The 126,777-nt window shown below is 45.1% G+C and overlaps 3 protein-coding genes across 8 annotated transcripts; 2 read left to right on the top strand and 1 right to left on the bottom strand.

Moving 5' to 3' along the window:
* The first annotated feature begins 19,839 nt into the window (after positions 1-19,839).
* On the top strand, positions 19,840-78,268 carry EPN2 (epsin 2). 6 transcript variants are annotated; one of them, XM_034783295.1, is made up of 9 exons: positions 19,840-19,963; positions 46,778-47,547; positions 56,608-56,720; positions 58,403-58,495; positions 58,755-58,911; positions 65,694-65,867; positions 68,848-68,940; positions 69,973-70,188; positions 74,150-78,268. In XM_034783295.1, the coding sequence occupies exons 2-9, from the start codon at positions 46,953-46,955 to the stop codon at positions 74,485-74,487; spliced, it is 1,779 nt and encodes a 592-aa protein (XP_034639186.1). In that variant the 5' UTR covers positions 19,840-19,963; positions 46,778-46,952; the 3' UTR covers positions 74,488-78,268. The 6 variants fall into 6 exon arrangements, 4 of the variants coding, with proteins under 4 accessions (XP_034639186.1, XP_034639185.1, XP_034639187.1 ...); XR_004647370.1 differs by lacking the exons at positions 19,840-19,963; positions 74,150-78,268 and adding exons at positions 20,738-20,864; positions 68,194-68,288 and having other exon boundaries at positions 69,973-70,108; XR_004647371.1 differs by lacking the exons at positions 19,840-19,963; positions 74,150-78,268 and adding exons at positions 20,738-20,864; positions 68,194-68,288 and having other exon boundaries at positions 68,848-68,937; positions 69,969-70,052.
* Positions 78,269-105,211: 26,943 nt separating this feature from the next.
* On the top strand, positions 105,212-106,444 carry LOC117883827 (melanin-concentrating hormone receptor 1-like). The gene has a single exon (XM_034783622.1). It carries the CDS (start codon positions 105,212-105,214, stop codon positions 106,322-106,324), a length of 1,113 nt encoding a protein of 370 aa, XP_034639513.1. The 3' UTR covers positions 106,325-106,444.
* A 3,175-nt stretch (positions 106,445-109,619) lies between these two features.
* Positions 109,620-119,522, bottom strand: B9D1 (B9 domain containing 1). The gene is made up of 7 exons (XM_034784499.1): positions 119,373-119,522; positions 119,214-119,282; positions 117,790-117,901; positions 116,997-117,093; positions 116,293-116,355; positions 111,890-111,957; positions 109,620-111,696 (listed from the first exon to the last, which is right to left on the bottom strand). The coding sequence occupies exons 1-7, from the start codon at positions 119,442-119,444 to the stop codon at positions 111,551-111,553; spliced, it is 627 nt and encodes a 208-aa protein (XP_034640390.1). The 5' UTR covers positions 119,445-119,522; the 3' UTR covers positions 109,620-111,550.
* Between the last annotated feature and the right edge of the window lie 7,255 nt (positions 119,523-126,777).

Below are 126,777 nucleotides of genomic sequence, written 5' to 3'. Positions count from 1 at the left end.
CCGGCTTTTGGGGATTTCCCCCCCGGACGGGGATTTGAGCCCCCAAAAGCCGGACATGTCCGGGAAAATCCGGACGTATGGTAACCCTACGTTTGCAAAGTGCTTTGGGATCACTTAGGATGGGGTGCGTTATGTAAAATGATAATAATTAATGACTGCTGTTACTAGAGATAGGCCTGAACTGGAGCAGACAATCTGAACACCCCCAGACTTCGGGGAAGTTCAGATCTGGGTCAGAGCTTTTGAAATGGGGCCGGCTTTATAATTGACCAAAGCAAAATAGTGACGTTTAACGCCCCCGAAGTTTGGGTTGGGATCTGCACTTTGCCACTTGGGCCCACCTCTGATGATTACATTTGAAAATGATGTTCTGAGGTCATCGGGGCCTGAAAAGCCTCGAGGCCCATGGCGGAGAGTAAACGTATTGAGGCTTGCAGCAGAGAAAAGAAGTCAATGAACCAGGCTATCCATGAATAACCCTCCAGGGAGAGATCCCTGGAGTGTTTGCTCTATAGCCTTGGATAAAGGCTTGAGTGAAGCTTTGGAAGAACAATGAAAAGGCACTGCGGCCGGGAGGGGTTCCGTTACTCCCCGCTGGAACACGTGTTTTTACGGAGACCAGCACTGAATGCTAATATTAGGAGTCGCCGTACTCTTTGACTTCCCCAGAGTTATTCCAGATTTATGCTGGTGTGAAGGATAACAGTGTCTGACTCTGGATTAGACACACGCTCTTTGTGACTGACAGGTTTATCACCCATCTCCATGCAGGAGGATGGATGGGTCAGAAAACCAGGGAGGTTCAGAAGGGTTCGGTGTGGGAAGGAGATTGTTAACCAGTGGGGCTGGGAAACAGCTGAAGCTCATTAGGTTCCCTGGGACCTGTAAAAGGAGATATAAGTCAACAACTGAGAGGGGACTGAGCAGGCCAGTTGGAATGGACTGGGGGAAGGTCTGGTTCTCACAGGGGAAATGCAAGAGATTTTAAGTGTGGTTTGTTTTTTGTTTAGAGACTATGAAGTCCAATGACATAAGAGATTCCCTCAGGATTGTGCTTGTCCACAGCTGGACTTCAGCTTGAATGTCACTTTACCTTGTTTAGTTTCCAAGCTGCTTCGAGGAGGAGAGGAATTAGTTTAATGTGGACTCCAAAGCTCAGGGTGGGGATAGAGTGCCCACCCCTCTGGCCATAAATAGTTGCCTGATACCCTGAGATGCTCTTCCTCTCCAGCCTGGACTTCACTCTTCACCACCTGTGTGTGATTTGGCTCAACCTACGCCAGACTGGATCACCCTGATCAGATACACGCACTGGTTGTGTTGGAGGCACTTCTCAGGGTGCTTTCTAGGAACGTAGCTCAGGATTTCTGGATCTAAGCCTGGGGTTTTACTATCACTCTTCTCGACCCTGGCACCATGGTGTCTGGTGGTAAATCTGGGATCCAGTGTTTTACCTGTATTTGTACTGTTGTTCAAACTAAACCGAAATACGGCTGAGTTGAGAGTCCTTGCAGCCTGTTGGACTAGTCTAATGAAATGAGTTGACATAACATCTTTAGCTGAGCCAGTGCGATTCCAAATGCAAAAATACCTGCACTGCTACAAAAGCCATGAAAATACAAATACTAAGTAAAACGACTGCAAATGATCTAACAGGGAAAGCAAGAGGGAAAACGCTTGGGCCATTGACTTCAATGGGAGCAAGGTGTGATCTGGACCAGGACTATTTTTCCTGGAGGAAGTCTCCTCTCTCTGCTCAGCCAGCGCAGTATAATAGTTCAGCAGTGAGTGGGCACGGTGAAGGATGTATTGCTTTGCTGGTGGAACGTGAGTTGGGGAAAGCCATGAGCTACCAGACTTGGTGACATCCAGACTCTTCCTGACACTAGAACAGATTCTGAGTAGCTACCGCCCCAGCAATGACAGCTGTTATTTTTTCTGTGCCTTTTAAAAAAAAACAACCCTGCAAAATGTGTGTGGGTGACGGAAATGGTGCTGTCGCTGTGATGACTCAGCTGTAAGTCTGTGACTTCGGAGAATACGGATCTAGGGAGAAATTGCGAATGATCAGTGTGGGTAGGCACTGCTTGCTCTGTAACAAAGTCCACACACATGGTAGAATCCCAACTCAACCCCATCCTAGGGTCTGCCCTTATTAACAAAGAAATTATCAATACGAGAACATAAAGGTCAGCTTAGACCTTCTGCTCTCAGCTTCCATCCCTGGGATTGCTCAGCCCACACCCTAGGTCCTCTGTCTCTTGAGAGCTGCTTCCCACTCCGCTCCCTTCATGTCCAGGTGGGGTAATGAACTACCCTAGTGAACTGACTCCTCCAGTTAAACCTTTCCCAGCAGAATCAAAACATGGTAACAAGGTAGAGCATTTCACGTAACCACAGCCAGCCTGTTACAATTAGAGTGAGAGGGCGGCTGGAAACGGGACCCAGAGCTCTTCCCGCACCCGTTCATTGTTGCAGTGATCTGGGCTTAGAGAAGAGACAGGACTCAGGTGTAATGAATATAAAGGGATTCTTGTTTCTGTTGGACACACACATTGTATCTTTCCCTGACTTTCCAGCTCTAACCAGCCACACACTAACTACAAACAGCCAGCTCTGTCTGGTGTCCCCACTTGACCTGGACTCAGCAGTCATAGAAAACTCCAAGTCCAGGCCTCCAGGTGGATGTTCTCCAGACCAACCGTTGCCCGGGGGGGGAAAAGGGCCCATCAGCAGGGAGGGTAAACAGTGAATTTGCCTGCTATGCCAGCCTGCGCTAGGGCCGTGTGTCAGTGCTGCAATCGGGCGTAAAGAGACAAGCAACACTCACTTCCGCAGCTAATAATTTTCCTCATTTAGGTCAAAGCGTCAGCCAGAGCTCACTGAACTCTGCCAGGGTAATTGCTCCAAAGGGACAGGCGGGAAGGGGCTCAGGAAAGAACGGAGCCTTGTGTGGACTTCCCGGCCAGTGCCAGTGCAGATGGAGAGAGTCAGCTGGCGAGGTCAGCCCTCGGGATGGGGTGAGGGAGGAGGGTTTGCTTGTCTGTTATTTCCTTGGGATGAGGATGCATGTGTTCCTGCGTCCCCAGCCTAGCTGCTAATAATCTGTACGGCGAAGGAAGAGCGAAACAGACTGCTGGCCGTGGGCCCAGGCTTGTTATCATTCACGGAGCGCTGGATGGGCTGTTAAACCCCACAGAATTAGAGCACTGTATTCCTCTTGAAATGATCTATTCAGAGGGGAGATATGGAAGAGAGCGAGTGAGCAACAGGAAGATGGAGCACTAAAGTCTTCTGTTTCTTACTATGGCACGGAACGGATGCAGGTGCAGCTGTCAATTCCCAGGGTGCTTTGATTTGTAGGTACCACTTTTCCTGAGCTGAACGGGGAGACTGAATCAGCCAAAAGCCCTTTGACCTTTCCATGGGCAAACCCTGAAGTCTGTGGCTTAATTTTCATTCTGCTCTAGTCACGCTGCAGTTACATTAAAAATCCTCTCTTCAGAGGCACAACAGTGACTGACACCAGCCGAGGATATGGTCCTTTATAACTGTGTTAAACAAGGATTTTGCCCGAGTGAGGCCGGAGTGAAAACTGAGCAGCGATTATAGGATTTGACCCAATATGTTTAAGTACCGCTGGACTTTTCTACGGGGACATGTTGGATTCTGATTGCAGTCACACCTGATGTGTAAACCAAGTATAGTTCTATTGAAGCCACTCCAGATTTCCATTTGTGGAAATGAGATTGGGATTGGGCCCATCCGTTTTAAAGGAATATTGTCACCTAGTTGAGATCCAAAATATAGGGTTTGTTGAGTTCTTCTTTTTTAAAACAATTATAAAATATACCTAGAAATGTTTCCTTGCCATGTTAAAATAAAATGTCAATAAAGTTTTTTTTTTTTTTTTTAAGAAAACACTCTTCTCCTGCAGTGTTTGAAAGACCAACATTACGGCACCCACTTAGCTAGTTCATGAGAACCCCAGCATGAAATGTTCCAAAGCCAAGTGGAATTGATCCATCTATTTCAGCATCGGATGTAAATACAAACGGTAAGACAACGGCACAACAGGTGCAAATGAAGTGTGACTTGAAGAATTATTTCAGCCGTCATCATGTAAGGTACTTTTACTAACCCAGGCAAGGATGGTTTTAAATATATATATATATGGAGAGAGATCAGAATGTTCCTTTCAATTCAGATACACCATGCTTCTCAGCGTAGATGGACAAAGCATCTGAAATGCAAATCTGTATTTTTTGTTTATTTCACAATATTTATGGAAAACTCCAAGGATGAACAAGACCTTGATTCTTCACCTCTTTCTGATGCAAGCAGTCCTTACTTGAGCCAGATACTCCCATTGATTTCAATGGGACTCCTTGGGTGAGTGAAGGATGCAGGATCCGTCCCACCCTTTGAAATACTACCAGTCATTAGTCATAAAGAGCTTTGCGGTGCCAGAGCACCCTGCCATTTCAAAATACGGACGCTTAGGTGACAGCTGGATGGGACAGCATGTTGTGCACACATGTTGTCTTGTTGGATTAATGTCACGGGGGGCGTCCTGCTGTGTTCGATAGGCTTTGCGGAGGTTTCAGAGAGGGTATGTTGTCTTGAATGCAGCACCACTGAATATGTCTTGTTCCATCCTTTAAACCCCAAGGAATTTGGCTTCTCTCTGGGCTTTCCAAAGGGCAGAGGGTTTAAAAACATATGGGGCATCAGGGAGGTTGAATCCCTCTTGTCTTCATTTTCCGTCAGAGTTTTGAACTCGGGTGAAATTTGCCCTGGCTTCAAGCTGAACAAATAGAGCAGAGGGCAGTGCACACGGGGGTGGGTTAGGTCATTGTCCTCCATCCCAGGGGTTGGCATGGTGCAGAGGTCCGAACTGGGGGAAATAATAACAGGATTTGCCAGGTGGCTGGGAGATCTAGTCTGAAATCGAGCATTGCACCTGTGCAACCTGGTGAGCAGCTGTTGCACGCACTCCTTAGTTAGTGCAGTGGGTATAAAAGGCTGAACATGCTCCAGTGCACCCCCGAAGATGCTCTCAGAGAGGCTGGGGTCTCTTCCCAAATTAATCGCAGAAGATGGGTCCAGTTCTCCAGCTGAAGGCAATAGGCGTCTTGCCATTGATTTCAACGGGAGCACAAGCGAACCCTAAAAGGCATGTGTGCCGGGCTCATCTCCGGAGTCAGCATGAGCCAACAGACATGGAGCTTGGCGGCTTTTGGCTGTTACTGGTGGCCAGTCAGTAGAACAGAGTTAGTCAAACAGCAGGGACTGCACTCCCGGGGGCCTGCCCCTTGCACAGTCCTGCCGCTGAACCTGAACCCAGCGCCTTTATTACTGTGTATTCCTTGATGGTCCCCGTGAGTTTATTGGAGTCAATTGAGTTGCACCAACTTGTGCTAATGATGATTTTGACCCTGTTTTATACACAATGTAGGGATCACTCGCCCACCCCTGAAATGCAGCCAACTCTAGGGTAGAACTCAACAGCAACTACACACAACAATTGATAGGAGGGGAAAAGAAGAATAGATTACTCAGGGGAAACCAGAGACAGGAATTTAGGGAGGCAGAATGTAGGGCTTTGGCCTAGAATCTGGCGGGGCTAATGGAGTTAGTACAGCTAATTCTTATAGATAAAAGCACTTTGAGCTATTTGATGACCACAAGAGAGAGGACCTGGGTTCTAAGAACATAAGAATGGCCATACTGGGTCCATGTAGCCCAGTATCCTGTCTTCCAACCGTGGCCAGTGCCAGATGCTTCAGAGGGAATGAACAGAACAGGGCAATTATCGAGTGACCCATTCCCTCTTGTCCAATCCCAGTTTCTGGCAGCCAGAGGCTTAGAGACACCTAGAGCATAGCGTTCTACATTTCCTCAGCAGGGCAGCACAGAACTCCCTCAGTACCCTCTCCTATGTACACGTAGGCCTTGTCTACACTAGAAGTTTAACCCCATTTTCAGCCATCCGTGTGGCCTGCCATCAGTGTAGCTGCGCTGACCCCAACCAGGCATGCCACCGTTTGCACTGGTTGAGCTAGCCCAGATGTCAAGCTGATGACTGAAATCAGAGCTAACCCCCCCGTGTAGACAGTGTCGCTCTTGAATCCTCAATAGCCAGTCCCCTGGGTTTTCCTTGGAGGTTTCCCCTCCAAGTAGTGACTAGGCCCAACCCTGCTTAGAGGATGAGAACTGAGGAGTTCATAGTCTGAAGGGATATGGTCATAGGAAGGCAGATGCAGGGAAGTGTTAGTGCAGCACACAGGAGAAACAGCTTTCAAGATAGGAACAATGCAGTGATTGATACAGGCTGCCTTACGTAGAACCATTGTCTCTTCAATGGTCATCTAACATTTCGGTGGCAGTTTAGGCACCCCCCTCAATGGGCTAGCAAGCTTCTTACAAAGGGTGGGGTGCAGTGAAAGGTAGCCTCATAAAACCAGGTTTGTATGTTTTAAAGGAAGGGAGAATTCTTAGCTCCCCTCCTCCTTGTATTAGCCTTTCCCTTGATCCCATTCAAAGCTCTCTGCTGAAACAGATGCATTGGCCAATATCCCAGTGAAGGAGCGTGCTATGCCTTTAAGGATCAGGCTGGAGCCTACAACCTGCTATTTAAACAGGAAGGGGGAAACTGAGCCGGGGAGAGGGGATTAGAAATTATGCAGGCTCTTATGTCACTCTCTCTCACCGATCTCAATTTGTCTCCTAACAATGAACTAATCCCATTAGAGCAGGACCATACAGAAATTCTACAAAGGTAGGTGCATTCTTCAGCGGCAATAGGTGAAGCTGGCACTTAACCTTTGTTCTCACAGCTGGTTAAGCACTGTCATCTCTGCAGGGGCTGGGCTGGATTCTTCATTGCAGCGTCATTTAAGTCCCAATTCTGCAAATCATTCTGGTGTGTGTTTCAATCCACCCCTGTTCAGGAGAGCCTGTAAACAGTGCTTCAGCGCTTTACTGAATCGGGGCCTTAGACAAGTGCAAAGCATCACTGTTTGGCTTGCTGATGGTTGACGCTCAGTTTGTACAGGGGTAAAACGAAGGCACAGAGTCCAAAGCAGCGTGGGATCATGTTGTTGCCAAATCCAAGCGTTCAAAACTACCGAGTCAGGCTCCCCAAAATCACGAGACTGTCTTTAAAATAATACAGGCAGGGTTCTTTTTATTTGTTTTCTGCATGTTGAGGCTTTTTGGTTTACATTTTCCATCTTTTCGCCCCAATTCAGGAGGGCTAGAAACGTACTCTTTAAAAGAAAAAAAGGAAAGCCGAGATTCTGATGCAGTCACAGGGCTCCAGGAGCTGGGGCTTTGAGGAAATGCCGTGTTTCATGAGGCAAGAGTTGTCGATGCTGATCCAGGCTCGCTGTTTATAAACAGCCGGATAATGAGGGATTGCAAGTGGAATGATAATACAGAGCAACCGTCTTGGGGTGCTTACGAATCTCATTTTATTTCCTAGCTAGAACAAGGCTTCTGCCAAGATGCTCTTGCATGCTTCACCACAAGGGTCAAATTGGTGGCTTCAGCAGAGGAAACCACTTGTAAGACACAGCCCAGATGTAAGTTCTTTCTCAGGCTATGTCTGCACTACAGTTTAAACTGATGTCGCTCAGGGATGTGAATTAGCCACCCCTCTGAGCGACATAACTTATGCTGGTTTCAGCGCCGGTGTGGACAGCGCTGTCAGTGGGAGAGCTTCCCCGGCCGCTCGCGGGGGCTGGAGTAATTATGCCGACAGGAGGGCTCTCTCCGATTGGCTTAGAGCGGCTACAGGGAGAGCTTACAGCTGTGCATCTGTGCCCTGTAAGCTCTCTAGTGTAGCCATAGCCTCTGTGTAAAGCAATTAGAAGCCTCTCTCAGCAGGTGTCCCAAGCTTTCTTCCAGCTGAGTGGAGTCCTGCTTGAGTCAATGCCTTCCATGCTTTCCACTTGTTTTTGAGTGCAGCTGAAGCTATCGTTAGAGCCCTGCAGATCCCGGATATCGGCTTTATATCCGCTGATATCTGCAGCCGCAGATGCGGGTGCGGTTGCATTGTTTGCCGTCTTTGCAGATCACGGATTGGATGCAGATCCAAATTTTTGTATCCACACAGGGCTCTAAGATGAGGTGCTGCTGCAGGTGTGGATCGCGGGTCGGATACAATCATGGATGTGGCTCGGATGCGGATCCAAATGTTTGTATCGGTGCAGGGCTCTAGCTATCGTGGTTCAAGCCCCATCAGAAACAGGGTCATGCGCCGCCAAAGCCGGTTCCCATTTGTGCTGGTGTTTGAGCTTTGCTTCCACCGATCAGTGCTACATATGGTTTTAAGGATTGGACTAGAAGTAATTCCTCTGACTTCCTCTACTGTTTTACAGTTAGGAAGGAATCCTGCGCTACTCCATGCCACTCAGCTCTGAAGAATTTGGCAGCGCGTGGGAGTGCCAATTACAGCCAATTATAACCTGACCAACCGGCCCTGGCACTCCGGTACCTACTGAAACTTGCTGTCCTTGCAAGATAAAGATTTTTCTTCTTTGCGTGTCTGAACCAGGCTCGTACTCATTGCTTCAGGGAGACCCGTGTAGCAATCGTTCAGCGGCAGCGTTCAGAATGGAGGCTGGCCCAAACAACGCATTGGAACCAACTATATTGCTGCGAGTGTTTCTTGCCTTCGGTGCTGTCTGGTTCCTGTACCTTCCTGACACCTTACGGTGAATCTTTTCCAGCCTGTGTCCTGATTTTTCAGTCTGCTTGTTGAGGTTTAAGGACCATCTATTTATGACTCTACATTATTGTTATTGATTTGTTTGTGTTGTGCTAGGCGCTGGACAAACAGAGCAAAAGACAGTCTCTGCCCCATATTTGCATTCCAGAAAGTGGGACACCTATGAGTGTATTCAGTGGGAGAGTGGGAGAAGGAGTAATATTAGTTCAGTGGTGAATTTAGGGTGTTGCTCAGAGGTCACTAGGGCCTTGTGTACACTTGGATTTTTTTTCTAAAACAACCCCCTGTTGCTATCAGTGTTTCAGCGCCACTGTCTGTAGCCATGATGGAGACACTAGTGTAGAATGGGTGCCAGCTACTGTCATGTCACCTAGTTCTGGGTGAAATAACACGGTGCTTAAAATTTCAGTGGCTTCCAGCACCTTGTCTACACTAGGATTCCCATTGTTTCTACCACCAAAAGAGCAGAAACAGTGAGAGCAACAGCGGTAAAGTTTTAGGAAGAGAAAAAAGCTGGTGTAGACAAAACCTGTTCCTGGGACTGTGGGTTATGAACCGGCATTGTTCTCAGGTTGGTTTGCACTGTTGGAGATGAGGGGCTGTGAATGATTAAGAGCTGATGCACTTTTATGGATGACTACAAAGGGCCTTCTGCCCCTACCTCCCTACTGCACTCCTCTTTCATTTAATCTGTGTGATATTCCACCCTTGGAAATTTGAGGGCTCCTATCCCGGCATTAGCCTTTGGATGGGAGGAGTTTAGTTTGCTTTCTCAGTGGGTTTTCCATTAGGCAAGGAGCAATTAGAGCCTCTTTCTCTTTGTTTTCCAATCCCTGTTTTCTCATTGCAGCCATGGGGTTGCTTTTGTGGTCAGTCGTGATAACTTTAGGGATGGGCCAACTGATTTGAAGTAAAGGAAAAACTCCCACCCCAGACAGAAATGCAACGCCTTATCGACACTGGGGATTTGCTCCAAATACAAGCAGCTATTGTTGGCCCACTATTGGAGTAGCTGCACCAGTACAACCCCAGTATAGACAGGAAAAGCCACTATTTGCACTGGTGGAGCTTACCCCTGCTGTCAATCAGGCTAACCTATTCCTATTTGAATTGTTTTATCCTGTCTACACCAGGGGTTTGCACTGGTACAGCTAACTCTGATGGAGCAAACTGCAATCGGGGTGAATCTTCAGTACAGACGAGACCTAAGACTCTTTTCTTTGCAAATCTTTCTTACTATTGTAACACCCGAAGTGTGGATTGTCAATGCTTCCTTGTAGATAAACACCAGCAATAATCAAACTCATCCTTGATCTGAATACATGCTAGTGGTGAAACCTGAGGGTGGTTTAGAATATACTTTCTTAAAGGTCATGGAATTTTGTGGACACCCAGATGCTGTGGTGAGGGGCACACTAGAGAAAAAGATGTGAACATTTACCCAGAAACGCAAACCAATCCATTCTCAGGTTCAAAAAACTCTAGTTAACTCTTCGGTTAGACGGGTAATTTCGCCATGTGAACACCGGGGCTTCCATAACCAAAATGCTACAGGAAAGATGCTATTCTTGTGTTATTTTTTCCCCCCTGCCAGAAACAGGATGCACCAGAAATCTCACCAGATTCCCACCCTGACTTTTGGATAAAGAGGTTTGGCTATATGTACTGTTGTTGTTTGTATTACAGCAGGGCTGCCCAGAGGATTCAGGGGGCCTGGGGTCTTCGCCCCCCGCCGCCGAATTGCCTCCAAGACCCGGCACTTCGGCGGCGGGTCCCGGGGCGGAAGGACCCGCCGCCATGGGTCTTCAGGGCAATTTGGTGGCAGGTCCCGGGGCGGAAGGACCCCCCGCCGCCGAATTACAGCCGAAGACCCAGAGCAGAAGAAGCTCCGGGGGCCCAGGGCTCCCAGAGTGAGTGAAGGACCCCGCTCCAGGGGCCCCGAAAAACTCTTGTGGGGGCCCGGGGCCTGGGGCAAATTGCCCCACTTGCCTCCTCCTCTGGGCGGCCCTGAATTACGGTAGCACCCAGTGGCCACGGCCCCATTGCGCCAGGTGCTGTACAAACGTACTGAACCTCTGAGATTTGTCCATCACTACAGAACACGTTGCCATAGCTGTGAGTCTGCTATCACTCCTCTGATTCCAGTCAAACTGCGACAGTAATGCGATGTGAAATTCCGTTCTGGTTTTCTCAGTATAAATTGCAGGGAAATCTCTGCAGGAGATGGAGTGGATATAGTCCGCTGTATATTTGGGTGGGCATTGGGTCTTAGTGTTGCATACACTTGAGCTCATGCTATAGAAGGTTCTTGTTCTACATCCTTCTGAGAGAAGTATGGGATTTGCATTGTGACTGTAGCACAGCAGTTAATGATTAAATGGGTCCTGGATACCTTCCCTCTAGAAGCCACCAAGAATCTCAGTCTCCTCTTACTTACATGAATATTACTCCTGGTGTAACCATGTTGATTTCAGTAATGTGACTCCGGATTTACATCAGTGATAACCGGAGACTCAGGCTCTTAGTCTTCTGTGTAGTTAAGATGGTACTTTCCCCTGGGCATTAGATTTTGATGCCAAAGTGCAAGGCCTCCTGCATCCTCTCTTGTTTTCTGTAGGTTCACTGGTGGTCACCGTGAAACTGCTCTACTGGACTGTGCTGCAGTCAGTACGGTTGGCTCCTTGATTAAAATGCACACCGAGATAGCATTAAGAACAGCCCCAGGGGCATTGTTACCTGACCAGCTTTGATTGATTGTTCATTAAGCTCTTCTGCTTGTCAGTCAAACATGCTCTTTTTCACTTCCCTCCCTGCGTAAAGCCTCCCATATTCCTCTTCATGCCAGACTGAATAATGAGCACAGTCGCCAGCCCGCCAAGGTGAGAAGAGATCGATTTCGAGGCAGTGCTACGCAGCAGGGAGTTCTGTTCTCTCTTCCTTTTGGTCTGCTGACTTTTTGCTAATACTGAGTTTCTGTCTTTCTCAAAAGAGAAATCTGGAGCCAGGGAGGATGATGAACTAGCTGACCTCTTGACGTCCCTTCCAGCCCTACATTTCTATGGTTCCATAATCCGTGGCCACGTGAGATACCTGTGGAACTAAACAGGTCATCTTGAGCTTAGTCCCTCATTATAAAGGTGAGGAGGAGCTGGCAGCAGTCTGAGGACAACCCCAGGGCAAGGCAGGAGCATCTCAACGCTCAGGAGACATTCTTTGGCAATGAGAAGCTCTGAAGGATATGGTGTCCAGCCGTCCTTGCTGGCTGGAAGCTCTCTTGGGTGTAGAGCATTGGGAAGCTGGAAGTCAAGAAGTCTTATTTCTAGAAGGTGCGAACTCCAGAAACCACAAGTTCATTTTATGCCTTTAGAGCAGATATGGAGACTCGGAGTTGCCTCCCTTTCTTCTCTTTTCTCTCCTCCATTGAAGTGTAAGGTGGCGTTAAGTGACCCCAATCTTTGCTAAATACTTTTGGGCCGATTCTGCAATTTTTATTGATGCCAACAGGCCCAATGAGACTGCTTGGGAGGGTGCTACCCAGTGTGTATAAGGGCTGCAGAACTGGGCAATTTAGAAGCAGCAAGTGACTTCCGTTCACACCAGTGATGCAACAAGGAAAAAGGCCCAGAGCACTGTGGACTGGGGAGGGATTGCGGCCCTGCGACTCAGGGATCAGGATCAGGGAAGGAGAACAAGTCTGTGGTGGTAGGGTTCAAAGTCACCCTGAGTACGGGGCCAGCATAAGGCCCACCATGCACCACTTCAGTCCCACTTAAATTCTCAAAATGGGGCTTAAGTGGGACTTATAGTAAGTACAGTAATGCATTGGCCTTATGCACAGAGGCGAATTTAATCCAGGGAGGGGTACGAAGGGAATCTACAGGGAAGGAATAAGAGAAGGTGGCACAACCATAGATCAGATTGTCCCTATTTCTTCTAAAGAAGCACAGTGCTTGTGTAACGCCGACAGACCCCAGTCGTCGTCTGGCGGGATTGAACATGGGATCTCTGTAGCTTAGTGCATGAGTCTCTAGACCACATGGGTGTTAAGCAGACTCATTAATCTCTCTATTTCTCTCGAAGTGGTCTCGGTGCCACTAGATGGGACAGAGCACCACACCCTGGTGGTGTGTAGGTTACACTTGGTTATGACTAGAACTAGGTACATGCCTCATAATGTCTTTGGTGAATATTCCTTCCAAGAAAAACACCCAATTTGCTTGGGCTGTGTTCTCACGCCCCTTCCCATCAATGTTCTAATGAATGAGTGGGTGCAGAAAGCATGCACTTTAAGTGACCGTTAGAGAATATTTAAGGAGAATGAATTTGGAACTTGTAAATATGAATATTTGCACTAGAAGAAGGATTCCAAGAGCTTGTCTATATTGTGAATGAAACCAAAATCATTATATCAGTGTAAAATGCCCTATTTTGATAGAACTTGGGATGATTCTGGGGCTTAACCAAGGGCAAGTCTACACTTAAATCACTGCTTTAATGAAGACGCTTTAAGCCGACCGGAGAGAGGTCTTCCATCGGCATAGTTAATCCACCTCCCCGAGAGGGAGTAGCTATGTTGATGGGAGAAGCTGTCCTGCCAACATAGCACTGTCTACACAGGGGGAAGAAAGGGTTAGGTTGGTATAACTACGTCGCTCAGGCATGTGGATTTTTCACATCTATGAGTGATGTAGTTATACTGATATAAGTCTGTAGTGTAGACCAGACCTTAATCAATATGATTTATACTGAAATAAGGGAGTCCATACCCAAGCCCACATGCTCAGGGTCTAACAGTACCGACTGCCATATGGGGTTTGGGAAGGAATTTCCCCCCAGGTCAGATTGGTGGAGACCCTGAGGGTTTTTCTTCTTCCTCTGCAGTGTGGGGAATGGATCACTCGCTGGTTTGAACTGGAGTAAATGTGGAGTCTCTGTAACTTGAAGTCTTTAAATCATGATTTGAGGACTTCAGTAACTCAGCCAGAGATTATGGGTCTACTACAAGAGTGGGTGGGTGAGGTTCTGTGGCCTGCGATGGGCAGCAGGTCAGACTAGATGATCATTATGGCCCCTTCTGGCCTTCAGGTCTATAAGTCGACTTAAACCAAAAGAACTAAGGATGTGTATTACAACGGATATATTTATTTTGGTTACATGTAGACAAGGGCCTAAGAGTTAAACTCATCCAGTTTGGGAAAGGGAACAATACCATATGGATCTGGTGTGTCCAATTGAAACTAACCACAAGATAGCTCAGATTTTGAATAGTGATCACTTGCAACGAACTGCTTGTGAACAATTTACAGAACAAACTGGAGGTGGAAATTGTTGTGAGTGACCTGGAATACTAAATCAATTCAATAACTTCATCAGCACCTTGTTGATAATTCAGAAGTCCAAAAAGAGGCTGCATTGATCAAATAATTCCTTGTAAATTATTCATTCAGCTCTAATGATAATGGTCACAGTTAGCAGCATTTTGTTGTTATTTCAATTTTAATTAATTAGCTTTGCTCAAAATTTCCAAACCTAGGGGCCTCAAATTAGGCTCTTAGATCCATTTTTGGGCACCTAGATGGGCCTCGTTGTTCAGAGATGCTGACCAGCTCCAGCTCCCTTCCCACTGATTTCAGTGGGAGCTGAAGATGCTAAGCACCTTGAAAAATCAGCTGGCTTCTATTTGGGTGCATAAATATGGGTTTAAGTATCAGGAGGTAGCCGTGTTAGTCTGTATCCACAAAAACAACAAGGAGTCCGGTGGCCCCTTCAAGACTAACAGATTTATTTGGGCATAAGCTTTTGTGGGTAAAACACCCACTTCTTCAGACGCATTAGGCACCTACATTTGACAATGTTGGCCTCTGTTTTTAAATTGATTCCTTTAATGACCTGTAGGCTGGGAGTGGGGAAAGCAAACCAGTAATCGAGCAAAATGACTGTGATTTAGAGATTGAATTGCATGCAGCTAGAGTCATGCATCAGTATAATGAGATTCAGTCTTGTTTGGATGCAAGGCCTGGAGACAGGAGAAGAAAATGTGATCCACCAAGCCAGCTCTCAGGAACTGGGAAACAATAGAATGCGGAAATCAAATTTCAAACTGCAGGGCTATATTTATCAAGTTTTCCTTAGAATTTTTACAGGGTTTTTTTCTGGCCTGGTTGACATATGGCCAGAGTATCAGATCACCATAGAGCATTGTTGTTTGTAGCCTATTCATTAATGCTAAGCTGGGGGGAAATGCACTTCCTATTGTGAAATGCTTTCAGGGCGGTGTTCCTGTTGTGTCATTTGAGCCATGGCCAGACACTCTAAAACAGACTCATTAGCTAATTAGTGACTGTCCCCCAGCCCCGTATGGCTGCACTTGCTGTGTGAACAATATGCATATCATCACTGGCATCAGGGACAGGGCCCCTTTGTGGCTTTCTGGCAGCCACTTTGTTAGGCTAGGAGCCTTGTCTAGGCTGAGCCAGCAGGATCTACACCCACTTTTCCTTAGCTAGGAGATTCTCTTCCGCATGGTACATTGCACGGCGATGCCTTTTGTTAGAATTCTGTAGATAGTAGAGTAACTGGAAAAGTCTATTTGCTCCGCCCTCAACCTGCTTTGCACACACATGGATTGCTCTTGGGCTGTGACAGACACTGAGGTGATAAATTGGTTCTGATGAGAAATTGGTGTCGTAAAGAATGGCTTCTAACTCTCCGACTCCTGCATCATTGAAAAGTTGTGAGCTCTCCGGTATCCGATAGAGTGTTCCCAGCAACTTTCTAAGCATGTTTCCCACATGATTCCAATGGGGGGCTGGGTAACATAGGAGGACTGGATGGAAAGCCTTTCACTATTAGGTCACAGGTCCAGATCCTAGCCTAGGGCAGTGAGGACCAAATGTGGCTCCTACTCAACAGGGGCCACAAATCAGCTGTGTGAAACAAGTCTGGCTGGCTCAGCTCTGTTCTCAGTATGGGTGTCCCCATCATACTAAACCAGCACCACAAGCAGGGGCAGCTCCAGGCACCAGCGCAGCAAGCACGTGCCTGGGGCGGCAAGCCGCGGGTGGTGGCCTGCCGGTCGCTGTGAGGGCAGCAGGCAGGTGGCTTTCGGCGGCATGCCTGCGGGAGGTCTGCCGGTCCCACGGCTTCGGCGGCAATTTGGCGGCGGGGACACTGATGGCACGGCACCGGTGGACCTCCCGCAGGCATGCCACCAAATCCGTGTGACCAGCGGACAGCCCGCAGGCGCGCCGCCGAAAGCTGCCTGCCTGCCGTGCTTGGCAAAAAACATAGAGCCGCCCCTGACCACAAGTGGCCCCCATGCTGGCAGATTTAGTAGAGTGACTAAGGACTGAATTGGATAGGGAGAAGGAACTCGCCTCTTGTTCCCAAAAGTGGTCCTTCCAGGCCAGAGTGGAGGAAGAAGGGGTGGGGAGACGGCATCACGAGGAAACTTTTTCTGCACATTTTCTGTTAATGGAGGATCTCATTCCACAGGTCCTTTTCAATAGCATCAAATTCACATGCAAAAAAATATACGATTTCCACACACCTTGAGCTTCCCCCTCCATTTACCCATTGCTAGTGTTTCTAGAGAAGAAAAATGGGACATATTCCTTCCGATACGGTTCATCATTTTAAACATTTTATTTTCTCACCCAGGTCACTGTCTGTTCCGGATTTAATGGTGCTTAGCACCTCCCACTCAAGGTCTCATTGTGAGAGTCAGCATCACAGCTGGCATCAGAACTCAGGAATTTCTGGCTCCCCAGCCAACTTCAAACCACTAGGGCAGTGGTTTTCAAACTGGATCATGACCCAGTAGTGGGTCGCGGAATGTAAGGCACTGGGTCGCGGCAGCTCTGGTCAGCACCGCCGACCAGGCCGTTAAAAGTCCCGTCGGCGGTGCAGCCCAGCTAAGGCAGGCTAGTCCCTACCTGTTCTGACACCGCGCTGTGCCCCGGAAGTGGCCAGCACCAGGTCCGGCTCCTAGGCAGGGGGTGGGGCAAGATATGGGGCTCCGCGGGCTGCCCCAACCCGAGCACCGGCTCTGCACTCCCATTGGCTGGTTCCCGGTCAATGGGAGCTGGGGTGGTGGTGCCTGTGGACAAGAGCCGCACGGAGCTGCTTGTGCACCTCTGCCTAGGAGCCAGACCTGCTGCTGGCCGCTTCTGGGGCACAGTGCGGTCCGCAGTGCTGGGACAGGCAGGAAGCCTGCCCTAGCACCCCTGCTGCGCCACTGACCAGGAGCTGCCCAAGGTAAGCCCACGCCCCAATCCCCTGCCCCAACTCTGAGCCCCCTCAAACCCGGAGCCCCTCCCTGCACCCCAAGCCTCTCATCCCTGGCCCCACTCCAGTGCCTCCACCCCTAACCCAGAGCCCTGACCCCCTCCTGCACCCCAGCCCCCTGCCCCAGCCCAGAGCCCCCTCCCACACCCTGAACCCCTCATTCCTGGCCCCGCCCCGCAGTCCTCACCCCCACACCCCAACTCTCTGCCCCAGCCCTGAGTCCCTCCCAAACCCCTCATCCCCAGCTCCACTGGGTCGTGGGCATCAACTATTTTCTTCAACCGGGTTGCCAGGAAAAAAGTTTGAAAACCACTGCACTAGACCAGACTGCCTCTCAGAACATTTCACTCTTTGTGTGATTCAGAGCAGATACAGCTCCTTTGTGCTAAGAACTGATCTGTCGACCCTGAAGGCCAATGGGAGTTTTGCCATTGATGTTGGTGAAAGTAGGGTTGGGCCCCAAGTTTGCACTGAAGATTGTGATGGTCGCTGGGAGAACAACACCTTCGAATTGACTTTTGTTCTAAGGTGTTTTTTTTTCCCCCCCAGAATTAGGGGAATTTGGTTCTTGTGAGTGACTAATAGCTGGAGCTGGAGCCAGACGTAGAGGAGGCAGAGCTCTGCTAATGCACTTCACTACTGATCTGTACCAGCCCTGGCTCTCTGCTGACCAGAGATCAGAGCCAATGCTAGGCATAAACAGACTAATTGCTTAAGGCCCCAAGCAGCTCCAGGGCACCCCCATTTGCTTTTTATTATGTATGTGGGGGCCCAAAATATTCCTGCTTAGGGCCCCCAATGGGCTAGCACTGCCTTTTCCAGAGATGACCAATTGCCTGGAATTGTTTAATGCAGGAGTAGGCAACCAATGGCTTCGGCACGCGAGTTTATTTTCAGTGGCACTCATACTGCCCGGGTCCTGGCCACCGGTCAGGGGGGCTCTGCATTTTAATCTAATTTTAAATGAAGCTTCTTAAACATTTTTAAAACCTTATTTACTTTACATACAATAGTTTAGTTCTATATTATAGACTTAGAGAAACAGCCCTTCTAAAAATGTTAAAATGTATGACTAGCATGCGAAACCTGAAATTAGAGTGAACAAATGAAGTCTCGCACACCACTTCTGAAAGGTTGCCGACCCCTGGTTTAATGGTTTGGTGATGGGAACGAAGGTCCAAAGAGGACTAAAATGAGACTTCTAAATTCCTTGGGCCTGTAATCCTGGGCAAGGATTATTCTCAGCAGTGAGAATCAGGTGCTTTAACCCCCTTACGTTGCTCGGCTCATATTTAGACAACTGTCAAAGCACCTTGAGCATTTCCTCAAGTGAGCAGCCATCGCAGTAATCAGGGGTCGTGACCATAAATTTGTCTCATTTCAGCTCCATTAATAGAAGCTTCTTATTGTTATTCCGAACTCTTCCCAGATGCATAACACCATTAGTTTGTACTGACTAACTCAGCACAGGAAAAGGAAGATCATGTGGATTTATCCAAAACTCCATGTATACAGATTCTATGCTAGTCAACTAAGCACCTGCCCTGCCCTCCCACCCTACACTCAGGACCTCACCCACCTAGTGGCCAGCCATGAACTGCCTAGCTTGAAAAATAAACCATGGGGTGGGCTCTATTCCCCTTGCCAATTTCGTTCTTCCTCCCTAGTTGATGAAATCCTTGTGTCCCTCTCCCAGTTAGCTGAGTTGCTAAAACCCTCTGGAATTCCTGGCAGACATCCCCAGTTCTTTGAACCACCCAGCTGCCCAGCCTTTCATTCCCAGATGTGCTATGTGGGTTAACAGAAGTCTGTCTGATATCCTGCATATCTTCCTTCACCCAATGCACTGCAAATACCAGAGCTGTCCTTGCATGCTTGTAGCATCTGGAAATAGAACTTATGACCTTCAGCTCCCAAAACATGGGCCTCTCGCCCAGGGATCGAGGAGCTCGGCCAGGCCAGGGAACTGACACAGACATGAAGGCTGTATCTACCCTAGAACTTTCTTCCTCTGAGTTCCCACTGGTGCAGTATCACAGGTAGGGTGACCAGATGTCCTGATTTTATAGGGACAGTCTCGATATTTGGGGCTTTGTCTTATATAGGCTCATTATATTACCTCCCACCTCCCGTCCTGATTTTTCACACTTGCTATCTGGTCACCCTAGTCACAGGGAATAGAGCTAGTGTTTTAACCTAGCTCAGAGCAGGTCCAGATGGCATTGTGAGGAATGATGGTGGCTGCCGGTGCCTTGTCTCCACTAGCCCTCCACCAGTGGGCAATATGAAGGGAAAAGTCTAGTGTAGAGTAACAGATTTGATATAATTCCATCCATTGGTGGGACACAGACACCACAGCACTAAAAGGAAATAAGAATTCATGTAGAAGAACAGAACCCCGGCACCTGCTTTTAATTAACAAACAATATTCTCAGAGCTGTTCCACTTGGATGTGTCTCCTGAAGTCAAGGATGTTGCTGATCCACAATCTTATCACAATTCAGGTTGTTTTGGTGTTTGCTGCACTAGAGACAAAGGGGCAGGGGACGAAAATCAATTTTTTTTCTCCCCCAACTGAAAAAAGAGGAAATTTGGTCAGTGGAAAAAGATTTGTTTTCAAGTCCCTGGGGTGGGGGCAGGGACTGGAGGGGAGAGATTTGTGGTGAGTGGGGACTGATTGGCTGAGTGATTTTCAGTCACTCCTGGGAGTAGGTGTGGTAGGGTTTTGGGGGGGGGGGGGGGGGACGGGACTAAGAACTGTGGTGGTTTTCGGTCACTCCCCTGGCAGGGTGGGGCTGTCAGGATGTGACAGTCTGTGGGAGTGACATTTGTAATGTCTTCTCGGAACACATACAGCAAAAGCCTTCCTCACACGAGGGAGACACGTTAAAAATCTGCCTTAAAGCTACTGCCATGCATGGCCCTTGGGGGACATCCCGCCAGGTGAGTGTACTTCCATGAGGATGGGGAGCTAGGGTAGGACCCAGGGGTGAGCCATCTACTGCGGTGGGAGAGGGGAGCTGGACTCTTGGCTCTTTAAGGGAGTTGGGGAGCGGGGAGCTATGTGTGAGGAGGGATTAGGGTGGGGGGAGATCAGAGGTGGGTGCCCTGAGGAAGGAGAGACTTGGTTATTTGCCCTGGTCTCTGGGGGAACTTTCCAAGCCTGTCTGCAAAATGACTGGGTTCCCCCTGCCCAGTCTGTGCATTAACAGAGTGGGATCCCTGGGAAGGGAGAGGGGCTGGGATTTCCAAATCCCGCCTCCTCCCCCAAAAAAAGTGTGTGGGGGAGAGAGTCTGTGATTTCCACACACACTCCCAAAAGAGGGGGCTGTGCCTGTGATTTCCACGCCCCCCCAAAAGGGGGGAGAGGGCCTGGGATTTCCATGCACCCCACAAAGGGGGGAGAGCGTCTGTGACCCCCCCCAAAAGGGGGGAGAGGGTCTATGATTTCCACCTCCCAAAAGGGGGGAGAGGATCTGGGATTTCCATGCACCCCAAAAGGGGGGAGAGGGTCTGTGACCCCCCCCCCAAAGGGGGAGAGGGTCCGGTCCGTTACCCCCGCACAGTGAGCGCCCCCCCCCACATGGGCTCGGGGAGGGGCGGGGCCAAGGCGGCGGTTCTGGCCGGGCGGCTCCGCCTTTCGCTCTCCGCGCTCGCGCCCGCGCGTTCCCGCGGGGAGGGCGGCCTCGGGGACGCGCTCGGGAGTCGGGAGCCTCTCCCCCCCCCAGCCGCCGCCATGTTGGCTGGTGCGTGTGGGTGTCAAAGCCAGCCAGAGGCGGCGGCGGCGGTCGGGCAGCCAGACCCCCGGGCCCCGCTCCCAGCCCCGCGGCGGAGGCGGCAGCAGGTCAGTGAGGAGCCGGGTGCCCCCGCTGTCCCGGGCATGGGGGCAGCTCCCCGCCCCCCGGGGTGACGGATGGGGGCAGCTCCGGGGGGGTGGGAAGGGAGCAGGGCTGACAGGGGACCCCGACAGGGGCTAGGGGGGTTCGGGTGTCTCTGGAGGGGGGCTGAGGGTCGGGGGGGGGCAGGGCTGTGTCTCTGAGCGGGGGTGTTTGATGGGGTAGTTGGGGGGAGCTGGGGATTAGGGGGCGTGGGGTGTATCTGGAGGGGGAGGTTTTGGGGGTACAGGGTGTTTGGAGGGGGCATTTTGGGGATGAGGGGGTAAGGGGTGTGTATCTGGAAGGGGGAGGTTTTTGGGGTATTGGGTGTTTGGGGGCAGTTTGGGGGGGTGTCTGGGGATTAGGGGGTAGGGGTGTGTATCTGGAAGTGGGGGTGACTTTGGGGGTATAGGGTGTTCGGAGCAGTTTGGGGGGGATCTGGGAATCACGGGGTGTATTTGGAGGGAGGAGGTTGTGGGGTGTGGTTGGTTAGGGGGAGGTTTGGGTGGGAGGTTAGGGGCTCAGTGTGTCGGGGGGGCAGGTTGGGGGTATGGGTGTGTATTTGGAGAGGGCAGGTTGTGGGTGTTTTGGGGGGAGGTTGGGGTTTTGTGTGTGTGTCTGGAGAGCAGTGGTGGTGCCTAAGGGTGTGACTGGGATGTACTGTATGTAGCTCTGGGCCTGCAGGGCGTGTGGCTGGATCGTGTGTGTGTGTGTGTGTGTGTGTGTGTGTGTGTGTGTGTGTGTGTGTGTGTGTGAAAGGGTATTGGTGTTGAGGGAGGTCTGCGATTTGTGGGGGTAATTTGTAGGGTTTGTTTGAATGTCATGAATGCCCTTTGGGTTCTAAGTAGCCATTGTTGTCTCTATTAGGATGGTAACAACAACTAGTTCCCATCATGGCAGCTAAGCCTGTGATCACAGATTTCAGACTTGGAAGAGCATTTCTAGGATTAACCAGAGTTAGGATTTACCAGGGAAATTATTTTCTTAGTTTTCCTTTTGTGGTATAGCGTATATTGTGGTACTGATTAAAAACTGCCTGAAGGGATTCACCATAAATCTCCAAACTAAAGTTTGGAGCCTCTGTTTCCATCTGCATATGCCACAATGCAAACTTCATGTTTTAAATTTACCTGGCTACAGGTTTCACTTGAATTTTGTTGGGTTAACTTCACAGCAGTTTACTCCATTTAAAAAAAAAATTCTCAAGTTTTGGAGACAAGTTTTGAAAACTGTATTTTGTTTGCTGAAGTAGATTCATAGATTCTAGGACTGGAAAGGACCTGGAGAGGTCATTGAGTTCAGTCCCCTGCCCTCATGGCAGGACCAAATACTGTCTAGACCATCCCTGATAGACATTTATCTAACCTACTCTTAAATATCTCCAGAGATGGAGATTCCACAACCTTCCTAGGCAGTTTATTCCAATGTTTAACCACCCTGACAGTTAGGAACTTTTTCCTAATGTCCAACCTAGACCTCCCTTGCTGCAGTTTAAGCCCATTGCTTCTTGTTCTATCCTTAAAGGCGAAGATGAACAAGTTTTCTCCTTCCTCCTTATGACACCCTTTTAGATACCTGAAAACTGCTATCATGTCCCCTCTCAGTCTTCTCTTTTCCAAACTAAACAAACCCAATTCTTTCAGCCTTCCTTCATAGGTCATGTTCTCTAGACATCTCTAGATGTATGGATAATAGTCAATCCATCCCCATCATCATATCCACTCATTATTATCCACACCCGAACATAGCCACTTTATGAACTTCATACCCTCATATCTCAATGTCTGTACTTTGACCCATCAACCTTTTACCCCCAATTGGGGATATTGAAGATTATGTATTCCTCATGCCACTTTATCTTAAACCAAACTTTGCACCCTCGATAATCTGTATGTTATTCCCTGATAACCAGAAATTTCTATGCTCAAACTCTGTTCACTGTTTTTTTTAACGTCATCTTAATAAAATTTTTAAATCTGTCAAATGTGGCACCAGTATAATGTTTTTCTGGATAGATTGGTATTAAAGGTGTTGAGTGTTGCCCCCCCTCTCCCTTCCCAGTTTTGGTGGACTTGCTGCTTCAAATTAGTTGTAGGTAGTGTGCATAGTTCCATTACAACTATGTTCAATCTTATTATTGTCATTTAAATAAAGGATTATTGCATATTAGCAATGATGAAAGTCTCTTAGGTCAGAAGTGTGGTTTTATATATATAGTTTACTTGATATTACTGATTGATAACTTGTTTCTGGTAGCACTGACAGTATGCTATGTGTTTTCCACTTAGTCACATAAAGTATAAAATTAGTTACACTTGTGGTTTTCTTTTCAACTCTTTGAGAAACTGATATTATTCTTGTATTTTCAGCAAAGATATACATTGTTTATTTTAGTATCACTATTTGCTCTGACTCTTCAGATATATTGCAGACATCATGAATTGTGTAGACTGGGGCTTCTGGCTCAGGATGCTAGTCATTCTGATTCTTTTAGTTTGAGCTTTGCGTAATGAGTATCTGCCCAAACATGTTTTTCTTTTATGGTAATATGGAGCTTCTTTTGGATGATTTTATACTGTGTAAAGTATGGCAGACCATGGTCTTAGAAAATTGGGATGTTAGAACACAGTAAAATGTAAAATGGGGTGGGAGCGATAGCTCAGTGGTTTGAGCATTGGCCTGCTAAACCCAGGGTTGTGAGTTCAATCCTTGAGGGGGCCACTTAGGGATCTGGGGCAAAATCAGTACTTGGTCCTGCTAGTGAAGGCAGGGGGCTGGACTCGATGACCTTTGGTCCCTTCCAGTTCTAGGAGATAGGATATCTCCATTAATTTATTATAATTTAAAACTTTGCATGCAGTTTTATCTTTTTTTAGACTACAGCTTAGTTTGAGCAAAATAGAAAAAGGTAAATCTTTTGTAATACTTTTTCTGTAATGGATGAATACTATCATTACACTCCTACTTCCTAAATGCTATGTTTTCAACTCATTTTGCAATAAATTATTTTCAGACAAACTCAGATGTCCTCATTTCTTTTGATCTTAAATGTTTGTTGCACTGGCTTTTCATACAGAAGAGCACTAACATATACCAGTGAACAGTCAAAAGTTTTAGCTGTTGGTAAAGCAGGCTGACGAATTTTCAAGTATAGATCAATATTTTAATGAAATTTTCAAAGCTACCAAGGTTTAAACTATCCCTAAATATGAACGTCCCTAGGTTAGCTAGATTTCATACCAGCAGGAAAGCATTGTGATGAAGTTGGCACCTATACTTAGGTACTGTTGCCAACTGTGGCTTGCCTGACTGATATATAATAAAGTAAATAGAATCATACGCTAATATGGAATATCACATCCTATATGGTGTTGCATAGCAAAGATAAGACTGATTATTTTAAGCCACTTTTAAAGATACTGACAAATGAAAACATGTTAAGATTTGTAATGGTCACTGCCAGGCTTGCTAGGTCCCAAATATAGTTTATTAAAGGTTTTAGGATAAGTTATAATGTAGAGAAAAAACAATAACCCTTCAGCCTTCCAAAACCATAGTTACAGAATGCCACCTACTCTCTTGGCTGACCCACTAGTAGAAAATCCAGTGTGTCTGGCTTGTATGAGTGCAGTAATGCTGTCTTTCTGCTTTGCCTTGTTTTGATGTGGACAGGCAAGGTATCAAAATGTACTAGTATCCTGCTGTCTTAAGTGCTTCAAAGAGCAGGATTTTAGTATATTTCAATACCTTGCCAGCTCATAAGAAGGCAACAGGCACAAGTGGAGAGGAACAATGTGCATGTTCTTGTAAAACAAAATGGATAGGTCTAATTTTATGCCTCCCAACCTTGATAATATCCTTTTATTGGGCTATAGTATCAGTGGGTGCTACATAGTATACTTAAAAACTCCCAGAATTCATGATTTTTGGGTTGCTGGTATAAGATTGCTTTTCCTGTTCTGTGAAAAAAGAATCTTTTCAAGCCACGCACTTGTTAGACAGTATGTGAATTCAATGACCAAGCTTTCTTGATCCTGCCCTAAAATACAGTTTTAAAAATTGAGCCCATTAGCAAAGAGGGCAGCGTGGGTGAAAAATAAGCAAGCACCAGCTTTTTTGTTCTGGTATTCTACTACTGCAGTTGTAACGGATTTAGAGCTCTAGGTTTCAGTTGGCTTTATTAGATAATGTTTCTAAAGTGTTGATAAATGGAGAGATTAGAAGTTTAGTTAATCTCACAAAGTTAGCTAAAAATTCCATTAGAAAAGTGGCTTTTACAACCCATCCATCGAGCTGCTCTCCTCAACAAGACTGAGCTGAGTAAAAGGGCTCCTTTTAAACATTTGTTTATCAATTTATTGAAATGACAGACTGATAAAAGAAATGTAAATGTTGGTATTTTGTCCATATATCGAAGCTTAAATGTTTATCAACTTTTGCTTTTAAAAAGCGCACCAACTTAAAAAAAAATTAGACTTCAGTCTGAAAATATTTTGCCCTACTAGTGTTACAAGTAACTCCTTAGGGCTTGTCTACATTTGAAAGGTAATTTGGATTAAAGTAGGTTGTGAATTTTTGAAGTGCATTAGCTATTCCTGAATAACTCTGTGTAGAGACAAGCTTAGAGAAGCATAACTGAAAGATTAGAGGGAAGAATTCTCTATCTTTTCAGTTTGTTCACTTTGTGCATTTGGCAGCACTGTGTGTATGGTCAGTTTAATTTTTGCCCCATAGTTTTAGCTATTTTCCCCTTGTTAGTACTGATTTTTCACACATCAGCTGATGAGAGAATATTACAAATAATAGGCAAATGTGATTTTGTAAAATCATAAACATTGATGTGAGTACTTAGGCATGTTGTAATACCTATAACTACTTTTAACACCACATTTCAAGTGGTTTCCCTTTAACTGTAAGTAACTTACATGTCTGAGCTGTGATCCTGCGAACTCTCATATGTGCTCAAATTTACTTACATGTAAAGTGAAACATGTATATAAGCATCCGGCGAAGTGGGTATTCACTCTCGAAAGCTCATGCTCCAATACGTCTGTTAGTCTATAAGGTGCCACAGGACTCTTTGCTGCTTTTACAGATCCAGACTAACACGGCTACCCCTCTGATACTTGATGTATATAAGTGTTTGCATGATTGGGGCCCCGGTAAATAGAGACAATTTAATGTTATGAACTATTTTTGTGTGTTTCCAGATTGCTTTGCAGTTGTGGATCCAGTAATAATTCAATTTTGATTGTAGTCCATCTTTACAGTGTTTTTATGTGGAAAGCTACTTGTCAAACATATCAATTTATTAACTATATAATACATGCCCCAAATTGTGAGGATTTCCTTCTAAATATTATGTAATATATTAAAAGCACAACCAGTTTGAACTAGTTAAGTCTCTCAAGCAATATTCTCTGGATCCCTTCTAATAGCATCCTAGCTTCCTGGTGGTGATAGGCACATAGAGCGGAACAGTCCAAAGTCTAACACAGTTCATTTTCCTAGATATATAACCTTTTGTTTTCATCAAAATAAATCTTCTCAAGTTTCAGAAATAGATCATCTGTTCTCCTTGAGCGTCTTCATATTTGTTGGTCCCAATTCCCATATCAGACTTCTTCCTCTGATGTTGCACTATTCTCCCTGTAGATTGTCAGCTGCTCCTTTCTGTGCTCCCAATGCTGCCTTTGTAGTTAGCTTTATTAGAGTTGCCTGCAGCTGCTGAGTCCCCTGAAATGTAGGTTTGTTTTAATAAATACAGACTGTTGCAAAGCATAGTAAGTATAGGATGGCTTTGCTCCAGAAGCCATACTGTAGGGGGAGTTCTTGAGTTGAATCAACTCCCAGACAGACAGAGTAGGGTACAAAAAGATTTTATTGTCTTTGTTCCAGATCTCCTATTCCTTCTACTTCTTTGGCCTCCACAATCATACTACATCTTGTACAATTGGATACATATATGTGTTTTTGAATTGTATTAAAGTTTGACACCTGAGTGAGTTCTGGTATGCTTTTTCCTCTTCCTGTAAACTTCATCACCCCAAGCATCTAGATCCAAAGTCTTGACAGAAATCCTCTCTCATGGTACCCTACAATAAGTCTACTTAGCTGCACGTTAAGGTCCTATGTTTAATTTTTCTAGCCTGTAGCACAACATTTGGTTTTTTTATATCAATGCATTCACTGTTAGCAACTCTCAAAACTCTTTTGCTAGATTATCTTAGGTTCTATTTATCATTTTACTGCACTCAAAAGTGTGCTAGGCACCTCCCTAAGATGTTGCATCTTTTCTTCCATCAGGTTGGTAAATCTGCAAGTCAGTTTGCATTGTTAGGAGTCCAGTGTGGTGATAGTTAAATGCAGTCATTTTTACCATGTGTGTGATTCTAGAAGTGACTGTATAAAGATAGACATGGGGCCTGAGGATCTTGGAGTAGATGACATATCTCCATCTTTTAGGTCTGAAGAAATTCCCCCCTTGCCCCAACATTTAATTCACCTAATTACTTTATGACCCCACTCCTCATTTTGACCTAATAAGCTTTTCTCCAAATTCTCCAGATATTCTCTTACATAACTTAGTTTTAGAAATCACTTCATTATCAGTCTTAAGTGTTTTGGAAGCTGAACATAAAAAGGAAAATGAGTTTGTCCCTTGGGCCTGTTCTGTTTGGCTGTTAGTTACCCACTCTGAAAGACTTCGCTGTGATTTGTTGTATCTGTATTAGCCTAAAATAGCATCAAGGATGGCATATAATCATGATATTTAAATTCTTCTTGTTGTTTCTGTACTGCATTAGAAATCTTAATTTTGAGACTTATGGTCAGTTGTGTAGTTTTCTGAACATTTACAAGTGCTATAGTGTTAGAACAAAGAACATTTTAAGTAGGATCTTTGCAGAGAATTGTATAATCTTAGTACAGTTGTTCCTGACTGTTTAAATCACTTCCGTACACTTAAATAAAAATGTCTCATTTACTATTTCTTTTCTGTTTTTTGTCATCCCACTCTGAGTTTGTTTTGTAACTTAATAACTTAATAACCTTTATCCTAATTGTGCAACCCTTACTCATGCTGGTGAACAATTACCCTCACAAATAGTTTTTAACTTCTGTGGGACTACTCACATGAGTAATTGCTCACCAGCTTGAGTATGGATTGCACAATTCACAATTGAGACCTTTATTTGCAAGGGGTATAATACTAAAAATTCCAAGGACTTGATTTATGCAGTTCTTCTATTCAATGAGGAAGGGCAAACCAGTGTGTTTTAAAGTTGTCTTCCTTTCAGATTTTTGTCTCCCAAATTCTAATAGCGTGATATCTGAGGTGGCTTCTTTCTTCTTGAATCAGTTCTTAATCTAGTCACATTTTCTACATTGGACTCCCCACACAAGAAGTGTTCAAGAAATGTCTAAAACCACACTACATGGTGTGGTTTCAGAGTAGCAGCCGTGTTAGTCTGTATCCGCAAAAAGAACAGGAGTACATGGTGTGGCTGAACTTTGTTTTTTCTGAGTTATTGCTCTTAGGGCCAGTAAATAGCCATTCTTGATCTTCAATATTTTTATCCTAATTTTATGTCTACCCTCAGACACATGCATAGGGACATACTCTAATTTCTTTCTTTTGTGGTTAGAAAGCCTGCCCCGATTTGTGCAGTTGTGTGTGTCATTAGCTGGGCAAAAGCAGCATCAGCTAGCACCTGGGTGAACAGAAGCTTTGCCTTTTTATCCTTATTTTCTTAAGGGTGCTATTGTTTGAAGCAGCAGTGATTCTCCAGGCAGCTTCTGTTGCCCCAGTTGTCCCCCCCCTTCCCCTATGTTCAATGCTATCTGGGCAGGGGCAAGGCTTGCACCAACAAGAAGGCAGAAATAGGAGAGGGTAGGTTGGAGGCCTCTATCCATATAAAATTAATGTCAAAATAATTTTAAAAGATCAAGATTGGCCATTCATTAATCCTGATTTTCACTTCTAAACATGAGTATAGCAGTACTTTCAGTATGGATATATTCTGTATTAAATGTCTATGGAGAAGGTGATCTGTCATAGGAATATATGTAAAGGAAAGCAGTGAAATAATTACTTGAAATCCAGAGCTTTAAAGCTTTTAATTATTCCGATAGCTAATTAATCAGCAAAGCACTTCACCAGCTTGTGATCTTGCAGGAGTGTGAATAGGAATGGCTGTTTGGGAAGAGGGGGAGATGTATGAATCTTACACCTACCCATCAAGTCAGACTAATAGAATTTTTGTGAGTCTTAAAAGGACCGGTGTCCAGGTATTTCATCATTTAAAAAAATGTTCTCTGCATAATAACCAATTGGAAGTATGCAACTGACATCTGTTCTCTTATTTACTGAAATATTTTCCTCCTGAAGCATGAACTGGCTTATTTTATGATTGCTAACTAGTGTTGTGTTTCATGCACTGACTTTTAAAAAGGATTTGAAGCATTTGTTATGGGGGTCAGAAACAACTAATTTTTTTTGTTGTGCAAAGTACACATAAGTTACACATTCTGTTTACTAACCTTGTAGTGCATTTCCCAGAAGGTAAAGATAATGCCTTAGTGTGTTTTTTTTTTTTTTTATATATGGAGATATCCTATCTCCTAGAACTGGAAGGGAACCCGAAAGGTCATTGAGTCCAGCCCCCTGCCTTCACTAGCCGAACCAAGTACTGATTTTGCCCCAGATTCCTAAGTGACCCCCTCAAGGATTGAATTTACAACCTGGGGTTTAGCAGGCCAATGCTCAAACCACTGAGCTATCCCTCCCCCCAATGTTTGTAGATTAACAATAAAGTAGGTGCCAAGTACCTTTCTCATTAGGACTGTGCAAATGTAGACCAGAAATCATTAGTAGTTAACACTTTAACCATTACTTCTGAGAATCTCTGTAGTGTACTCCCATCTGTTTTAATACACATGATAGCTGCACGCTGCTCAGAAGATCCAGAAGGTGGTTAGTTTTCGTTTCTGTAAACTTTATAATGGTGCAGCCTGCTTTTTTGGGGCACTTTTTGCAAAGGAAGAGGAATTGTTTTTATCAACATTATAAATCATTTTACTAGGATGGCACCTTAATATGAGTTATTTTTTGTGCTTAAGCTCTTATATAAATTTGGTATGAGTATGAAATATGCAAAAATTCTTAAATTGATTTCTGCCTTGTTTTCAGAATTATGATTGTATTGGAATTGAAGTTTTAAACCTTTCTGTGATTGTTTAAAAGTTTGGAACATACCAAAATGTATTGAATTTTTAAAATTAAGAGAAGGATTGGGCAAAATCACTTTTTAAATGCTCCACTACAGAGAATTGTCTAGGTATCATCAACGAGCAGATATTTGGGTGTAATGTTTAAAATTTACAAATTGACTAATTTATGAAGTATTGGGAATTTGATAGACTAAAATGCTGTTTTCAACTGATGGTTAAAATGATTTCTTAGCATAACTGGTTCAGGTAATTCTATACTTCTATGTTGCAAGCAGTTAGATTTTTGAAGGATGTAGAGTAGGATTGTTTTATGGGCTGCTTTTAATACCTATTTTTATGTGTTTTTGAAATATTTTTCAGTTTATGACCCTGATCCATTAGAATGCTTAAGCATATGCTTAACTTAAAGCATATAAGTAGTCCTGTTGACTTGGGACTACTCACATGCTTAAAGGTAAGTACTTTGCTGGATTGGGGCCTGTGTCGTCCTCTTGGATAATGAATCAAAATGGCTAAAATAAAAGAACATATACTTGAGTATTCTGAACAAACTGGTCTGAATGCGACAAGATAGTCCAGCCAGTCTTCTTTTAACCTTTCCTCGTCTGTTTGCAAAGTTTGATTCTTCTGCAGTTCTTTTTTATTCTTCTGAAATCATATCCACTAACTTTTCTGTGAAGGGGTTTCTTTCTTTTTTTAAAAATGACTTGGAGGATAGGGAAGGGAAGCCTTATGCTGTTTTCTATGACAGCACTGTATACATGAAATCTCTTTGTCAGAAACATCTTTGAGGATTTTTAACATTAAAAATTCCGACTAGCAGTTGGGAGGGAAAAGGATTTTCAGGTAGGGCCTCTGTGTACACTAGAAATCTGTACTGTAACGGTACACTATAGTTAAAGCAGTACAACCCCCCCCCATTGTGTGACTGCAGTTATATTGGTATAAAGGAGCTTTATACTGGCATAGATATTCCTATAAGGGAAGGGGAATAACTTTACCAATATGTCATCTTTATAGCAGTCTAGTTGTATTCACCCTAGGACTTTTACAAGAATAACCATATAGGATTGATTTTTTTTTTAAGCCAAACTAACATAGTTATACCAGCAAAACTTTTAAGTATACTCCAGGGCTTTTATTTTGACTCTTCAAAAATAATAATAATAAAAAAAATCTTAAAGCCCCTTTTTATCTTCAGTGCCTAATAAACGTGAGAGACGATGTTAAATGCATGAGGTCCATGAAGATCAACCTCTGCTGTATTTTTGTCGAAACCCCTGTTTTAATTATTTTTATTAAAAACAGTGACTCTTGCATTGATTTCTCTTCATGGAATACCCAAATAGGAGGGATTTAAGCTCCACCCCCTGCTGACACAACCACTGTTTTCATGCTAAGCAGATGTAATAGCATTCCCCTCTCAATCATATCTTCTTTACTTACAGGTTGCTACATTGTTTTGATTAAAGCTGTTACATTGCTACTCCCAGCCTAGAGGGCAGTGGAGAGGAAAAAACTCATTACAGCTTGATGATTAACATATTTGTGGCATTTGTAATGTCACGGTTTCACAGAAAACAGTTTCAAGAGCTGCTGAGGTAATAGGGGTGTGACAAAAAGGCAAATGAAAGTCAGAAGAAAAGTATTTAAAAATATTAGAGGGATTTAAAAACACACATGCTTTCATATAAGAGCTGTTAAAAATGTAAAAAGTGTTGGATGTCGTCTTTAAAGATTTAACCCGTTATTCAGTTAAGATGTGGGAGCTCAGGATGCGACCAACGCAGTCTCTGTCTACTCTGGCAAGTTTCTGCGCAGTAAAGCAGCATTCTGCATTGTAACTCCCGAGGTGAACACACGGCCAAGCCACTTAATGCACAGAAACTGCACAGTTGCAGAGCTGTTCAGGGCCGCCCAGAGGATTCAGGGGGTCTGGGGCAAAGCAATTTTGGGGGCCCCTTCCATTTAAAAAAAAAGTTGGAATACTATATTCTCGTGGGGGTCCCTGTGGGGCCTGGGGCAAATTGCCCCATTTCCCCCCCCCCCCGGGCGGCCCTGGAGCTGTTTAAAAAAAGACCCCCCCCCCGACAGGAGGCATACAGCTTTCTGCGCCGGGAGTACAGCACCATGGTGTCGGTGTAGTCACCCTGGTTGCACTGTACTCCAAAGGAGAAGGTTGGATATGATACCTGGACATACACAAATCTTTAACTGTCCCGGGACCCACCTCCTCCTGGGACCCTCCCTTCCCCCAAACCTCTCTGTTAGGGTGACCAGATGTCCCGATTTTATAGGGACAGTCCCGATATTTGGGGCTTTTTCTTATATAGACACCTATTTCCGCCCCCCCACCCCCATCCCGATTTTTCACACTTGCTATCCGGTCACCCTACCCTCAGTGCTGGTGTGTTTTTTTTGTTTTTGTTTGTCTCTCTCTCTCCTCCGGTTGTTGTTTTTAATAAAATAATTGTTTTGGTTTGAAAGCAACCTTTATTCCATTAATTGAAAGCAAACAGAGTCCTGCAAAGCAACAGGCAATTTTCTTACACCTTCATAGTGCATTGTCTGCACCAATCACAATCCCCTCCTAGCATTACAAGCACTGCACTCCCAAACATAGCAACAAATATTAGTGGCTTTCAGCTGCAAAATGCTGCCTCAAGGCATCCCTGATCCTTTTGGCCCCATGCTGCGCCCCTCTAATAGCCCTGGTCTCTGGCTGTTCAAATTCAGCCTCCAGGTGCTACGCCTCCGCAGTTCATCCCTGAGTAAAGCTTTCACCCTTCCCTTCACAGATATTATGGTGTGTACAGCACGAGGCTATAAGCATAGGAATATTGTCATTAGCCAGATCCAGCCTCCCATATAGGCAGTGCCAGCGGGCCTTTAAATGGCCAAAAGTACTCTCAACAGCCATTCTGCACTTGCTCAGCCTGTTGTTGAACCGCTCCTTGCTGCTGTCCAGGTGACCCGTGTATGGCTTCATAAGCCGTGGCATTAAGGGGTAGGCAGGGTCTCCCAGGATCACAGTGGGCATTTTGACTATGGTGGTATGAGAAGAAAGTCCCTGCTTGCAGCTTCTTGAGCAGGCCAGTGTTCTGAAAGATGCGTGCGTCATGCACCTTTCCAGACCAGCCTGCGTTAATGTTCATGAAATGCCCACCGTAATCCACAAGTGCCTGGAGAACCATTGAGAAATATCCCTTCCGATTAATGTACTCGGTGGCTAGATGGCCTGGTGCCAGAATTGGAATATACATTCCATCTATCGCCTCTCCGCAGTTAGGGAAGCCCATTTGTGCAAAGCCATCCGCAATGTCGTGCATGTTGCCCAGAGTTAGTCTTTCAGAGCAAGATGTGATTAATGGCCCTGCACGCTTCCATCAACACGAGTGCAGCGGTCGACTTTCCCACTCTGAACTGGTTAGCGGCTGATCGATAGCAGTCTGGAGTAGCCAGCTTTCACAGAGCAATCGCCATGCGCTTCTCCAGCAACAGGGCAGCACTCCCATTCTCGTGTCCTTGTGCCGCAGGGCTGGGGCGAGCTCATCATGGTCCCATGAATGTGGCTTTCCTCATCCGAAAGTTCTGCAGCCACTGCTCATCGTCCCAGACTTGCATGACGATGTGATCCCACCACTTAGTGCTTGTTTCCTAAGCCCAGAAGCGGCGTTCCACTGTGGTCAGCACCTCCGTGAATGCCACAAGCAATCTTGTGTCGTAGCTACTACATGCAGCGAGATCAGTGTCGCACTCCTCTTGCCTTTGTAGTTTAAGGAATAATTCCACTGCCACTCGTGATGTGTTAGAGTGAGCAGCATATTGGTCAGCAGCGCGGGATCCATTCCTGCAGACTAAAGAGGCAAGAGTGCGCAGTACACAAACTGTTGGAAGATGGCGCCAAATGTGGACGGAAGTACAGGGATTGCTGGGATGCAAAGCAATGCATTACGGGGCATTGGGACAGGACCCAGGATGCCCCACGACCCCCTCTGCCTTCCCACAACTCTTAGCAGCAGAAGAGGAAGAGATGCTTTGTGGGAGAGCTGCCCAGAGTGCACTGCTTCAACTACTGCTGCAAGTGTGAACACACTATTGTGCAGGCAGCTGCCAGTGTGAACACACAACAGCGGTTTCCCTTCAGCGCTCTCTGAGTGGTGCTGTAACTCTGCCGGTGTAGACACACCCATATACACTGAGGCATTGTCTGTGCCGGAGAAGTTCTTGAAAATTTAACCATTCATGCTGACATTGGTTCAGTTTTACCTGTTTCGACACTGGGAGTGCTAATGTTATCAGCCTGTTGGTTTCTGACACCATTTTCAGTACCATGTTGATTGGTCTTCTTGTGAGCTGAGTTAGATGGCATGGTGCTGAAAATGATGCCAGCAGCCATTGGCTGACTCCTTTAGTACTTCCAGTTTTCCCCCCAAGAACTTCCCTAGTGTAGACAAGGTTTTACTGTACACAAGGTTATAGACGTGTCCCAAGCTATTACTTATTGAATAAGTGGTGCCCAAGCTGAACTGACGCTGATATCAGTAAGAATAAACAGAAATAAGCTCGGCTGAGCACTGTTTTGGAAACTATAGTTAATTCTTAAGGTTGACCTGCAAGAAGTACTCTGACAAATCCAGGGAAGATCAGACTTGACATTCCTGACATCTATAAGGTTTTAAAAAACAGAACAGTCTCTCTTCCATGCTTTTGTTGGAAGACCAGTCTAGGTAATCTTTATACATCCTGCAGAAACACAGAATGTAAAAAAATTCCAATTACTCCCTCTATTTCCCCCCACCCCTTTCAGATCATCTTTAAGACAGTGGCAGTTTCCTATCTTTGACAACCTGTCCTTCCTATTCCCATCCTAATGTTCCACTTCTATAGACAGAGCAACAGTGAATTTAAAGTACTTCTACCTTTCTGTGAGGCTAGTTTTTGAAACCTCAGCAAGTAAGTGTTTGTTTTGTTAATGCTCTAAACACAAGAGAGCAACTAAACTTATTAGCATTTAGGAAAAAACCCTCCTTGTGGTATAGCAAGGAGATTCAGTCCATAGTTCTGTAAAATGGATAACAAGGACGGATCTGAGATGGTTGAATCACAATCCAAGGCACTGTAACATTTGCAACAGCCTTGTATTAAGGAAACAATGGAGTTCTTGTTTACAAACCGAAACCTCAATTTAATATTTAACAATATCTGATTTAAACATTGACAAGCAGGGAAAGGCATGGTCCCCCATACCCTTTGCAGGTAAATAGACAATGGCAGCTTCTTGAGAGCAGGCTGACGACCCTACTAAGGTAAAAGATGTCACCTGCTGCAGCTCTTTCAAGGATTTGATTGGCATGGAAACACCACCAAGCACTTCAAAGGGGATAACAAAATTGAGGGTGATCTTAATACACCCATTCCCCCTCCTTTAATGAAATGGTTGTTGTCAGCTTAACGCAGAGATGCTGGAATTTTACCAGCTCAAAATGCAGTCAATAACAGGTTCAGCACAATGTTTTTGTACCCACACATTTAGGGGCAGTATTGAGTGATTCCTAGTCCCTCTGCCAGTAGATGGACATCAAGAGGTTAGAGCAGTGCTTCTCAACCTGCAGCCCAATCAGCACACAGCTGTGGCCAATGTGGCATCCTCAGGGTCATACAAGTAGTGTGTGTATATATGTGTGGATGTGGCCCACGTAACACACACACAGCTGCATATGCAGCCCACAGTGGCAAATAGATTGAGAATCACTGGGTTAGTCTCCTATGCAATTTGATGAGATGTAATGGAATGCTGGGGGTGGGGGGGGAGAGGGTAGTGTGGGAGGGGTCTCTAAGCACAAGAGTAAAATGGCCGAAAAGCACAAGAGCAAGCTTGATTGCCCCTTCCTCAGCTAAGGAGGGAGAGTTCATTTAGAGAAGGAGGAATCTGATAGAGGAATCTGACAAATCTGTGATTAAGAGAATAATTAACACTCTGGGAGTATCTCCAGAACAAGAGGAAGAGAGTGAAAGAGAACTTTTTTTTTTCTTTTTTAAATAAAAAAAAGGCTTCATGGTTTTCCATTCCTTACTCTTCCTCCTTATCCTGTCAGTTGTGGTCAGCAGCTCTTGTTCTTCATGTCTAAGTTTTCTTGTCAAAGGAGTCCTCTAAGCTGACACCATTGACCTACCCACGCCTACTGTGGGGGTTAGGTCAACCTATCTATGTTACATGAGGTACAAAATTTTTCACAGCTCTGAGTGATGTAGCTAGGTTAATCTAATTTTTAGGTGTAGACCAGGCCTTGTCTTCACTACAGAGTCAGCCTGGGCTTTTACTCAGGTGCTGCTGCCAACCCAACTCCTGTCCACAAATACAGTCCTCTGGCTTGAGTTTGGTCATGCTTTATGCTCTGCATTTTAGGATGGGCCAGGTCAGAAGGAGTTACTTTGACAAATAAAAGCTGCTGCTCTTCTCCATACCTGTGTGGTATGAAGCAGTTGAACTGGGTGAAGGAAATCTAAAACTCAGAGTGAATAGTTAGAACAGGCTGAATTGATTCCTGCTGGATTTTTAATCGAATTTTGTGCCTGTGGGAAGATATTAGATTGTAGTCCCCCCAGTACACACAAGACAAGATATTTCAAAAGTGATGAGTGATTTTGGGGTGTCTCAAGTTTTGGGTGCCTTAAAAGGCGTCTGATTCTCAGTGCTAGGCACTTCCTGAAAATGAGACCCCTTTATAGTGTCAAGTTGGGCTCCCAAAATCTCTAATCACCTTTGAAAACTTTGATCAGGGTGGGATGTAGCAATGCAAGCTTCCTGCATGTAGCCAAGCTAATATATTAAAACCTAGAGTTGGAGAGCAGGTTTCCCTTCAGCTCTTGGCCACCACTCAGTTTAAGAAGCCCAGCGATGCCTGCCTCTGCCGCTACTACAGGTTTCTCAAGCAGTAGCAGCATGAAATTGGCATTCTTGCAATTCACATTCTGGCTGTCCACAGGCTTGTGCATATCAGCAGTGAAACTGGATTTTGTTAATTTAACTATGCATTGTCTTATTCATTTGGAATTTCAAGACAAGTGAATCACATTAATTTTGTAACCAAAATCTGGCTTGAAACTATCAGAAGTTGTAAGTTTAACCCACAGGCTCCTTTAGTATTCTAGCATCTTGCCTATCTAGAAAGAAAAACTGTTTTTTGTCTGGATTAAGGCCTCAATATGCATGGATTTAGCTGCAATTCAAAATAACAGTAATAGTTTTATGGTGAAAGCCCAATGTATAGCAGAAAATATACATAATTTCCAGTGGCTAAAATTTTGAACTAATTATCTGATGTGAGCACACTGAATACTTCAGATAATGTGTTTACACTTTAATTCACATTTTCTTTTGATAGGAAGTTTACCTTTGCTTTGCAGGCTTCTTAACGTCTGAAATGACAGGCACACTTCATTAACCGGTAATATATTCTAAAGGAAATGTCCTCTTGCAGGTATAGCCCCAACATGCCTTAATTTCTCTCTCCGTGTTCTTTTGAAAGTCTCCCTCTACCTTTATTTCAGTCTAAAATAACACCCCAGTAGACATGGTAATCTGCATTCATTTCAGATTTCTACACTTTTTGTGATTTTTGGAGTACACAGTATAATTTTGATTATTTTCCTTACCCTTTACTAAAGGGAAACGGAAGTGCTCTCCTTCAGGTAGGTATTTTCTATTGTACTATTACTATTGCATTAATCTGCATTTAGAATGTTTGGCTCAGTGAATAATGGCTTGACCTATATTCTTCCACAGTTCTACCTTATTCTATTATTCATTACCTATCTAGTAGTCTCTGTATTACAAGTGAGAAATAAAGCGAGATGTGAAATGAAGCTTGTGTACTGTCAGTGACACTTGACCTAGCCATAGGCAAAGGAATATGTTATTTTTAAAGAGACTCTACCAAAGCTTGTAAGTCTAAAATTAGACCTACTATGTAGCTATGACTTGGATCATTTGTCCTGATCTGCTCTACTCTTCCAGAGAGTGTTGCACTGTATTAATTCTGGAACATAGTTGCTTTTCTTTTCAATAATCCCAGTTGTGTTACAAGCTGCAGAAGGAAACATACAAATCATTGGCAAGTTTCACTTTGCAAGTCCTGAATCGAAGTGGCCAGGTGATTCATTTATGTTCAGTCACAAAGCAAAACTTCCCATTCATTTTTTCCCTTTCAGTAAACTATAAAGGTATGTAGAGATACTGTACATAGAGACTCAGATATTATAACAGATGATAGGTCCTTTAAAATTGCATGTAATGAAAAGTGGGTTTGATAAAATATCTGATTAATGTGGGCAGGGATTTAGCTACACAATGGATCTCCATACACCGTGATAAAAATTAAAGATTTAATTTATTCCTTGGAGCCTCAGGCACTGCTGAAAAATCAGTGTGGAATCTAACAATCTTGTAAATCATGAATATGCATACATTTGGAGAAGCATATCTTTGTGCATTAACTCTTTCTTTAAAGAAACTCTTTGGCCACCTGTCCTTCATGAAAGCTGGCTTTGTCCCCTTGTTTGTGAAAGGGGAGTGGAAAGCTTCCAAAACGTAACTTTTGAGTCTTCCCTCCACCCCCAAAATTAAAAGTTTAAAGATGACCCATGTTTAGATTTCAAAGAAGGGGGACTGATTTTTCTCTTGAATTGAGCCCTTGGTGAACCCCTGTCCCTAATTAGCTTTCTTAAATAATGTGTGAGAGAGACTGAAGAAGGATATGGGGTTGGCAGTAATTTCACTGCCTTCATTATCTTGCTTTATTCTCATGAATCAGGAGGGTTTCTGCTGCTGTACAATAGCACTGGAAAGCTAATATGTACTTATTCCCTTTTATGCATTTTGCTAAGCTTCATAGCTTCTTTTAATGTTCTTCTCTGAGGCATTACAAAGTACAATTGCTCCTTTTCCAGTTTGGTTGTGGAAACAAGTGTTTGTATTAAAGTACTTTAATGTGGACTAGGAAATGCCCATTTGGTTATCAAGTTTTTTAAAATCAGGTTTGTTTTTGTTAAAATTGTTTTAACTAAAATAGTTAAATTAAAAAAAAAACACAAAAATTAAATTGACTATGTCAGCCAGGTCAACCTGAGCAACTTAAAATACTGGCTTCTGCAGCTAACTCAGTCATCTTCACCTTCATTTTCCTGTTTGTTCTAATCTGGAAAAGAAAAACAAACTTTCCTGCCTTTTCAGGTCCCAAATGATTTCTCAATTTGGAATGAATTATTCTTTCTACACCGGGAGAAGAGATACTGTTGTTAAAAGTGAGATTATCACTTCAACAGTCTCTGAATCCAAGTGCTTAAGTGACTTCCACCAGTTCACTGGTGTGACTTTCTTTAAAACATCATCAGCAAACATATATTTCCCAAACTGGGTCTCTTTTTTTTATGGCCTGCTGCCATTATAGGTTTTCCCTTCTAGTGAGAGAATGATATGGTAGATCTCAAATCAATGAAGGCTACACTGAGAAAGACCTCAAGATTTCTGGAATATGCTCATCAAATCGTTTCACTTTTGTTTCTACTGCCTATCCCTCCCTTCTCACAGTTATCTCCAGACTTTCTCCTTGTCCAGAATCTATTCCACCCCCAACAATCTTCTGTTCATTGAACTTTTTGAAACTTTGCGCTTTTAGAGAGAGGTAAGGGATTGACTCTGTGTACATAAATTTGCAGAGGGACAATAGGGTTGAGGTCTGTTATTTCTTACCTTTATATTATTGATTTATTTATTTTAAAAACATTTTTGCTGTTAACAAGCATGTTATCTCTGGAGACCCAAATCCAGAGTTTGCGAACTGCAAAACTAAGCATCTCTGATGGTATCTTCTAGACTGAGCACTGAGTCCCATTTGGTAGATAGAAAGATTAATCTAAATAATCTATACAGATGCCCCTGAAACCCCATAAGATTGGGTTCCTAATCCATGAACTATTGGAACTCATTTACAAAACTTTTCTTAAACATTACATGACTATATTGTCTCATGCTATAGAATTAGAATTTATAATCCCTATTCCATGATGCGATATTTTTGAGCTATAATGTATCTTAATTAAAACTATCTTTAGATTTAAATTAAAAAAAAATCAGATTTTTATTTATTTTAAATCATTGGTTTTTATCCACCCTGCTTATTAGTGAATTCTGACTAAACTCCTTCACGGCATGTATTAATGTATTAAGTAAAGGTAGTCTTTTTTTTCTCTGTGGAAAGTGAGGACTTTTTACACAGCGTAGCTACTAAATTATAAGACAACTTACTTACATCTTCCAGGGAGCATTAAAATGTAAGCAAAACAAAGTTCCAAAATTTAAGCAACTGATGTTAATAACTTTATTAAGCAGTTATTGTGTAATAACACAGCTTGTCATGAAGATTTACAAAATGGACTTTAATATAGCAGTATAGGATTTGCCATAGTGGATGTTATCACTAGTCCTTCCAGTTCGGTATTACCAGGTTGCTACTTCAAGTTATAAAACACAAATCTGTGTGGTGTGGGAGGGTGGGTGGGGTGAGGTGGGAGGGAAGGAAGAGTTAACCTTAACTTCACCAGTTCCTGACTTGAACGCTTTACTTTGAAACTGAGAGAGAGACAATGGTGAGGTAATATCTTTTATTGGACCATCTTCTCTTGGTGTAGAAGGTACAAGCTTTTGAGCTACACAGAGTTCTTCAGCTCTGTTTAGCTCAAAAGCATGTACTTTCCACCAACAGCAGTTGGTCCAATAAAAAGTTACCTCATCTACCTTGTCTTTCTCATATCCTGGGACCAACACAGCTACAATAACGCTGCAAATTTACTTTGGAACTGTAATATTCCTAATTAGCTTTTGTGTGTGAAACTTTAGGAATAATATATTAACAGATGAGCATTAACTTCATTAGAGATGCTCCTGCTTACATTAGGGTCTATATTTGACTCAGGTAGCTTGGTGTTAAAATTTGTGGCATAAGGCATATCTTACGGGATGTAGTATGTGGATGAAGCAATTGGACTGAGAGTTGGGAGACCTGGGTTCTGTTTTTATCTCTGCCACTCGCTTGCTGTGTGACCTGGGGCAAGTCACTTCACTGTGCCTCTGTTTCCCCTTGCACACTCTGTCTTATTTAGTTAGTTTGTAAACTCTTTGGGGCAGAGACTCTCTGTCACTGGGTACAGTGCGTAGCACAACGGGGATCTTGGCTGTGGCCTCTAGGCTCAACAGTAATACAGATATTTCTGTATTAAGAGTTAGTCATGTAATGAATGAATGAATGGGGCTGGGGTTTGAGGATCTCTGATATTACTAATAAAATGTATTGTTTTGTATTGTATAGTTGTGTAAACCACTCCTTCCATGTACTTGAAACTGCACACACAACACCGTACAGATGTTCTATTAATCCATTGTGTATTTCACTTTTCTAGAATATGAACATTTTTAGCTACGTCTGGCTGAATCCCTTTTTATAAATGTAATCTAAATCTTTGTGAGAAAACTTGCAGATCTCCCTTTCATGTAGGAAAAGGGGGGGGGGGGAATTGGATATTTTTGTATATGGGTTAAAATATCTTGTTTGTAGACATGTGTGCAGTTTAACCTGTTTGATAACTCTCTCCTGGAGTAATGTGATAATTAGTACCAGCAGTTCAAAAATGGCATTTTTTCTCATATCTACTGATAGTAATGACAAGCGTGTACGTGTATTTCTTCTTCCCAATATGTCCTCCAGCTAAAATCTAGTGTCTGTGTTCTGGCTATTTTAGTTTTAGTAATATTTAAAACATTGACCCTAATGTCCGCTTGATATGAAAGGGATATTCACACCTGCATTTTTTTCAGTTTTAGTTGCATACTCAACCTGACCCTGTTTAAATTTTCTTACTGTTTCTTGCTTTGAGTGAAGGCTATTTTTTCAGTGTAGACAAACTTCAGTGTGTGGCTTTACATTTCAGATAACTCAATGGATTTTGTTGAAATCCATACATTAAGTGGATTTATATTGCTTCTCTTTTGAATTAAGTTTTATTAATGCCTGTTGGATTGGGCTCATTTCTTTGTCTTAGCAAACTAAAGATGGTGGTTTATCTCTTTTGAATTTCATTTAGTCTCTTGGTAGAGATCTGATAGGCAGAAATAGTCAAGTGTCCTTCCATCTGCATTCGGTATCTGAATAACTGTCATGAGGAGAATTCTTCAGGGTTATACATATCATGAAAGTGTTTGAATAAAACATAGAGGAAATTGAGAAATTAGATATTCTCATCACCCCACCGCCAAGCTTACTCCTGACATTACAGGTAAACATTAGTTTTCTCTCTGCAGAATTGCATATTCCATTCCTATTTGTACAAAAGGTGACAAAATTATTAGAAAACAGAGGAAAAAGTGGCCCACAGTGATAGGCAGCAATATTAGATGGATGAAATTTTGGGAGTCTCAGTTAAAAAAAGAAACCACCACCGACAAAAAAACCTTGGCTATCCATTTTAAGAAATCTGTTCAAGTTGGTGGTCCCTGCAGCTGCTTTTTACAAAGAGCAGTAACTTTAATAAATTAGTTTTATTTTTTGCTGCAGTTGCAGTTGTACTGTTTACAATGGGGACTCTGATTTTTGCTGAAGTTGCAAGTATATTGTACTTTGTTAGTTCATTGGTGAGATGTTAATTCACTCAGGCCTCTTAAAAGAATCCTAAATTTTCTATTAAAATAATTTTCTATGAAACCAACTAATCATGAATTAAAAATGTTTTCTTACTTTATCAAATGGCAATATTTAACTTTTATCTCAAAGGCTGTTCTCAGATTCTCCAAATGTTAAGGTCAAGTAAAATATTAATTTAATAGGAATGGGGAAGCAGATGAGTTGTGTATCTTTTGGTGTTTGCTTTATGAAGTGCCCAAGAACTTGATTTATTGCTAGTGCCAAAATAGCTGTAAAAATGAAATTAAACTCTTGGCAAATTTTTATTTTAGGTAAAGAGCATTAACACAAGGTGGTCCTTCCCCCAACCTCTTCTTTGCTATTTTTAATAGGATAAAATGAAAGTCTCTCAAAATCCTGTAGTTTGCTTTTTAATAGCAAAAAGTGGAATAGCTGTACCAGGGAGGCAAAATGTTTCTAAACTTACCTTTGGGTCAAAAAAGGTACCATGTTAATGACTGGACTCAGCACTGTTTTGCTGACTCATATCAAACTAAGCTATGTAATTAGCAATTGAAATTGCATAATTATTTCAAGGTATGAATATGTAAAGTATCTGAATGCTAGAGTTTGCACTGTGTAGCAATCTTTATAATTGCCATAGAAGTAAAAATTATCAAATGAAGTCTTTAATTTTGTTGAAGAGCTAAGAACACCTTTCTTTCTGTTGCATCTAATTCAGTGTGCTCACTTATTAATATAGCAAACAATTTAATATTTTTCAAAGTTAAAGATCCCTTTAGATCCCTTTATTCTATTCTGTCTACTGCAGGTGTATCACTTGTGCCTGTAACATATGTCACTTTCTGTTGCTACTGCAGCATATCCCCTTCAAACTGGGAGATTTACTCTATAATCAAATAGAGTTCCCATCACATTCCAGAGCATATACACATGGTGCAAACTCGCTTGTTTCTAGTGCTTGGCTTTATTGGTAACTCAAAAATAAATAAAACATAAGCCCTCAGTCTCAGCTTTCCCCCCAAACTTTGGATTCCCTGAAAACCACCTCTGTACTGAGAGAGGCTTCAAATCCCACTTGTATCTTGGGCTTTGTCGTCACTACAAAATAAATGTTTTTTCCTAGTGTAGATATGGCCAAGGTTGGGGCTACATCAGTCTTCCTGCTAGTATGATTGACCATCATATACACTTTACTTTTATGCTGCGGTTTAAGCACTTGGTGACTCAACAGAGGAAGCTCTGCTCTTGGCCCGTTTCAGGGCATAGGATTGACTGTTCGGTTTCCTCTCCATTAAAATAGGTGCTTCAGTCTAGGGCACATTCTTGAGTCAAGACACATGGTTTCTTATGCACGTGATAAAAGTCCAGCAATAATTAAGGGTCTTTTCAAAGGCTACTTCACTTTGAAATTCTCCTTTCTAAAGCTTAGCAGAGCAATGCGAGTTTTTTATATGAATCCTCCTCCAAGGGACTTGAACTTAATTCTGCTGTGGTTGCTCTTACTTAGTAGTTCAGCTATGGATGTTGAAATTATTTTTCCAAACCGTGTCCATTTGTGACACTGCCAGTTTATATGTAGGTAGTTGAAGTTGCTTGTTGTTGCTGTTTTATTATTTACCTCTTTGATTTTTACATAACATTGTTCTTGTTATCCATGTAAATATCCAAGCCTTTTCTGAATGCTGCTAAGCTATTGGCTTCATTGATATCTTCTGGCAAACCTTCCCCCCCAAAAAGTCACCAGTTTTTTCCCCAGTTATGGAGGGAGTGGAATTCAGATGTTTAGATGGGGATTCCTCTGCCATACTCTGGGGTTGCAAAGATGAGGAGACTCCTCTAGGAGCAGTGTCATCTCTATTTCCTATCCAGAGGCTGCTACCGAGCTCTGTTCCTTCTGGTGTATGTCTGATGATAGATCAAAATTCTTTTCCTATGAGTTGGATTTAAATAAATGTAAAGGAATACACTATGCTGATGCATTTTATTTGAAGTCTGTTTTTAACTCTTATTAGAGAACCAAAGTGGGTGAGGTAATATCTTTATTGGACCAACTTCTGTTGGAGAAAGACAAGCTTTCAAACTTACACAGAGCTTTTTCTTCAGGTCTGGTCTTATGGCCAACTTAATTTTCTGCAATACTTAAACTATAATAGTTTTTATCTTAATTCTTCCAAGAATAAATATTATTACAGATTTTTTTAAGCTGTCTCAATCTTGTTGTCATTGATCTTATTTGCTGAGAATTGTCATCTTGAAAGGACATATTCTTTTGTACTGTTCTTTCACTGTTATAAAGTTGTATGTTTATTACTGACTTAGAAAAGTTGTCTAAGTTGAAACTTAATTCTGCCTTCCTTCAAAATGGCATGATAGTAATTTGAAGAATGATGGTAATATTAAGCTTGCAATCAGTGTAATTCTCACCCACGCCTTTTGTTACTGATAATGCAGTTTCTTGTACAAGTCTGGAGAAACATTGCTGGAGAACGTTTTTAAAAGTACAGTCCTTGTTCTGCTAGTGTGGTAACTTTTTCCTTATGGAATCAGTGTTTTTTAAGTATTTAAACTGGTTTTATTTGTAATTTGTAAAACATTGCAATGATTTTTTTTTTAAAAATTGAAAATCAAAGGATATAATTAATAGTAAACGTACAGCGTAAATATCTGAATGTCTGTCTGTTCACTTGAGTAATGCATTGTAAAGCATAAATGGGCCTCTGCCAATTTGAAATCTAATCATCTTCAAAAAAGTTTAAAAGGTTTTGCATTTATAAAGCTTACACTTGAGTTCCCCTGACAATATTTTGGATTTACAATTACATTTTCGTATAATTTAAAACACATCCTTCCTCAGTGCTATGTGAAATATGCTCCCAAGCAGCAGAAACTGTGACTCTGGTAGACACACAGTGCTGTCAAATATACAAAGTAAACAAACTGTTTGTTTTCCCTCTGATCTGCTTAGCTTTGTATGTCGCCTTGAATGCATTCTTCTGCTGCCCCTCTTCAGTGGCTTCCAGTTGAATATAGAACCCAGTTCGAGGTGTCTGCCCTGATATTCAGAACCCCCTATGAATTTGTCCCTGGATACCTTAGAAATAGTGTGATTAGTTTATAGGAAATTCTCACGCTCTATGACCCTGAGTTCCCACAACAGCTATGTTACACTAGAACATTGAAATTGTTAACCAACAGAGGGAGGCTCATGAGTGGAGGAGACAGAACTTTTGAAGGACCCGAACCTGACTCTGGAATTTGCTCACTTGATCCTATGAGATAATTACTATAGACCTCACAACACAACTAATTTCTTTGGCTTAGCTTTCTCTCATTGTCAATGTGCATGCTTGTGACAAAACAACCTATAAACTAATCAGAGTATAGTAATACTCATGCTCTTTTTATTGTAAAAAAAGCATTAGAATAAACTTTTGATATTTATATTGTTTGTTTTAAATAGTGTGAATTTCCAGCAGTTACTCTTACCTGAGGGCTTGGCTACACTGGCGCTTTACAGCGCTGCAACTTTCTCGTTCAGGGGTGTGAAAAAACACCCCCGAGTGCAGCAAGTTACAGCGCTGTAAAGCACCAGCGTAAACAGTGCCCCAGTGCTGGGAGCTGTGCTCCCAGCGCTGTAAACTAATCCCCTCCTGGAGGTGGAGTACCTGCAGCGCTGGGAAAGCTCTCTCCCAGTACTGGCGCAGGACCACACTTGCACTTCAAAGCGCTGCCGAGGGAACGCTCCCGCAGCAGCGCTTTGAAGTTTTGAGTGTAGCCACGGCCTTAGTCTTGAGATAAGGAGCAAAAGTGGGTTTCTTCACATAAAATGCACTAGGGACCTTGAAAGCACCTTCAGTTGACTTCAAAGCTTTGGACAATTTTGTTGGATGTTTTTATTCACAAAAGAACAATTAAAGCTACAACTAATTTTTTTTTCTTTTTCTTTTTAGGTTATGGTTTCCTGTGTCTTGCACCTTTTTCTTGAAGAGAGGAAATGATCTTAGCAGAACTTGTTTCAAATTGATCACTGATACAGAGTCTTCACAGTCCAGAAACGTGCATTGGGGGGGAAAAAAATAATCTCTTTGAAGTTTTTGAAGTTTGTCTTATTAAAAGGGGAAAAAAATGACGACTTCGTCTATTAGACGGCAAATGAAAAACATTGTGAACAATTATTCAGAGGCCGAAATAAAAGTTCGGGAAGCAACTTCCAATGACCCCTGGGGTCCTTCTAGTTCCTTAATGACTGAAATAGCAGATCTGACTTACAATGTGGTAGCCTTTTCTGAAATTATGAGCATGATCTGGAAACGGCTGAATGACCATGGCAAAAACTGGCGGCATGTGTATAAGGCCCTTACTCTGTTAGATTACCTGATTAAAACAGGCTCTGAGAGGGTGGCACAGCAATGTAAAGAGAATATTTTTGCTATTCAAACACTGAAGGACTTCCAATATATCGATCGAGATGGTAAGGACCAGGGCATCAATGTAAGGGAGAAGTCCAAGCAGCTGGTCTCTCTTCTGAAGGATGATGAGCGACTCAAGACAGAGAGGGCCCAAGCCCTGAAGACCAAAGAGCGTATGGCTCAGGTGGCCACTGGAGTTGGTAGTAACCAGATCACATTTGGCCGAGGTTCCAGTCAGCCTAATCTATCCACTAGCTATTCAGAGCAAGAATATGGCAAATCTGGAGGCTCTCCTGCATCTTACCATGGCTGTAAGTACAAATAATCAAATGCATGTAAAAATGAGGGTGGTTTTGTTCTGTAAATCTACATCTGTTCCAGACCTTTCAGATTCTGATTTGCAGTTGGATGAGAGAGTAAGTGGAGCTTTCTAGAATATTAGTGTACAGATCACAAGGGGTTTTTGCAGTGACTGAAACGCTATACGTCTTCTGGGAAGTACTAATGCCTTTACAAATTACTAGGCTTAATTGCTTGTCAGGGAGAGGATGAATATGTTGATTTAAATTGATTTATAAAACAATTTTTACTTACCTTGTCCCAAAGGTGGTGAAATCCAGCCATTTCCATGAATGGATTCCAATGTTTAATATGACACATCTGACTGGGGCAGAGCAGCAAAGGGGATTCTTTCAGTTAATATTCTGCATACGTTTCCAATTTTGAGAGGTGTGTGTGATGAAAAGTGTGTTTTGTTTTACACTTCATTCTTTTAGGTTTCCTTCTGAATTCTATTTTAATAAAATCAGCACAGGGAATTCCCTTGCATCCATCAGTTTGACCAGACTTCCTTTTATTTTGTTGCTATTTTATTTTAGTATGAGCATAACAGTTTACTTCATTGTTCAACAGTTCTTTTAAACAAATACTGTTGTAACAGTTCAATATTTCAGTCCTTAATTCTTCACTATACACATTTATAGTATCAACTTTTGATGTACAAATATCGGTACTAAATACTGTTTCATTCTAAAAATTAATGAAAATACAATGCCAAAGGAATGGGTTCTTTGTATGGCTGCTTGGGCCCACTTGTTATGAAGTCTGGTTTGGCACTTCTTAACATAAGTAATGATCTGCTGAAGGCTGCTTTGGCTGAAATCTCAGAGGTTGTGGTATAATGCTAAAAGAAAACTCATTTTTTCGTTTGTTTGTTAAACGAACACTTACAGTGTCTGAAGTGCTGTAACAGAGTCAATGGTGAATTGAATAAGTGTCAGTTATAACAATAATCTTACATCTGTCGGGCCCTTCATCCTAAATTATTACCACCTCTCAAGTTATAAATACAGGAATTGCCTTAACAGCCAATGACGTGTCACCCGCTTGTTGTGCGGAAGGCAGCAGCAATTTAGCAGCACATAGCAATATTACACAACCGTTTAGGATAGGCAGTGAAAAATACTTTATCTATTTAAAGTTACAGAGAAAAGCACGTTAAGCAGCATTATCCAAACTGGAATTTTATCAGTCACCAAACTAATACTTTTTCCTTGTGAAAAATACCATGGGATCTTAAATGATCCCAAGTACTCAGAACCTCTGTTTTACCTCTTATTAAAAAAAAAAAAAACCACAAACCATGGAACATCCAACCACTGAGTACTTCTTTTTATCATGCTGGAGCATTGTTTCAGTATTGACTCTGAAAGAAGAATATCTTTATTGTGTCACTAGGATATTAGGTTTTCTTTTGAGGTCTCCCTTCAGAGTACTAATGTAATTGAACCATACTTGGCTAGGAGATTAAGATGAAGTATCATGGCTCTTAACTTTAATTGATTTATTGAACTGATCCTCACCATGGTATGTTAATAATGTCTTGGTTCTATTCTTCAGCAAATGATACATTAGTTGGTATATTTAAACATTTTTATTTGCCATACTAAACCAGGTACCAGACGTTCAAACTTCCTTTTGCTATATTCATGCTGAAGGAGAAGGTATCCTGCTGAATTCTTATTCCTTTAATGTTTTAGGAATTGTATTGTGTGCTAGATAGCAGAACCATGTTCAGGTCATTCTTTCAAAACAAAATATTAGTGTCCTGTGTATAGTTATTTGTCTTGTACTTGTGCACCCGAGTGCTCCACATCTTTATTTGCAGAACCACTTGTGCAGCAAAGATTGATTGAGCTCCTCCAGTAAGGAAGTTTTGGAAGTTCCGGAGCTTCTGGCTATAACACTCCCAACACTTTAATGCTAATCATCAAACATTTTGCTGGGTATTAAAAATATTTTTTAAACAATTCAAACGACAAATTTGTTGCATTTTATTGAGCAGACCTTTCAACTTAATAGACCAAAGCAACATCCACAGATGACCAGAGAACCAGAAACTATTTCAAAGCAGCGGTGTCTGTTACCAGGGGAGTGGGAGATTGTATGGTGGGGCACAGAGTATTACATTGTGAGCAAAAAAACCAAACCCTGGGAAATTTAATGTCTTCCCTGTTAGTGTAGAATTAATTTAGGCTTTAAAATAAATAAATAAATACAAGATCATGGAAAATCCTGGTTTCCATCTTTAGACCATTCAAAGGAAGATGAGTCATGTCTATCGTATTATCCTTTCTTCTCATATGGTCTGAGCGTGTAGCTCTAGCAAACTACATTGAAAGAGTAAACTTTTCACTTTGCAAGCCATTGAGAAATATCCTTGAAAGGACGTTTAGGAGGAAGTCACTGAACCGTGGCTGGTGGGGGCCGCGATCGGCCGAACCTGCCGCGTCAGCAGGTAAATAACCCTGGCCCGGCCCGCCAGGGTGCTTATCCTGGCGAACCGCGTGCCGAACGTTGCTGACCCCTGATCTAGACCATCCCTGACAGGTGTTTGTCTAACCTGCTCTTAAAAATCTGCAATGATGGAGATCCCACAACCTTCCTGGGCAATTTATTCCGGTGCTTAACAACCCTGACAGGAATTTTTTCCTAATGTCCAACCTAAACCATCATTGCTGCAATTTAAGCCAATTGCTTCTTGTCCTATCCTCAGAGATTAAGGAGAACAATTTTTCTCCCTCCTCCTTGTAGCAACCTTTTATGTTCTTGAAAACTATTATCATGTCCCCTCTCAGGCTTTTCTTCTTCAGCCCAGCCAAACCCGAATTTTTCAATCTTCCCTCATAGGTCATGTTTCTAGACCTTTAGTCATTTTTGTTGCTCTTCTCTGGGCTTTCTCCAACTTGTCCACATCTCTCCTGAAATGTGGTGCCCAGAACTGGACACAATACTCCAACTGAGGCTGTATCAGCACAGAGTAGAGCAGAAGAATTACTTCTCATGTCTTGCTTACAACACTCCTGCTAATACATCCCAGAATGATGTTCGCTTTTTTTTTGCAACTGTGTTACATTGTTGACTCATATTTAGCTTGTGATCCACTATGACCCCCAGATCCCTTTCCACAGTACTCCTTCCTAGGCAGTCATTTCCCATTTTGTGTATGTGCAACTGATCGTTCCTTCCAAAGTGGAGTACTTTGTATTTGTCCTTATTGAATTTCATCTTTTTTACTTCAGATCATTCTCCAGTTTGTCCAAATCATTTTGAATTTTAATTCTATCATCCAAAGCACTTGCAACCTTTCCTACCTCGGTATCGTCTGCAAACTTTATAAGTGTACTCTGTTTGCCACTATCTAAATCATTGATGAAGATCTTGAACAGAACCGGACCCAGAACTGATCCCTGTGGGACCCCACTCATTATGTAGTGTGTAGTCTTAAAAAGTGATGCCTAACAGACAACTTGATTTAATTATCCCTTGTATATTACTTCGTGTACCACAAGAACGAAAAACAAAGATGAATATTGTTACTGTAATCAAACTTTTCAATAACAATAAATGCTTTAAACCCCTCTCTCAAGATATGGCTAAGGGGGGATTAAAGAACTGATATAAAAATCACTACTTAATTGAAACAAGTTGTAGGGATCTGTTCAATATTAGATGATTTTCAAAATGCACTTTAAGTTATCCGGTCCATTGTGAGAAACTGATAACTATTTATTTTTTTGCAAAGCAGAGAAGTGACGCTTTAAATCTATGTATCCGTGTAGGTGTATTTTTACAAAAAAAGATAGGATGCTAGTATTTCATGAGCCACAGTAACTGAAAAAAGGCTGACGGGTGTGTACTGGTCTCAGGTTTGAGCTATTTGGTGGATGAATCTTTTTTTAGTGATCAAAAACTAAATTGAATACTGAATGAGAGAAGTTTCAAGGTTAACTCATAAAATCAGTTATTCTCCTATCAATCACTAACTGGAATGAGAACGTCCAAAGTTGATTATGAAGACACTGTGCAGTAAATCTGACTTCTTCACACATTACTTTATTACGTGCCATAATTCCCCTCCTGGCATTGAAATACCCTTTTATACCAATAGACTCATGGAATATAAATTAACTCGTAGAACGTACTGTTTGTATGCTACATTTCATAGTTGGAGAGATTAGATCTTGGTTCTTTGGAAGTATCACTTCCTCTTTATTCTGTTTACCTGATTGCTGTCTGATTAGACTAGCATACAGTATCTGTGTATGGTTACTACTGGGTTGGTGTCCGTTTGTAGGATGATGCACAGGTGGTATTATACAATTTTTAGTCTTGCATTAGTCCCCTTCTCCTTTCTTTACATGATAGTTTTTATGATCTACACATCATAGCAATGCCTATCACAGAAGATAGCATTGACTTTACAATCAAGCTAGACCATGAAGTGAGTGCCTGGGGCAGTAGGGTAGAGACCAGACTCTTTTCCCCATAGCATATAAAATGGCTTGGTATAGAGATACTTGGACTACAATTTTTGGAAAGCATTTGGGTGAAAATGCTAGACCTATTTTTATGCTGTGGCTGATTTTCTACTAGTGTCAGCAGTGTTATTGTTTACATCAATGTAGGTCGGTCTGTTTACTCTAATATATTAACTGAAACCTTTGGGGTTCTCCAAAGGTATAGCCAAAATATAATAAATAATCAGTAAATACGTATGAAAGATGTCATAGCTGGTAATAAAGACAGATGATAGAACAGAATCCTGCTTTAGTGATTAACTGAAGTTGGAAATTATTTCTTTATACTGTAGATAGACTTGGTGAGAAAGCAGGACAACGGCATTTATCACTGTAACCGCAAATATCCCACACAGTTGTTTCCATGTGGCCTAGAGATGCCTGAATCTGAAAATGCTCAAAGCAGTAACAAAGCAGAGCTTAACAGGTCAGAATTGATCTATTCAGTTCCATCTTACATAAACATCTGAGTTAATGGTCATGTGCTTTGGTATAAGAGATTCTTTGTGTGGCAGAGATACTGTTACTAAGGCAATAACCTTTATATTGGATCCTTGCAACTAAAACATATTCTGCAGTAACCAGCTGATATACAGGGACAGTTCTGATAATGCAGGAATTTAAAAGTGGAGCTGCTGGACAAAAAAGTCAATACGAAATAACACCGGTGCACTTTATTTTAATTCTTTGATGAAAAATGTGCTGATGGCCATTATAAGCACCTCACATGGGTTAATTAAAGATGTTAAATTTTCATCCGTGTTTAATAGGAAGCACAGCTGAGAATTTCAATTAAACAAAATAACTTCGGGAACTCCAAAATGCAGTTTTAATTTAAAAATAATAAAAGCAAATATGCTGAATTACTGAAACTTCTAAAAGATGTTTAGGCCATTTTATATGGCTTAATCTTGTTAAGAGTTGTGTTCAGTTCCTGGCACTGCTGAATACTGGTCACTATTGGGAACAGTGAGGTATAAGGCAAGATTGTCATTCTTTAGCACATTTTTTCAGAGATAGGAGGAACTGGGAGGAGGGGGAGAGTTGAGTGAATTTCTTCCACTCATTCTTGAAGCTTTTAATGTGGAAATAGTTGGGATATTGCAACTTGTATGCCCCTACAAGCTGGAATTACTACGAACACAAGCTCTAAGGATCCCTTTCCTAGGGGAAATGGGGAGAATAATAAAGGAGTTTAACGTAATGAACCCCATCCACATAATTTTGAAGCCATGCTAGCAACAGCTCCCGCTCCTCCCCCCCCAATATTCTATAGCACAGATTAAGAACTCTTGTAGAGGGGAAAAATCATTGTGCACAATATTCAGGGAAGCCCAGCTAGATTCTTGCTGACAGCAGTCATTGCTAGTATACTTTCATCTGTAGAAAGGGTTTAATAGTCTATGCAGTATGGAGAAAAAAAAATGTATTTTCCTTGTCACTTTCCTGTACTAACAATCTGCCTACATTCATTTCTTCGGATCCCAGAGCCGTGTTGATGCCCCTGTCACTGCTGCTGTTTAACACCTATATTCCACCTTTGGAGGCAGTTGTGAGAAGACAAGACATGAGCTATGTAGGGCTATGAAATCAGCAGCACTCAGCATTTTTTGTCCTTTACCTGCAGCCTAGACAGAACTGTCTTCTGTCTGTCATGATACATGAAGGAAATAAAAGCCTGGATGAGGAACAGCTGGTTTAAAATGATCACAGGATAGGCTGGACTGATGCTAGTTAGAAGAGAAGCATTTTGAGGACTATCCATGGGCATATGATGCTGTCCAAGTTCAAGATAGCGTGCCGCCAAACCTTGCTGGGCTCTGTACTGATGTTGGTCATCAAGAGTGGCTTTCCATCTTTGGGTAGCAAGAACACTCCATTTCCCCTGTGCCTGCTGGGACAGTATCCAGCTACTCGAGGCTGACTGTTGTAATTCACTCTAGCTGTGATTGTATTAGAAGTTTACTTCCTTGTATTACATTTAAAAAAAATTCTCAAGACGACACACTACACTAATGCTGCTCACAGGTTTCCCTGCTTGTCACCAAAGCCACTGGTAGGATACTGGTATCGGGCTGCAAAGCCCTTAACAGGATAGGCCCATGGGACTGCTTCTTTTGTCAGGAACTTCCGTGGCAGCTGCAATTGTTTGGCATGCTATATTTAACAGAGCCCAAATATAAACTTGAGAGAGGCAGAGGTTGCAGTGCATGACTCGCTTCTTTACCAAAGCATCCCCAGAGAACCAAAAGAGAGCACAGGCAACACATCAAAAGGCAGAAGCTGAGAGCTAAAGAAAAAAGCAAGAATGACGTTGTGATTAAGAATGAAGCTGGTTATTTACTTAGTATCTTTTTTGCTTCCCCTTTGCCATTCATTCACTTGGCAACATTTTGGAGCCTTTTATATTTTCAGAGCACTTCAGATCTTTTGGCTTTCTAGAGCATTGGTTTTCAACCTGTGGCCCATGGGCCCCTGGGGATCTGCAAACTATGCCTAAGATTTCCAAAGAGGTCTGCACTTCCATTCGAAACCTTTTAGGCACCCGCGACTGAAAAAGGGTTGAAAACCAGTGATCTTGAGGAATTATGTTCTTATCTCCAAAAGTAGGGATGTAAGTATGCAACTCCCCTGAAATTCAGCTGAGTACATATATAACTGAGTGTTGAAATGTGTAAATGAAGAGGTGGAGATCTCGATTAGTGATTGGCATGCTAAGATCTGTAGAAGACTGGAGGTTCTTCCCATGTGTAAGATTCTTTTGGCCTTGTTTTTTGGGAGTTAAGGGTACTTTTGAAGCAGACAAAACTTGGATATATGGAGAAGAGGTCTGAGAAAGTAGTAAGATTGGCAGAGGTTGCAATGGTTAAATAATGTCGATATGGTTAGAATTCAAAGTAGTGGGCCTGGCTGACTGGTTTGGAAGTCGAAGGATCAGTACAGTGTCAGGGTATATAGTTCAGGTATTCAATTCATCCATCACTCCTTTAGATTTGGGATGCAGTGGAAACGGCATGCTGAGTCGAAGAGTAGGGAGGAAAGGGAACTGCCTCATGTTGCTCTGGAGCTAACTTTCCCTTGCAGCACAGACTTCCTCTAAGGTGACTTTCCAGCCAGAAAGAAGGGTTGGTGAAAAGTCAAAATTTATACCAATTCGGGAAATGTTATTGGCTAGAATCAGGTGGAGGGGGTAATACGCTTATAAAAGGTGATTAAAAACTGGGTTTAAAATGACCATTTAGCAATTTGACTTTTAAACACCAAGCTGTGCTATTTAGAAAAAACATTCATTTTTCCTAGTACCTGGGTAATCTAGCTTTCAATGTAAATTAATTTTTACCTTTTTTTTTAAATAAAATGTTAGTGGATTATGCAAGATCACAATTCATATTTCAAATGCTAAACAGCAACTGTCATGCCTTGGTAAAACAATGTTTCAGTATACACAGAATAATCCGTGACAGAGCACTAAAGCTAGTTAATAGCTGTTCAGTGAACATAGTGGAGTTCCAAACCTGATCGGCGTGTCTAGTTGCTATTGTAATACAAATGTTACAATTGTAAAAAGGCAGCTTTGACACACACAGAAACATTTTTTTTAGCATGTAGTCTTTCATCTTTGATTGCTTTTCATTGCCGTATAATGACATAACAACATAGGTTTGCAACTAATTCTCAGCAGATAAATTCTTGATGTTCAGATGAAGACTTCTGTAGTAGTTACAATACAAATATCTATACCTGCTATCATTTTCTTTAAACAAGGATTCTTATGAAATATTGCATCCTACTTTTAAGATATTCCTTAATACTAAACTTTTAATCTTTTTTTTAATTACCAATCTGTTCGAATGAAATGTTTTTGCAGAGACTTTTATAAACTGTATGTGTGAATAGATTACTTATGTGTCTAGACTGAGATTGGGCATTAGCTTATAAAAATGTGGGTGGTATCCCTTTTTACCTACATACTGGCTAGCTCTCAGCAAAGTCTCTTACTGTACTGTAATATTGGTACATGTTACAGGTACTAAAAACATCTCTTGAATGATTAACCACACGGTTTATGAAACCAGAGACCCCATCTCTAAAGCTCTGATTTGCTGTGGCATTATTATATCTAGCAGCCATTGTAGTCAGATACTCATTATTTCTTGATACTCCTTGTTAATAAATTAATCCCTTGTTTTTCAAGCACAGTTTTCCTCTAAGCTATCAAATTCTTCCAGAAGTCTCTCTTTATAACTTCTTTTGTCTTGTTTGTTGCCATCATGGAAGTGGGGCTGATCTTTCAGGAAGCTGAGCATGTTCTACTCTCGTTTGACGTCAATGGGCATGGCGAGTCCTTGGCACCTCTCAGGATAAGGCCCAGTATTTGTAATTCTTGGCTTGCAAGAGCAGCTGTATAGAAGTGAAATACAGTGTGAAGAGTGAATTTAATCAGGCATGTTAAGAGGTTCATAAAGCTTCATAGATACTCTTATATTCACTATGCGTCTGTTCCTTCAACAGCTACATCCCCTCGAGTCTCTTCAGAGCTAGAGCAAGCACGACCTCAGACAAGTGGCGAGGAAGAGCTCCAACTGCAGCTTGCATTAGCAATGAGCAGAGAAGTTGCAGAGCAGGTGAGTTTCCTGTGTATTACAATCATTCCCTGTCTATGCTCTAACTGCAAAGGGGAACACCAGCTTCCATGAATGCAATTTGGCTTCACTCCAGTTGGGGAGCTATGTGAAGCAATAGCCATTTTGGACAAGGGCAGCTGTGGCTTCAAACCCATTGAGAATAAGACATGGCAGCCATTTTGAAATGAGCCATCTTCTGTGGAAGAACATTATTCATCAGTCCCTCCTGAACTTTCAGTTATGAAAAATTATTGCAACAAAAGATGAATTCCTAAAAAAAAAGTGTACAAAATTTCAGTGAGTTGTAACTATAAACTACTAAGATTGAACAGCGTTTTATTCTGTTAAGATCATTTGGGACAAAAAAGAAAAAGAAAAAATGGTCTGACCTGGAATGCTCATTTTCCTAAATCACTCATTTTTAATTAATTTTAATTCAAGTTAGTCTACTGTATTTTTTGTAACTTCACAGAAAATTCATTCTGTATTCACAGTAAATGCTGTAATATTGGGGAGATTATATTATATTCTTAATACATAACAAAGGGGTTGCATCTCGGCTATACATTCAAAACTCACCCGTAATCATGGAATCATGCCAGGCACTTCCACAATGATTTTCAGTCTTTTTACAACAAGCATCAGTTTATGCAGAAAGTCCTTCTGTCTGCAAAAGCACACCATAAGGAAGAGGATTTTTTTCTCATTTAGCAGTAAAGCTGGAAATAATGAACTTAAACTAAAAGTAGAAAAGATATAACTATTGGGGGAATAAGATAAAATTCAGAAAGTGGTGATGGAATTGAAATCATTTGAAATAAAGTCAGTTTGACATAAACATATTAGAGGTAGCCTAGAGATTTTAGAATCCCACAAAAAAGTGCAGAGTTCACTAGAAGAACTACTCTGGTTCCTTATAGACCTAACAATTCTATCAAATGTTGAGAGAGACTGACAAAAGCCAGGAAATCTGAAGTTAAAGCGGATGTCTCAATCTTCAATGTTTTAAAGGGGAAATGGTTGAAGATGGAATATCTGCTTTCTTTACTTTCCCTCGTCTTTGTTAGTTCATTATTTAAGCCATCTTTGTTTTACTCATTCTGCGAAAGATATAAAGAAAACAAGCTTTCAACAAAGATTTCAAGTGGACTGTGTATATAGGTTTATTGATCTCATCTTTAAGATTAGTGAACTAGGGTCAGGTTGTTTTGGCTTGTGCGTAAGTGGAGAGATCTACCCAAAGAACCTTCATCACATTGGGGGGAGGGCTAGCTCAGTGGTTTGAGCATTGGCCTGCTAAACCCAGGGTTGTGAGTTCAATCCTTGAGGGGGCCACTCTAGGGATCTGGGGCAAAATCAGTACTTGGTCCTGCTAGTGAAGGCAGGGGACTGGACTCGATGACCTTTCAAGGTCTCTTCCAGTTCTAGGAGCTAGGATATCTCCATTAAAAAAAAAAAAAAAAAAATCACATGCAAGGGACAATCTGTCCTTTGTAACCCACTGCACACCTCCTTGGTGCAAATTGCTCCAAAGGGGGCTGGCAAGAGTTGAGGCTATAGCAGGCCTTCTCCCTGCACTGGCCTGCCAAGCGGGCTAGGCACATGGAGGGAGCAAACTGCGCCATTTTAAAGGCACAGTTTAGCCCAACAGTCAGTATCAACGGTGTTGATTTCCTTTGCAGGAGGAGCGCCTCCGACGCGGAGATGATCTGAGATTACAGATGGCTCTGGAGGAGAGTCGCAGAGACACAATTAAAAACCCCAAAAAGAAGGAGGTAGTGCCTTCAATTAAGAAATTCCTGGTTATGCTGCAGAATGATGAAATACAGTCCAATCTAGCTTAATCTGGGCCTGTATATGCTTTTGGGATTTTGTTGTGGTAGATAAGATTTATCCGTGCAGGTTAAAGACCATGCAGCTGATCAAGGAGGGTGTGTAACAGAACAAAATATTGCTTTGTGACATGATGGGCATGTTACTTCAGGGTAGTGTAGTCCTATTTATTAAAGCTTAAAAAACATTTCTTCCCCACAGCACACAACTTTGTTGGATCTCATGGATGCACTGCCCTCATCAGCACCAGCCCCTCAGAAAACCGAAACCTGGGGACCCACAGCTGGAGCAAACCAAACAGACCCCTGGGGAGGATCTGCATCTACAGCTACCACCTCTGACCCATGGCAATCATTTGGTAAGAATAAATACTGCCAGAAGCAGTGCTGAAAAACACTTTCATGGTGCTGACTCTGTCCAAGATTTTCTATACGTGGGCAGACTGACATACTCCATAACGTAAGTATTTGGATCTAATGTGGTTAATTTTTTGGCTAGCTTATTTCATCAAGAGAAAACTGTAATGGAAATTTTAATCCATTTAGTTTGATTTTATGCCATTGTAGTGAGGCTTCATACCCCAAAGGGAGGGAGGTGGTAACTGATTTTCCATTTTTCCCTTGGCAGCGGAAACTGCTTGTCTCATGTTGGAGATACTCAGACTCTGACTTGTAGTTGTGCTCAGCATCATAGATTAAGAAACTATATTAGGCAGTGACAGGCATCCGAGTCAGGTTGCTATAATTAGCAATCCACTAGCAGTGAATTACAATGTGTTATTACTGTTCTTAATGAAAAAGTGTGTTTATACTGACATACAGTGAATAGTAAATCAGTTAAATTGTCTAAATTAGTTATTTTTTATCAACAAAACTATACTGGGTGAAATCTAACTTTAAATCTATTTTAATTTTAATCCTTTATGAAACACTGAAGATTTCTTGACTTGAGTGCTAAATCCAAATGCATATGTATTTGATATGGACGATCCAAACCGGCACATGTTAGAGGACTACATATTTAATTTTCTGGGTGTCTTCCCTATTCTTTTTACTGCCTCCCAGCAAAGTCCTTTTGGATTTGCAAGGCCTATTTGGCAATCTGCTTTTAAGGCCCATAGAGACACACGCTGTCCAGAGTTGTTCTTTTATATCAGAAAGTTCACAGCCCTTAGTCAGTCTTCAAACCTCTTCATCTTTGGGGACAGATGCAGACAACATGGGCAGCGAGAAGCTTCTCCTTTCCTTGAAGTGCCTGACAGCTTAGTTCTGTCTCCTCAGCTGCAGGCAGTTGTTTACAGGATTCCATTCTATAGAACATTGAGGGGGGGGGAATTAATTAAAACAAATGACCCTCAAAAATTACTAGTTGAATTTCTGACGCATGTCATCTGGGTTGATTTGCTGAGCTATGTAGTTGGGTGGAGGATGTATTTCCTAGAAGCTTTCTGGATGGGATTTGTTCGCCGAGGTTCAGAAATACAGAGATGTGTGGGAATGGCAGAAAAGCCCTGAAAGCAGGGAAAGGCCAAGGATTGCTTCTTTTGAAATCCCTCATCACTGAATGCATTGATGGGGGGCCTCTGCATTTTCTGTAATCTGCAGCCAGGGACATCTAGGTGGTTTCAATCCAGCCAGGAATGACTCGGGCAGGAACCAAATTAGTCTAGCTCAGAGATCTAGGAGAGTCAGCTATAGGTGCTCCTGTCCTTCATCCTCTTTCCCCTGGGCATGAAGAAAGCAGATAATTTGTGAAAGGATGTAAAACTGCTGAGGGCCACGTCCTAACAGCCACTGCTCCTGGCTGCAGTCCTAACCCGCTGTCTATTCCACTCCCTCTGCTTCTCAGACCAACTGGGAACTAAACAGCTCAAACCCATCAAAAATCCCAAGTACTAGTAAGAGACATGTTAGGTATCCCCTTCTGCCATTATACACCTACTTCTGTTCTTCCAATATCCGCCGTTAACCAAATATTTTACTCAGCTGGCTCTTATTCAGATGGTCTACCACCTGCAGCCACCTACAAAATCTGTTGGCTTTTTTCTCCAACCTGAAACCAAAGGTCTGAGTTCTAACTTCTGGCATCTCCATTCATGGGCTAGAGTCCCTCCTTTCTCCAGATCCCCTGCTTACAGGCCTCAAGCCCCTCTGTCTCCATTAGGACAAGACAGTAGACCCTGAAGTCTACTTGGCATGTCTAGTTGGCAGCCGGTATCAAGTGGAGTGTCCCAAGGGTCGGTCCTGGGGCCGGTTTTGTTCAATATCTTCATTAATGATCTGGAGGATGGCGTGGATTGCACCCTCAGCAAGTTTGCAGATGACACTAAACTGGGAGGAGTGGTAGATATGCTGGAGGGTAGGGATAGGATACAGAGGGACCTAGACAAATTTGAGGATTGGTCCAAAAGAAATCTGATGAGGTTCAACAAGGACAAGTGTAGAATCCTGCACTTAGGACGGAAGAATCCCATGCACTGCTACAGACTAGGGACCGAATGGCTAGGCAGCAGTTCTGCGGAAAAGGACCTGGGGACTACAGTGGACGAGAAGCTGGATATGAGTCAACAGTGTGCCCTTGTTGCCAAGAAGGCTAATGACATTTTGAGCTGTATAAGTAGGAGCATTGCCAGCAGATCGAGGGACATGATCATTTCCCCTCTATTTGGCATTGGTGAGGCCTCATCTGGAATACTGTGTCCAGTTTAGGGCCCTACACTACAAAAAGGATGTGGAGAAATTGGAGAGAGTCCAGCAGAGGGCAACAAAAATGATTAGAGGGCTGGAGCACATGACTTATGAGGAGAGGTTGAGGCGACTGGGGTTATTTAGTCTGCAGAAGAGAAGAATGAGGGGGGATTTGATAGCTGCTTTCAACTACCTGAAAGGGGGTTCCCAAGAGGATGGATCTAGACTGTTCTCAGTGGTAGCAGATGACAGAACAAGGAATAACAGTCTCAAGTTGCAGCGGGGGAGGTTTAGGTTGGATATTAGGAAAACCTTTTTCACTACAAGGGTGGGGAAGCACTGGAATGGGTTACCTAAGGTGGTGGTGGAATCTCCTTCCTTGGAGTTTTTTAAGGTCAGGCTTGACAAAGCCCTGGTTGGGATGATTTAGTTGGGGATTGGTCCTGCTTTGAGCAGGGGGTTGGACTAGATGACCTCCTGAGGTTCCTTCCAACCCTGATCTTCTATGATTCTAAATGCCAACAAAATAAAAGCAAAAATACCAAGACTCCCTAAAAAGCCAGCACTGTCCTATCTCATTCTGAATGCGACCCAGAAGACTCAGCTACTGGGGATAGGGAAAAAAGGCAATGCCCAGTGCCATTGTAAATTAAAAAAAAAAAAAAAAAAGGTGAAAAGACCATCCCTCTTATTCCTTGGCTTATGTGAGACACAGGACTCCTAAGAAACACAATTAAAAATCGAAAGGGGCAAAGCAGGACAAGTCTGGCTCACGCTCATGGAAAAAGGGCTATCTGTCAAGATTCTGGTAGTCCTGATAGGGGCACTCAGGCATGAGGAAGTTCATGTTTATCCCTTCATAGTTATCTTGCTGATCAGGGCCCCCTGACCAGGGTGGTGGTGAATTAACCAACAGATCTTTCAAACATATGGGTACAAGTCGTGATCATCTGGAACAGGGGCTGGATACCACTAGTTAATTTTGTGCCTGGGGGATCAAATGGACACCATACAACAGTGCCTCAGAAGAGAGGTAAGATAAGTTGAAGGAAATGCTTCATTCAGGAGTCCATCAGCTCCTTGGGAAACCTTGGTCCAGGTCCTTGTGAACCTTATAGGGATTATGGTCCCATGTATAGATTCTTCAGTTGGCTAGATTCCATATGAACCTCCCCCCCTCCCAACCCCCCCAGGATATCCCTGTTGGCCAAAGTCTCCCCTTCCTATCCTGCCATAGTGATCAAGATCCCACAGAAGGTTATATGACCTCAATGATGGTAGACAAAACCTGATTGACAGGTAGGAAAAATCACTTCCTTTTCTCCTCATTCTTCCCTTCCCTATGATCAGGAAGTTCCGATAGCAATAGTGTACCTTGCAACCTGTAGATCAGTTGGAGAGCGTTTAGTATTGAAGCATTGATGTCTTCTCATTTTAGCACTGTGTGCAGCTGCTTAGCCACTGGGTCATTCTTTTGTTTTAAACAGAGTTTGCATCTTCATCTATGATGAGCACTAAAACATGAGATTAGAAAAGGTCAATCAGAGTTCTGGGGTTTTGAGACTGTTTTTATTTTTTTTATGGGGAAAATACAAGCAAAAACTTGTCAACGGATGGTATTAGTGCAGCTGTTGAGTTTCCTGTCCTTGGCTCCCAACTTTATTAATGCCATGTACAACAACTCTCTGTTCTTGCTTTCCAGCTACTTGGCTCCCAAGGATAGTCTTGAAGATGTCAGGTTTATGAATCTTGACTGCTAGTAAAACAGTGACTCATTAAAATAGAGGATTCTAATCCTGCCTAGCTGTGCTTTGACATTTCAATAGAGGGAAGGGAGGTGGGGGAAGGTATCTTCCTAAATGCTCTTAGCTACAACTGTTCTAATTTTGCGATCTATCTTATGAAAGAACAAAAGACATTTTTGAAAGCTTCCGTTTATCCGGAATAGTGTCATTAGCATTTCTTGCATGGGATCATCAATCGTAACTCAACACACAATGCAGATGAAGGAAGTGTGTATGCTGGAATGAGAGTAGCCGTATTCAAATAGAGCCTGTCAGCATTTCCTGTTCTGTAGATGGAACAAAAAGATGCCACCTGTTGATGAAAGTGAGCTAACGACTCTGCAAATCGGAACTCGTGCTAGTATGCTTATCTCCTAGTTTCCTAGTTGGCTTTCATGGTGCTGTTCTTTAAACTGAAGATTTGGTTGTAAACTGAAACAGCAAGGTGAACCAAGGTGATACAGCTGTCTACTACAAGAGTGGCTCTGTCCTGTTCTTGTATTAAAGCATTCGTTTCTTTTTTATACTTGTATTTCCTGTTGCCAACTATATCTTGGTCTCTGTTGAAATCTAGTTTTCTGAAAAAGGGTGTATGTGAACCCACATTCTAACTTGGAAATAATTGATCACTTTAAAGGGTTATGTGGATATGTGCTATAAAGGCAAAATTACTTGCTTTTCTTATTTTGGGCTGGTAAGTAGAATTTTCTTGGTTTGGGGTTCCCGTTCGCACACTGGCATGCTGAGTGCAGGCACGTATCTGATACATTTGCTGCCAAGTGTTGCTTCATTAGAGAGGCTCCTTGGAATCTTCAGACTATAAAGATGATTCCTAGGTACCGAAGTGCTTCTGTTGAGTAGGTGGCTGCATCGTAAATACTGCTCTCTTTGTGATGCTTGTATACACTTTCAGAGAACGTTGTTAAAACCTGTGTGGCACTATAGTAATGCCTCTCCAAAAGGAAACACCAAAGGTAGCACTGGGGATGCTCTTTCTGATTGCTACTGCTTGTTGCAGACAGGTAGGAGGTCTGCAGCAAGTACTGGATCTGGGCAAGTGAGATTGTGGGAGGAGGGAGGTGATGGTGGTGGTGGGGAAATACTGCTCTTTCTAGGGTTGAGCAGAATCTCCCACTTCCCCCCCCCCCCCACCCCCTGTTATGGGGGAGGGGACGCAGCCAAGAGCAGGCCTTTCAGACTTTTGGCAGTTTGGGTTTTTGCCTCCTAGAATGAGTCTGAGGCCAGGTTCACACTACAGACTTCTGCTGGCATAGCTCTGTCAGTCAGGCATTTGACGAGATTGACCAACATAGCATAGAGCAAAAACCTCCAATGCAGACACAATTATAGCAGCAAAACTACTTTTGCCAATATAGCTTATTTCTCTTTTGGGGAGAGGACTGGAATAAGCTATGCTGATAAAAGTGCAGTTTTGCTGGTATAAGCTACGTGTACGTTAGAAGTGCTTTCCTGGTACAGTAGAGCTGTAGAGTGTAGCCCTCAACTGCGGGTGAAGCCCCGGCCTCTCTGAAGTCCCAAGTTTGGCTTCTTCAGTGGGGCCTGCATTTGAGCCTGAGTGTTTTCATATGATGGTGGGGGAGGCTGGAAGGAGGACACTTGGGCTGAGCAAAGATTGTGAAGAAGTTTGACTGGCATTTGATCACAAGGGAGGTTGGCAGGGAAAGGGGTTCATGTGAGGATGAAACTAGCAAGAAATCTGACTTTGCTTTGGACACGCTGCTATTTTGTTGTTTGTGTCTGTTTTGTCAGATCATAACCTCTTTAGGGCAGGGACTCTGTCTTTGATTCAACCCCTGGTTGGGGTCTTTAGGCTTTACTGAAATATAAATAATTTGGGGGGGTTTGTTCTGTGGGAGTGAAGAATCAGGCTTGAATCATAATGTACTGAAATAGGATGGATCAGACATGCTGTATAGGTATCCTTCATTAATAATAAGAGCCCTGAACTTGCAGATCATACGAATAAAACCTTAGAGAAGGGATATGTATTGACGGTGTTGGATAATTACAGCCAATAGTAGTCATTAAAATAGGGAAAAGAACAGAGAGGATGATTTGGAAACAGATGGGGACAATTTAGAGAAGACCTATGGCAGGAATAATGATCACAAATGGGGAAGAAAAATTGTAGCTCAGAGAAAGTTGAAGGATTTGTTTTACAAAATTAAAGTATGGTGGAAACAGGAGAGAGTTCTAAAATGGCTCATTTTAAGCCTTTCAGTAGGATTTTCCCTGAACGCTTTGAGTTTTTACATTGAGTTCTTGGTTTCTTTTAGATAATGGCTTATAGAAACGATTTTTCCCTTGAGTTTTATTTTAAATGTAACCTGTGATTTAATATGTCACTTTCAATCTGAACAATAACTCTGTGCCATGGTGAATGACAGTTTGCCATGAAAGCAAATTGCTGCAAGTTTAATTAAATCTTCAAGTGGGAGCTTATTTTTATTCAAGAGACTTCCACAGAAATTAGTTGTCTGTACATATAGCATGGCAAAATTGATGTAACGCAGCATCTAATTTTTCACAATTTTCTCTTAGTGCTTACTTTGCAGGGGTAGTGTTTATAACTTAATACAATTAATTTCCTAGAAAAGCTTTTCAAAGTGACTTTGTCTGATCTGTGGTTCAACTGTCTCTTGTTGCAGGTGCCAAGCCAGCTACTTCTGTTGATCCATGGGGAGCACCAACTGGATCCACTACTCAGTCTCTCTCCAAAAATGTAGACCCGTGGGCTCCTTCTCAGTCATCCTCTGTAGCAACAAAAGCTACCGTAGATCCGTGGGGACCAGCAGCTGCAAACAAACCTATTTCCACTTCTGGTAAGAGACTGTTTACGTTTGACATCTTTTTCCAGTAAATAGACTGTACTGAACCTGTGGTGTAAGTGTGCATGCCTTTAAAGGTTTTTGTTTGTTTTGTACTAAGGGGAGTTATTTTTTCAGCCTCTCTTCATTGACTGATTTAAGGTGAGATGTGGGTAATTGCTAAATGGAGCAGGTAAAAGAAACAGTTGCACTGAAGGACTTGCAGTACTGGATTTCAAAGTAAATAAGACCTATAATTACTCCTGGGGGAATTCTTCACCGCTGCGCATGCGCAGAATTTATATCCCCCGCAGATTTCTTTGTTTCCCTGCAGAAAAATGACTTTTTGACACGGAAGCAAAGGGAAACCACAAAAGTGGTCATATGACCCGTCACAGCAGTATGTTTTGGGTGCCCAGGGCAGCCGGCAGAGAGGTAAATCATTGTGGGGTGGGGGCGGGACTGGGGAAGACACTGCTGGTGGCTCCTACCCTGTGCCAGGCTCAGCTGCTATTTCCGGCTGGGCTGGGGGAGACGGGACTTCCTCTTCCCCTGCACAGCATCCAGGGCTGGGTCAGACCCACCCCCAGATTTCTCCCCTGGCTGTAGGAAGCTCTGCAAACTCCTCCTTCCTCTCCACCCCCCCTGCTTCCTGCACCCATCACTCCTCAGTTGCAGGGGGAGGGGTCGCTATACAGGGAGTTGCTCCCCCATCCGTCCAATCTCTGTGCATCCGGATCCCCTCATACTCTGACCTGCCTGCCAAGTCTTCCCCCTCCCCCCGACCCAGAACCCCATCCTACTGCACTTGGATCCCAACCCCACTAAGCCCCAGTCCCCCACCATCTGGACACCCCCCACTGAGCCTCCCACACCCAGCCCTCCTTCCCCCCCCCTCCGCTGAGCCCCAACCACCTTCACCTGGACCCCCCCCCTGCAGAATCCCATTACCTTTGGACCCAGAATCCACCAAAAAGCCCAGGTGCATCCAGATGCACCCCTGCACCCGGATCACCCACTGAGCCGCCCACACCCAGATTGGCCTACACAGAATCCTCTCAACCCACACCTGGATTCCCCCCACACTAAGCCCCTCTGCACTTGGATCCTGCCTTGCTGAGCCTGCCTGCCCACACCTGGTGCATCTGGCATGGCGGGGCAGGGCCCTGGGGTGTTTCTGGGTCAGGCCCAGGCCTTGTGCTGTGTAAGGGTTGGTTGCAGCCTCACCGCTGAGTCCGTGTCCCAGGGCGAAGCTGCACAGTGATCTCCCACCTCTGTGCAGCAAGTGGCCTGTGCTCCCCAATGCCATGCTGGAGTCTCCACATTCATTTGACAAAATTTGCAGAATTCTAAAATATTGTGTGCAGAATTTTTAATTGTTTGGCACGGAATGCCCTCAGGAGTATATCACAGACTTTAGAACAGACAGTTCAGTGCCATTATTTTGAGACAGAGCATTGCATTTGTGTGGTCTTTTCTCCAGACTCCTTTCCACATCCTCTCCAGTCTTTACTTTATGTACACCTGCCACCCAGTTCAGCCATGCACCTGTGACTGCCCTGCTGCCATTGGCCCTCTCTTTAATTAGCTAAACATGTAATTTCCAAAAAACAGAGTATTAAAACAATTTGAAAGCTTCAAAGCTACTGACATTTTCAATGTGGTGACTTGCTGTGCAGAAAGATGTCTCTGTAGATGTAAACTGTTCAGAGTTTGATTAGCATCTGGTGTTCTGAGGAGGAGGTTTTCAAAGGCGCAAATGGGAGTTTGGTGCTTACCTGCCTTTGAAACACTCCCTCTGTATCTTCTTATGTAATGAAGTGCAGAAGATGCTGCTGCAACTCCTTGCCGTATGCCTTGTGACTCTTACTGCTCCCAATAACCATAATAGCAGGGTGGTTTTGGATTGGTGCCATGACTTTCTGTGCCAAATGAATTCTTTGCAATCATTCATCTCTGTACATTTTATAATGAACTAAGGATGTGTAGTGTGGAATGATGTCAAGATCGTGTCTAATCTAGCTTTTTATGGGCAAAGGAAAACGGAATGTTTTAGAAATGATTCTGTAAAATTCATGAGACTAAAGGTATTTTATAACTTCCTCTTTTGCTGGAGATAAATAACATTTGCAATACAGAATCTTTACTTGCATTCTGTCTTCATGTTTTATTTCTGTGAGTTAATTGCCTCGAAGTGTCATTGTAATGATTCAAAATGTAATGAAGCTTAATGCTAACTGACTGTTTAAAAAGTGACTTTCAAATTCCAACCCTGTTAGGTTTGGGGTAATATGATTACTCTTTATTTACTTAGGTTTTTTTCCCTTCCTTTTTGCTAAAGGTGTTTCCACATCTAGTGAATGTGTCTTCTTCACTGATTGCAGAGTAAAGCTAGGCTCCCCTTTGCTTAGCACTCTAGCGCCTTATCTACGCCAGGTACTGAGCACATCTTTTCTGTTGCCCTCCCAGTCCCTTTAATCTGTGAAACAAGAAGCTGAATTTGGGAATCAAGTATGGCCACACTTACATTCCATTTTGCTTGTTATCACTGGCTTCTATCCATGCTTCTAATTCCAGTACTACATGGAATTTGTGATGCCCGTCACCACAGCATCTGGATGCACCACTTGATTGCACAGCTGGTTAATATATATGCTACCTTCTATATTGGGCAGTAAAATCACTGACCATCTCCACTGCACCTAAAGACACATAACTACATGTGCCTTGAAGGCCCTCCATACTGAAAAGTCAGAGGAAGATTATACTGTAGGTGAGGGCCAAATACTGAAAATGCACTGCTACTAGTCATAAAGAGTTTGGTCTGGGGTAATGACAGCAGAAGCACCCCAGCTGAACCTTAATGGCCATGATAGGACACAGAGGGAAATGTTTCTCAAGTAATGTGAGTGGTTTCGAAATTGCTTTTAATAGCACTGGACATAATGCAGTTGAAGATCTATTAATGACAGGTGTCGTTTGTTCTCCTGAACAGGAAGCACATCGTTCGACCTTTTCAGTAATTTGAATGGTACAGTTAAAGATGACTTCTCTGAATTTGACAACCTTCGAAATTCCAAAAAAACAGGTACGGATCAAATGAATACTTGGCAAACAGGCAGTTTTTTTGGTAATCTTAGTTTTTTAAACCAACTGTTTAATCTTTTTATGACAGAAACAAAATCCACCTTTCACAGTGGATAAGTTCAAACTGGGGAGTACTTAAAACTTGTTGCCATTTTTATAGCTAGTGTAACAATAAAATCCAGTTGTTACCATCGTGTAGTCTGACCTCCAGGTAGCACAGGCCATACAACTTCATCGTGTTACCCCTGTATTGAGCCCAATAACTTCTGCTTAACTAAACCATATCTTCAGCCTGAGTTTCGGGTGACTGGGTAAAGGCCATGGTAGGAGGCAAGGAGACAAAGTAACTTGAGTGATGGTTTGTCAGATAGACATGCAAACACTTGTATTCAACAATAGGGAAAGAATAACTGAAAGTTCACTTTTGTGGAAGTTTGTATTTCACCTAATGAAAATGAAACTGCTAGACTTCAAAAATGTAAATGCTTTGTGACTATGTACCTCTTTATAAGGGGCACCTTCTGTAAGATTGGTGACATAGCTCAATGTTGGCCCAAGTCCCTCTTTTTTTAAAAGAAATCTGTTAATTGATGAATGGCTAACACTGAATGAACAAATATACCAAGATGATAGTTCAGAGGCCACAGTTCTGATGCTCATGAATATCTTCTCCCTAGAGGCTATTCATTCGTGTCTGTATCACAGCACACTAAAGGAGGATATCAAGGTCAGTTGTGTAGAAGCTTTATTTATATTACACTGCAGTTGTAATTCTACTGTTCTACACTTAGGACTTAATATATTTAACAACCTGCTAAAAGTGTAAAACATACTGGGCAATTTAAACAAAATTATAGTATAAAATCAGATTTAAGAGTATATTTTTAGTGGTAGAATGAAATCACTTGCTTCCTTCATCAGACTTTTTTTTGCATGATTATAATACATAGTGAACAGACAGATAACTGGTTTTAGTAAATTGTAGCATTTAGCATTGTAAACCTAACAGATTGTTCTTGACTTTTTGTTACAGCCGAGTCCGGTTCCACTTTGTCATCCCAGCATAGTGGTACAACAAGTCCTGATCTCTTTGATTCTCAGTCCACGAACATGACATCAAGCAAACAAAGTGCAGCTCGGAAAACCCCAGAGTCTTTCTTGGGGCCCAATGCAGCTTTGGTGAATTTGGATTCATTGGTGTCTAAGCCACCACAGCCTGTTCCGTCATTGAATCCGTTCTTAGCTCCAGGTATGTCTCAATACATCCCTTTCCAATATCTAACTTTGTTTATATCTTGTCTTCCAAATTTGTTCTTGTAGAAGAAACCCTACTCACCTCTGGTGCACATAGCGCAATCTAAGTCTTGTACTTCCTGGCTTGCTTGCCATCCTAGACTAGTTTGGCCAGCAGGATTTGCTCTGTTGCAATTAGGAGGGAAAGGTAGCATGGTCTTGTGGAAAGATAATGGATTGATACATGGAAGGATTTGGGTTCTATTCCTGGCTCTGCTGTTTTAACCCCTGGTGTAGACAGCGCTACGTCAGTGGGAGGGCATCCCACATTGACATAGGTACTGCCTCTCGTGGAGATGGATTAACTATGCCGACAAGAGAAGCTCTCCTCTTGGCGTACAGTAAAACCTCAAAGATACGAACACCACAGTTACAGACTGACCGGTCAACCAGACACCATGTGAAACTGGACATAACCAGTCGGGCAACAGTGGAGACTAAAAAAAAAAAAAAAAAAGCAAATACTGTACTGTGCCTGTATTGTATCTTAAAGGTAGGCACATCTGAGCTGCCTGTCCCCACCCCTACCCCGAACCCCACACACAGGGGACCCACTTACAGCTAGGAGTTGAAGATGCTGAGATTCGCAGGCAAAGCTGTGAGTCATAGAATATCAGGGTTGGAAGGGACCTCAGGAGGTCATCTAGTCCAACCCCCTGCTCAAAGCAGGACCAATTCCCAACTAAATCATCTCAGCCAGGGCTTTGTCAAGCCGGGCCTTAAAAACCTCCAAGGAAGGAGATTCCAGCACTTCCCTAGGTAACCCCTTCCAGTGCTTCACCGCCCTCCTAGTGACATAGTGTTTCCTAATATCCAACCTAGACCTCCCCCACTGCAACTTGAGACCATTGCTCCTTGTTCTGTCATCTGCCACCACTGAGACCAGCTGAGCTCCATCCTCTTTGGAACTCTCCTTCAGGTAGTTGAAAGCAGCTATCAAATCCCCCCTCATTCTTCTCTTCTGGAGACTAAACAATCCCAGTTCCCTCAGCCTCTCCTCATAAGTCATGTTCTCCAGCCCCCTAATCATTTTTGTTGCTCTCTGCTGGACTCTTTCCAATTTTTCCACATCCTTCTTGTAGTGTGGGGCCCAAAACTGGACACAATACTCCAGATGAGGCCTCACCAATGTCGAATAGAGGGGAACGATCACGTCCCTCGATCTGCTGGCAATGCCCCTACTTATACAGCCCAAAATGCCGTTAGCCTTCTTGGTAACAAGAGCACACTGTTGACTCATATCCAGCTTCTCGTCCACTGTGACCCCTAGGTCCTTTTCTGCAGAACTGCTACCTAGCCATTCGGTCCCTAGTCTGTAGCAGTGCATGGGATTCTTCCATCCTAAGTGCAGGACTCTGCACTTGTCCTTGTTGAACCTCGTCAGGTTTTATTTATTTATTTATTTATTTATTTATTTTGGCCCAATCCTCTAATTTGTCTAGGTCCCCCTGTATCCTATCCCTACCCTCCAGTGTATCTACCACGCCTCTCAGTTTAGTGTCATCTGCAAACTTGCTGAGGGTGCAGTCCACGCCATCCTCCAGATCATTAATAAAGATATTAAACAAAACCGGCCCCAGGACCGACCCTTGGGGCACTCTGCTTGAAACCGGCTGCCAATTAGACATGGAGCCATTGATCACTACCCGTTGAGCTCGACGATCTAGCCAGCTTTCTATCCAGCTTACAGTCCATTCATCCAACCAACCCATACTTCTTTAACTTGGCAGCAAGAATACTGTGGGAGACCGTATCAAAAGCTTTGCTAAAGTCAAGGAATAACACATCCACTGCTTTCCCCTCATCCACAGAGCCAGTTATCTCATCATAGAAGGCAATTAGGTTAGTCAGGTATGACTTGCCCTTGGTGAATCCATGCTGACTGTTCCTGATCACTTTCCTCTCCTCTAAGTGTTTCATAATTGATTCCTTGAGGACCTGCTCCATGATTTTTCCAGGGACTGAGGTGAGGCTGACTGGCCTGTAGTTCCCCGGATCCTCCTTCTTCCCTTTTTTAAAGATGGGCACTACATTAGCCTTTTTCCAGTCATCCGGGACCTCCCCTTTTCTCCATGAGTTTTTAAAGATGATGGCCAATGGCTCCGCAATCACATCCGCCAACTCCTCTAGCCCCCTCGGATGCAGCGCATCCGGCCCCATGGACTTGTGCTCCTCCAGTTTTTCTAAGGCAGCGGGAGCAGAAGCAACACTGGGGTCTGCACTGCTTTCCTGTAAGCTATGGATACTGTTTTCACACCCCCTCCCCTGGCTGGGGGGAGTAGGGGGTTGGGAGGCTGTTTTTGCCCACCCCCACCCCCTCCAGGAGCGGGACATGCTGTTTTTCACCTCCACCCCATCCTCACCCCAGTTGGGAGGAGGACACGCCCTGAAATAAGTTGCCTGCAGGGAAGATGCCTAGCTGCCTCTGGAACCTGGCCTGAAGTGTGAACTGCTGGAGCTGTGTCTTGTTTAGAGTGACGAACGTTTCCAAGTTACGGACACCCTTCGTTCCCGAGGTTCTGCTGTAGCAGCGTTGTCACTGACGCGCTGTAGTGGCAGTATTCTAAGTGTAGACCTGACCGTAAGCTCTTCTGATGATTTCACCATCAGCCTTCTCGCTACAGAATCTGTTTTTGTCTTCAGGGTCTCCCCCCTGCCCTGGTTCCATTCTCCAGGAAATTTTATTGAAGACGTGGGAAATGACTGTTTTCATTAATGCTGCCAGTAGTAACAAAGTGCAAACAAACTGTGCTAAGGGGAGGCGAAGCCTGGAAAAAACTTTCGTGCTCACTCCAGTCCACATTTCAGGAGGATGAGACAGTGCCATAAATAGGTCCTCCCTGAAATAACCTCATCTGATCAAAAAGAAACCCTGGGGGTACTTGGAAACTAATCTGCTATTGTAGCTCTCCTGCAAAAAGGCCTGTACTGTAGTAGCATTTCTGACTATTTATTTATGGTAAAGACTAAGTGGTGGTGCCACGGTAAACAAATAGAAAAAAACACACGAGAATCTTTATGTGCACTGAAATTTCTATACATGGTAACCCGGAGTGTGTTAAGATTATTTAAAACGGTGGTAATCTGTCTGAAAATATTTTTAAAAAAATATTTGTTTATGAAATTCCTTAAAAGATTGGGGAAAACAGAATGAACAATGTTTCTGAGCAGCTTAGCACTATTCAGCAACAGGAAGTCTCCATATCTGTCAAGTTTACGAGAGGTCACTGAGCCATCCAAATAAGTCTAAACAGCTATGTAAAGAATGTATATTGTTGGCAGTGGATCAAAGCCTTTGAATGTTGGGAAAGTTCTTTGCTTTTCCCAGCTTTACTGTAATTCGGAACTGGCTTGTTTACATTATGAATTCCTGACCGATCTCGGAGCCAAATACCTGAACAGCTTCTAAACCGGAGTGAAATGGCTGAAATCTTGGGAGCAGAGGGAGGGAGAACAAATTTACAGTAGCCGAAGTGCAATAATCGAATAAAAATAACCTGCAATTATCTGTTGCAGTATAGCCTCCGAATGTCCTGTTCAGGCACGCTCCTGATTGATTGAATTCAGACTCTGTTTGTACAGCTCGTCTCACAGAAAATGGAAAACTACCCATCGGTGTTGTGGTATTCTGCTGGCATTCATACAGATCTGGTGGGACAAATGATCATTAGATATCCACTGAAGTAAATGGAATTTGTGCCACTGAGAGACACATGTGGCCCAGTATATGTCAAGGGTCGTGTAAAAGAGATTTTCATTAGAAGTGGCGTTTGTTCTTTTGGGGTTATTTTTTTGTGTGTGGGGGGGAGGGAGAGGGAAGTATTGTGTAACTCTGCCTTATCTGTATATGTACATGGCATGCCTGCAAAACCTTGACCTCTTTGGAGCTTCATTCTTTTTTTCTCTTTTCAAATTAGGGACAGCTACAGCACCAACTCCAATCAACCCCTTCCAAGTGAATCAGCCCCAGCCCCTCACACTAAATCAGATGAGAGCAAGTCCCGTGATGGGCACAAGTCCTTCTTTTAATGCTGTGCCAGCAATGAGCATGGAGCCAATACCTCTGTCTTCCATGGCACCAGTGGCTGTGGGAATGGCGCCGTTACCAGCTATGGGCACCATGGCATCTATCACTCGAATGGGCCAGGGGATGAACATGAGCATTGCAGGATCAATGACCCAGCCTCTTCACAGTACGGGAATTCCTCCATCGGCATCCCAGCCCACAAATACAACTAACCCTTTCCTCCTATAAAGACCCAATCAAAGGAACTTCCTTTTCATGTTTCCAAGCTGAAGTCTTTGGGGAAAAACGAACAGGATCTGCTTGGACTGAATGACGTGTAAGCGACTTGGAAGTAGATTTTCAGTTTACAGTTACGAACTTTGAAGAGTTGTCTATACTTACCAGTTAATCTAAATCTAGTCTTTGCTACAGATGGTACCTTACTTTGGCTTGTTGAGCATTACATGAAATGTCAGACTTTTCGCCAAAGTTAGATTATGTCCATTTTGTTACTTTGTAACCATTTCAATACACTTTCTAGGGAGAACCTGCCATTTTAAACTCCGTTTGCTATTTTGTAGGTGTCAGATGATGTGCTGGATCCTAAAATTACTGTTCTCTACTGCTATCATTTCCCCTGTTCGTATGATAGACCTGAGACTCGGCGTGCTAGTGAATGGTTTTGCACATAACTATATACAGTTCTAGACTGTTGGTTCACCCATAGTCCTTATTCTTAGAAGAGAGCGCAGAAGGCCGGTTTTACGCATTAAGCATTGCAACACAAAATCTCACCGCTTTATCGGCGGTTTGACTGAGAAAGCAAGCCTGTCTCGAAAGGAAAAAAAAGTTGAAGAAAATTCTCAAGTTGTCAAGTATAACGTGTGCTGTTGTATGCAGTGTTGAATTTGTACACTACTATCTAAGGACTATAAAGGAACTTCCTGTGAGTGGCATGCTGCACTCGTGCTCAATGAGTGTTCTGCTCTGTGCTTGTCCAGTAGTGACTCCGTTTGGAAGTGATTGTGTGTATTTTATTTTTATTTGACTTACAATGTAAGATGAAAGAAAAACAAAATACAGTGGGACAACTTTGAATTCAGTTTCACCAGGGCAAGCTTTAAAACTAATTCAGGCTTAACCTTGCTATATGCATTTACTCTTGTACACTTTTGCACATATTTTGTTTTTAGTACAGTTTCATGTTTGAGTTTGCAGAATAACCTAATAGTCTTCTTTTTTTTTTTTTTGCTAATTTTTATAATGTGGTTCTTATTTAACTGTCTAGTTTTGATAGACTTTTATCAGGTCAGGCTGAAAAATTAAGATATTGGCCAATGTCATTTTTATGGTTGAATGCCCTCCTTTTATTTATGGTTTTAGCTCTTTGTTTCTGTAAAGAAAATTTAAAAGGGAAGTTTAACACTAAAATATTTTATTTTTGAATTAAGACTTTGTAATGAAATTTAAAACAAATTCTCGTGACTAATTACTTTTTAGAGGAAATGAATTTGAACATATTACTTAAGACTACATTTAGAAAACACTAATGCTGCCTTTTCTTTAATTCCCTCCCCATTGTCTGATAATTACCAAAATGGACGAACTGCTGCCCTCTTTAAGAAAATCATGAGGCTGTTTTTCTTTTGTAATAGTGACTTCTTGAAACTTTAAAAATTTTAAATCTATGAAAGTGGCTCATTAATTAAAAAAAAAATCCGATTACAGGTGCACTCCATGTCAATGACTGGTTCCATTTACAACTGTTAATTTAAACTGAACTAGACAGTTTTAACTCGCATGGATTCATCAGCTCTAAACCGTGCACAGGTTTCAGTCAGTGTTACTGGTATAAACCTGACCTTCTCGAAGATGGCAACATTTTAAAAGCTCTGCTTTCACATGGTATGCAGACATACACCGGACACATTTAGGGGAATGTCTAGAGCTTGTAACTTCTTCAATTGGGGCATCTCTGCATATGAACTGATGTATTTTTTGGTAGCCTTTCCCTGGATTACAAAAAAGCTGAAACAAATTAATGACATTCTGGTGTAATGATACTGTGGATTGTAACAGCCCCCATTAGTGTGCCATAAAAAGGAAGGATGGATTGGTGTGAGAGGACCTGGATTTCTATGCTTTTGCCAGAGTAAAACTGGCTGAAAAACCATCCTAACTAGGGTACAGTCACACATTTTAGATATGTACGTTGGAGTAGATCTCCTCGGTGTATGGAAAGCTAAATGCATGGGTGCTTCTATGCAGATTGTTCTGTCCTCTTGTTGCTATTGGGTTTACAAGTGGGATTCAGAATATTAACCTGCTCATATTTTATATAGGAGGAAAAATGACTGTCCACGCCCGGAAAGTCTTCAAAAACCAAATCATTCATGTTGTCTTTCAAAATAAGGAAGAAAAGACTTTTTGGACGTTATTAATCAATATAGGCCAGGAAGAGCATAATTATTGCTAGCAGTAGGCACTTTTACGGGTTGTGATATAAGCAAATAAAAAAAATCATTTCCAGTTGGTCTGTGGCAAGATCACTCCACTCCATGTTGTTTTCAGTTTAATTTTCTCAACTATGGAGTTAGTTCATTTGATATTTTCCCAGACTTTAGTCAGTCAGTTGCTTGTATGCGCAAAAAGTAAATGAGGTCATTATCCATTCAGCCAACAGGTTCTGACTGCAACCTCTGAAAGACTTTAGATGGCTTCATTTGGAGGCAGGATGGAGCTGGTCATACTTGTAATTCTTGTAAAACCCTCTGCAGCTGAGATTAATGAGCTATCCTCATGGAGTGATACACATTTACTATTGGCCTGGTAGGGAACTTACATGCCCTGGTTGAATGAAGCGCCTGAGTGGCAAATTGTAGATTTTACCAGCCCACTTTTGTAAGAGCGATGCTACTTTTTACATACATTGCACAAGAAACCATGACAAGGCACACCGTGTCTGAGCAGTGATAAGCGCGTCTCATGGTGCTACAGAGCACTCAGCCAAGGAAGCTAATGACCTTAAGATCCCCAGCCTGAAGTGTGTGTTGAGATACGAAATCAAATAAAAATGAGAACACGCAGCCGGTTTGGTAAATAACTTTTTGTTTCTTGGAGAGCAGGCATACCTGTGTCTGCAAAGATCTCATGCATACCGGTGGCATATAAACAACAGTGAAAGGTTGTTTCTGCCCTTGCCAATCAAAGCATCGGTTGTGTCCAGAATGTTAAATCCATTTCATGGTCATATTCTGAATAGTGGTTAAACTGATTTTCTTTCTTTCTTTCTTTCTTTCTTTCTTTCCTTTTTTGATGGAGCACATCGTGTGTACCTGATCTCATTCACACTCTCATTTCTCCACACCCCCCCTTCTCTCCCAGATAATACGGTGCTTTTGATTTAAAATGTTAGTATCCCAAAATAGCCTTACTGGTCAAATTGACCAAAGATAAGTAGTGTTAATTATTTTGTAAAAGCATCTTGGTATAATTTTAAGCCCCAAAATAAGCTCAGTTATTTATTCAGTTTTATACTATGTAAAAACTAAAATGTCTTGAGGGGACCGGGAAGGGAGACCATAGTGGATTGTACTGTTTACAGTCTCTTTGAAGTCCCGTAGCTAAGACCGCTTTTGTTATCCATCTTCCCTTTACTGTTGCCGTTTCTAATGTGTACTGTACGTATTAATATTGCACAAATTGTGGAGAAATAGACGGTTTATTTTTCACAGCAGAATCTCACAAAACTCGCTTTCTTTACAAGTGTTACAATTGAAATATTTACCAAACTGTTTTCATAATACTGGGAGCACGCTGCTTTTTATGAATTTGTGCTGACTATTGACATTATTTACTGTATAAATATAATTTATCATTTGTACTATTGTATCATAATATTCTGTATCTTCGTGTCATTTTTTCCCCCTAGCGACGTCACACAAATGTGATATTTAATAATGCCATCAGAGCAGTGGAAAGACAAGGGGTTTGTAGGTGACTGGTCAGAATTAAAATTGTATTGCTTATATCCTAGAGTTGCGTTCCTTTTCTACTCAAGTGTAGCATTCGCATCCTATTTAAAAGGGATACATTTTTAAAAGGATGTAATTTTAGGATGTGCTCCAGTATTCATGGAAGTCAATGGGTTGGAGCTGACCTTGAAAGGCCTAAGGTAAAAATCCAGATCCCAAGCTAAATCGAACAATGGTTTAGAGTAATAGTTCTGAGATTTGTGAGTCTGGCTTCCCTTGCAGGTTTTGGTCTCTCTCATGGTCAGAAGCAGCAAGCCCTGGGAAAATGGGTATTTTTTAAAGAGACCAGCCTCCTTTAGTTCAGATTCAATGGAGTCCTTGGCAATCCAGTAAAACAGAAATATTGGTAGCCCCAGCCATGTGGCTAAAATGCTATTCTAAATTGCACCATCTTTTAAAGAACATTTTCAAAGGGATATTTACCTGTTACATCAGAAGAGCCGTGAATAGTTCTTCATATACCAAGGGTGAAATGTTAAGTCTGGTGAAGCCTTGTTCAGGCCCATCTGTTTCACAGAATTGGGGCCAGGAATCTTTCAGGGGCACAAGCCAACATGCAGTAGGAAAAAACTGCCCGTATTGGACAGGCTAGTCCATAATTGTCCACTGTGGGACAACATGCACCTTTCTCAGTGGCCAGTACCATATCCTTGTGGCTGAGGATGGGTGCGGGACTTGGATGGAGTACTGGTGTGATTGATATGGCACCAGTAAGTTAGAGAGGCAAACTGCTGGATTTGTCAGAGACTTTACTGATAGCCTAGAAAATGTCCCAAGTCTCCCCGTGCGTGCACTGTACACACGATGTGCGATTAAAAGGAGTATTATCAAGCAGGTCCGAAGGTCGGGTAATAAGGGTGTATGTTGAAGCAAAGGTAGATGCAAAATCAAGAGGGGTGTAGAGAAGGGAGGGAAAGTTCAGCAAGAGTCTATGCAGCATCTTGAAGGCTGCAAAGGAGAACTTTGTACTGGACTCCGCAGTGTGCAAGAAATGCATGGAGATTTAAGGGTGGGCATGAGGTGCGCACTCCCATCGGTGGCTGTCGGAAGCTCTAATTCCTTGTGAACCTGTGCTTCCCATGTTTGCAGTCCTTTGTATTTAGCCTGTCTTTAGTGTTGGCGTTGCCCATTGATGACCTTAATTGAAGTGGCCTGGCAGACCTGTTAGCCCCGAGCCTGCCTCCATTTGACTGGTGATTTCAGTTTCTAATGCGGGATGTTCTAAATGGAAGTCTACTTCATTACCAGGCCGTTTCAAGAGCTCTTTGGCAGGAAACCCTCCACGTTTCCTGTAGTCGCTGTTTGCTGATCAGACTGATCAGCAGCAATCAGCTAATGTTAAAATTGCTGTCGTGTCAGGAATTCTCTTGTCAGGAAGGGGTGGGGGTGGGGAGGAAGAAATGTCAGCTTTCTATGTAACATCTTGTCTCACATTTGTAGAGGGTAGGCCATTAAAAGCTGCTGTCACCTGTGCCAGTAGATGTGAATATTCCACAAATCCATCACTACAGTGACATTGCAATTCCCCTGTGGCACCTCTGCTTACCTTTTTGATTCATTTGACTTCAGTCTCTGCATGTGAAATGAACCAATGAACAAGCCATCTGCTACCAAAGATTACAGCCCAGATATCTTTCACTTCTGGTGCTGCTTGTTCTCATGTCACTTACCTTCTGCTCCTAGGGACACTGATTCTTCTGTGTGTTCATAATATTTCCTCTGGCCATTTTCCCCTTCTTGTGAATACTGTTTGCTGTTTTGCTTTGGTGCCCATCCCGGCCCCTGATACTTCTGTCATGTGCTCTACTGTGGGAATACATTTTAGATGCACATCAGCTAGGAATTGGGTCTATTTAAATTGTTTAAATCTTTCCTCCAACAGACGAGATGTCCCAGTTACTTAGGAAGGGCTTGAACTGGAAATTTGATGACGGCTTATAGCATTTTAAAAAAAGCAACTGAGCATCACAGCCCTTTGTAAGCCAAAGGGGCTGCTGGGGACAGCATGATTGAATGGCTAAGGCAATGGAACGAAGGTCAATTTTGTTCTGTTTCCAGCTCTTAGACCACGGGCAAGGCGCTTGCCCACTGTTTCCATTTCTCCTTCTGTAAAAGGGGGTGTGTGATCATGTGTATTGTTGTAGCACCTCGGAGGCCCAAGCCAATGAAAAATGTTTTTATCAATGGAAGAAAAGCGCTGAGGGTCTGTCTACACAGCAACTAGACACCTGCAGATGGCCTGTGCCAGCCGACTGGCGCTGTGCGGAACCCTGCGGGATGGGAGGGTCCCTGAGCCTGGAATCTACACAGCAATGAAACCGCCCTGCAGCCCGAGCCCTGAGTCGGCTGGCACGGGCCAGCCCTTTGCTGTGTGGGCACACCCTGAGCTATCATAAAGCTCCCCCTTCATTAACACTTCTCTTGCTTAAAATATCTTCCTCCCTTACGGTGACATTAGCATCATTGTTCTGTTGATTTTAAAATTGGATTTGACGCATTGCTGCATTCGGTATCCTATCCTTATGTCCGCATGCACTGAGCTAACCGAAAATGCCTTAGGGCTGTGTGAGCTGGTGTTTTGGCAAGACTTCCACAGCTGATTGCAATCTACATCGAGACCATTGAACCCAGTTCACATGCATCACTGAGATTAAAAGCTTCTTATTCTGAAGTAGGCTGCCAGCCTCCTTCCAGGTATACTTCACTATCACATCTTTGAATTCAGACACTATTGATCTAATAAATACAGGAAGTTTATTTTAGAGCTAAGGATTATAAATAGCTCACCGCCAATGTTGTACATGGTTGTAACGATTCCAGCTCGTAATGCACGACTGTCAATCGATTGTAAACTGTAATTGCTGGGGACGTGGCGTTTCAATGAATTTAAATACCCTGTCCCCATTCCCTTTGGTGCTTTAAAAATCCCTGGCAATTACCCAGTGCATTGGTTAATAGGCAGCAGTCTGGGATCAATAGGGGATTGGCAATCAACCAGTGCAATCCAGCTGAGTTGTCTGCAAAAGTCAAAATGGTAAATGGTAAGTGGCTAGGGGAATTGGAAATGACACGTAGAGAGCAATCAGGTTCCGATAACGCGAATGTAAAAGTGTGCAGATCTCCAATTCCCTGGATGTTTTTTTAAAACAACTATAATCACAAAGATGCAACAATATAATTTTAACTTTTTGCTCTCAAGTTACCTGAGTGGGAATGTGGAAGCAGTTCTGAGATGAGGCTACTGGAATGGGGCATCTTCTAGCCTCAACAGAGGTGGGCCCAGGAAGGCTAGAAGAAAGGAACTGCTAGAGATATGCAATGATGTAATTGACATGATTTTCTCCCACTGGTATAATTGTAATAGAACAGTGTGTTATGGACCATTTTTCATGGCACAAGTGACCACCTCTTCAAAATTTATAACTTTTCTGTAATATTTTATCCAAATAAATCCTTAAATCTCATTTGATGAAAAAACAATTTGTGATTTCTTGTGCCTCACAGTTTCAAGAGAATGTTTGAGGAGTAACTTCAGAGCTTTTAAGTGATGCAGGAAAAAAGTTTTCCTGGCTGATATGCATCAATTACTGGGTGTGTGTACTGAAACTGCGATGGTACATACTTGATCATACTTCGTTTTAAGTGCCTGCCTCCCACGTGCGTGACCCCTTCATGTTCATAGTCTGTGCCAACTTGTATTTAGCTCAGACATGCTGCTTCCTTCCCCAGAACTAAAGAAGAGTTCTGTGTACCTCCAAAAGCTTGTATTTTCCACCAGCAGAAGTTGGTCCAATAAAAGTTAGTACCTCACCCACCGTCTCTCTCATAAGTGAATGAGCCAGGTTCACTTCACTTGTAAACCAAATGTGTTACTGAAATCTTGGCTAACCATGCAATGCTTTGCACTTCAATGTAGCACATCTGAGTGGACTAGTCTAATATACTTTAGAAGCAATTAAGGATGGTAACGTCCACCTCTAGAATAGAATGCCGCAGCTATTTACCAATGCACAGCACGTTTGGGACAGGAAGTGGAGTATAGTACTGTATACAGACGAAACTGCGGGGGGAAACCAGGTAGGCAGGAAATAATTACTTGATGCTATTTTAGCATTATGCATTTTAAAAGCACTGGAAACATTCAATAATTTCTCAGTGCACGAGGGAAGTGATTTCCCATTCTCAGATGGAAAAATCAGCAGCGAACTTGATTTATTCAAGGCCACAACAAGTCAGTGCTAGAGTCAGGATTAGCATTCTGAGCTCCCAGCCCAGCTCGGCCTGAAATGTGACCAGTGTTCGCACCTCTGCGCTGACGGATAAAGCTATGGGAACTTTAACTTTTGTGTGAGGACCTTTGCTTTTACATCTCACCTAAATCCAGTAGGTCTAGCAAGACAGTGCCTCCAGGTGCCGTGCTTGGATATTGGCTCTGCACTGACTCAAAAGGAAAGAGGATTGGGACCCATGGATTAGAACCACCAATTGTCATTCCTCTGTGGATAATGCTGAGACCTGGAATAAAGCACATAATGCTACAGCAATATTACAAGGCGTTGACTGTCTTGAACTCTCGATTAGTGCAGAATAATATGATTAGCGACAGTGCCCATCAACACTACAGAAATAGCCAAGCCCGGGTCCTGTTAGAGCACAGGTAAAATTTTGCAGTGCAAATGGGACCTCAGCAGCGCTCCATAACTAGGCAATACCTTGGTTATGGTTCCTGCTTGCAGCATGGCTGGGTCCTGTCCGGATTCGGGATATTAACTGTGCCTGAATAGGTCCGGGGACAGAACTGGGCACCCTGGCTGTTGTGTTTGCAGCATAGGAGGGGGCCCTTCCTTTGCTTCAGTCCAGAATCTAGAACTTATTTTACAGATGGGGAAACTGAGGCAGAGAGCAGCCTGAATAGCTTGGGCTACACAGGAGATCTGCGGCAGAGCTAGGAACAGAACCCAGCCCTGTTCCTGGAGAGGAAACGCGGCCTGGGGGTTAGAGCGCTGGCCTGGGAGTTGGGACCCCAGGGCTCAGTTCCCTGCTCTGCCACAGATTTCCTGTGTGACCTTGGGCAAGCCACTTAGGCACAGTCCCTCCAAGGTGCTCAACCTCCTCACTTCCACTGGAGTCAATCCTTTGAGGAGCTGGACCAAAGGGCAAGTCTATGCTGCAAGATTGTGGACTTCAGTTCCGTTGATGTACGGCCGCCGCAGTAATTCCATTGCTTGTGCAGCTCCACACTGCGCTCCTCGTGTGGGCGGTGCGGGTCCTCACCAGGCATGCTTGAACTGTCAGGGTGGAGCATTGTGGGACGGCTTCTGACCGGCAGTGCCCGTCAATGTAAGCAACGCAGCGGTTCTCAACCTGCGGCCCAATCAGCACACAGCTGCCGCCCATGTGACATCATCCTCAGGGCCCTATAGGTAGTATGTATGATGTGGTAGTTGTGGATGTGGCCCACACACACACACACACACACACACACACACACACACAGAGCTGCGGGTGTGGCCCACGATGGTAAATAGGTTGAGAACCACTGGTCTACGTGGACGCTGCATCGATCAAGCTGCGTCGACGTTGACTCTACGCCTCTCGCGGAGGTGGAGTTAAGTCGGTGTCGTGGGTGAGTTACAGGGGTGACATTTTAGTGTAGACGCTTACAGAGAGAGGTCGATGGAAGCTGCCTTATGTTGGCCTAACGCTGCAGTGTAGACCGGGGCTGAGTCTTTGTGTTCCAGTTCCCCAGCGGTGAAATGGGGAAAATAGCATTGCCTTAATTCCTGGGGGTGGAGAATAAAGATTATGGAGCCTAACGTTGGGCCCCAAGGTTTGGAAATCTTGGCCTAAGTTAGGTAGTTTCTGGTATTTGTTAATCTGCGTGGCCCACTTTGTTCTGAAGGCTTGAGATCTGGAACGGCCTTCCCTAAAACTGTCCTGTGTTGTTTTCCAGAGACAACGCTCTCCCCCTAGTGGAGTAAATGAGTATAGCGGAAGCCTCTCCAGAACCTGGGCTCCACATTTCATGAAGACCCACCGTCCTAAAAAGAAAATCAAATGTGAAAATAACGTAGAGACGGAACACAGTTACTGCCGAGATCTGTCCTAGAAAGGTGGATTTAACTGTTACGCTATCCAGGCAACACTTCACTTGCCCTTTTGAGAAGTTCTAGCCACAAGGATTGATTTCATTTTAGTCGTGTTAGTTATTTAAAATAATCAGCAAGAAGCCTTGGCAGATTCTGCGGATGAGGCTTTAGTTAGAGCTTGTGTGTCTAAGTTCCTTTCTCTTTGTTTTCTGCCCCGAGGGCTTTGGAGAGTTTGAGAGCATTAACGCTTGGCGTGAGTTCCTAACTGGCGTCAGATGTTTGTCCTCCCTGTGTGCTGCTCCAGCTCTGTGCAGACGGCTGGCACAGCAGATCTCGAGTGAACTGCCCAATGACCACAAGATCCGTTAAGGTGCAAAGGCTCTTGGTCAGGTTTATTGCCAACAAAGCAGGGAGCTCATGCCCCGGCTCAATGGTGATAGGGACACTAACACGTGTGTACCTGTGACAATGGATGCAGCTCAGTCCGTGGTGGGACTTTCCACTGCCCCTCGGCTGGACAAAGACACTTCCTCTGAGATACATCTTTATACACAGATACCAACAAATTACTTATCACCCCTCTGCCGTAGTTAGGTGCCACCCTCTGACGTAGCTAACCACTACTCCTTACCTTGTACGTGATGGTTCCATCAAAACATTTCTATCTATCACACTGTCCTCCTGACCTTACCTTTAGGATGGGTCAGTGTGTGCCTGTTATCTTTGGGGGATGTGCTGGTTGTTGTGGTGCCACTTTTCTGCAATTTGTTTGCGTATATATTCTTATGCCCAGCACTACTTAGGAATGTGTGTTTCTACAATCAGTCCCATTCTTGCCAGATTCTGTGAGTAGGGCCTGCCTCTTGCTCACAATTTAACTTCCTTTTATTTTAGCAAGTTTTGACCATTACTTTAGCCCAGGCCTCTGATACAAAACCTTAGGTTCTCCCCAAACAGCCAAGGGTGGCCTGGCCCCTGCTCTCTATTCCCCCTTCCCCCTGCTGCTTCTCACCCCCTGACAGCCCCCCATGGGACTCCTGCCCCATCTAACCCCCCAGTTCCCTGATGGCCCCCCAGAACCCTTGCCCCTGACTGCCCCATCCCACTCCCCCTCCTTCCTGACTGCCCCCTGGGATCCCTGCACCTATTCAACCCCCCTGTTCCCTGCCCTCTGACCGCCCTGACCCCATCCCTGCACTCCCCTGCCTGCTATCCAACCCCACCTGCTCCCTCCCCCATTACTGCTGCCTGGAACACCGGTGGCTGGTGGTGCTACACTTGCATTGCCCGGCTGGAGCCAGCCACACCACCGCGCAGCACAGAGACCGGGTCAGGCTGGGCTCTGCAGCTGTGCTGCCCCAGGAGCTCACAGCCTGACCGCCCAGAGCATTTGCACCGGCAGCGCAACACGCTGAGGCTGCAGGGGAGGGACTGGGGGCTAACCTCCCGGGCCAGGAGCTCAGGGGCCGGGCAGGAGGGTCCTGCAGGCCGTAGTTTGCCCACCTGTGCGTTAGCAGCTATGAAGGATTCATGGGTGTGTGAGAGGGCGGGGAGAGAAGACAGCTCACAACGCATTGATCCTAGGCCAGGGGGCCGAGGTGGGGGTTTTAGGGCCATTGAACGGTATCCGGAGGGGAGAAGCAACCCTTCTAAAGAGCTCCGGGCAGCAGAACTGTGCAAATGGGCACTACTTGTGGCCTGTGGCGTAACCCACGAAGGAATGTGGTCCTAGACTGCGTCCTGCACGGCCCAGATGTCTGTGGGACCTGATCCTGAAGGGTTCAGGATCAGGCCCTATATTAGCAGGCTCAGTGGCTTGGAGGGGGGTGAACGTATCTCCCCAATCACCCCATGGCTAAGGAAAGAGAGAGATGCACAGCACGTAGGGTTGTCAGGTGTGCTGTTTTCTAGCGGAATGCCCGGTCAAAAAGGGACCCTGGAGCTGGCATGTCCCTTCCGGCTCCTAGGGGCAGGGGCAGCCAGGGAGCTCCGTGTGTTGCCCCGGGTGCTGGCTCCCCAGCTCTCATTGGCTGTGGTTCCTAGCTAAGGGGAGCTGGGGAGCTGGTGCCCGAGACACGGGCTGCACTGCTGAATATGAGCCCGAGGAGAACGCCGGCCACTTTTAGGAGCCGCCAGAGGAAAGTGCTGCCCAGAGCCTGCACCCCCCACCCCCTCCCATGCTCCAACCCCCTGCCCCAGCCCTGAGCCCCCTCCCACACCCAAACTCCCTCCTGGAGCCCATGCCCTGCACTCCAAACCCCTTGGCCCCAGCCTGGAGCCCACCCCAAACCTCTCAGCTGGAGCCCTCACCCCCTCCTGCACCCCAACCCCTTGCCCCAGCCCAGTGAAAATGAGTGAGTGAGCAAGGGTGGGGGGGAGCGAGCACAGGAGGGGGGATGGAGTGAGAGGGGGCGGGGTGGGGCCTCAGAGAAGGGGGGGGACAGGGGTGGGGCAAGGGTGTTCAGTTTTCTGCAATCAGAAAGTTGGCAACTCTAACAGCACAACCTTCCTGGAGCAGGGGTTGGGGAGCAGTGAATAAGGGTGAAGAGGGACGTTCTCCATGGTGAGATATTTTTGATGGCCCATCCTTTTTCCAGTGGGCAAAATAGGTGGGAAAAGATAAGGAACAAGGGGGCAAAGAAAAAATCCCTAATCCAGACATTGCAAATGGAAGACTGAACCGTTGGATCCCTGCTAGCCATGACAGGAACATTCCCGTTTTGTCTTGAAAAACACTGTGGCAAACCTGAGCTGTGGGATTTCTCGCTGGTTCAAAGGGTCTGCTCGTCGGGGCCATGATCTCAGGTCTGTAAAGGACCCTTGGGTGGGTCACGCCTGTGGTCTCAACTGGGAGTTCTTGAGGGCGGGGGCCGTGACTGTATCTCCTGTCAAGAGCCTAGCACGGCTTTGGATGAAACAAGCGTTCATGGTGCAGAGAGAGATTTCCACCCACTTTCCCATGGCACAGGCCCCACGGATGGGGTTCCTACCACCTCCCAAGATGCCATGGCGACCTGCAAATTGCCGATGCTCCTGCAGAAATGAAGTGGGGAGGGAGAGGTCTAGTGGTTAGAGCATGGGCAGTGGCACAAAGACTCTTGGGCTTTGTTCTGGCCTGTGGAACTGATTTGCGCTGCACCTCAGTGTATCCTTCTGTAAAATGGGAACTCCAGGTGCCCCTGGACCTGCTGGGACTCAGCTAATGAAGGTTTGTAGAGGGCTGGAGAGCCTCGGATGAATCACTCTGAGGACAAGGGAGCAGTACTTACCCCTTAGAGGCTCCAGCTGAGATCGCGGCCCCATTGTGCTAGGCGCTGTACACATACATGGTGACACACAGTCCCTGCCCCAAAGAGCTTGCAGTAGACAGAGGAAAGAAGCATAGTCACCCCTATTTTACAGCTTGAGAACAGGTGCAGGGATGAAGTGACTCTCTCAGGTTTACAGCTGGAAATTGAACGCAGGTTTCCTGGCGGCCGGGCCAGTGCCTGAGCCACACAGTCATCCTGTTACCCTCCCACCTCCTGCTTGTAAATGCCCACGGGTAGCGGGCCCATGAGCTCTGCACCTGTAATACCTGGAGGCCTTCATCTATGCAGCAGGCCACTGGCCAGGTTCTGAACCAGTACCTGAGCCTGAAATCCACCAGCAGAGTCTGTTGTGCAAACACCCCGAATGATGTGGTAACAAGCCAGTGACCCATTGAATCCTCTCACAACCTGATCTATCATCTCTGCTGGTTCTGCGCAGGCTCTGGAAATTCAGCCTGCTCCAGCAATCAGTGAAGGCGAACCAAGAAGGGGCGCGATGAACTGGCATTAAATCGTGTTTTCTTACTGGCTGCGGGATGACTACAGCCTCGTCCTCAGAGCACTCTGGGTACCATAGCATTGCCCCTGGTGCTCTGCAGGGCCGTGAGCCAGCATTCGTTAAAGGCAAGGTGAATTGGAGCAGGCCTTTGAGTCTGTTCACATCCGTGGCATTTTTAAAGTGTCCCTTTAAGAACGTGTACTTTATGCAGCTTGAGATGTGGCCTCCGTTTAAAAAATGATCAGCTTGGGTTGTTTCCTTCAGATCCCAAATGGTCTGTCCCATCCTGTGTGTGGAGCATGTTGGTGTGAAAACCAAACTATACAACTGCTACACCACTACAATGAACATAGATCAGGCCCTCCTGTTTTTTTAACCTGTCCCCTGTTACTGGAACAGCTGTTCACACATTTATTAGAATATCAGGAGGTCATCTAGTCCAACCCCCTGCTTAAAGTGGGACCAATCCCCAGACAGATTTTTATCCAAGTTCCTTAAATGGCCCCTGTAAGGGTTGAACACACAACCCTGGGTTTAGTAGGCCAATGCTCAAACCACTGAGCTATCCTTCTCCCCTGACAGCTGCTAAAGCAAATATAAATGAAAGGAAATGTTACAAAGTTAATCTGTGGAACTGTTTGCTGCAGGACCTAAAATGCTAAGGCTGGATTTTTTTCCCCAAAAGGTCAGATAACTTTATGGCCAATAATAGCTCTGTAGTTTTGAATGCTTCATAATCTAAATGGCTTGCCTTGAAGGCATCAGGAGGGAATATTTCCTGGTGTCTGCCTGAACAGGTGCATTATGGATCGTTGGTTCTTGGTGTAGGCTTTCTCTGCCTCACCAGTTACTGATCACTCCTCAAGACAGGCTAGCTGATTTGATGCACTTAGTCTCTAGCGCAGTACGGTCAGTCCTACATGGCCGTACCTTGTGCTAGTCTAGCTAGGAACCAGAAACTAACTCCCTCCATCCAACCCTGCACAAACAAGGGAATCTCTAAACGGAGCCTGACTTTGCTGTGCTTTGAAACCCAAGAAGGCAAACTGGTGTCGAGCTGATGCTGAATAATAAAAGTAACGGCTGCAATCCATAGGGAGAGAGCTGCCATCAAGCGTTGAAGGAAATGGTACCAATACTGGAGAGGAATAGAACTCAAGCCATTGAAAAGAACTTTACTCTGCCCCTTTGTTTTCCAATATCACTTCTGTAGGCTGTTGTGCTGGTTACTGGAGCAGGGCGAATGTGGCTGGCTTGGAAGCCATCCATTAGTGTGAAGGGAAATGAGGTAGAAATCTCGCAAAGCAGGAAAAGTCCAGTCATTAAGGGCCTGGCAGGCTTTCCATAGGGAGATCTGACTTGAGGGGTATCCCAGTGCAGTGACAGTCAGTTCCAGGCTGGGATTTGACATGTAAGGCCGCAGCTAGGGGAAAGGGCTAAGGTGGGTTTTTTAAAACTCATTTAAATGTAGCACAGATTGCCGTTCATAAGCAGATCTAGGACACCCACCAGGGTCAACGGGAGCAATGTGTAGATGTGCATGATTCTGTACAAAGCCTGGCGGCTGGGTCCCAGGGACACTGGAGCTGCAGGGCAGGCTCCAGGTTGCTCAAGCGAGCATGCTAAGAACAGCAGTGGAGGCAGGGTAGCCACCTGAGTGTACCCACTGGGTCTGGGGGTGGGTATGGGTGCCAACCGGCTCTCCCAAGTCACCGCCTGTTCGTAGCATGCTCGCCCGAGCAGAGGTAGCGTGGGTAGGTTGAGGCCAGCTGTAGATATAGCTGGGACTCAACGGGGCTGTGATTCAAAGCAAGTTCCGGCTCGGTTCGGAATTCTTTGCCCAGCTTTGGCGACCCCCAGCGTGTCCCTCGTTTCCCCCCGCCCCCCGGAGGGCTCCTCCAGCCCTGCCCGCTGAGAAGCTGACGCGCTGGTGGCTCTACCGGGTGCCCCTCAGTTCTCGGGGTGTGGGGCTGCTTGGGGGCAGGAGAGGGGCCGGGCTAGGCCAGGCAGCACAAGCCAGTGATTAACTCAGAAGCAGCCGCCTTGCCCACGAGCCTGTCACGTGTTACCGCGAAGGTGTCTGGATGGGACACTGTCTCCTCAGCCGCGAGCAGGGCCCTCCGTGGTTTGGCTCGTCCCTCGGGGGCTTTACAAGCGGACGGCTAAGTCCAGCTCTGTCCCCTTGCTGCTCCCAGGCCTGAGAACGTGACCTGAGTTTGGCCGCAGAGGCAGGGCCCTGAACACGAGGCCGTGGCGCTCGCTGAAGGAGGCTTTGCCGGGAGCCGGGCTGCACCAGCCGCGCACACGTGCTCAGCCCCGGGGCTGGCTGCAGGCAGAGCAGGTTAAAGCAGTTAGTTGCTATGGAGAGCTCAGGGGCTCGGTGCCGGCTGGAGGACAGGAGCGCTCTCTGGGCTGGGGCTCTTAGCCCTGGCTGTAGCGTGTGTTCGGGGACCGTGTGTTCACCTCTAAGGGCCAGCCCCGTCCTTGCTCTGCTCCTGGCCTGCACTCACCCCCGTTCCTGCAGGCAGATCCCGTTGCCCGGGCCAGGCTGCAGCCCTCCCTAGCGGTCTGAGCCTTTCTCCCTCACTCCTCATCCCCAGGCTCCCATGGCGCGGAGCAGCAGGTGCTCGGTGTCAGCCGAATGGAGCCCAGGGTTGAAATCGACGAGCAGCCCCTCTGATGTTCTCCTCGCCATGGAAACGGGGGTTGCTAGGGCTGTGCATAATTGAATGGTCTGGAACAATTTTAGCAGGCAGCTTTTTCATATGCGGCAAGGGAACAACACAACCAGGGGCAGCACCGCAGCCCCAGTACCAGGCCTGATGGTGCAGTGAGGGGGGCAAACGCAGCCAGCCGTGGGTGCTGGCTGGGCGGGCAGAGCGCGCAAAGACTGAAGGGGCTGGATTGACGAAGAGGGGACGCACAGGCAGATGAAAGAGAGGTGGGGAGGGAAAGCCGCAGCCTCGAGGGCTGCTGAATCTGATTATCTAGCAATGGGTAGGTGCAGCACTGCCCCCTGCTGCATGGAACCAGAGCTGCTCCGCTGTGTGTCACAGGCTCCGTACTGCTAACGGCGATTCGCCTTCAGCTCAGGCGCTTGGGGCCTGGTATCTTGGAGCCTGCCGCTGCTGTGACGTGGCCGTGGCATGGGAAGATGGCCACAGATCTGCCCTCCGCTCTGCCTCTCTCCATTGTTGGAATCTGTTTCTAGCCCCTTCCCCCAGGCCCTCTCCCAATGACCCAGAGCCCACCAGCCCTGGCAGTTGGCTTGGTTAGAAATCCAAACTCACCGGTGGCGCCCATGCTTTCCAGCTTGAACCCACCCCGATCTCTGGCTAGTGTGAAACCCAGCTGCAGCTGCTCGCAAGTGCCCCTGTGCCAGGTCTGGCTGGGAATCCACTTTATCAGCAGCCCCTAGTCTGTGCACTATTGGCCTTGCTCCCGCCGAATAGAAATAACCAAGGCAGATGAACAGCTCCCCTCAGGAGTCACCACTGCCTGGTCCCTCTGTCATGGGCTAGATGGGGAGGGCTCACTCCACACCAGCTGCTGGGTCCCTGGGCGATGAAGTTTTCCAGCTGATGCTGTCCGTGGGTGGTTGCCCGAGACAGATGGTGCTGGGGACCGTGAGAAAGTACCCTGGAGCCCCGGGGACTCCCCCAGCCGTCCACTGCAAGGGCATCAGAGCAGCAATGGAGGGACCCTGACCACGGTCTCTCTGGGAAGCCAGTCATTAAAAACTCAGCTCTGTTGTTGTCACTGAGGGTTTGCAAAGGAGGCTGATCGCAGGAGCCAAAGCCCAGGCCCCTGCGCGCTGGCGGGAGACGCGGAGATGTCGTTGCTGTTCTCAACAGTGCTCATCAGCTGCCAAGTAAATGCCAGTTCCGGGGCGGGGGGCGGGGGGAGAGAGAGAGAGAGTGTGTGTGTGTGAGAGAGAGAGAGATCCTGTGGGCCCGCATCTCGGGGTTACAGTGGACGAGACGCTGGATATGAGTCAACAGTGTGCCCTTGTTGCCAAGAAGGCTAACAGCATTTTGGGCTGTATAAGTAGGGGCATTGCCAGCAGATCGAGGGACGTGATCGTTCCCCTTTATTCGACATTGGTGAGGCCTCATCTGGAGTACCGTGTCCACTTTTGGGCCCCACACTACAAGAACAATGTGGAAAAATTGGAAAGAGTCTGGCGGAGGGCAACAAAAATGATTAGGGGGCTGGAGCACATGACTTATGAGGAGAGGCTGAGGGAACTGGGATTGTTTAGTCTGCAGAAGAGAAGAGTGAGGGGGGATTTGATAGCTGCTTTCAACTACCTGAAAGGGGGTTCCAAAGAGGATGGATCTAGACTGTTCTCAGTGGTACCTGATGACAGAACAAGCAGTAATTGTCTCAAGTTGCAGTGGGGGAGGTTTAGGTTGGATATTAGGAAAAACTTTTTCACTAGGAGGGTGGTGAAGCTCTGGAATGGGTTAGCTAGGGAGGTGATGGAATCGCCTTCCTTAGAGGTTTGTAAGGTCAGGATTGAGAAAGCCCTGGCTGGGATGATTTAGTTGGGGGTTTGTCCTGCTTTGAGCAGGGGGTTGGACTAGATGACCTCCTGAGGTCCCTTCCAACCCTGATCTTCTATGATTCTATGATCTCCCGGGAAGCAGCCTGGAGAAGGACACAGAGCCAGGCAGAGGTTAGGGGTTCTCTGGACAGGCCGCTGAATCCAGTTTTATCCCGGGAAGTGGCAGAACATTGCAGGGGGGCTGAAAGAGAGCTCCACTGTCTGTGCAATGCCCCCTAGCGCCGTGGCTTGGGAGGGTCTCTGAGGGAAGCCTGTCCCCTCCTGAGCCACCCACGTCACTTCCTGCAGCACCCTGGCTGGCTGGAGCGTAGGCCCAGTAGCCACGACAGCTGTGTTCTGCTCTTCCTGACCTAGCTGACGGGACAGTCCATTAATGTTTGGAAAGGGCCGAGAGCCCCTTGAAACCACCTGTTATAAAAGTGCCACGGATCTGGTGCGTTGCTGGGCTCCCGGCCAGCTACTGACCCAGTTTCCAGGAGCTCTCAGTAACTAACTGTAGCTTGGGGCTGCCACCTCTGAGGTACAAAAAAACAGGTCCTCTGGGTTGATCCTGAGCCCCTCAAACTGAGCAGCAGGCCGGGTGGACTCACCCTCACAGATTTCCCAGTTCTGCAACCCAAGAGAGGGGATGATCCTAGGAGAACGTGGCCCGTGGCAACACTTTTATTTTTAATTTATGGAGATACCTATCTCCTAGAACTGGAAGGGACCTTGAAAGGTCATGGAGTCCAGCCCCCTGCCTTCAGGAGCAGGACCAAGTACTGATTTTCCCTGGATCCCCAAGTGGCCCGCTCAAGGATTGAACTTACAACGCAGGGTTTAGTAGGCCAATGCTCAAACCACTGAGCTATCCCTCCCCCCGACACGCCTACCCCACAGCACCCAGCTTTGTTACCACGGCGCTTGTGGGTCCTGGGTCGGTATGCAGGACTGCCATGACGGCACCGGCCAGTCTCCCTGTAGGGCCTGGTCTGCTAATCATAGAGGCAGCGTGACCTAGTGGGTAGGACACTGCACCTCAGGGAGGCTGAATTCTACTAGCAACTCCGCAGACAGCTCCTGGCAGCGGTGTGTGTGTGTGGGGAGAATGGAGGAGCCTGATATGGAGAGCAGGGGGCAATGGGGGCACACACAGAGCCCCTGCCATGAAGGGAAAACTGGGGACCTTGGGACAGGCGACCATGCAGAGCCCCTGGCATGGAGGTGAGGGGACTGGGGGATTGGTGCAGCCAGAACCTCTGGCAGGGGAGACAACTGGGGGACCCTGGTATGGGGGTGAACAAAGAGCCCCTGCTATGGGGGGTACACACGGCTCCTGGTGCAGGGAAATAGGGGGAACTTGGTATGGGGGAAGGAGAGAGTCATATGGAGCCCTAGCCATAGGGGATAAGGGAACTGGGGTCCACACACAGCCACTGGCATGAGGGAGGCGGGGAGGCGTTGCAGTGAGTTCCTGAAATAGAGGGAGAAGGGAGGGTGGCACCCAGGGATCCCATGGGGAAGGGGGTGCAAGGAGCCCCTGGGGTGTGCAAAGAGCTAGGCCAACCCTTGCTACGAAGTCTTGCTCAGTTTTCAATTCGTCTTTGTGCAGGCAAAACCCCCTTTGACTTCCCTGGGAACTTTGCCCAAGCAAGAACCGAGCTTTGGACACTGACCCAACGTCCCAAGAGAAACCTGAAAATGCACCGGGTCTCGGGCCCTGCTACGCACTAAAGTTGGCAAACCCAGCCCGGGAATTGGGCCGTCTTCCCGGTGGACACTCGTGGCCTCGCTCTCCAGGGCTCCACGCAGCTCAGCGCCTTTGCAGAGTCTGGGCAGCGACGTGTGAGACTAACGATGCTCCGTCAATGAAAATTACCACCCACTCCCTCCTGCCACACAAGCCAGGCTGAGGAGCGATAATGGGCACCTGGGTTAGGCTGGGACTGCAAAGACCCCTGGGAACTCGCTTGCCCTCAATCTGTGCGTTCGAGAGGCTGCGGGAACGGGTTACGGGCAGCTCTGTATGCTGACGTTAATGCAGCGTTCAGCTTGTAAACACGGCCTTAAATGTAGCATGTAGTTCACGAGCATGTTAGAAACACAGGAAATTAAAAATCAAGGCTCCCCTTATAAAAACAACCCTTGGAAAGCCGGGCAAAGTACAGCTAAAGCCACCCAACCAACCTTAACTCTGCCACGGCCACCCTATGTACCCGACAAGTGCCCAGCTTCAGACTTAAATCCCGGCACGGTGCGTCCTTGCACACGCAGCATGTGAGCGGGACCCATCCAACGACGGGCGATAAGTCCCATGTAGACCTTTGGAGCACTTGACACGTCATCTGGACGTTCTTTGGAGAAGGCCGTCGTAGCCAGCGAAGCTCTAAGTGCCTCAGTTATAGACATTTGCCGCGTTTGCTTGTGAACGTGACCCAGGCTGAGACGTGTCTCTCTGGCATGTGTGTGTTTGTGAGGTGGATCAGTGTCGCTAGTTCCTCTCACAGGCCACCATCAGCTTGGCATAGCGGAGGTCCTAGAGCTTGGTGGTTTGCCCTGAACCCTGTCACTCCTTCGAAGGCCATTCAGGTGGCGGGAGGATTGTACAGGTAGAGTTCAGCACAGCGTGTTTTCACTGCCATAGCAAGACGTGCTTAGCAGATCTGAGGGCGCCCTGGACCGGATCCTCAGGGCCAGCCAAACTGTGCGTGGCACAGGGAACGATGGGTCAGCGTGAGCTGGGGCTGGCAGCGAGTCAAACTGAGCCAACTACACCGGCTTTCTGCCGATAGCTAGTGCAAAGCAGCTGGATAAGCAAGAGGTGAAGGTGAGGTTTGCGGTGAGCCCAACGGTAGGTTTGCAAACAGCTGTGGGCATGCAGAGTGGAACAGGTATTTAAATTCATAACCTCTGCTGGGAGGGGCTGCTACCGGGGCTGCTAAGAACCATTTGGGGAAAATCTCACCCAGGGTTTTAAATGCATCACCCTGAGCCAGGTAATTATCACGGGGCTCATTGCCCAGAGAAAGGGGACGTGATTTGCCCGCGATCACATAACGCCTCGGTGGCACAATCCCAGGTTCCTGGGCCCATGCGTTCACTACGAGCCCCTTCTTCCACCTAACTTTACAGGGACTAAATCCTAGTGCCAGTGGCTAGTGCGGCTAATGTGAGACTAGCTCGGAGTCCTGTTTGCTCGCTGAGGAATGCGCCAGCCGGCAGGTTGCCCTGGCTTTGAGAGGCCAGCGATAGAAACGAACCAACGCCCACCAGCAGCCCCCACCCCTGACGAGCGGCAGGAAGGACGGTCTCCCTTCAATACCCTCTGAGTCCCAGGTGTGGGGCTTCTCAAACAGCCCCCCCGTTCATCCCCCCGGCGTGCCCCATACACATGCCTTAACTGGAGCCAGGCCAGACTATCGCTGAGGTATTGCAGTGTTTGACCTGTGGCTTGGGATGAGCTGCCGCTCACACGTTCTGGCCCCAGACTGGACCCTCTGCTTACAGCTCCTTGGGGCCCATTCTGACACATGCATCAGCTCCTGTGGGGGCGAGTCCACCCCCAGGTGATGGAGAGATGGAGGGCTTACAAATACACCTCTCAAGATGGCTACCACAACAACAGCCTTCTTCTCACGCCAGCCACAGGCCCGCATTGGCCAGAAAGGCTGCAGCGTTACGGCTCCTAGGGCTAGATCCTTTTCAGGCGCCTAAATCACCATTTAGGGGCCACCGATGTTCTCAAACCCAGCGTTCAGCGGCTGCCTGGCCCTGTAGGTGCCTAAAGAGACCCCTAGGTGCCCGTTTCCGCTGGCAGGAGCGTGCAAAGCCGCTTGATGTCCTGATGCCGTCCTGCCACTAACAAGCTGCTCAGAGCTCTAGCTCATGCCTACGCACTGCTGGGCGTCTCAGAGCTGGTGGTCCCCTCCCTGTCTCCACAGCAGGGCCCGAGCCAGCAGGTGGTCTCAGAGCAAGTTTCCCAGGTTGGGCTCTGCACGGAGTGAGGATTTCTGGGGTTGGCTGGTGTGCGTAGCCTGGAAACCAATAGCCCAGGGGCTAGGCCACTCAGCTGGGCGAACCGGGACTGAAGCCTCCCTGAGCAGAAGCAAGGGCTGGCACCTCTGGGTAAGCCTGGGGTGGGTTTCTCTCCATCTGAGCTGTTCCACTTGCTATAAATACGTAACTATTCCATGGAGCAGGCACATGACCTGATTCTCCCGCGGGAGCACCCAAACTGCTGGCCTGTACTCACCCGCTCTCGTTCCAGCGCAAGGAGCGATTAATACAAAGCGGAACAGCTTCAACAAGAGAGGCCCCCCTCCCCCCCCCCACAAACACCCAGCAGCCTGGTGGTCACAGCCCTCCCCTGGGATAGGGAACACCTAGCGTCAAGTCTCTGCTCCCAGGCATGCACAGCAGGGATTTGAATTGGGGGCTGCTTCGCCGCGCTCGGAGGGTGGAGACCGGCCTCACAGACCCTGTGATGCCACGTGGCCTGGGACCAAAGGGTCCTCCCAGAGCCAGCTCCAGAGAGTCCCTTCAGGGCGCGTCGGGAGCCAAACAGCGCTGGGTGGAGCTTGTTTGGATGTGTTGTTCTTAAACCCCAGGTGCTGTGCGGTGTGCTGGTGGCCTGCACGTCTCCCCCGCAGTGCACGGCGATGGGGCTGTCCCTTAAAGCATGTTCGCATCCTTGGAGAGAAGGCGCTGTTACCGGACAGTATTCCACCCCATCCCATCCCAGCTGCTGTATCGCACTGGGTCCGAGCGCAGCCTGGGGGGCTAGAAAGTGGTTGCATCCCATAGCTCTACCTCGATCTGCCGGTGACGCCTGTGTACAGCAATTATTCCTGTTGCTTTAAAGCTCTCTAATGAAAACACCCCCGGCCTGTGGGTGTTTCAAGCCCAAAGGTTTTTACCTGGGGGCAAACCACTGCCGGACTAGTGGGAACCGAGCTTTGTGCAGGTTTGTGTTAGCATCGCTCCAGCCGAGCTGTTATTTTATTGGCTGGTGGAGCGCTAGCAAAGCAGCTCTGTTTGGCAGCAAGACACACAAGGCATCGGGAGGGGAGCAGCAGCCGTGGCCACTGGTGAGAATAACGGAGGACGCACCAAGCAGCTTCCCAGGTATTGCTAATTGCTTTCTTTTCTTTACAAGCAAGGCCTTGCTGGCCGATAACAGCCCCATGTTAGAGAGGGCAGATTAGGAACGGGGTGGGAGCCTAGTGCAGTTTGTAACATTTTGAGTTTGTCCTGTGCCTGATGCTCTCCGGGCCACCCATCCCATGCAGACACCGACACTAACTATGATGTATAGCCCATGTAATCACCCGCGGTCATCACCAGTGCTACCCACCACGCAGAGTTCATTTAAGCACTGGTGCTAACCGTCACGTAGCGCCCATGCCAACCGTAACAGCTATTCCATTTAAATCACCGACGCCACACACCGCAGATACCCCAGGGCACTCACCTCTGCGAAGCACAGTGTCTATTCCAGGCCAAATCATTTCTGGCTGATTAATCCGTTCTTTAGCTATTTACATATGTTTAAATGAAAGCATAGCTCAGCGCAAATCGATCTGCAGACAAAAGCACTATTCTAAATGAGAAGGTCACTGTGGCTTTGGTTCTTTGCGAGTAGCCTTCCACCCCATCTTTTGTAAGCTTCCCTATAGTTGAGAATATATTTTATACCGAAGAATAGCCTTTAATCACTGGGAAAGATGACTAAGTATGTTTCTGGGCTCATGTGATGACTCAAAGTACCTTAAACCAATAGATCAGAGTAAGAAAGAACACACACACATAGAGAGGTTTAAACGGTGCGCAGTGAGACAGTTAACTATGAAAGAGCTAATGGATTATTAGCCGGTTCTGTTTTCTATGTAGGTGGCTTGCTCTAGTGTGCTTAGATTTTTCTATGGTGACGTTACTCCAAAGTAAGTGCCTATTAGGCTATGGTTACACTACAGTAAGGTCTCTCGTGTAGCCCGGCTCTCCCGCCGGCATAATTAAACCACCCCCAACAAGCGGCAGTAGATATATCTCCCGCCGACATAGGGCTGGCTACACCAGTGCTTTTGTCGGTGAAACGTACGCCGGTCGGGGTGTGTGTTTTTTCCACACCCGTGAGCGACACAAGTGCGAGTGTAGACAAAGCCATCGTGAATGGTGCGATCACCTTGTCAACCATGGCTCGGGTACTATCGCTGCGTGTATAGATCCTAGCCGAGTCGTCTGGCGTCCTCTGGGGAAAGTGGCATGAAGAGTAAGGACCAGGCACTTATGTTAGACCACAGCCTGTAGTGTTACTGAGCGACTCCCAGCTCCTGGACTCATCTATGGCTGCTTGTTCTTGAATCCTAGGGAGATGGCTGAGCCGAAGAGCGATTTCTTCAGCAACCTGTGGGGTTCGAATGAGTCCAACGTGACAGCTGCACCTTGGACAGGTAAAGGGCCTTCCTTTCGCTTTGTGTTTCTTTCCCTTCCCTGTCCCGCCCCCAGGCTCTATATCTGACATGTCACTGTGTGCGGGACGTTGTGCTGCGGCCTGTCACTCACACGGCTACCTGCTGTCCCAGTGAGATTGCCGTGTATCGGCTACGTTATCTGCACACGCGTGCGCTGTCCACGCACAGCCACACTCTGCCTGCAGCCACACAATCACTGGCGCCAGAATGTTGCCTCAGAGCTAACATTCTGTATTCAACGCTTCTTGTGGCCTGGCATTGGGCATTTTAAGTCACACGTTTAACGCCATTTAGGCCCTGGATATCATGACCCAGCTCTTATCTAGCACTTTTCATTAGGAGAGCTCAAAGCACTTCCCAAAGCAGGTCAGTTTCATTATCCCTATATTACAGCTGGGGAAACCGAGGCACAGAGCAGTGAGTGACTTGTTCAAGGGCATCCAGGAGGCCCATATGAGTTTAGGTACACACCCACAAATAACATCTGTATGTGGAGGCGCAGACTTAGGGCTTGTCCACACTTACAACGCCTGCACTGATGCAGCTGCCCCGCTGTAGCGTTTCAGTGAAGATGCTACCTACACTGACGGGAGAGCGTCACCTGTTGGCAGCATAGTACTCCACCTCCACGAGCGATGGTAGCTATAGCGATGGGAGAAGCCCTCCCATTGCCATAGCATTGTCTACAACGGGAATTCGGGTAGTTTAACTGCAACGCTCAGGGGTATGGATTCCCCCTCCCCCCCCAGGTAAATCAGGTAAAAGCAGGTGTGCTTGCAAATCACACACGTGTTGTCTTTCCTTGCCCAAACACTGCGGAGGAGTTAAGTAAATGGAGTTGAACCTAGAGGTGTGGGGCTGGTTGGGAGAAGGACCAAATGATCAGATGCTCCTGAAAGCTCATCCAAACCTCCCAATGGGGAGGGGGAAATGTTTGAGACATTCTCATGGTAGTTTGGGGGTGTCTTGTGCTCCCAGCCCCAGCCAAAGCCAGGAAATGCGGCGGCAGCTGGAGGAGTGGAAAACAACCGCCGAAATATTGCGAATTCAACTCATTCCAAAGTAACCCTGGGATGTCAGGCAAAGATCCCGGTCTGTTTGTATTTGTTTGGTCTCGCGCTATCTACATCTAATCCAACCTCTACGTTTGTGCTAGTCCTGGGCAATAAAGCGGGAGCGAAGTGGTGCCTAGTCTTTCTGCAGGCCCTCTGCAAAGGAGTGAAGTTCACCCTTTGACTATAACCAGCTGCCACTCTCATGCAACAATATCAGGGCTTGTTTTGCTGTTGGAACTTGGAAGTCACATTCTCTGACCTGAAACAACTGGCTTGGCAGTTTGTTACTTCTTTAGCAGCCACAAGCCTTCCGGAGGCGCAGGAAAGCTGTGTGCACCCATATGGGGAAGGGCAGGTCATCTCAGTCAAGGGTTACACGCTACCTCTGGCAAAATCATCAGAACCAGCAATAGAAGTTGCTTTACTGAAGTAGGCTCGGGTAAGGTGACCATGTATTTTCCTGCATCTCCCGTTTCATTCTGTTTGTGGGCTAGTACAGGGGGCTGAATGGAAACACTGTTCTGATGTGGCTGTTAATTGATATTTAAGGGTGTTTCAGGAATGCAAGGAACCAAGTTCTGGGCTCCCCACACACAGCTCTGCTGATGCCCCTCAATCTGAACCCCCGGGTTTCCAGTGCTGGGCTCCCCGCCTCAACAGTTCTGCCAGTGCGCTTTAACCCGGACATGGAGCCCCCTGGTCTCCCCACATCTTGCTCTGCTGATATCCCTCAAGCCTGCCCTGCAGCCCCCCGCTAACCAAGTCCTGCGCTTGCCACGCGGCCATTCTCCTCTGCCCAGGGCCGGTGCTACCATTTAGGCCAACTAGGCGGTTGCCTAGGGTGCCAAGATTTGGGGGCACCAAAAAGCGGCGCCCCCAATTTTGTTTTGTTTTGTTTTGTTTTACAGTGGCCGCTGCACTGGGAGGGAGAGGGAGTCTGAGCCGCCGCCGGCAGCCCAGGGGTTCCCCGGGTCAGCGCACCGCCGGCAGCCCAGGGGAACCCCTGGGTCAGAGCTGCCGCATGGATCCCCGGGCTGGGGGATGGGGAGCTGCTGCGGGGGGGGGGTGGGGCTCAGGGGAGGGGGGGGGCTGGGCGGGGGGGGGGCGGGGGGGGGGAAAGCGCAAGATGGAAGTTTTGCCTAGGGCGCAAAACTTCCTTGCACCGGCCCTGCCTCTGCCTATTTGTCAAAGCCAGGGGCCTCGCTTGCCATGAGAAATGTGCACGTATCCTGGCCAAGCCGTTCACCCAGACCCAGCTACCAGCGTTACTCACAGTAGCAGCCTTTGGAAATATCAAGGAGGGTGTTAATTTCCATCCGTAAGTGGGCTAGCATTTCAAACACCCCTAATGTTGTTTTTGAGGGGGTGGGTTGGCTCCAGGATTCAGAGTCTGACCTGTTACCCTAGCTTGGATCTGCCATCTACTCACCGTAGGAAATGCTGTGCCACAGGATATTACGAATTGTACTCCAGGGGGCTGCATGCCACAGGGCTGCCTTCCCCTCCTAGGGCGTGCAGACAAGAGCGTCTGCCGTATCGGGTTGCCAGTTTTGGTTGGCTGTGTTCCTGGAGGTTTTGTCACGTGAACTAATCTTTAATTAAAGGTTACACTTTAATTCAGTGGTTCCCAAACTTGTCACAATGCACCCCCGGGAGCCACAGTCGGGAACTGGAGCCGGGTGCAGGGCCATGGCTCCCAGGGGAGGGGTGGAAGAGGGAGCATGGACAGGGATGAGGGGGCCAAGGCTGGGACTGGGGCCGTGGCTGGGTTGGGAGCCAGGGGCTGAGATTGGGGCCACAGCTGGAGGTGGGCCTGGGGTTGGGAGTAGTGTTGCCAACTGTCTAATCACACAAACCTGAACACCCTAGCCCTGCCCCTGACCTGCCCCCATCCCCAAGACCCCAACCCTTCTCCGAGGCCCTGCTCACTCCATCCCCCCTCCTTCTGTCGTTCACTTGCCCCCGACCTCACTCACTTTCACCGGTGCACACACATTTCACAGAGTGTTCGTGGCCCAAATTGCACCTCCCAGCAATGTAATTAGTGCAAGTGTTGATGGCATTATGGACTTAAACCATGTAATTAGTTTCTACTAACTAAGAAAAACAATTATGTAACTACGGTGATTAATCATGTCACAAACAGCTGGCGGCACCTCTGAAAATGCTCTGCTGCATAGACAGGGCCTGGTGTTTGACACCACAAGTTAGCTCCTGGCTTGCCCAAGTGTCCTGGCTGAGACAATGGCTGAAGGGAGAGATTCACCCATTTCACAGACTTAACAGATTCAGGGGCTTTTTGGGGGTCTGGTTCACCATCTCACCGATAGACATACAAGGACTGGGCAGCAGGACTCCTGGGTCCTGCATCTGGCTCTGGCACTGACTTGCAGTGTCCTTTAGGCCCATGTTTTCCAAAGTGGCCCTTAATTTGGGGGTGTCTCAGGTTTTTTGGGGTGGGGGATGGGGACTCAGCTTTGGAGACCTAGGGCAGAATTTCAAAGAGTGCCACTTTTGAAGATTTGGCCCTTACCCTCCCTGTGCTTCTGTTTCAGTGCTGCAGAACTGGAGTGCTGCAGTGTAGACCCGCGGGACAGTGGTGGGTGGGGTTCTCCCATTGCTGTAGTTAATCCACCTCCCCTAGGTTGATGGAAGAATTCTGTCTACACCCAGGGTTAGGTTGGCTTAACTACATGTGTCAGGGGTGTGGATTTTTCACGCCCCTGCCAGACATCGCTAGGCCAATGTCAATTTCAAGTATACCCTTCTCCGCCCTGCCAGGCAGCTAATGTGTAAAAGGCCCTTTAAAAGCAAAGTGCTGTAGCCAATGAGTTGCCAGTTGATTTCCCCATCCCTAATCACTGAACAAATCCATGCGTTGGTGACTTTTTTTCATGGCACAATTCAAGCTTTTAACTGGCTGATGGAACAGAGGGTTAGAAAGCTGCTGTTTATTGGCGGGGGGAGGGGGGAGCTTTGAACCACAGCAAGCAGGAATTGCCCTTGAAAGCTCTGGGGTGCAGAGGGAGATGGTGCTCCCCTGGGAGAAGGATCGCCTGGCATTAGAATGCTAGCTTTGCACTCCTACCGGTGTGGGCGCCAGCCTTTCAGTGTTTTTAGTTGATGCAGGCTAAAGGGGAATGCTTCAGGATGTCCCGTAAGCATTTGACCCCGTCTTTTGGGCCTAATCCCAAACCCACTGAAGTTCCATTGACTTGAATGGGCTTCGGATCAGGCCCTTTAAAGTGCATCACGTCAGTCAGAGTGGCCCTTGAGGGTTTTTTTTTTTCATGACCTCTTGGTGACAGTAGAGCGGGTCATCTCAATCCCTATGCCCAAAACACATGTCACCATAATACCTTTCTGTGCACACAGGACATAGGATTGACATACACTGACCCTGGATGGATTTGCATGTGTAAGTTGTCTCATGGGTGTTAGAAGCTTGTCATCTGAGTGCACAGGGGTTAGCGCTTGCCTGAACATTTGGCCCCAGATATGCTGTGCCGGTTGGCTAATAAAAGCGAGCCGGTTCGTAAACTCACCTCTTTCCTGCTTCTTAGGTTTATCTTCGCCAAAGCTCTGCAATGAACCCGAGCCTCTTTGTTTTCTTTGCTTGACGCCCCTTCCTTATTGTCGTCAGCTGCCCAATTAGCAAAACCGTATCTAAAGGAGGACTATACTTGACTTATGAAGGAAAATACAGTTTGTTTCTTCTATTAAAAAAAACCAAAACCCAACAGAATACTTGAGGGCCCATTTTACACTAATCTTCTGCACCTCAAAAGGAAAAGCAGCTCTGGTTTTTTGTTTTGTTTTGATCTTTAGCCATTCTGAAGTAACAATGTTCTCAGATGGAGGATAATTACTGGCTGATTAAACACGGATGCTGTGAAAGGCATTAAATGATGACAGTACAGTCTCCTGGAGATGCTAATCAGTCAGGACCAAAAGAACCCAGGTTTACGGCCCAATCCAGCTCCTAGCAAAGGCTGGGGAGCTACTTCCAATGGCAGTTGGGTCTGGCCTTTGGGCACAAAGCTATCATGCACCTTTGGAATAACCAGCGATTGATTAGCATGGGTCAGGCTGACGGGCAGGAAGTGTTGCCTGCACCGAGCACACGGGGCTGGAGGTGGGTCTGCTCTGACAGATGCGGCTTGCATTTTATTTTTAATTAACTTGACATTTTGGCTCTGGTCAAAAGTTCATTTTTCAAAGGCGACAGCTCATTGATGTGCCCAATTAGCTCCCTGTGTCTGCAGGCTACGACGTCACTTTGCGTTTGCTGTGCTAAGCCAGAGAAGGCTGGCGGTGCCGTAGCGTGGCCAGCAAGTAGCGTGGCCAGCAAGTAGCGCATGGCGTGGGGGGATGAACGAACGCTCATCCATTAAGGCTACTTCGGGACAGGAGGAACAATTTAAGGCTAGAAGGATGAGGAGCTGACCTTGAATATTCCCCTCCCTCGAGAACATCCTCGGAAGATTTATCTTGGACGCTCATGGCGCGATGCTGAAACGTCACCAACAGCCCTCATAGACTTTTGCAGTTCTATGCCAGGGCAGAGGTAGTTCCAAAGTGCTCTCACAGTTGGTATCTTAGGGAGCTGGGCAGATGATCATCCCGGGGCGGCGGGGGAAGGGCAGGAGAGCTGCCTTGCAGTAACCTTTGAAAAGGTCCATTTTCCAGGTAGGAGACAGGAAGAACAATTTTTCTCATGCAATTGCCAACAGGGCCTGCTTTCTATAAGGCTGGAAATACCCCCAAAATAATAGTATCTGCTGCTTCCGGGCCTGCTATACCATACAGCTAAGAAATAATCATGTTAAAAGGCTCCCTAAACATTTTCCAACCGCAAAGCAGGTTTGGTTTGATTCTCTGGGGGAAGCTGAGGTTGGTTCTTATTTATTCTGCCTCTCGCTAGTTAATTCCCAGTAATGTATGTGTAGCGGGATGGATCCACAGAGGAATGGCTCACAACCCTTCCGTCTTCTACCTGGGAGGCGTGTGGCCAAATGATATGTTGTGCTTTTTCTCGGCAGGCACCAGGGAAATGGAAGACCACAGTAGCATCGTCCTCCCTGTCATTTTTGGCATAATTTGCCTGGTGGGCACTGTAGGGAACAGCATTGTGATCTACACCATCACCAAAAGACCCAAGAGAAACCACAACACTGCAGATGTCTTCATCGTGAGCCTCTCCATCACAGACCTCCTGTTCCTGCTGGGCATGCCCTTGCTTATCCACCAGCTCCTAGGGAATGGGGTCTGGCTTTTCGGGGCTACCATGTGCACCATCATCACTGCTCTAGATGCCAACAGCCAGTTCGCCAGCACGTACATCCTCACGGCAATGGCCATCGACCGCTACCTGGCCACAGTACACCCCATCCGCTCTGCCTACATGCGCACCCCCGGCACAGCCGCCCTGGTGATCTTGCTGCTCTACTTGCTGTCGCTCCTAACCATTGTGCCGGTGTTCATGTACACCCAGTCCATTGTTCTGCCTGGCAGCAAAGCTGGGTGTGGCATCATCCTACCCAACCTCTCAGTTGATATCTATTGGTACACGCTGTACCAGTTCTTCCTGGCTTTTGTCATCCCGCTTTCAGTCATCTGCATTGTGTACCTCAAGATACAGAAGCACATTTCATGCAAGGTGCTGCCGCTGCCCCAGAGAAACTTCCGAGCCAGGACTAAGAAGATCATGCGGATGGCAATAACCATCTGCTCTGCCTTTTTTATCTGCTGGGCGCCCTATTACATCCTGCAGTTGGTCCATCTCAAAGTCACCCAGCCCTCCATTATGTTCCTCTATGCCTATAATGTAGCTATCAGCTTGGGTTACGCAAGCAGCTGCATCAACCCATTCATATACATTGTATTGAGTGACACTTTCCAAAGGAACCTGGTGAAGGCAATCTGCCCAGGCCAGCAGGCCAGAAGAGGTGACAGACATGCCCCTGGGAAAGTCAGTCCCTCTGTGAAAATAAGTCCTGGGCCAAATCAGGAGACCGATCTTAGCATGACATACGCTCATAATATAGACAATTGTATCGCTCTCTCGGTCATGGTTCCTTAGAGGTAACCTGCATGATTTAGCTGAGTGATGGCTAGGTGGTACAAATAGGTGTAAAAACTTTTTGAGGTTGTAGACAAAAAGAAGGGGTTAGCCTTGTCTTAAGGCACACATCCAGGAGTAATGGGGTGAACTGGAGAACATCATTGAGGCGGACTATAAAGAATTCCTTACAGCGAGACCTGCTCCAGGGTGGGATGATCATTGTGTAAGGGATGTACTGGAAAGCCCATTGCTTGAGTCACTGCCACTAAAACCTGACTTGACAAAGCACCCAAGAGTACATTGAAGGGAAGGATTCAGCACTGGCCAATGTCGCTCTTATCCACCTTTAAGGTCTCTGGTTCGGTTGTTATGGAGCTGAAGCTCATTGAACACCCACCTGGCTTTGGGGAAAGTGTATTTTTCTAATGCTGCTCCCATTGGTGGCAGGGTGGACATGCTGGTTTCTGATTGGCTCGAGCTATGTGTATTTTTAACCTTGTGGGTGGTTAACAATTAGCAATCCTGCACGTTGACTGTCTGGATGACATCAGTCTGTAAGCGTAGGGTTACAGCCACAGTTGGTGGTAGTAAGGTGACCAGCTCATTGGGACAGAGAGAATGCAGATCTAATAGATAAAATCACTGGCAGTGTTCCAACTCACTGAGGAGGGAGCAGAGTGAAATGGCTTTAGGTATCTATTATAGTACGGTGACCTTTTTATAACAAGACTTCTTTAATGTTTAGTAAATTTGTACTAGTTGCAAAGATGAAATCTCAATAGATTTCTCGCAAACTGTAACTATCTTATTAAATATAATGCGTGTGTGTCTAGGACTCTGTTCTGTCACCCTCTGGGCATTGGGGTGTGGTCTCTTCTCTTCCTTATCCTCATTATGTTATCAGAACAAAGCCTCTCTCCCTGTCCTCAGTGGAGCATGTACCCTTCTTCACAAAGTATGTCTACATTGCGACTTCGTTCAGCAGTGTGTACAGAACAAACATGGGTAGTCCTCCTGGCATAGGGATAAACAGGAGTGGAAACGGTGAGGAGCTGCGTAGATGGGAAGAGTAAAGACACACCTGAAGGGTGTAGATGTGTACCTGAGTACATACCAACATGGCTCCCTACTTGCCTAAGTCACACCTCCCACACCTGCAGGGAAAGGTTCTGGTGGCAGGGGGGCAGGAGGGGCGGAGAGAAGGGAGCGGGGAGCTGCTGAAGCCTTTCCACACTTCACTGACACAGGTAGCTACACACTGCAGTGTGGACGCAGCCTGCTTTTCACTGCGGCGTGTAGCGAGATGTACACTACACACCAACAGCTGGTGTGTAGTGTAGATGTAGCCTTAGCATATGCATGCAGGCGATCTTGGTTTGATTTCCAGGGCTTACGGCTGAGGAAGTTGGGGAGGTAATGGACATAGTCTCTGGAGCCAAGTGTATTGACCCCCCCTACAGGTAATGAAGGAGTGACACTGATTGCAGGTTACTTGTGGGGGAATTCCGCACCACTGTGCAATGCAGAATTTTGCAGAAATGAACATTGTGTGTGCAGAATTCCCTCTGCCCCCCCAAATGGGCTGCAGTGCTGCTGGCCACCACTGGACCCGGCTGAGCCCAGCTTGCACATAGAAGACACCGGGGGGGGGGGGGGGGAGCTAGGGGGTTTCTGGCAGCTGAAGTTTCCAGCATGCCCTGAGAGAAGGTGATGGCAGCGCACAGGAAACTCCATGCAAGCGTGGGATCAAGCATCAGGCTGTTTCTCCCTCTGGATCCCTGGGCTGGGAGAACCATGTCTGGGCTCTGGGAGGGGGAAGGGGGGGTGTCTGGGCTCTGTGGCGGGAGAGGGGGTGCAGTTATCTGGGCAAGGGGGCACCCTGTGGCTGGGCTCTGGGGGGAGAGATGTTGTCTGGCCCCCCAGCTGGGCTCTGGGGGTGGGGGAAGGGGACAGAGAAACAGGAACTGGGTTGTCATAAGTGTTTCTTTAATTCTACTCCTGGGGGAATTTTTGTGTGTGTGTGTGTGTGTGTGTATTGTTACAAGCATACTTGCTGACAGGTATTTTGAAATAAATTACCAAAATAATTGAAACTGGTGTGATTATGTCATATTATTTTGACAAATAAAAGTTGCAGAATTTTAAAATATTGTGCGCAGAATTTTTATTTTTTTGGTGCCGAATGCCCCCAGGAGTAGCCGTTCTAGGATTTGCCAGGAGTCATTGTAACTGGTATTTTGATAGCACAAGACACGAACATGGTGCAGCACAACAGGCAAACTACCAGACATTGAAATGTCCCTGCGCTGAAGTGCTTACCTACTAAAGGCAAAGGACACCAATCTTGAAGAAAGGATTAAAAGAATGGGATGATCTTAAAGAGTCTACCAGGACACTGAGGGACCCTCAAGAAGCACAAAGATTAATAGAGAACGTAATAAAAATGTAGCTGACAAATGTGACACACACTTACAGTATCAGCTGAAATGCAGACACTGTCTCTGAGGTATTGTGATTAGATTATTTTTTTGAAAATACATTGAATTGGAAAATATTTCTCCCTCCCCGCAGTTTAGAGTGGTTAACTCCTGCGTGTCATTAATGCCAAGAGAGAATTATTTCAATCCATCAGGTCATGATTTTACCTGGAGAGCATGGCACGTTCTTATTGCCTTAGCCAAAGGAGCCCTCACCTATCTCAGCCAAGAAAAGACAGCGGAAGATGGAAACAGGAGGAGGGAACAATGAACAACATAAATGGCAACTTCCAAACTATTTTATGTGAAATTTGTATGCGAAATCCCCTTAAAATTTGTAACTATACGAGCTCATGTATCCACAATGCCCTATAGTGTTGGATGTGAATAAACTCCTTGTATCACTGTGAGAGTGAAGTTTGGACTTTTTCCCTCAGTTTAATAGGGTACTATACATAGAATCATCATGCAATTTTGCTCTAATTGGACAGGGATGTTAAATCATCTCAAGTGAGTAAAAATCTCCAGTGTATTATATTTCACTTGTGCTACATTATTTATCTCTGCTTTTCATACATTTCAAATCTGGTCCATCAAGGTACTTGTATGGCTACCCTCACCATTGTAACTGACTAGCTATTTAAAAAAACAAACAAACCAATCTCTCTTTCTCCTACAGCAGCCAATAAACAGGAAAAATAGTCTGATTAATTTGAGCTCGGTTGTGGCTTTGTTGTAGAACAGCTAATTATAATGGGTGTTACTGTTATAATTCAAAAAGCACAATGAAGATAGAGAACAAGAGCTGATGTATGAAAAATAATTTGTACACCATACATTTGTAAAATCATTTATAAAAGTACAAAATGATTAAGGAACAGAGCAAAATTCCAAGGTGCTTTACAAGATCTTCATCATTTATATTTACAAAACACAGTGTTCATAGTGTACAGGTTTACGTGCATAAGGAATTCTAGTACTATAAATAGCACGCTTTATTTAATATTACTGTGGATGTGCAGTGGTTCAAAATTTGTTTTTCTTTGTGCTTGTTTTTCCAAAGGCTTTTTAATGTTTCAGTGACTTATAAATAGGGTGAAATAATATTAAGTCTGGTCTTCTCATGGTATTTGAAGTCAAAATTTGCAAACCATGTACCCAAATATAGTCTCTCAAATTGACTAAATAATCACGTCTCGCTATGGATTTAAGTTCTGTAGTTTGGACACAAAGGATGGTGGAAAGATCATAAGAAGACTAGAGCTTGTGTTACTTCAGACTAATAAATGGTTCCCTTAAGGAAAAAAAAGCACACAAAAGATAAATATTTAGCTATTTGGGTTTATTCAATCCAAATGCAGAGCTCCAGTATCAGCTTAGCAGACAGTCATGTGAAAGGTCAGGGAAGGGAGGACATTCAGAGTACGTCTACACTGCAGTAAAAAACCCGCGGCACTGAGTCTCAGCGGCCGGGTCAGCTGACTCAGGCTTGGGCTGCAGGGCTAACATTGGCAGCGTAGATGTTTGGGCTCGGTCTGGCACCTGGGCTTTGAGACCCACCCCCCTTGCAGGGTCTCAGAACCAGGACTCCAGCCCGAGCCCAAACATCTACGCAGCAACCTTATAGACCCGTAGCACAAGTCAGTTGACCTAGGCCAGCTGCGGCCTTGTCCACTGCTCTTTTATTGCAGTGTAGACATATCCTCGGAATGAAGGCCTCTCTTTGTACCCTCAAACTGCAGCCTGCTGAGAATAGTGTGTTAGCTTTGGAGCTGTTGCCATGTACTGTAACAAGAAACAACATGATGACAATTTCTAAGCTTATACAAACAGTGAGGAAAACCTTCATGAATCAAACTTGAAATTCAGCACGTTATTTTCCTTACCATGTTTGTTGGTTACTGAAAGCCATGGCATAGGACCCATATAAACAATTACCTGCCTCACAGCCTATCCTGGACTGTCATTAGAACGCTGGATTTGTGATAGCACACTCATTTCATTGCCATCATCACAGAGTTATTACTTTAGCTTACCGTGGAATGAAGCAAATGGAAGAGCTGGGCTAAGAGGACAAGGGGAGAAGTACTTTCAGCAATTACAAAGAAAATGCACAAATTCCAGAAAGTTGCATAACCAGGAAGAGGTGGCCCTGACTGCTACTCCTGGCAATCCCGTACAGCAGAGGGGATCTGTAACAAGGTGGGCCAGCGGATTCCCCATTGCTTATGGCTGAGTGCATGTCCTGTTTACTCAGGCTGTGTGCTCTTTTCCAGATCCTCACACTGAGATCTATTTCTCCCTCAACCGCTGCACTTAAATCTCAATGGTGCCAATGAGAGGTAAATGCATGAAGCAAGGGGATATTAAACACTTAACTCTCTGTGAATTTCCCCCTCCCCCTAAAACAAACCACTTTTTTGTTGCTTTGGCAGAAGAACGTGCATGAATGTGCCACTGAAATAGTCACCGATTCCCTTCCTTTTGGACGGTATTGCTATCTGAATTTCCCACTACCACTTCAATACCATTCGTAAACAATTTTAGGCCTGCACTGATGTTTGGAATACATGAAACCATTTTTTAAAAACAAATGTAAACTGGCTATTCATTAACTAAAAAAATGTACAAAAGGTTATGATAGAAAGGTATTTTGCAACATACCTTATGGCTTGAGCTGTCATATGAAAATAGAAAATCAGTACAAGTATTGTGCTCGCCTCCCACGTGTGCCTTTAAATGATTGGGGAGGGCAGGGGGGAGATTTTCAATGGTTATGAATCCCATCTGTAAGAGACACCACTGAAGGGTTCTGCATGTCTGATGGGCTTACGTCATAGCCCAGTTTCTTCATGTCTTTAGTCACCACATTGAAGGAAATGGTCACAAAGCCTTGGGATCGCACCGTGATCACTAGAAATAGGAGGACAACACCATTAGCCAGTAAAGCTGGTTGAACAGTCATTAGATGTCCCACAGAATACCAGGATGTGGTTGTTCTTAATACACTCAATTAACCTCCTAAAGCATTAACAAAGAAACGGACTGGCCAACAACTGGTCCATAGTCATAGAGGAGTTAGAGACAGTAATTCCTGATCATTTACCTTCTCGGCCTTCTCCCTGCGCTACCACTTTTGGGTCAGTGAACTCTGGATGTCTTCCCATAAGCCAACTTGGAGAAGGAGAAAAGAAAACAACTCAATGATGTGTCATACTTGGTAGCATTTAGAATTGTTATAAGAAAGGTTCATTGTATGCACAGAAATAAAAAAAATGTTTCCCCCGTTCATAGTAGGAATTTTTAAAGCTTGATACATTTTTTTCCCCTTGCTACTTATCTACTTTGATCAAAGAAAAATGTCACCTCTGGATTATTGACCAGTTTTCCTTTTTTTCCTAATTTCACCTACATTCTATTAAATTTAAAAAGCGACAAAGAGTCCTGTGGCACCTTATAGACTAACAGACGTACTGGAGCATAAGCTTTTGTGGGTGAATACCCACTTCGTCAGACGTTAAATTTAAGTTATTTCTGGGTTAGGGAGGGTCAGTTTATGTCAAAGATATTTTAATAACACCTAATTTTAAGGATCGGGGGTGGGACGGACCTAACAGCTATAACAAATACACATTGGACAGGGAAAAAGTTATGTCCATGAGTCCTCATTCAGGAGAAATTTGTGCAAGTATATGCTGCACCATTCCTTTATAGATCATCCTTTGGGTGGGTGGCTGGCCTACAGAAAATAAAAGCCTTTGGCTAACTTATTTACAGCAGTATTTTAAGACTAATTTAAGGACAGATTGCGATACACCTGCTCACACTGTATACTGAATGCAAAGCAAGTCCTTCTGTTGACTTCATTGAGCATTGGATCAGGCACATTGAGTAATATCTTATGCTGCAAGAAGTCCTATTGAAATGAATGGCACTACTTACTTGTGGAGTACAGGACCACTAATGTTGAGGTGTCTGTGATTCTATCACAATCTGATCGTTAAAGATTAGCATGCTAAAATTAGGAAGTGTTTACTCTCAGTGGAAGTTCTTTGATTAACCACAGTAAACCAGGGTTTAAATTTGCCCACAGATCACAAATTAAAATAATGTAAGTCCTCACACCGCTGGTTCTATTCTAGCTGCCCCATAAAGGAAACGCTCAGCCATCGAAATATTATGAAATGCTTTCCTTCCTCCCCTCCTGATCCTTTCACTCATATTTTAAAATCCCCATGATCTATCGCATTGCTACGCTACTCTACCATAATGCAATTTCTAACACAATATACGGACAGTGCCATAATAGGCCAATTGAAGGTTAAAAAGCTGCCCAGACTTTGGGAAGAATTCCAGTTTTTCTTTCTTTAATATACATATCTGAGGCAGTACAGTTTGTTCTCTGCTGCCAGAAGTTTTCATCTGGCAAAAAGAGAAGTAGTTGCAGTGCTGTCATGATTATACTACATTGATGTGTTTATTAAAACATACAGAGGCTAACCTGCCTTACCTGATTACAACTCTCTCTCTTTAAACTCAGCTATATCCCGGCTACTTTACATCCTAACTCCACGTTATGCACTACTAGCCTATTCAACAAATAGCCCAAATCATCCCATAAGGTGTTTCTATCCTGCATGGCTGGTATATTTCAAGCTCTATTGTCAGAGACATTACAACAGCTGAATTTAACTCAGGACCCTGTGATATTTCACAAACGAACTCTAGGACTCTAGAAAATGTTTCCCCTCTGGATCACTGCTTTTAAGGTAGATGGACAAATCTGTCTGAAATGTTCAATTAGCTCAGAGAAAACAGTTACTTCTGGAGTATGAATGATGGAATCTTCACTAAGACAGACTAGAGGGAATTCCGCCAATGTGTGTGGCCCTTTCCCGCACAAGGAGGAAGGGACTAGTGGACAATTCAGTTTAGAACAATTCTGAAGAACAGACAGACCAAATCTGGATTCACTGCACAATGCAGTGTCTAGACCAGCTGCACATGACCTCAAAGAGCCATTCCTTTAACAGAGTTGCAAAAAGCCATACCAAATTACATGTACCATGCAACAGTTAATATAAGTTAATCAGAACAAATAAAGTTTATAACAGGAGCAGTAGTATTGGGGCTCAAGAAACCTCTAACAGTCCCACTTCCTCACCAGTTTCAAGAAGCCAAATTCTGACAATGTACTAATCATCTACAGCTTGTTTCAATGTGTAATTTCCACCCACCACAGCTGGTCAGTAGCAGAAATTCAGAATTAACCAGTTGGAGGGAGAGTGAATATGAGTTTTTCCAGCAATCAATGCGTCATTATCAGGATGTCACCTGACAATTTACTAAAAACCAATAAAAGAGCCATCTGCAGCGCAAGATCAATGGCTACGGACTGAATGCACCTTGCCTTCTGATTTTATTGCACAAAAGGGAATACAGTTACTCAAACAGATTAGATTTTTAAGTAGACAAGATGCACAGTAGCCAAGCATATTGTAGATTCTTACAGCAGGTATACTGTTAGGTCTAGTGCAGGGATCGGCAACCTTTGGCATGTGGCCCGCCAGAGAAAGCCGCTGGCAGGCCGGGCCGGTTTGTTTATCTGCAGCATCCACAGGTTCGGCCGATCGCAGCTCCCACTGGCTGTGGTTCGCCGTCCCAGGCCAATGGGGGCTGCGGGAAGGGCGGCCAGCACATCCCTCGGCCCGCCCTTCCCACAGCCCACATTGGGAGAGAGAAAATTTGGATTCTAATGACAGTCTTGACCCTAATTTGCTGCACAATGAAGGACAAGTCTTGTAGTCCCCGTGTCTTAGATTTCCACAACTGTAAAATGGGGCAAATTATTGCCATTGCAAGGAATTTTCAAAAGCACGTAAGTGACTGTCAATGAGACTTGTACTTCCAAGTAACTCAAGAGTTTTTTTAAAATTAAACCCATTCTTTACACAGGGAGGCTGATTTCCATAGCGGCCTAATGGATTTCAATGCCCAGGTCCCCTTCAATTAAATAATAATTCCTAGCTCTCATCATCAGAATTTTATCATCACTTGTCATGAATAGATCTCAAAGTGTTTTACAAAGGAGATAAGCATCATTATGCCAATTTTATAGATGGGGAAACTGAAACACAGAGGTGAAATGACTTGCCCAGAGTCATAGGCGCCGACTTCCCGTCTGCCCCGTGGGTGCTCGACTCCCCCCCCCCCCTGGCCCCGCCCTTGCCCCACCCTTGCTCTGCCCCAATTCCACCCCCTTCCCCCATGTTCCCACCCCTCCTCTTTACCGCCTCCTCCCCTGAGTGTGCCATGTCCCCACTTCTCCCCCTTCCCTCCCCCGCGGAAAGCCCTAAGCGCCACCAAACAGCTGTTAGGTGGTGGGAGGGAAGTGCTGGGAGGGGGAGGAGCAGGGACACGGCACGCTCAGGGGAGGAGGTGGTGAGGAGGGGGTGGGTGCCGGGGGAGCTTGGCTGCCGATGGGTGCGGAGCACCTGCTAATTTTTCCCTGTGGGTGCTCCAGCCCTGCAGCACCCACGGAGTCGGCGCCTATGCCCAAGGTCACCCAGCACGCCAGTGGCCAAGTCAGGAATAGAACCCAGGTTCCTGAGACACAGTCCAGTGCTCTACCCACTAGGACACACTGCTCCCTAAACCAGAGCTACTGTGGACAGGACTCAGATGTGCACAAAGACATCCCAATGGGTTTCAGGACTAACACCTTAACCACGTGCCCACTGCAGCTGGATATGAGATGTCCTATTTTCTACAAGCGTTTCCTGTGAAGCCCAAGGTGTCCATCAGTTCTGGCTCTTAAATACTGATATTTTATGACAGGATGGAGGGGAAAAATGATGGAGAAAAACAATAAAAATTCATGTATATAGGTAAAAGAGGCAGTTACCGTTCAAGAAAAAGAACGGATTACAACCAATAAATTCAGACACTCATTCTTAGAATGTAAAAATGTCCCTTGTGGAACAGTCCAATTATATTTTTAAAACATATTATGCTGTACTTAACATTCTGCATCCTCATAATGATTGTTTTCATTATGGAGTAATTCCTGCAGCAGATGTTGCTGAATTACATGAAGAAAAATAAGTGTAATACTAGTGAAATCTATTCTAGAAAGAAATGAACGCGTTTACTTCAGTTCTACGTAGGAAGCCAGTTTGCTTTGAACTCTTACTCGCGCAATTTCATCGGTGTCAATGTTTTTTCTTTTGGAAGCTTCAGAGAATAGAAGGGAACGTGTGGTTGTTTGCCTTGTTATCATTTGGTGGCTACTTTTCAAAAAGACATAGGTCTATCTTGGCAGGAATACAGCAAATTAAATTTTAGAGTAAAGCTTTGAGGGATAAAGCCACATTGTCCATGAAACTCACAGGAATGTCTTTAACCTTACAAAAACTCACAAGTCTGTGCACATACTGAGTAGTCAGAGACACCAGCAATTAAAACAAAAATGTCCTTTCGCATGTTACCAACGACACCTTTAATTATTACCTTGTAATTTTTTGCAGCTTAGATGTGGATTCTGGAACAAACATAGGAATGGTTCTTCTATGACTGAAACGGAATTGATAAAGAGAGAGAGAACTTATTGATGAAATACACCTAATGCCAATTTCCAATACTCCTGTATTTATTATGATAATGAAAGTCCAAATACAGATTTAAAAAATGTGAGATATCCAAAAGGTAACTTGTAAGTAATGAACTCAAACTTTCCTATGTACAGCTTGCATGGGGAACTTCCAAAGGGCACAAGAGAGAGGCCAGCTAGAGGAGCACCTTCAAACCCAAAGTGGTGCAGTCCCCCCGACAGACATGACACTGCTGAAGTGAAGACTTGCAGGCCCAGATCCTCCAAGGCATTTAGGTGCCTAGCTCCCACTGAAAGCAATGGGGGTTTGGTGCCTCAATCGCTTTGAGGATCTGGACCAGTTTGTTCAACTGCCCTCCCCCATCCACAAATTAAAACTAAACCTGCACTAAATAAAAAGCAACAAGGCTCAGGTCCAGTGACCAAGGCTTGTGCCAGAGAATAGATTCCATACCTATGGTGTAAGCAAATTAGAGAGACACTTGGGCGGCACTTATTTTGGCTCTGATTATTTTACTTTAGAAAATACAACAAGAGGGAGCTGAGATCAAATTGTATTTGGGAGGAATATTTGAAACCAAAACAATAACCATCATTAACCCACCTTCCAGGTGTGAACGGAACATGAACAGCTCCATAACCTCGGACGACATCATTTCCAAAAAGATCAGGTCCATAGACACTTACCACTATTTGTGGCCCTTAAAAAGAAAATAGGAGTTAATATAAGGGCAAGGACAAGGAAGGGGATGGAGATGGCCCTATAATTTCTTAAACTCATTCCTAATTTACTGTTATTTAACATTACCTGAAAGCAAGTGTCAAGAACTGCAGGTCCAAAAATGTATTTATTTACCTGTATTAGGGAACTAAAAGCCAGTGGGTATAAGAAAGCAAACAGTGCTAATTGTATTATTGAATTAAAGTAAAGCTTTCTGGTTTCTAAGAAATAGTCTCATTCAGGAAAGGTAATTTTAAAAGATTAAAAGAAATATGGTACCCCTCAGAGTGCACAGAATCTATTCCAAGCAAGTTTAATTGCCAGAAATGATAAAGGGGTAGCCCACAGTAATTTCATCTTGGGAAACTTCAAAAAATGATTTGCCTAAAAGCACCATCAAGAGAAAACACAAACTGGACTCAATAGAACAAAAGTCAAAAATTAATCTATAATGTTGGGCTTTCCTTCATTCACAAGGCAAAAGGTGACATGCAGAACCACACATATTTGTGACTCTCCAACAATTCCTGGAACGTAGTCTCCCTCATTCAGAAGGTCATGCCAGCATATGCTATGAAGATGCATCAAAGGACTCTCAGCCTACCATTCCAGAACTACAATCTTCATGTACCAAATACCTGTATTCAGCCATACATCTTCTTTGTGGTTTACTTACAGCCAGAGGGGTTGGTACTTTTAAAGGTGATGTCAATTGGAAAATTCCACACAAGGGCTTGCTGTGCATCTCTGTTTTTAGAGGTGATCTGAGATATTCCCTCTTCCAAACCCTAAAACAAGAGCTTACATATTGTACAAATACAAGCTGCTGATATTTACTAACAGTACAGAGTGGAAAGTGCATATGCTTATAGCGAATATAAAACTTCTCTGCCTGTTTACAAACAGACCATCAGGGCCAAGTTCCAGTCCCTGCACCAAAGAGTTTACATTTTTAATAACCAAAGCTTCTTCCCTTCAATTTGTACATACAATATTTTGCATGTGCAAATGCAGGGTTGGGCGTACAAACTGATGCAAAATTAAACCCATTTAAAATCTGACCCTTATTCCTACTAATTTGCAAGTAGCTAATCTTATCAACATTTATGAAAAGCATTGACTGGATTCATAATAACTAACAGAAGTGTTTTGAATATGTAAACCACAAAATAAGGGATAAGTATAACTATGCCAACAACACACAGCACATACACAGCATTCTAGTTTTTCAAAGCACTGTACCAACATTAATAGATCTCTGCACTTCCTCTGTGAAGAGGGGAAGGAATAATTCATCTCATTTTCTAAATGAGGGAATAATAAAACACAGAAAAGTGAAATGACTTGCTCAAAATTCAGAGGCAGAGATGGTATTAGAGTTCAGGATATATTCGCAGGGCTGTGCTCAATTCACTAGACCAGTGGTTCTCATCCACGGGTCTGGGGCCCCCTGGTGGGCCACGAACAGGTTTCAGGGGTCCGCCAAGCAGGCCCAGTGTTAGACTCGCTGGGGCCCAGGTCAGAAAGCCGAAGCCCTGCCATGTGGAGCTGAAGCCCAGGGCCCTGAACCCTGCCACCTGGGGCTGAAGTTGAAGCCTGAGCAACTTCGCTTTGTGGGGCCCCGGGCAATAGCCTTGCTTGCTACCCCCAAATGCCGGCTCTGGCTTTTATATGCAGAAAAAAAGTAGTTGAGGCACAACTGGGTCGTGGAGTTTTTATAACATGTTGGGGGGGGGGGGGCCTCAGAAAGAAAAAGGTTGAGAACCCCTGCACTAGACCACTCCACCTTTCCAAGACAACAAAGGGAAAGACACTCGTAGTCATCCCCCTCCCTCAAATCCTGTTGTGTGCATTTTCTGAGTTATTTGTATTATTCGTATTAGGGTAGCATCTAGGAGCCCCAGTCCTGGACCAAGACCCCATTGTGCTAGGTGCTGTACAAACACAGAACAGAGTCCCTGCCCCAGGGAGCTTCCATGTCCAATACTCACAAGTCTAACCTATTGAACTCAACGCAGCCGGGTGGTAGGGGATTTGGGGCCCCGGCTCCAGGAGGCACAGCCCAGGGCGGATGCAGCGGGCGGCTCGAGGGGCACTTACCGTGGTGGGGGCCCAGTCGTGGCCGTAGACGAAGCAGTACTTGCAGTAGAGATCGTCAAACGCTGGGAACTTGGGAAGAAAGGGAAGACAAGGTTACTGGCCTGGGGGAGCCCCGTCCTTTTACTGCCGACCGCGAGCGCCCGGCCGGCCCCCGCTTACCTGGGCGCTCTCGATCTGCCCGTTCACCATGAGCAGGAAGACGGTGGGGGCTGCGGCGGCGGCTGCTGCCATGGCGCCGGGGGCCGATCCCGGCCCGTTGCTAAGGGCCGCTCTCCCGGCCCGCCTTGGATACCGGCCCGGCGGACGGCGAGGCGGCCGGGCCAAACTTCCTGCCACGGAGCGCAGCGCGAAGGGGGCGGGAGGTCAAGGGGTAGAACCCTGCCTCTCCAGAAAGGGGAAGGGGTCTCCCATCCCCCACCTCACTTACTCCCCAAAGGGAGGGATCCCTCCCCAGGAGAACGGGGGTGTTACCCCTACGAGGAGAGCCCCCCCAGTCCCTCACCCCAAACAGAAGGGGGGGCTTTCCCCTGCCCAGTGAGGGGGGTTCATGGGGGAGGTGGTGCCAGGCGGGGGCCTGGCTACAGCAGGGCAATCTGCTCTGATTCACACACCCCCACCCACCCCCGGCTGTCACTCAGCAGAAGCGTGTCTCTTTTAGGGTGACCAGACAGCAAGTGTAAACAATTGGGACAGGGGATGGGGGGGTAATAGGAGCCTATATAAGAAAAAGACCCCAAAATCAGGACTGTCCTTATAAAATCAGGACATCTGGCCACCCTAGTCTCTTTCACCAGCAGAAGTCGGTCCAATAAAAGATATTATTTTACCCACTGTGTCTCTCTAGCATCCTGGGACCCACACGGTGACACCGCCACTGCAAACGCACCAAAAGGGCCCCAGCGCGATTCATAGATTCTAGGACTGGAAGGGACCTCGAGAGGTCATTGAGTCCAGTCCCCTGCCCGCATGGCAGGACCAGCCCTGATAGACATTTATCTAACCTACTCTTAAATATCTCCAGAGATGGAGATTCCACAACCTCCCTAGGCAATTTATTCCAGTGTTTAACCACCCTGACAGTTAGGAACTTTTTCCTAATGTCCAACCTAGACCTCCCTTGCTGCAGTTTAAACCCATTGCTTCTTGTTCTATCCTTAGAGGCTATGGTGAACATAAAACTGATGTTTCTTTTTAAGCATTTTCTTCTATTTTTAAACCATTTCAATTTTCCTGGTTGCGCAAAATTATGGGGTTTAAGCTTTTGATTTTATCCGTTTAAATGTTCACAATTGCAGGAAATTATCGGGGGGGGTTAGAGAGTACTTATTTAATGAGGTAGATGCTGGGATTGAAAAGGTTAAAGCTTTATAGCCGTTAAAACCACAAATTGTCAACGTTGCGCGTCAGAATATACAACATATAAATATTCTTAACTCAAACTCTGATAAGTTCTCAAGCAGCATTTTTGTCACTTTGCCTATGTGTAAATTTCGATTGTTATCGATGAAAATATTTTTCATGGGTTTGTTTGTGTGTGTTCAGTGAAATTGACAGGTATGACCTTTACCGATAAAAATCTAATCCTTCCACCCTGATTTACAAGGGTGTGGTACATCTGCATCAGGTGATTTTCACCAGATCCATACACTTCACTATGCTAGTGCCAATTACTCTACCATAGCCAGGGCCTTGTGTTCCATAGACCTTGGAGTCCCTGTCATTCATCTCACCTCTGACTCTGGGTGCAGTGCTTCTCTGCCCAGGAAAATTCCAATCAACAGGGTACCTTTCGCCCAAGCGATTTCCACAACAGTGAGATAGAGTATATGTATGCTGCACACAGGTGTGACTGCAGCCTATGTAGATATACCAGAGCTATTAATCTAGCTATCTTGAATAACAATAGCAGTGAAGTCCAGACAGCACGGGCTGACCAAGCCTGCCTGGGACCCTGGCTCCACTCAGGTGGCTAGCAGAGCCATGGGGACGCACATGTGTGATGAGCCTTGGAGGCCACTAGATGTCACAGTTACCCCACACAAGTTTGAAATGCAACCCTAAGGCTATCAGGGGCATGACCTGATTTTAAAATCACTGACCTGCACTGTGTTTTTTATACCTCATAAACTGCCTTATCCCACGTGTGGGCAAATTCAATCATGCATTAGTTGGCCACTGTCAGGGGTTAGGAAGAGATTTATTCCATAATCATCTGTTGCAGGGTTTCTTGCATCTTGTTCTGAAGTATTTGGTACTGGTGCACTGTCAGAGACAGGATACTGGGTTAGGTGGGGCATGGATCTGATCCTGCATAGCAGTTATGATGTTCCTGGCCCTCCCTCTTCTCCAAAAAAAATCACAGCTGAGGCAGGGAAGAGGCTTAATTCTTCATCTGAACAAAACTTTTTGCAGCTGAACATTTCAGGAAAGATCCTGTGACATTTAGAAATATCCAGCCCTGTATAAAATATTTACAAAGCTCATGGAGTGATTTTATACATGGTAAGCACTGAGGAGCTGTTTTAGAGACCCCAGACAACTGGGAATCTCTTGGTTTCTGGGATCTGTCTTAGCCTTTTGGTCAGAACTTTAAAAAAGTGTTTTCTCTACTTCTGTAAACCAAACCAGTTCTCTGCGATGGTTTCCCACTTCTTGAGCTGCCTGGTGGCCAGTGGAGAAGTTGAATCAGCACAGCAGGCTCTAGGTGGTAGTACTGTAGTTGTTGGATTGTCTCCTCCTCTCCATGTACAGTCAGTCTAGTCCCATCCATAAGCTAGTCAGAAAAGAAGGTTTGGGGGTCATCCCCATGCTGCGGTGATAGATCTCCCCCAGCCTGAACAAGCTGGTGCACCACATGGGATGGACCAAAGTGGGTGTCATGGGAGGGAGGATGTCGGCTGGGCGAGGAGGAGAAAGAGAAAGTTTGCAGGTTGGGGCTCAGGTATCGGAAATGTGGCATGCTTGAAAGTGAGGTGACCCTTATCTCACCAGGCCCCCCAAATCCATCCTGCTATTAACCACTGACAGCATGGTACATCAGGATTCCTGCTTGGCAGCCTGGATTTGATGTGTAGAAATCTGATCATTTAATAAACTGACCTCACCCCTTAATGCCATTGAGTGCTTAGACCACGATGTAGCCACGTGAACATGCGAATCAGCTCTGATTTTAGTTTATTTAATTTATCCTGTAGTAAGGTGACCACCTTGCCGGATGGAAATAAGGGAAAACCACATGAAAAATAAGGGACACCACTTTATTTTAGGGGACATTTTAGGTAAATACCACTTCCCTTAGCAGATCATGAATTTTCTCTCACGTGTACATTTCCTCTGCCCCCATGTATACTATGCAATCATCACAAGCTTCAATTTAACATTTAAAATGGACAAGGGATGTCCCTTAAAATAAAGGACAGCTAGTCACCCTATCCAGTATGTAGAATCACACTTGCATTTAGGTACCACAGGTCCAATCCAACTTGCATGGAAGTTTTCCCATTGACTTTAATAGAAGCTGGACAGGGCCTCACTTCTATTTATTATTTGCAGTGTTGTTGGAGCCATGTTGGTAAGGTAATATCTTTTACTGGACTGACTTCTGTTGGTGAAAGACAAGATTTCAAGCTTACCATAAATATTTATTAACCATAGAGTATATTCTCAGTACAAAAATCAGTTCAAGCAAATTCCATTTTATTCTCGAATATCCAAATAATCACTACAACCAGATCCACGAAACAGTGAACTATTCACATCATCTTACATATACTGTGCAGATTCTAGCAGTCATTGTACAGCTGAATTGCAAATGAAAAAAACTGTATACTTTATGGTTGTGTAAAGACAGCCTCAAAGTTTGCTTTATTCCAAACTGAAGATTCTTCTGCTTCCTTTTTACATTAAATATAAATGATCAAAGTCTACAATTGTCTCTGTTGGTCCTCCATCACTTAAATCAAACTATATGACTGTATAAACATGTAGCGCTGCTAATGGCCACTAGATATCACCAGTGCTGTACCAGTTGCAGTACAAAAATGAGCTTCAAACAGCCAGAACCGTTAAAAGGAAATATGTTACATACTAATGTTGAAATAAAGTTTAAAGGCAGCACAATATTTTACATGGCAAAAATAACCATATACTTTCTACACAGTAATTGTTAAACCCATAAGCTCATGATATCTAAGGAGCTCTGTCATTCCAGGATCACTCTTGCCGGTTGTGTTATAAAATGGGAATTACGACGAGGTGCATATTATTATAAAGAAAGGGTTTACAGTGCATTTTACTGCATAATAAAATTAACATAATGATAGTATTTAATGTATTGCCTATCATCTGAAGAAGCTAAAATGGCTTCACAATTGCTCTGCCTACAATCCCACTGCAACACAGCCACCTTAGGGGTGTAGTGAGGTATCCAGCTAGCCTGGAACAGTGGGGAGAAGGGAAATTTTGCCTAAGGGTGATGCATGCCCACTTGGCTGTTACAGCAGGGACTGAATTCAGGATTGTCCAGTGCTAAAAGCCTAGTCTATATGTCAAAGTTTTGCTGGCATAACTATGTCAGCTAGGAGTGTGAAAAAAAATCACCCCCGCCCCTCCAAACATAGCTCTGCCAGAAAAACCCGAGTGTAGACAGTTACCCCAGCAAAAAAAGTCCTTTTGCTGGTATTGCTTATTTCATTTGGGGACCTGGTATAAGCTGCTGGCAGAAGCACTCTTTGGCCAGAATAAACTGCGTCTCCACTAGGAGGGTTTGCTGCTATAGTGTTACCGGTATAACTAGACTTTCTAATGTAGACAAAGCCTGAGTCTTTACAGTCTGAGCTATAGAGCCATGCTCTGTAGGGGAGTTGGAACATCTCCACATCTTCTATGGAGTGGGGACATACAACACACCCTGATCAGTGGCTTTCAGCAGCACCCCAGGGCAAACTATTGCTCTGATGCACAGGATTGTTAATGTCCATAGAGCGCAGACTAGCTTTGAGGTCTCACCCAAGGTCTCCTAACAAAGAGCCTTGCACAGACAGGGCACGGGACAGCCTGTCATGGCTGAGCCATTATCCATCCCTAAAGCAGTGCTTCTCAGGGGCCCAGATCAGTGCAGTTGCAGATACCCTTTGCTCTGCACTTTCATTGATATTAGTGGTGATGAGCACCTATAAATACCAAGATCTATACATGGGGCTCAGCAACTCACTTTGAATGGGAGTTAGGAGCTTAAATGCCTTTGAGCATCTGAGCTTTGGTTGATCGTGGTAGTCACAGAATCATAGAAATGTCAGGCAGGAATGTTATCAAGTTCAGCACCCTGCACTAGGCAGGACCAAGTAAACCTAGACCAGTGCATGTCCAACCTGTTCCTAAAAACCTCCAGGGACAGGAATTCCACAGCCTCCCTTGGACACCTGTTCCAGAGCTTAACCATCCTTGCAGTTAGAACGTTTTTCCTAATATTTAACCTAAATCTCCCTTGTTGCAGATTAAGCCCATTATTTTGTGTCCTACCTTCACTGGTTATGCAGAACAACTGACCCCCATCCTCTTTACCTTAGACCTTACCATATTTGAAGTCTGTTATCAGGTGTTGTCGTCCCCCCCTCCTTTTTTCAAGACTAAATATGACAGTTTTTTTTTTTAACCTTTCCTCACGTCAGAGTTTCTAAACCTTGCAGCATTTTTATTGCTCTCCTCCGGACTCTTTGCCCACAACTCCCCTAAAGTGTGAGGCCCAGACTGGACAAAATACTCCAGCTGAGGCCTCACCAGCGCCAAGTGGAGCCAGACATTTACTTCCCACTCTTAAATAAAATACTCCTGTTAATACACCCTAGAATGATATTTGCCTTTTTTGCACCTGCATCACATGGTTGACTCATATTCAATTTGTGATCCACTATACCCCCCGGATCCTTTTCAGCAGTACGACCACCTAGCCAGTTATTCTCCATTTTGTAGCTGTGCATGTGATTTTTCCTTCCTAAGTGAAGTTATTTGCACTTATATTTACTGAATTTCATCTTGTTAATTTCAGACTAGTTCTCTAATTTATCAAGGTTGTTTTGAATTCTAACTCTAACCTCCAAAGTGCTTTCAACCCCTCCCACATTGGTGTCATCTGCAAATTTTATAAGCATACCCTCCATTCCACTATCCAAGTCAGTGAAAATATTGAATAGTACCAGAACCAGAACTGATCCCACTAGATACATCCTCCCAGTTTGACAGCAAACCACTGACAACTACACTGAGTACACTTTTTCAACCAGTTTTGCACCCACCTTTTTGTGATTTCATCTAGACCACATTTCCCTAGTGTACTTATGCAAATGTCATGGGGGAATGTATCAGTGCATGGTTATCTCACTGCATTGACTCCCATATGGCAGTCTGGTTTGATCCACACGTGATTTTGTACTGGTATAACTCTTTTGGTTAGGAGTGTGGGTTTTATTTGTATTGTATCAGGGGGTAGCCTTGTTAGTCTGGATCTGTGCCACAGGACTCTTTGTCGCTTTTTATTTGTATTGTTATCTTGGTACAATCTCTAGTGTGTGTGCAGTTATACCAGAATAATGGTGCCTTATACCAGTATAGCTTATGCCCCTTCCTATAAGGGAATAAGCAATACCTGTATAAGCACGTTTATTCCAGTATACCTGCATCCATATTAGGGGGGATTGTACCACTTTAATTATACCAGGATAATTAAAGATGTACAACTCTAATATATAGATAAACCCCAAGGGACTTTTTGATGGATATTCCGTGTGCTTTAATTTCTTAGGTAAAGCAGTCTTTTAAAGAATGAATCCTATTGAAATCTATGCACCCCGGCATTGCTTTACCATTTCTCTATAGCGATACAGAATTGAACACAGCCTTTGGGCTCCGATGGGCAAGCGCTCTGTGCACTGGTGATGCCAGCAGCAATATGCATATGCAGCCTTTAGCCACGGGAATCCCTCACTCCTACGCTCCTATCTGTGTAAATGTCACAGAACACAATGGGAGGCTTAGCAATTTCGACTGCGGTCGAAATCCAATAAGATCTAGCAAGTCCCTTGCTGAGTCTCACCTCTCCAGCCGCCCCCACAGCTCCAGAGAGCAGACTGTAGTTGCAAGCAATATTGAGGAATCTGAATGAAGTCTTGACCCCAAACTCTCTCTGGAAGGGCTGCTGGCTCTCAGGGAACTGGACATTTGCTCAGCTCTTACCTGCTGTAATTAAAGGCAGTTGGGTACATTTCACCTATGCTGCCGGATGATGTGCTATCTATCATTGCAGGAGACCGCTCCCTGCTAGGCCTCTACTCTGTCAGGTGGGGATTTGTACTTTGCATTGTCTTGTATGGTGTCAGATTGATCCTGATTGAAGAAGTTGCTGGCTTCACTCTAAATCGTTCAGCAGTTTATTTCTAGTGACTTTTCTCTTCCGAGGTGCTTGGCCTTTTCTGAGCAGTTGAATCCTTTGCATGTGGGTTGGGTCAGTGCCTAATTCCCAGTAGTTCTGATTTGGATCCAAACTTTCCCCGCTTTCGGGGTGATCAGG

This window comes from Trachemys scripta, chromosome 10 (genome assembly GCF_013100865.1).
Source record: "Trachemys scripta elegans isolate TJP31775 chromosome 10, CAS_Tse_1.0, whole genome shotgun sequence".
NCBI lineage: Eukaryota > Metazoa > Chordata > Testudines > Emydidae > Trachemys > Trachemys scripta.
The sequence above is the reverse complement of the archived record's forward strand: the minus strand, read 5'-3'. Positions and strand labels throughout refer to the sequence as shown.

Bases quoted from the DNA above. Each gene is read 5' to 3' on its own strand.
- B9D1 (XM_034784499.1), bottom strand. From the start codon at position 119,444: ATGGCAGCAGCCGCCGCCGCAGCCCCCACCGTCTTCCTGCTCATGGTG. The intron at 117,902-119,213 runs GTAAGTGCCCCT...CTCTTGTTTTAG, and splicing joins ACGACTGGGCCCCCACCACG to GGTTTGGAAGAGGGAATATC. The intron at 116,356-116,996 runs GTGGGTTAATGA...ATTCCGTTTCAG, and splicing joins GTTCCGTTCACACCTGGAAG to TCATAGAAGAACCATTCCTA.
- EPN2 (XM_034783295.1), top strand. From the start codon at position 46,953: ATGACGACTTCGTCTATTAGACGGCAAATGAAAAACATTGTGAACAAT. The intron at 47,548-56,607 runs GTAAGTACAAAT...TTCCTTCAACAG, and splicing joins TCCTGCATCTTACCATGGCT to CTACATCCCCTCGAGTCTCT. The intron at 65,868-68,847 runs GTAAGAGACTGT...TCTCCTGAACAG, and splicing joins CAAACCTATTTCCACTTCTG to GAAGCACATCGTTCGACCTT.
- LOC117883827 (XM_034783622.1), top strand. From the start codon at position 105,212: ATGGCTCACAACCCTTCCGTCTTCTACCTGGGAGGCGTGTGGCCAAAT.